We start from the raw sequence: 144,179 nt of genomic DNA on the forward strand, positions 1-144,179 counted from the left end.
GAACCAAATCAATAAAATTAGAAATGAAAATGGAGAGATCACAACCTACAACACAGAAATACAAAGGATTATTAGAGAATACTATCAGCAATTATATGGCAATAAGATGGATAACTTGGAAGAAATGGACAAATTCTTAGAAAAGTACACCTTTCCAAAACTGAACCAGGAAGAAATAGAAAATCTGAACAGACCCATCACAAGCATGGAACTAGAGACTGTAATCAGAAATCTTCCAGCAAACAAAAGCCCAGGTCCAGACGGCTTCACAGCTGAATTCTACCAAAAATTTAGAGAAGAGCTAACACCTATTCTACTCAAACTCTTCCAGAAAATTGCTGAGGAAGGGAAACTTCCAAACTCATTCTATGAGGCCACCATCACCCTAATCCCAAAACCTGGTAAAGACCCCACAAAAAAAGAAAACTACAGGCCAATATCACTGATGAACATAGATGCAAAAATCCTTAACAAAATCCTAGCAATCAGAATTCAACAACACATTAAGAAGATCATACATCATGACCAAGTGGGCTTTATCCCAGGAATGCAAGGATTCTTCAATATCCACAAATCAATCAACGTAATACACCACATTAACAAACTGAAAAATAAAAATCATATGATTATCTCAATAGATGCAGAGAAAGCCTTCAACAAAATACAACATCCATTTATGATAAAAACCCTCCAGAAAGTGGGAATAGAAGGGACATATCTCAACATAATAAAAGCTATATATGACAAACCCACAGCAAACATTATCCTCAACGGTGAAAAACTGAAAGCATTTCCCCTAAAGTCAGGAACAAGACAAGGGTGCCCACTCTCACCACTACTATTCAACATAGTTCTGGAAGTTTTGGCTACAGCAATCAGAGCAGAAAAAGACATAAAAGGAATACAAATTGGAAAAGAAGAAGTAAAACTTTCACTGTTCACTGATGACATGATCCTCTACACAGAAAATCCTAAAGACTCTACCAGAAAACTACTAGAGCTAATCAATGATTACAGTAAAGTTGCAGGATATAAAATCAACACACAGAAATCCCTTGCATTCCTATACACTAATAATGAGAAAATAGAAAGAGAAATTAAGGAAACTATTCCATTCACTGTGGCAACGAAAAGAATTAAATACTTAGGAATATATCTACCTAAAGAAACAAAAGACTTGTACATAGAAAACTATAAAACACTACTGAAAGTAATCAAAGAGGACACTAATAGATGGAGAAATATACCGTGTTCATGGATTGGAAGAATAAATATTGTGAAAATGAGTATACTACCCAAAGTAATTTATACGTTCAATGCAATCCCTATCAAGCTACCAATGGTATTTTTCACAGAACTAGAACAAATAATCTCACAATTTGTATGGAAATACAAAAACCTTGAATAGCCAAAGCAATCTTAAAGAAGAAGAATGGAGCTGGAGGAATTAACCTGCCAGACTTCAGGCTCTACTACAAAGCCACAGTCATCAAGACAGTATGGTACTGGCATAAAGACAGAAATATAGATCAATGGAACAAAATAGAAAGCCCAGAGATAAATCCACACACCTATGGACACCTTATCTTCGACAAAGGAGGCAAGAATATAAAATGGAGAAAAGACAGTCTCTTTAACAAGTGGTGCTGGGAAAACTGGTCAGCCACTTGTAAAAGAATGAAACTAGAACACTTCCTAACACCATACACCAAAATAAACTCAAAATGGATTAGAGAACTAAATGTAAAACCAGATTCTATAAAACTCCTAGAGGAGAACGTAGGCAAAACACTCTCTGACATAAATCACAGCAGGATCCTCCAAGACCCACCTCCCAGAATATTGGAAATAAAAGCAAAAATAAACAAATGGGACCTAATTAAAATCAAAAGCTTCTGCACAGCGAAGGAAACTATAAGCAAGGTGAAAAGACAGCCTTCAGAATGGGAGAAAATAATAGCAAATGAAGCAATTGATAAAGGATTAATCTCCAAAATATACAAGCAGCTCCTGCAGCTCAATTCTAGAAAAATAAGTGTCCCAATCAAAAAATGGGCCAAAGAACTAAACAGACATTTCTCCAGAGAAGACATACAGATGGCTAACAAACACATGAAAAAATGCTCAACATCCCTCATAATCAGAGAAATGCAAATCAAAACCACAATGAGATACCATTTCACACCAGTCAGAATGGCTGCTATCCAAAAGTCTACATGCAATAAATGCTGGAGAGGGTGTGGAGAGAAGGGAACCCTCTTACACTGTTGGTGGGAATGCAAACTAGTATAGCCACTATGGAGAACAGTGTGGAGATTCCTCAAAAAACTGGAAATAGAACTGCCATATGATCCAGCAATCGCACTCCTGGGCATACACACCGAGGAAACCAGAATTGAAAGAGACACATGTACTCCAATGTTCATCGCAGTACTGTTTATAATAGCCAGGACATGGGAGCAACCTAGATGTCCATCTTCAGATGAATGGAGAAGAAAGCTTTGGTACATATACACAATGGAGTAGTTTTCAGCCATTAAAAAGAATGCATTTGAATCAGTTCTAATGAGGTGGATGAAATTGGAGCCTATTATACAGAGTGAAGTAAGCCAGAAAGAAAAACATCAATACAGTATACTAACGCATATATATGGAATTTAGAAAGATGGTAACCTTAACCCTGTATATGAGACTGCAAAAGAGACATAGATGAATAGAACAGTCTTTGGGACTCCGTGGGAGAGGGTGAAGGTGGGATGATTGGGGAGAACTGCATTGTAGCATGTATATTATCATATGTGTAATGAATCACCAGTCCAGGTTCGACGCATAATACAGGATGCTTGGGGCTGGTGCACGAGAATGACCTGGAGGGAGGATATGGGGAAGAGGGAAGTGGGAGGGGGGGTTCAAGAAAGGGAACACATGTACACCCGGGGTGGATTCGTGTCAATGTATGGAAAGCCAACCAATATATTAATGTAAGGTACTTTGCCTCCAATAAAATAAATTAAAAAAAAAGAATATTTTGGCAGCACTGAATTGAAAAAGGAAAAGACTAGAGGCAGGACCTGTTAAAGACTATTGTTGAAAAATAGGACAGAAGTCATCAGGACCTAGACTGAGGGATGCAGTTGACAGGAACTGGTGACTGAGTGCATGTGGAGGTAAGAGGAAGGGAGAAGTCCAGCATGACTTCCGTGCTGGGGCCCAGGTGATGCAGCGGATGTTGCTATCACTTACTAAGTTTAGCAAAGAGGAGGGAGAGTTGTGGGGGGAGTGAGATATTAACTTTAAGAGGATCATTCTGTCTGATTTAATCGCCTTATATAACATTTTCCAGTTTATGAATTCTATTAATATATGTTGGTGAGTAAATTATGTTTTGATGAGTCCATTACATTAAAAGAAAATATCCTCAGAGACAAGTCTAAATACTGTTTTAAAATGTGGTATTATTTTGAAATGTGGAAAGAAAGTAAGAAGAAACCAGAGCAGAATGAATCCCAAGGCTGTGTGTGCCCCAGGTGCTGGCAGGCCACACAGTGAGTGTCTTGTAGGAAGTTCAATGTTGGGCTGAGTCATCCAGAGATGCCTGACAGGTGAGAAAACCAGGAAAAGCAGGCTTTCCAAAATTTGGAATTGTGACCATAGATTACATAAAAATACTTTTATTTTTACTTTCATTGAATCATTATTCTAGTAAAATCATATTTTTCATAGGCAATAAGTCTTTTGTGTGTGCTGTGCTGCTGGAGAGTTAAATAATTCCCAAATCTCTTCAACCATGGAAAACATAACTTCCTACAGTCAGAGTGAAGATTCTTAGAGCTAGTCCCCATCTTGCTCATCTAAATACAGGAAAAGGCTTCTTTTAAGGTTCATTTCTATTTACTTCATTGACTATTTGATTGATACAATCCGAACATTCTTGGGAAACATACACAGCATAAAACATCTATTGGTTATCATTTTAAGAATCACTTCATTTGTTTTCTAAGACTCCAAAAAGCACCAGTAAACATGGATAACACAAAAGCCATATAAAGTCACACATTTCAAGCTTATAAAGTTGCTGCCTTAATTTTTCTTCATCCTTTTCTAGGATTACAGCGCTTTTTAAATCATGTTAATACCATGAAAAACTCTATTCATAATTTTCAGTTAATAAATTGGAAGAGCAAAGATGATGCTGTTAAAGTGCTGCCCTCAATACACCAGCAAATTTGGAAAACGCAGCAGTGGCCACAGCACTGGAAAAGGCCAGTTTTCATTCCAATCCCAAAGAAAGGCAATGCCAAAGAATACTCAGGCTTCCATACAATTCTGGTAATTTCACATGCTAGCAAGGTAATGCTCAAAATCCTTCAAGATAGGCTTCAGAAGTACATAAACAGAGAACTTTCAGATGTTCAAGCTGGATTTAGAAAAGGCAGAGGAACCAGAGATCAAACTGCCAACATCCTTTGGATCACAGAGAAAGCAAGGGAATTCCAGAAAAACATCCATTTCTGCTTCATTGACTAAACTAAAGCCTTTGATGGCGTGATCACAACGAACTGGCAAATTCTTAAAGAGATGGGAATACCAGACCACCTTACCTGTCTCTTGAGAAACCTAAATGCAGGTCAAGAAGCAACAGTTAGAACCTTACATGGAACAACGAACTGGTTCAAAATTGGGAAAGCAATATGTCAAGGCTATATATTGTCATCCTATTTATTTAACTTATATGCAGAGTACATCATGCGAAATGCCAGGCTGGATGAATCACAAGCTGGAATTAAGATTGCCAGGAGAAATATCAACAACCTCAGATATGCTGCTGCTGCTGCTAAGTCGCTTCAGTCGTGTCCGACTCTGTGCGACCCCATTGACGGCAGCCCACAAGGCTCCCCTGTCCCTGGGATTCTCCAGGCAAGAACACTGGAGTGGGTTGCCATTTCCTTCTCCAATGCATCTTTGCTTTTTGCTATTAGGGTGGTAACATATGCTGATGATATCACCCAATAGCAAAAAGCACAGAGGAACTAAAGAACCTCTTGATCAGGGTGAAATAGGAGAGTGAAAAAGATGACTTAAAACTCAACATTCAAAAAACTAAGATGATGGCATGCAGTTCCATCAGTTCACGTTATATAGATAGGTTAAAAAGTGGAAACAGTGACAGATTTTATTTTCTTTGGCTCCAAAATCACTGAGAATAGTGACTGTAGCCACAAAATTAAAATACACTTGCTCCTTGGAAGAAAAGCTATGACAAACCCAGACAGCATATTAAAAAGGAGAGACATCACTTTGCTGACAAAGGTCCATATAGTTAAAGCTATGGCTTTTCCAGTCATCATGTACAGATGTGAGAGTTGCACCATAAAGAAGGCTGAGCGCCAAAGAATTGATGCTTTTGAGTTGTAGTTCTGGAGAAGATTTTTGAGAGTCACTTGGATAGCAAGGAGTTCAAACAACTCAGTCCTGAAGGAATCAACCCTGAATATTCACTGGAAGGACTGATGCTGAAGCTCCAATACTTTGGCCACCTGATGTGAAGAGTCGACTCACTGGAAAAGACTCTGATGCTGGGAGGGATTGGGGGCAGGAGGAGCAGAGGGTGACAGCAGATGAGATGGTTGAATGGCATTACTGACTCAATGGACATAAGTTTGAGCCAACTCCAGGAGACAGTTAAGGACAGGGAAGCCCGGCGTTCATGGAGTTGCAAAGAGTCTGACACGACTTGGACTGAACAACAATATTACCTGAGGGCTAGGAGATCTTTGAAAGAAAAAAATTCTTCTTGATATTATGTAAAAAACCCTTTCAGGAGCTGGCTTAGAAGAGGAAACCTATAAGGCCTCACTGGGAGCAACCTGGAAAGCTTTTTCCTACCAACTAACCCCACCACCACCTCCAAAAAAAAACTCTCAAGAAAACCTGTTAGAGTCATAGAAGATACACATTGGGTATTTACAGTGTTTAAGATCATTCTAGAGCAGGGTTCTTGGCCTAAGCACTATTGACCTTTCAGTTCAGTTCAGTTGCTCAGTCGTGTCCAACTCTTTGTGATCCCATAAATCATAGCACGCCTGGCCTCCCTGTCCATCACCAACTCCTGGAGTTTACCCAGACTCATGTCCATCGAGTTGGTGATGCCATCCAGCCATCTCATCTTCTGTCATCCCCTTCTCCTCCTGCCCCCAATCCCTCCCAGCATCAGAGTCTTTTCCAGTGAGTCAACTCTTCAGATTGAGATAATTCTTCGTTGTGAGGGACTATCTTGTGCATAAGATGTAAGATGTTTAGCAGCATTCCTGGCCTCTACCCAGTAGCACCACCTCAGTTGTAACAAAGATGTCTCCACAACATTGCCAAGTGTCCTCTAGAGGCCAAAATCATCCCAGTTTGAGTATCAATGTTCTAAATTTTTGCTACTGAAAGTGTGATCTGAAAGTCAGTAGCATCATCTGGAAGCTTTTAAGATATGAGGATTTTAAACCTCCTATTCAGTATGATCTCAGTCATACTGAATTAGAATTTGCATTTTAACAAGATACCCAGGTGACTCATATGCACATTCAAGATTGAAAAGTGCTGTCAGATGATACAGATCATATTTATCCAGCAGCAGGAAGGAAATCGGGAAGAAAGGAGTGGGAGGAGGGGGAGGAGGTATACAGAAAGAGGGAGAAAAGGAGTAAAGAAAAGACACAGAGTTAAAATTGAAAACACTATAGAAGTTTAAAATCAAACCTAAAAGCAGGTGGAACAAAGAGGAATTTTAGGGCAGTGAAAAAACTCTGTACAAGACCACGGTGGTGTGAACATGCCATTGTGTGTCTGTGTGCTCGGTTGCTCAGTGTTATTCAACTCTTCGTGACCCCATGGACTGTACTCCGCCAGGCTCCTCTGTCCACAGGATTTTTTAGGCAAGAATACTGGAATGGGCTGCCATTTCCTTCTCCAGGGTATCTTCCCAATCCAGGGATCAAACCCACATCTCCTACATTCCCTACATTGGCAGGCGGGCTCTTTAGCACTGAGCCACCTGGGAAGCATACATGCCACTGTACATTTGCCCAGATCCACAGACTATACAACACCAAGAGCGAATCCTAAGGTGAACTGTGGACTTTAGGTGATAATGATGTGCTAATGAATCTTTTGAAAAGTAATAAATCAAGCATAAATAATTTTTCTTTCTGTGAAAATTTTAACACAGTTGCCAATGAGAAGGAAAAGGAGAAAGTTGCTAAACTTGAATTTTAAAGGAGAAAAATTAAAAAACAAGGAATTTAGGACGATATTCAGTTCACCACACTTTTAAAATATCTGAGGCATGGATTCGAACAGTGACTATGAAGATCCAATTGAGTGAATGCCAGATAATTTATGAAGAAACAAACTGTGAGAACTCGGGACCAGCTGGGTATGAAAGAAGTAACAGAGACTTTTGGTTGGGTTGCATGATGCAGAAGCAAACCTGAGGAAATGGCTAGGGTCCGTACTACAAATGCCACCAAATTACTTGCTGAGGCCTCAGGTGACATCAGTTTTGCCTGCTTTGATCCCTCCAATTTTTATCTATAAAATCAGAATTTTGCATGTACCGTATCCTCCCCACTCCTTAATGCTCTACTTTGAACCTTTGCAGAAGGAAAACTTCCCAAACGATTTTTCCTAACTATGACAACTCTTGTCAAGAGGATGACAGTTTTCACAGATGCTTCCTGCTCCTCATTCTTTTTGATAGCTCTGATCAGCGGTAAGCAAATATTTTCTGTAAAGGGCCAGATAGTCAATACTTTAGGCTTTGTGGCTGATTCTGTTTCTGTTGGAACTGTGACCTTGAAGAATGAAAGCAGCCACAGACAACAAGTAAACAAATGATAGTCACTGTGTTCTAATAAAACTTCTTTATTTATGAAAATAGTTGTGGGCTTGATGTGGCCCTCAAGCCATAGTTTTCAACCTCTGACCTACATTGTTCTTTGCATTTTGAACTCATTCCCTGATAAAAATTTTAATAACCATCATATATTGAGTACAAAGTGTCAGGTACTATTCTAAGTGATTTACATATATTATTATGCTATATTCTTACATCAACACTCTGCCATAGTTTATCATTCAGGATTCAGGATGGGAAAAATAAATTATTCTAGGTATTTCCAATATAAAGGAATTTAATATAGTGAAGTACATGCTTATAAAACTCATTTGAAGAGCAGGAAGAGCAGAAATAGGGGGCTTGCTCTGAGGTTTGGCATTAAGGTCACACCCTCATAGCTGTGATCCGGAAGGCAGAAAACTCTGCTGCTACCACTACTATTGCTGCCACAACTGTATCATATTTGAGATCTGTTCAGAGAGAAACATGCAGTCAGCCCATGCAAAGCCCATGCAACCCACTTGTCAGCACTCCCTTCTGCAGGCAGCTTGCTTCTGTCTGTCTCAAATCTCATGTGTGTGCACATCCACAAGCCTAGCTGCAAGAGTCTGGAAAGTGTACTTTTATGTTTTTGGAAAATGTACCTTTAGCTTTCGAACTTCTCCAAGTAGAAGGAGGGTGAAATGGAGGTAGAGAGGGCCCAAGTACCCAGCACAGATGAGCACTACCATTATTCCTATTTAAAGCCAAGTTGGAAAGAACTTCCTGCCATTCTTCGTTAACTTCCTTTATTCTAAGTAGATAAATTATTATGAGGAATTGCTTATCTGGTCACTTTCTCTTTGATACACTTGTTTTAATGAACTCTTATTTTTTTAATATTTCAAAATATGTATAAAAATAATATTTTAAAGAACAAAATAGTGCTGATGAGTCTTTAAGAAATACTATTCTGCTTTTCATATGTTCACATTCCCTACTTATGCTGAACTTTTAAGCTGAATATCAAATCTGGACATTTTTGTAATCAGTTTTGAAATCTGATGCTTATATAAAGAAGCTTTTAAAAATGTACTTTAACATGTAGCCCTTCAATATCCCTGGTGGCTCAGATGGTAAAGAGTCTGCCTGCAATGCAGGAGACCAGGGTTTAATCCCTGGCAGGGGACAATCCCCTGGAGAATATCCAATATCCTTGCCTGGAAAATTCCATGGATGGAGGAGCCTGGCAGGCTGCAGTCCATGCGGTCTCAAAGAGCTGGACACGACTGAGCGACTTCACTTTCTTCAATATCCACTCAAATCCATATTATTCATTCTTATCTGAGTTGCTGTATAGTCTTGATGGTTGTTGCTGTCTATTGCTATTCAGCTGTAAGGTGTATCCAACTCTTGAGACCCCATGAACTATAGCCCACCAGGGTCCTCTGTCCATGGAATTTCCCAGGCAACGATACTAGAGTAGGTTGCCATGCCCTCCTCCAGGGGATCTTTCCAACCCACGAATCCAACTCGCATCTGCTGCATTGGCAGGTGGATTCTTTACCACTTGGCAAACATGGAAGCTGGTCATACTCATCTCTGCCACAACCGTCTATATCCTCATTGCAAAATTAACATTTGTTTTCATGGATTAAGAGAGATCATAAAAGGGGCTAAAATGGGTGTCTCCTGAGACCCAAGTACGTAATCTGATAGTCTATAAGACCCATACTCCACTGATGCTCCCTCAGCCCTCCCATCAGGCACAGGTGTCACTCCCTCCTTTGTGAACCCGATGCACAATACAAATTCAACAAATGCTGAATAAATACACGAAAATGCATCATGTATAAACCAGGTTTTTTAGTTAACTTTATCCTATGCTATATACTGCCCTTAAGATTATGAACTTTTTAAGTCCATAATTTGGGTCATATCTTTCACATCTTTATGCCTCTTCTTTTTACCTCCTATTATAATACTGAGAATACAGGAAGTGCTTAATAAATATTCATTGACTGAATCAATAGTTTTGAAATAAGATACACATCTACCAATGATTAACCTCAAATATTAACTGGTAATATTTATAGTTTAAAACTACTTTATTAAAGAAACAATTTAAAAGAGAAAAACAATGAAAGAACAATTCAGTAATATTCCAACAACCAATATTGATTTTTATTCTTTTTTTCTATCCCTAAACTCTTGGTTAAAAAAAATAATTGTACTAACAGAAAGAGACTCACAGACTTAGAAAACAAATTCATGGTTGCCAGGGTGGGGGCACTTTGGGAAGGTCATGTATACACTGTTATATTTTAAATGGATGTCCAACAAAAACCTACTGCATAACACATGGAACTCTGCTCAATGTTATGTACCAGCCTGGATGGGAGCAGGGTTTGTGGGAGAATGGGTACATGCATATGTATTGCTGAGTCCCTTCACTGTTCACCCGAAACTATCACACATTGTTAATCAGCTATACCCCAATACATAATGTTTCTGGTGTTAAAAAATAAAATAAAAAATAACTGTACTCATGAATAAAATTAGTATCCTTCTTTTTTCACTTAATAATCTTGGTATTGTGATGAGTTTTTATTTTCCAAAACTGTATTACAGCCTCTAGGGCAGTGTGATACTAACTTTTTGTGTCAACTTGACTGGGCCAAGGGCTGCCCAGGTTAGGCATTATTTCTGGCTATGTCTGTGAGGTACAGAAGAGATTAGCATTTGAATCAGTAGACTCAGGAAAATAGATAGCTCACTGCAATGTGGATGGGCATCATTCAATCCACTGAAGGTCTGAATAGAACAAAAAGGAGGAGGAAGGAGGATTTCCTGCCTTTTGCTTCCTACCTGGCTGCTTAAGCTCCAACATCTGTCTTCTCCTGCCCTTGGACTAGGATTTACACCATCCATTCCTCTGGCCCTCAAGCCTTTAGGGACTCAGATTGCATTTCACCACTGCCTTTCCTGGGTCTCTTAGTTTCCATAATCATGTGAGCCAATTCCTCATAATAAACTCTTCCCTGTATACACACACACATACACACACATATACACACACAAAATCAATTTCTGATTCTCTGGAGAACTCTGACAGTATCTGCCACATAGTGGGCACTCAATAAATTAATAAATGAATGGCAAATATTAATTACATTTCTAAAATATTTATAATTTTATAGGTGAGAAATGGAAACTTCTTTGATGTTTGAAACTTACTTTACTACTGAGGATGAATAATTATGTGTTTATTGATCAACTGTATTTTCTCAATTGTGATTTTTTTTCATATTTTTGTGCATTTATCTGTCAGACCCTTGATTTTAATGAACTCATTACAATTGTAACTTACTAATAAAATTTTTGTGACTTTTGTTCCTACAATTTTTGCTGTCGTTCAGTCACTCAGTTGTGTCTGACCCTTTATTCCTAAATAGATGTCTTCAAATTTAGGAAACAACTGGCAAAATAAAGACAAATTTGTAATCACAGAAAGAAAAGTATAAGCAGGAACAAATGTTAGTTCAAATATTGGTTGATGCCATCTAGTGGAAAAGTGATTTTAACTTCTCTCTCTGAATCAGAGATTCCCAAATATCAATGCCCCAAATTTAGCATTTATGGGACTTTACTAAAATATATACTCTAGCCTCTCCTCTGCCTGTGTTTTCTAACTCCCTTAAGGTATATGATAACCCAAGAGTTGTGTTTCAATATTATCCATATTGTAAAGTATAAATTTGGATTCCCAGTGGTACATGATACTTTCCTTTTTCCCTTTTTCATCAGAATTTTCTCCAGCTTCCTCACAATAGGGGATTATGCTGCTCTGATAACATTCTTTAAATGTGTACTCTGGAGCTTCTCTGGTAGCCCAGTGTAAAGAATCTCTCTGCCATTGGGTTTGATCCCTGACCCAGGAAGATCCCCCATTCTGCAGAGCAACCAAGTCCGTGCACCACATCTACTGAGCCTGGGCTCTGGAGCCCAGGAGCTGCAACTACTGAGCCCACACACCCGAGGGCCCGTGCTCCACAAGAGAAGCCACCGCAATGAGAAGCCTGAGTACCCCAACTAGAGAGCAGCCCCCACTCGCCACAACTAGAGAAAAGCTCACACGGCAACGAAGACACAACACAGCCAAAAACAAACAAATGAATAAATATTTTTAAAATGTGTACTCTGTCCTAGCCCCTATGCTGCTTTCCTTGTATTAATATTGCTCTATTTAATCCCCTCAACAACTCTAATAAGGTAAGTAGTAGTATTATACTATTTTACAGAGGATAAGACTGAGGCAGGGAATTTCCCAAGGTCACATAGCTAATATGGTACCTGAGTCCAGATCTCTGTGACAGGGATGATCATAGCCAAGCTAGCAGGAAAAAGCATCAATGACTTTACAATTCTATACTGTCACCTGTTTTCAATTTAGTATACTACATGCAGAAATGAGTTAGATTCCTTAATTATCAAGGGCTGTTTAGGAAAATTTTACAACTTAATATTTACATGGTTTGGACTAATGCTTTACACACTCAGATGTTCCTTAAATACTGGATGTTGATTTGGGGTGTTCCAAATTTGAAGACACTTTCAATATTTTGCTGTCACTCTCCATTTTTCCAATACTAATATAAACTGATCTGCTTTAAACCTTCTATGTGGATGAAAACTGAAACTAACTTATTTACAACTGGTTCAGTTCAGTTCAGTCTCTCAGTCGTGTCCGACTCCTTGCAACCCCATGAATCGCAGCACGCCAGGCCTCCCTGTCCATCACCAACTCCTGCTGCTAATGCTGCTAAGTCACTTCAGTCGTGTCTGACTCTGTGTGACCCCATAGACGGAAGTCCACCAGGCTCCCCCATCCCTGGGATTCTCCAGGCAAGAATACTGGAGTGGGTTGCCATTTCCTTCTCCAATGTGTGAAAGTGAAAAGTGAAAATGAAGTCGCTCAGTCGTGTCCAACCCTTAGCGACCCCACGGACTGCAGCCTACCAGGCTGCTCCATCCATGGGATTTTCTAGGCAAGAGTACTGGAGTGGCTTGCCATTGCCTTCTCCGACCAACTCCTGGAGTTCACCCAAACTCATGTGCATCGAGTCATTAGAAAACCCAGTTGATCAGAATCTATCAGCCACATGAGGTGCATTGAAGCTAATGAAGCTTGTTGTAAGCATGGATGCCTGGCCCTACCCTACAGGGGTCAAGGTTCTGGCTGCACAGCGGGGCCTGAGCTCATTCAATGCTGGCAGAAGTCAATCTCTGTGTCCCCATATCTCACTGAAAGTTATCTTTCCTATAGTTTACTCCTTCCCTCGGTATCAACTAACTATCCCTGAAAAATTAATTCCTACTACTGCCCTAGTAGGAAATAATGGGAAGCTGAACTGAACATAGGGACATTACTTTGCCAACCAAGGTCCATCTAGTCAAGGCTATGGTTTTTCCTGTGGTCATGTATGGATGTGAGAGTTGGACTGTGAAGAAAGCTGATTGCTGAAGAATTGATGCTTTTGAACTATGGTGCTGGAGAAGACTCTTGAGAGTCCCTTGGACTGCAAGGAGGTCAAACCAGTCCATTCTAAAGGAGATCAATCCTGGGTGTTCATTGGAAGGACTGATGCTAAAGCTGAAACTGCAATACTTTGGCCACCTCATGCGACGAGTTGACTCACTGGAAAAGAGTCTGATGCTGGGAGGGATTGGGGGTGGGAGGAGAAGGGGACGACAGAGAATGAGATGGCTGGATGGCATCACCGACTCTGTGGACATGAGTTTGAGTGAGCTCCGGGAGTTGGTGATGGACAGGGAGGCCTGGCATGCTGTGATTCATGGGGTCGCAAAGAGTCAGACACGACTGAGCGACTGAACTGAACTGAACATAGGGACTTTACAATAGGCCCTCTTAAGGCTACATACCTGACAATTGCCTAGGCTGAAGTCTTTTGAGCATTAGTGAACAAAGAGTACCAAATGATGTAAAGAATTTTCAAAAATAGAGCAAAAAAACAAAAGTTTCTCCACTTTTACATTACTGAGAGGAAGAGAAATTTGAAAAATAATCTTGTATTTGTGTCTCTATATTCCTCACTCCCACCTCTACCTCTGAGGAACTCCAAGTGTGAATTGGTAAAGCTCAATAACATGAGGAAAGGTTAAATATTTACCAAAAAAGAGGGAAAAGAATGATGAATAACAAAGAATCTCCTAGTACACTGCACTAGGAAGATTACAGAAAAATAAAAATAATTGTAGATAACATTGAGCATTAATTTGTCCCAGGCAAAAATTAATTTTCTAAACGCTCTTGGCATGCATTTGCACATGGGGATTAAATTAGGTAACTTCACTGGAAGGACTGATGCTAAAGCTGAAACTCCAATACTTTGGCCACCTCATGCGATGAGCTGACTCACTGGAAAAGACTCTGATATTGGGAGGGATTGGGGGCAGGAGGAGAAGGGGACGACAGAGGATGAGATGGCTAGTGAACTCCGGGAGTTGGTGATGGACAGGGAGGCCTGGCATGCTGTGATTTATGGGGTCGCAAAGAGTCGGACACGACTGAGCGACTGAACTGAACTGAAGTAGGTACAGTTATTAATCTTATTATACAAATAAGGAAGCAGGACTTAGGGCATTTGCTGGAGTCATACAACTAGTAAACAATGAACCCGAGAGCCCAAGAACTTATTTACTACACTTTAAGAAACAGATCAAATCTGCGTCATTTCCTTGGCGACTAAGAGGCAAACATAGGGTGAAAAATCCATTGAATGGTTCACTCATTTAACTAACAGACGCAGTTATGTAGACTTCTGGAAGTTTCCACGCTCAATTATAGAAGCAGATTAGTTGTGCTACTGTTACGCCACTGAGTTCAGGGTGAGTTCCCCAGGGTAAGAATCTGGACATCTTAGAGGTTAAAGGACTAAGCCAATCTTTTCTGATTCTTTATTTTTTTTTTTAATGAAAGAATTTAAAAAGAAAACCCGAGGTTACAGGAACCTTGGTAAAGATTTACATAAAAACCAAGTAATGTTTTTTAACATACCCAATATGACAGTGTGCTTGAAACCTCATTTTGGTGATAACCGCGTAGGTCCAAGAGTCACTGTGTGACTTTGAGGTCTGGCCACTTGCTTCTTGGCAACCCTGTGACAGGCTCCGGTGAAAACTCAAGTCACCCCCACTTAAGCACTGGTTTTCTAATTTGCAAACGCACAGGAACAGCTCCAGGAGTCTCGGGAGCCTGTCAACTACCAAGCGGTGTCGCGGGAAAAGCAGGCGCGGCCTCGGAACGCCCTCGGAACCAAAGCGCTGGTCTCCGCCTGGCGGGGACGGCGTTTCCCGAGCACCGGGGGGCGGGGCCGGGCCGGTGGGCTGGATTCTCCCGCTTCGATTAGAGCTGCCCGGGTGGCCGAGGGCGCGCGGAGGCCCGGTCGCGGCTGCCGGACCATGCTGAGCGGGGTGTGCGGCCGGCTCGCGTCAGCGCTGCGAGGGACACGCGCGCCGCCGTTCGCGGTCGCCCTGAGGTGTCTGCACGCGTCCAGCTCGCGGCCGTCCGCAGAGAAGAGCGAGAGGACGGAGAAAGCGCCCCGCGCCTTCGACCAGGCCTTGCTGGAGTTCCTGGTGTGTCCGCTCTCCAAGAAGCCGCTCAGGTGAGACTCGCGCGCTGCGGGTTGGTTTTCCTTCGTGGCCTCAGTCGAGGGGAGTAGACAGGTAGACCGCATGGCCGTTGACAGCCATTGAGGAGTCTGAGGAGACTCTGGGTAGTCTTCGCTGCCATTTTTTGGACCTGGGCCCGCCAGCTCCCGAATCTTCCCTCTGCGGGGGGGAAGGGAGACGGGAGACCGGAGGGCAACCGAGGCCTCCGAAGCCAAACCGCAGACTCGCAGGCTTGCGAGGCGCACATAGGTTAGTCACTGGCTGCGCATTAGAATCGCCCGTTGCTGCTGCTGTGTTCAGTCGTGTCCGACTCTGCGACCCTTTGGACTGTAGCCCACCACGCCCCTCTGCCTACGTAATTTTCCAGTCAAGAAGAGTGGAGTGGGTTACCATTTCCTCCTCCAGGGGATCTTCCCCACCGGGGGCTCGAACCCACGTGTCCTGTCTCCTGCGTTGCTGGCAGATTTCCAGGCACCACCCTGGGCGGGGTGAATCGGAAGGCCTGGAGGCGGGGCCTGAGCCATTGTGTATTTTCTTAACAGGACCGCAAATGTTTCTCACGTAGAGCCAAGTTTATGAACTATTGGAAACACAAAGCATTCAGATTTTTAAGCCAAGATGATGTAGAATGTAGTAGCCTCCAAATTCTTGGGAAAATGCCATGTACGATCTTAACCATGTAAACTACGTGTGCTGCCCTTTGGCTTTTAGTTCGAAACTAGTTGTGTTTTTTTGGGTTTTTTTTTTAAGGCCTTCTTAACCTTTAACCCAGAGTCTTGAGGATAAACAGCCCTGTCTCAGGCTACTAAAACTGAACATTCACACCACTAGTAAACACCGAATAGCAGTCTTTGGGTGGTAGATTGCTAGTAATCTTTATTTTCATCTTTTTCGTTTCTCTTTCTGAATATTTTTCATAATGAACATATTGCTCATTCATTTTTCTTAAACCTTGGAATTACCACTTGATCTGCTTTTTGGCTCATTGTGTAGATAGCACAGTCGCAGACGTAACTTTCTGAAGTTTCCTCATTTTTGCCCTCTCTTTCTCAGACTTGGGTATTTTGATTTTTCAGTGGTTTCCTTTTTAATGGGTCAATAAGGCTGCTCTATTAAGCATGTGTTCTAAAGCAAAGTTGAAATTTCCTCTAGTGTCTGTACCAGTAGTAAATTAATGGGGATTGTTGGGGTTGAAATGAGTAATGAAGGAATATTTGGATGAGAAGGGCAAGATCTTTTCTGACTGGTATTTTTAAAAATTCAGGCATAGCTTGAGGATAAAGTGAAAAAAGAAAATGAGAGAAACTGACTAAAATGGGAACAATTAAGAGATTTATTTTCTAAGAAATAGTTCAATTAGCTATTACTGCTTTTAAAATGAAAAGCAGTCTCATTCTGCGTTTCTTGGATTAACTCCATGTTTAGAATTGGATAAATGTTACTGTTTACATGAACATCAAGCCCTTCCAAGCATTTTGTTTTCCATGATTCATTTTGGTTTTTTTTCCCCCTCAGATATGAAGCATCGACAAATGAATTGATTAATGAAGAGTTAGGAATAGCCTATCCAATTATTGATGGGATTCCTAATATGATACCACAGGCAGCTAGGATGACACATCAAAATAAGAAGCAAGAAGAAGTGGAGCAGCATTAGATCATACTTAAAAACAACACACACAACTAAATATTCTAAATACCACCTGCCTTTTAAAAAGTCAGAGTGGCGGGGAATAATGTTTCTGTCTCTTCCTACGTTGACTGTCCTGATTCCACTGGTATCTTTAGCAGGACTGTTTTACTCCGCCTCTGTGGAAGAAGACTTCCCGCAGGGCTGCACCAGCACCACCAGTCTGTGCTTTTACAGTCTGCTCTTGCCGATCACCGTACCTGTTTATGTGTTCTTCCACCTTTGGACTTGGATGGGTATTAAACTCTTCAGGCATAATTAACGCAGCCAGAGCCAAGATGGTATATCCTAAAGATATGCTAGAGTGCCTGTCTTTGAAGGCTCGTCTACATGGGAATACTGGAAACCCGCTTAATTTGCAGGAAAGATGCTTTGCCTAGCTTTCTGTCAGGGGTCTAGGTCTATGGGAGGCTTAAGCTGCAGAGGCATCTTTACTGTACTTTGGTTCTGCCCTTGTTTTTTGAAGGTTCTTATTTATACCCAGGGTGTCAGAAGGAACATGTCAACAGAGTGTCTTGTTGGAAATTAACAGCCCCAACCATCACTTGATGGCTTATCGCATTCATAATTAAAAGTTACTATTTTGAAATTTTATTTTAGATTCAAAGTCTTTGGTAATGTCATATGTTAACGATGACTAAAATAATTCCAAAGGAGCTGTGTTGGAGTAGTTGTAGAGAAATGCATTTGAACTAATGTGATACAAAACTATAATAAAATGGAAATTTCATGGACTTGCCAAAATTCTGAGTTTTTAAAATCACCATCATTTCTTTGGCATCAAATGGTTACATTAATTTTAATAAAATAATTAAAAGATATTGATACTTGCCATAAAGCAATTTGCAGTTTTGTGTTTTCTCCCCCTCCTTTGGTCACAAGAGTGTGATTCTAAGAAAGGGGAAATGTAAAATATTCTGAATTTCAAACTGTAGGCTATGTTTAGAGAGACACTTAACTACCCAAAGTAGAAAAATTTCCCAGGAAAATATGTGCTTCTGGGGGTAGAGGTGGGGTTGAAAGACTTGAAAATAGCTGATTGTGTCCTAGAGTTTAATGTTATGCCTCACATTTCAGTTCATTTTCCTGCCATGGACCTATTTAGCAATACTAAGAGCATGAGCATTTGACATATTAATAGTTCCTGACTTTCCAGAACTTTCAACAAGACTTATTAGTAACTATTTCAGAGGTGCAGCATGTTTCAGTAGTTACCCCAAAGAAACCTAGGAACTGAATATAACTTTGATTCTAAATAGAATCTTAAAGCAGTTTAACAGAAACTTTAGTGATTATTCTCCTTCAAAAGAAAATTAAAATGAGGTTTAGATGTGTTTTCTATTGTGTAAGTTCAATGTATATACTCTAGTACAAGTCTTGTTTTAAAAATTACTCTTATGGCAATATACAAATAATGCAGAAAACTGAATGAGGGACCCATCACTTCTGGAAATTATATTAATCTTTAATTTGCTCTAAATTTTACTGTGGTCAGTGTAAATGAAACAATTCTGATAAAACAAGCACTGTATTCTAAAAAGTCAATTTCAGCTTTTTCAAGCTAAGCATTTTACCATATTAGAGGAGAGAATAGCAAAGCCCTGGGGGACTGCAGTATGAACTCCATCCTTTCCCTAGTACAAACTATACACTAGATACAATTCTAAACATATTACACAAAATCTCATAATCTAAGGGGTAGGGTGGGTAATACAACAATTTTACAGATGAGGAAACTAAAGCACACAGATTAAATGGTTTACCCAGAGTAACGGACAGTAACTGAAGTTGAAACCACTCAGAAGCTTTGGTCTTCTGAATCACTGTAATAGTACTGCTTTATTTTGAGCAAACTCATCCTATTTTCAGGAAAAATAGAATGAGGTATCAAAATGCTTGGACTCTTAATTCTTAGTCAAGCCTGATGACCTTTGTGTTTTCCTAAGTATATTGTTGCACTGTAAACCCATCATGGAAATACTGCCTGATTCTTTCACTAATTGGAACTCTTCCCCACTCATTCTCACCCACAGCCCCCATAACTAGCTGGCTTCACAATGGCGGGGACCTCTTGCCTCCTCGGAGCCTCTTAGCAAGACTATATTCCCTACTGTCCTCACTGCATCACTACAGGGATCATCTTTAAGACCTATGAATAAGCTCCTTGCCACCAACTTTGTAAGTGGGGATTTTCTACCCTGAGGTAGCAAGAAAGGACTTGTCATGACCTACTTAACCTTTTCATTTTCTTCCATTCCTGCAGAGTGGGCTTTTAAGGAAGACTCTCTGAACTTCAGATCCTGCCCATCTGTGACATGGAAATGATACCAACTTTCAGGCCTAGCAGGAGTTTTATATGAGGCAGGAAATACAAAATTACCTGTTACAGCCAAAAGCCATAGTAGATTCTCATTACTGTGTGTAGTTATGGAGGGAAAAGTCCTGTTCCCTTTTTAAGTTTTGCCTGCTGCTGCTGCTGCTGCTGCTGCGTCACTTCAGTCGTGACCGACTCTGTGCGACCTCATAGACGGCAGCCCACCAGGCTCCCCCGTCCCTGGGATTCTCCAGGCAGGAACACTGGAGTGGGTTGCCATAGTTTTGCCTAGCTTACTGAAATTCTCCATTTGGAAGTGACTGTTTTCTGCACAAGCCACTAGGTGGCACTCTCAGCCAACTCACTGGCAAGTAAGCTCAGAACACTGAAAGCCTAGTTGGGACACTGAGCTAGACAGCCATATCCCACAAACTTAATTCACTCTCATGGCTTGTACTGGACAGCCATGATAGCTGTAATGAATCCTGAAAAATGATGGAATAGCCCATGCAGAGAGGGAGGCAGAGCTGAAGAGAGGCGGTAAGGAAGCAGCAGGGGTAGGGGTGGGATGAAACAAGGGTTCCAAGCAGAAGAAAAACCATGTATGAAAACAGGACTGTGGCCCGTTGAGGAAACTGAGCTAGTCACAAGTGACTAGAACGTGGTACACTGTATATGCAAGACCGTGGTGGGAGACCAGGAGGCACAGCAGGTTGGATTTTTGAACTAGAATAACTTGTGTTAATGAAATTGGACATTATTGCTTGATTTTAAAATTGTTTTGCTATATGAAGCTGATAAACACTTCCTAGAAAACGAAAAAAAAAAAAAGCACATGCAAATTTGCAGGGGTTCTGTGTGTTATGGACCCCTAATGTGGCAAGTGCTCACATTTGTATTAACACAGTAGCCACCAGTCACATGTAGATACTGAACACTAGTATGACTACGGAATTTTAAATCTCAGTTCAGTAGCTACAAATTACTGGACAGCATAGTTCAACAGTTTCTCCCATTACTACCAATGAAAGTTTTCTCTCTTGAAAATTCAACAACTAAACCTTATCTATAGCAGGGAGTCCATGTTCTTCAACAGTACAGATCTACTTAGGTTTCTGTGTGCATGCTAAATGGCTTCAGCTGTGTCTCTTCAACCCCATGGACTGTAGCCTGCCAGGCTCCTCCATCCATAGAATTCTCCAGGCAAGAATACTGGAGTGGGTTGCCATGACTTCTTCTAGGGCATCTTCCCGACCCAGGGATCAAACCTGCGTCTCCTTAGTCTTCTGCACTGGCAGGCAGGTTCTTTACCACTAGCGCCACCTGGGAAGCCCATCTAGGTTTCTAGCCTTACAGAAAGTTCTACTGGACAGTGCTGGTCTAGATATGAGGAGACCAACTGACAGAGGACTGCAGTGATGGGAATGGAGAAGATAAGAACCTGAATGAAAGCACTGGCAGTGGGCTTAGAGGAAGATGAAGTTAACAAGAATTGTCAAAACCTGATTTTTTTAAATGTGGGGGTGAATAAGAGGGAGGAAGGAAAGATGGTTGAAGGAGGTGTTAGTGGTACCATTTTAAGCTGCAGAATACAGGAAAAATGATCATATTCTTAAACATGTTGAGATGAAGGAGCTAAGTATGCAGGTAGCCACAGGCTACGTAGGAAAAATGACTGGCGCCGTATTGTTGGTTCCTGTCGGACAGAGATCTGGGTATCATCAGCATGGAAATAACAACTGATGCCACAGCAACAAGAAGGAATATGTGTAGAGTGAGAAAAGATGTCTAGACGAGCACTTAAGGTCAGGAAGTATAAGAGAAGCATGCAAAAGAAATGGGAAAGCAGCCACAAAAAAGAGAGCCTAGCAGTTCATTAAGAGTTTTGAGGAGAAAGGAGTCAATAGTTTCAAATGCGATAAATATATTTAAGATAGAAATGTGCAAGTTTCCACCGAAATTTGCAACAAGAAAGTCATCTAGGTAACTAGAGCAGTTTGAGGAAGAAGAACCACTTAAGCCCTGGACAAACTACCCAGACATTTATGAGAAAAAACCCTTCTGCCTCAATGCATTGTGTTTCTCAATGCACTTGTTTTAACAGCCTAATCTATATTATTGCCAATACATTTTACAAGCAAAAATAGGAATTCTAAAAAAGCAGGTAAACACAGTGAACAGTCAGCAAGATTTTTACGTTAATTTTATTTTTGAAAATATTTCCTAAAAGGGGTAAAGAGTGTGAGGTAGGTCAGCCAAATCCTCTGTTGTTGTTGATGGCTGCTTGGAGTGCTTCTTCTACTCTTTCCATTGTAGAATATTTAGGGAGGTAGAGGACACTAAAACATGTCTGTGCTCTTATCGGATCTTTTTCATTCAAATTTTCAGGACAGCGAAATGTTATTTTCATGTTCTTTAAACCTTTTACTTGAATTCTGTCAGTTCCTGTAAGAAACACTAAAAAAAAGAAAAATCAGTGCTATCTGCTTCACAGAAACCAAAATTTATATAGAGAAAATGTGTTTATTCAAAAACACTGAGGGCCCACGTGTTTTGGACTGCATTGGGGACCACTGTTAGGACAAAGTCTGACACAGTCACTGCCCTCAAGCAGCTTACAGTCTGGTTGGGAATATTAAATTCTTGGGCAGGAAAAGACAAACAGTGAGAGAAAAATAAAAAGGGTGTAAGACAGCCCCGGAGATGCCACGGAATTAGTCCCTTATGAGTGTAAATGCCATGGCAGAGCAGGGAGAGAATTAGGCTGCGATAACCGGGAGGACTTCTAGAGAGATTGCAATAAAACTGAACCTATAAGGAGGGAAAGGTTTAAAGAGGCAACAAAGAGGCGGGTGAAGGTTCAAGGCACGAAAGGAGAAAGATAGAAGTGGGAGGCACAAGTAAGCTGTGGAACACATAGACAAGGGGATTATTTGGTTGGAACAAAGATTTCCTATAAAGCATTTTAAGACTGGAGAGGTACATTGGGTTTCTGGAGAAGTCTGAATTCCTTTCAACATCCATGTTATCCAAAGAAAAAAGAAGATAAATGTTTCTCAAAAATAAGGAAGGAAATTGAGTAAAAAAATGAGAGAGGCAGTCATTAAAACAAGTCTCAGGAAACACAATCAGTTTAGTTCAATCGACTCTTTGCAACCCCATGGACTGCAGTACACCAGGCTTCCCTGTCCATCACCAACTCCCAGAGCTTACTCAAACTCATGTCCATAGAGTCAGTGATACCATCCAACCATCTCATCTGTCTTCCCGTTCTCCCGCCTTCAATCTTTCCCAGCATCAGGGTCTTTTCAGATGAATCAGTTCTTCCCATCAGGTGGCAAATGTATTGCAGTTTCAGCTGCAGTATCCGTCCTTCCAATGAATATTTAAGACTGATTTCCTTTAGGATGGATTGGTTGGATCTCCTTGCAGTCCAAGGGACTCTCAAAAATCTCCAACACCACAATTCAAAAGCATCAATTCTTTGGCGCTCAACTTTCTTTATAGTCCAACTCTCACATCCATGCATGACCACTGGAAAAAACATAGCCTTGACTAGACAGACGGACCTCTGTTGGCAAAGTAATGTCTCTGCTTTTTACTATGCTGTCTAGGTTGGTCATAACTTTCCTTCCAAAGAGTAAGCGTCTTTTAATTTCATGGCTGCAATCAACATCTGCAGTGATTTTGGAGCCCAGAAAAATAAAGTCTGACACTGTTCCCACTGTTTCCCCATCTATTTGCCATGAAGTGATGGGACCAGATGCCATGATCTTTGTTTTCTGAATGTTGAGCTTCAAGCCAACCTTTTCACTCTCCTCTTTCACTTTCATCAAGAGGCTTTTGAGTTCCTCTTCACTTTCTGCCATAAGGGCGGTGTCATCTGCATATCTGAGGTTATTAATATTTCTCCCAGCAATCTTGATTCCAGCTTGTGCTTCCTCCAGCCCAGCGTTCCTCATGATGTACTCTGCATATAAGTTAAATAAGCAGGGTGACAATATACAGCCTTGCCATACTCCTTTTCCTATTTGGAACCAGTCTGTTGTTCCATGTCCAGTTCTAACTGTTGCTTCCTGACCTGAATACAGGTTTCTCAAGAGGCAGGTCAGGTGGTCTGGGATTCCCATCTCTTTCAGAATTTTCCAGTTTATTATGATCCACATAGTCATTAAATGGCAAATGACTATGCCATTGACTTTGAGATAGTCAATAAAGCAGAAATAGATGTTTTTCTGGAACTCTCTTGTTTTTTCCATGATCCAGCAGATGTTGGCAATTTGATCTCTGGTTCCTCTGCCTTTTCTAAAACCAGCTTGAACATCTGGAAGTTCACGGTTCACGTATTGCTGAAGCCTGGCTTGGAGAATTTTGAGCATTACTTTCCTAGCATGTGAGATGAGTCCAACTGTGCAGTAGTTTGAGCCTTCTTTGGCATTGCCTTTCTTTGGGGTTGGAATGAAAACTGACCTTTTCCAGTCCTATGGCCACTGCTGAGTTTTCCAGATTTGCTGACATACTGACTGCAGCACTTTCACAGCATCATCTTCCAGGATTTGAAATAGCTCAACTGGAATTCCATCACCTTCACTAGCTTTGTCTGTAGTGACTTTGTTTGTAGCTTTGATTTCGCACTCCAGGTTGTCTGGCTCTAGGTGAGGGATCACCATCGTGATTATCTGGGTCGTGAAGATCTTTTTTGTACAGTTCTTCTGTGTATTCTTGCCACCTCTTCTTAATCTTTTCTGCTTCTGTTAGGTCCCTACCATTTCTGTCCTTTATTGTGCCCATCTCTGCATGAAATGTCCCCTTGGTATCTCTAATTTTTTTGAAGTGATCTCTAGTCTTTCCCATTCTATTGTTTTCCTGTATTTCTGTGCATTGATCATTTCCGTTCCGTTCAGTCGCTCAGTCGTGTCCGACTCTTTGCGACCCCGTGGACTGTAGCCTACCAGGCTTCTCCGTCCATGGGATTCTCCAGGCAAGAATACTGGAGTGGGTTACCATTTCCTTCTCCAGGGGATCTTCCCGACCCAGGGATCGAACCCAGGTCTCCCGCATTGGAGGCAGACGCTTTAACCTCTGAGCCACCAGGGAAAGGAAGGCTTTTTATCTGTCCTTGCTTTTCTTTGGAACTCTGCATTCAAATGGGTATATTTTTCCTTTTCTCCTTTGCCTTTTGCGTCTCTTCACAGCTATTTGTAAGGCCTCCTCAGACAGCCATTTTGCCTTTTTGCATTTCTTTTTCTTGGGGATGGTCTTGATCACTGCCTCCTATACAATGTCACGAACCTCTGTCCATAATTCTTCAGGCCCTCTATCAGATCTAATCCCTTGAATCTATTTGGTCACTTCCACTATATAATCATAACGGATTTGATTTAGGTCATACCTGAATGGTCTAGTGGTTTTCCCTACTTTCTTCAATTTAAGTCTAAATTTGGCAATAAGGAGTTCATGATCTGAAAAGCACTGAGTAGGCATAAAACAGATTGAAGTCTGAAGGTGAGTTAAAATTGTGGAGACAAGTGATAGTCAAGTCTTACAGCTTGGCTCATCCCATGGGGCCTGGGTAACTGAATGATGATACAACTACAGAAGTCTCAATATTTAGCTCAGAGAAGCCAAATTTACAACAGGCAGAATTGAAAATGACAGGAAAAAAATCTCTATTAGCATTTTGTTAATATTGGGACAACCTGGAATAAAGGACATTCCACTGGACTATGACTCTGACTTCACAGGCAAGTGATGCCTGTGAAGAACAAGATTTCCTTATCCCACAAAAAGGACACAAGAGTACAGACTTCCTCCTCATGTAACACTCACCAAGGAATTTTTTCTTTTCCTCCAAAGTCAATTTGTGTAAAGCTTTCCAAAACATCACTATGGTGGGATGTGAACTGTCGTATCCATGTTCATAATGTGCATTCTATAGAAAAATGAAAAAAAAATATTCAAGAAACATACAAAATTTTAATTTAAACCACTCGGTCTTTATGATATACCTTTTCAAAAGCTTCCCAGTCGTAATCTGTATTTCCGATAATCACATCCTTGAGTTCTTCGGGATGGAAAAATTCAATAATCTCCTTGTCACACACTTTGTAAAATCCTCTTTGAAACTCCTCATAAATTGCCTTTACAGAGATGTTGAAGATGTAATTGACATACTTAGAAACATAGTCTCTCCTTTAATGAAACAAAAATGATTTCAGATTACAGCAATACTCCAAACAAAACTGGGGGTGGGGGTGAAAAGAATGATGTAAGTAAAGGAAGAGATGGTGTCCTTGGGGTCTGCCTGACGGCTGCTACAGAACCTTCTCCAAATAAGGGGAAGGTGGTCGCTCACACCATCTCCACACAACTGCTCGTGTGCAGGGCCCTTATTCTCGATGAAGGGTCTACAGTGCCACAGGGGTTTCAGATCCACCAGTATACTATTATTGGATAAAGCACAAGAGCTTTGGGAGCCTGCCAGGGCAGTGCCCCTTCACAGAGACTCTTGGAGAAGTGCTGCTGTGATGGCTGGGGCGCCCAGGTAATAGTTCCTGTCACCTCAGCAGGCTGTGATAAGCAGCAGAGAGCATCGTGCCTTCTACCTGTGAATTTTGCTGACACAAGTCCTCTATCTGGTGATGAAGAGATCCTAGGAACTTTACATCTTTCCTGCATTAACCCTTGTGAGCAGCTGTCAACCTCCGGGAGTGGGAGGGAGGGGACTGTCTAGAAATTTGAGGCCAAAATTAATTAGATGGCCTTCACTTGGTCTTACCAAAAGGATTCTAATAAAATATTTAGAGCAAAATACTACTACTAATAAAGAGCTAGCTGTTGCTCACTGTTTAAATCGCGTTTCTTTGCGACCTTATGGACTGCAGCATGCCAGGCTTCCCTGTCTTTCATTATCTCCTGGAGTTTGCTCAAATTCACATCCACTTGAGTTGGTGATGCTATATAACCATCTCATACTCTGTGGCCCCCCACCCCTTTCTCTTTTTGCCTTCAATCTTCCCCAGCATCAAGAGAGCTGGAGTACCTAAAATTGGGTGCTTACCATGTACAACCAACTGTTAGAGCTGTGGCTTTTTTTCAAAAAATAGATTATCTAATTTAATCTTCATAAAACTGTGAGGCAGGTTCTTATGCATTTTGGTAAAAAGGAAACAGAGTGCAAGTAGGAGATTGCTCAAAGTCACATGGTTAAGAGAACTGACAGACTAGAAGAGAAAAAATTTGGAAGAATAAACTGTTCCTGCTATCTCTGGGGAATGGGCTTGAGAGACAGGAGAAACTTCCTATTTTATACTCTTGTATTATCTGAATTGGTCAGAGTGAGTAATTATTTGTGGTTAAATACAAAAAGGACATTTATATGTCTAGCTGAAGCTACTTGTAGCAAAGGTTCCCAGGGATAAACTAGAAAAAGCCAGGTAACAAATACAAAAGCTCCAGGCTTTCAAATCAAAGCCAATATTCAAACAGGCCTCTGGACCAAGAGAGCACGGAGGCTCCCTGGGGTGAGCCCAGCACTTCACTTGAAGTTTCTGCCTCTGGGCACACTTGCCAATTCTTTCAGGGGAAGAGGCCAGGCAATCAATAATTCTATGGACTAAATTGAGGTATATTAATTAAATATACCATGGAGCTAGAAATGTTTCATTTCTTGATCTGCATACTTATAACTCTGAACTTTTCTATATAATTCAAAATTTTTCAAAATAAAGATTTTAAAAATTAAAGAAAAACATTGGGCTTTAGGCCAGAATGCTCACTAGATATTTCTTTACCACTCTGACTAACTATCAGGGGAATATTCTATGATCCCAAACTCTACTGCTTTAAATGGCATCCCATAAGGTAATGGGAAGTCAAGATACCACAGTAAGATCTAACAATATTAACAAAACTAAATTCCTGCTATGGACTGGGCACCACTGTGAACTAGGTACTGGACAAACAACAGTGAGCAAAACAGACCATGCTCTTGGCATCACACAGCTCCTAAGAGCTGAGGAAAACACTGGCAAGTAAAAATAAAGGCAGATAATGTGTGACATGAAAAGGAAAAGCTGGGTAAGCGGATAAAGAGAGGTCTTTATCCCCTAGACAGGAAGATAAGAGAAGGCCTCTGCAAGAAAGCCATTTCCATCCCTGCCAGCAGCAAACCTGGAGACGCAGACACGCACACAGCAAGCACTGACCCTCTGCCTTGCTGGAAAGTGGTTAAAAAAGGGAAATTGTAGTGACAAGGGATTTTAAGAGCCCAGTGAAATAAACATGGTGTGCAAAAAGTTGGACATGATTAAGCGAGTAACACTTTCTCTTTTCAGACAAAACAATTGTTTCTTTATACTTACTTGTTAGTCTGGTCAACAATCACGTGACTTCCATCAGGAATTAAGTCTACATCATCTTTGTCCCAATGCACCTGTAACCACAAATGAACTCAGTGATCTCCAAGAGAATCCCCAACAATCTACTATCAACAAAAACACTTTCAAGCATACCTCTTTTCCTCAAGAATTTGTGAAAATACATATTTTTGTTATAAAAACCAGCAAGGTGGTAAAAAAATTTACCACATTTATCACAGAGAATGAAAAATAAACTTTTTAAAAAACCTGAATTATCTATTTTAACTGATCATACTGAATAAACTACTGGGAAAATTGCCACATCTCAGTATTCACTTCACACAGTACAGACCCAGCGCAGAAGATTTGCAAAAGTGGTCAAAAATTCCTCCCTTCCTGGTGCTTATGCCATCTAACTTTGCAACAGCTCCCATCAAGAGGGGGGTCTATTTCTTCAGCTCGTGAATCTGAGTGCGGCAGCATGAAGTATTTTGACCAGTGGGACCTGACAGGAGTAAAAGCTTGAAAAGAAGCTGCGTGTTGGGGCTTGCCACCTCCTCCGTGAAGAAGCCTCAGCTAGTCACTAGGACAGACACAGCTGTTCCAGCTGCACCCCCTCAACCAACCAGCCTGCTAACGAACAGGTGTGGGAGCAAGGCCACTGTGATCCACTTAGAACAGTTAAGTCAGGCCAGTCCAGAAAGTCCCAGAACTGTGTTTGCTGTTTTACACCACCAAGTTTAGGTGTTATCCGTTACTCAGTAAAATCTAACTGATAATACACCCAGCTCATGAAAAACGAGGAAAAAAGTACCTTTTGTACTACCTTATAGTTTGGTTTTTTATTAAAAGTATATAAATAGTTAACCTGATTAAAAAGTCTATAAATTTATAGAGTATACAAATTTATAAAGCATATACATTTATAAGGTATATAAGTAGTAAAATCAGATTAAATATGAGCTGTAATTTTATTTTTACTGTTACTTACATTAAAATGGATGTGAAATACTTCTTCTAAGTCATCACCGTCATCATCCAGAAGTGTCTGCAAACTCCTAAAGAACAGTCTTATTGTCAATAATCATGGTGGCTACGTACATCATCTAAAAATGTCACGGGCATGCCTGTTCTCAAGGTGGGAGGTCAGGTTTAGTTCATGTCACTTGTTTCTGTATACTGATAGTCTAACTAGGGCCAGACTGCAGCCAAAAGTGTGAGGTTTGGAGGTTTCTTTGTAATTCTGCAGGTTCCCCACCCAATTCCCAGCTCTCTTCCCTCCACCCTAACTACAGTGGTGTCGGGTAAGTCCCGCTAGAAACAACATAACGCACAGGTACACCATGGGAGAGCTTCGTTAACCCTTCTCAAGGGATGCTTGTCATTGGGTAGGGCCTCTGGGAGAAGGTGGAATCAGCTGATTTTTCCCCTGTTGGATTTTTTATTACTAAATTTTGCTAAAATCTGGACCTTTTTCTCAGGCCACACCATGCAGCTTGCGGGATTTCAGTTCCCCGACCAGGGATTGAACACAGGCCATGGTGGTAAAAGCACCAAGTGCTAACTACTGGACCGCCAAAGAATTCTCTAAAATGTTGGATCTTTTAAATAGTATCATGATAAAAACCGACTGTGTTTTTTTGGGGCTGAGAGAGACTAATGGGAACTCAGCTGACAAAACTGGATTCATCATAGATTTGGTTCATGATGCTTTGTCACTGTATGTTCATGGATGGCTTATTTGCTTATTTATGGGTGTGTTTATGAAGAACACTTCCCCAAACAAGAACTAAAACACTGCCAGTATCTTATATCTATGTATAAAGGGTACGTTTCTTATCTCACTTTTCTACCACCCCCAACATGTTATACACATATCTACAGTCTGAAGAATACCTTTTCTCTCTGCTAAGGTATCTCTTGATAAACAAAGAATTTCTTTCATCTTACTGCAGTTAAATGTATCAATCTTTCCTATAATGTTGGTATTTTTGTCTTGCTTGAGAAATTGCAACAGTGTGAAAGAAATAACTGTCCGTATTTCCTTCATTTTTACGTTCAATATTTAAGTCCTTAATCTACACAGAGTTGGTTTTAATCCATGGCCTAAGGTATCAAGCTGGAATCAAGATTGCTGGGAGAAATATCAATAACCTCAGAAATGCAGATGACACCACCCTTATGGCAGAAAGTGAAGAGGAACTCAAAAGCCTCTTGATGAAAGTGAAAGAGGAGAGTGAAAAGGTTGGCTTGAAGCTCAACATTCAGAAAACAAAGATCATGGCATCTGGTCCCATCACTTCATGGGAAATAGATGGGGAAACAGTGGAAACAATGTCAGATTTTATTTTTTTGGGCTCCAAAATCACTGCGGATGCTGACTGCAGCCATGAAATTAAAAGACGCTTACTCCTTGAAAGGAAAGTTATGACCAACCTAGATAGCATATTAAAAAGCAGAGACATTACTTTGCCAACAAAGGTCCATCTAGTCAAGGCTATGGTTTTTCCCGTGGTCATGTATGGATGTGAGAGTTGGACTGTGAAGAAAGCTGATCGCTAAAGAAATGATGCTTTTGAACTGTGGTGCTGGAGAAGACTCTTGAGAGTCCCTTGAACTGCAAGGAGATCCAACCAGTCCATTCTAAAGGAGATCAATCCTGGTTGTTCATTGGAAGGACTGATGCTGAAGCTGAAACTCCAATACTTTGGCTACCTCATGCGTCGAGTTGACTCACTGGAAAAGACTCTGATGCTGGGAAGGGTTGGGGGAGGGAGGAGATGGGGACAACAGAGAATGAGATGGCTGGATGGCATCACCGACTCGATGGACATGAGTTTGAGTGAACTCCGGGAGTTGGTGATGGACAGGGAGGCCTGGCGTGCTGTGGTTCATGGGGTCGCAAAGAGCCGGACACGACTGAGAGACTGAACTGAACTGAAGGTATCTACTCTCATTTTTTTCCCCAGATGCATTACTTGAAGAGTACTTCTATTCCCACTGATCTAATAAACTACCTCGAACAAAGTGCCATGTGTATATGGGTCAGGTTCCACACTCTCCTGTCCCATTGGAAAGCCAACACCAAAATCATACTGCCCTAATTAATACAGCTTTCTAATGATTCTTGATAGGCCAAGTTCCCCACCCTTATTCACCTTACAAATGATCTCTGGCTATTCTTGGCCCCTTGCTCATCCATATAAACTTTAAATCAGATGGGTTTTCTTTTTTTTTTTTAAGCCTTCTAGGATTAAAATAGCAGTTTTACTGAGTACAGAGATCAGGGATTCTCAAAGTGTAAACTACAACTTCTGGGAATCCCTGAGGCCTTTACTGGGTGGGTGGGGTAGGGTTTGCAAGGTCAAAACAAATATCATACTACTACTAAGATGTTAGTTACTTCCTCACATTCTGTCATGAGCACAGAACAGTTTTCCAGAGGTGATATGATAGCTGCTGCTGCTGCTGCTAAGTCGCTTCAGTCGTGTCAGACTCTGTGCGACCCCACAGACAGCAGCCCACCAGGCTCCCCCATCCCTGGGATTCTCCAGGCAAGAACACTGGAGTGGATTGCCATTGCCTTCTCCAATGCATGAAAGTGAAAAGTGAAAGTGAAGTCGCTCAGTCATGTCCGACTCTTCACGACCCCACGGACTGCAGCCCACCAGGCTCCTCCATCCATGGGATTTTCCAGGCAAGAGTACTGGACTGGGTTGCCATTGCCTTCTCCGATATGATAGCTGCTGCTGCTGCTGCTGCTAAGTCACTTCAGTCATGTCCGACTCTGTGTGACCCCATAGACAGAAGCCCACCAGGCTCCCCCTTCCCTGGGATTCTCCAGGCAAGAACACTGGAGTGGGTTGCCACTTCCTTCTCCAATGTGTGAAAGTGAAAAGTGAAAGTGAAGTCGCTCAGTCGTGTCCGACCCTTAGCGACCCCACGGACTGCAGCCCACCAGGCTCCTCTATCCATGGGATTTTCTAGGCAAGAGTACTGGAGTGGCTTGCCACTGCCTTCTCCGGATATGAAAGCTAGTAAATGTGTATTCCTATATTTAAAACTCTTTACTTTTAATTTCTAATATCATAAATACTGACAAGTTTACTTAATATAAGCAAAAGCTCTTCGAGGTCCTCTATTAATTTTTGAGAATCTTAAGACCTAAAAGTTTGAGAAATGCTAATATGGATTTAACAGTCTTTACTTAGTCCATCTATATGAAGTTATTTAGTTTAATAAGTCTATTTAGACATAAGCTGGATTAAGTCACTGTCAATGTTTTCAGTAAAAAACAATGACAAATTTACCTCTTTGCCAAATCTGGTGCTTTCAATATGTTTTTCCTTATTAGTATATAAATATAATGATTAATAGTTGGGATTCTCGAGCTAGATTGCGTTCCACTCATGGTTCTGTCACTATGGGGTCTGAGGCAAATTACATAACTTTTCTCTATCTGTAAAATAGGGATAATAACAGAATCATACTACTGTTCTCATTCTTTAAAAAATCTCCATAGTATTCCACTGCATAAATATACAAAAAAGAAGAATTCCCAGAAGGGAATGGCAATCCACTCCAGTGTTCTTGCCTGGAGAATCCCATGGACAGTGGAGCCTGGTGGGCTGCTGCCTATGGGGTCGCAGAGTTGGACACGACTGAGCAACGAACACTTTCTTCACTTTACTAAAGAACATTTAGGTAGTCTACGTATTACAAACTAACACAATGTGCACTAGCAAGCATACATCTCTGCATCATTGTGTATTTCTGAATGCGAAATGTCTAGAGGTACAATTGCTGGGTCAAAGGAGTCTCACCTTATCCAAGGTTTTGCTTTTTACAGTTTCAGTTATCTGTGGTCTACCGCAATTGGAAAATGTTAAATGGGAAATTCCAGAATTAAATAATTTATCAGTTTTAAATTGTAGGATGTTCTGAGTAGCATGATGCAATCTCACGCTATCCCAGGATATGTGAATCGTACCTTTGTCCAGCATATCCCACCTGTTAAGTCATTTAGTTGCTGCCTCGTGACCACTGTGGTACCACAGCCCCTGCATCCACGGAACTCTTATTTAACTTAATAATGGCCTCAAAGAGCAAGAGTAGTGATGTTGGCAGTTGGGATGTGCCAAAGAAAAGCTGTAAAGTATATCTTTTAAGTGAAAAGTTGAAAGTTCTCAATTTAATGAGGAGAGAAAAAAATCATATCTTGAGGTTGCTACAATCCACGGTAAGAAGAATCTTCTATCTGGGAAACTGTGAAGAAGGACAAAGGAACATACAGGTTTTGCTGTTACACCTCAAACTGCAGAGTTGTGGCCACAGTGCATGATAAAGCTAGTTAGGATGGAAAAGGCATTAGATTTGCACATAAGATATTTTGAAAGATAGGAAGACTGCATTCCACATTCATGTAATTTTTATTACAGTTGCTGCTGTTCACTTGCTAAGTCATGTGTGACTCTTTGCGACCCTATGGACTGCAGCACACCAGGCTTCCTTGTCCTTTACTATCTCCCACAGTTTGCTCAAATTCATGTCCACTGAGTTCATGATGCCATCCAACCATCTCATCCTCTGTCATCCCCTTCTCCTCCCACCTTCAATCTTTCCCAGCATAACGGTCTTTTCCAATGAGTCAGTTCTTCGCATCAGGTGGCCCAAGTATTGGAGTTTCAGCTTCAGCGTCAGTCCTTCCAATGAATATACAGGGTTGATTTCCTTTAAGACTGACTGGTTTGATCTCCTTGCAGTCCAAGGGACATTCAAGAGTCTCTAGCACCATAATTCAAAAGCATCAGTTCTTCGGTGCTTAGCCTTCTTTATGCTCCAACTCTCACCTTCATACATGACTACTGAAAAAAACATAGCTTTGACTATACAGACCTTTGTCAGCAAAGTGATGTCTCTGCTTTTTAATATGCTGTCAAAGTCTGTCATAGCTTTTCTTCCAAGGAGCAAGTGTCTTTTAATTTCATGGCTGCAGTCACCATCTACAGTGATTTTGGAGCCCAAGAAAATGAAATCTGTCACTGCTTCCACTTTTCCTCCTTTTATTTGCCATGAAGTGATGGGACCAGATACCATGATTTTCATTTTTGAATGCTGAGTTTTAAGTCAGCTTTTTCACCCCATCAAGAGGTTCTTTAGTTCCTTTTCACTTTCTGTTATTAAAGTGGTATCATATGTATATATATATGAGGTTGTTGATATTTATCCCAACAATCTTGATTCCAGCCTGTAATTCATCTAGCCTGGCATTTCACATGATGTACTCTGCATATAAGTGAAATAAACAGGTTGACAATATACAGCCTTGTCATATTCCTAATTATGAACTAGTTAGTTGTTGTATGTCCTATTCTAACTGTTGCTTCTTAGCCTGCATACAGGTTTCTTGGGAGACAGGTAAGGTGGTGTGGTATTCCCATCTCTTTAAGGGTTTCCCACAGTTTGTTATGATCCACAAAGTCCAAGGCTTTAGCATAGTCAATGAAACGGAGACAGACATTTCTCTGAATTCCCTTGCTTTCTCTATGATCCAATGAATGTTGGCAATTTGATCTCTGGTTCCTCTGCTTTTTCTAAACCCAGCTTGTACATCTGGAAGTTCTCAATTCACAGAGTGCTAAATCCTAGCTTGAACAATTTTGAGCATAACTCTACTAGCATGTGAAATGTACAACTGCACAGCAGTTTGAACATTCTTTGGTATTGCCCTTCTTTGGGACTGGAATTAAAACTGATCTTTTCCAGTCCTGTGGCCACTGCTGAGTTCAAAATTTACTAACATATTGAGTGTAGCACTATAACATCATCATCTTTTAGGATGTGAAATAGCTCAGCTGGGATTCTATCACCTCCTCTAGCTTTGCTCATAGTAATGCTTCCTAAGGACCACTTGAGTTCACACTCCAAAATGTCTGGCTCTAGGTAAGTGACCACACCATCATTGTTATCCAGGTCGTTAAGACCTTTTTTGTACAGTTCTTCTGTATATTCTTGCCACCTCTTCTTAATCTCTTCTGCTTCTGTGAGCTCCTTACCATTTCTGTCCTTTATTGGGCCCATCCCCCATCCTTGCATGAAATATTCCTTGGCATCTCCAATCTTCTTGAAGAGATCTCTAATCTTTCCCATTCTGTTGATTTCCTCTACTTTTTTTTTTTTAAAGGTCTTCTTACCTCTCCTTACTATTCTCTGGAACTCTGCATTCAGTTGAGCACATTTTCCCTTTCTCCCTTGCTTTTCATTTCTCTTCTTTCCTCAGCTATTTCTAAATCTTCCTCAGACAACCATTCTGCCTTTTTGCAATTCTATTTCTTTGGAATGGTTTTGGTCACTGCCTCTTATACAATGTTACAAACCTCTTTCCATGATTATTCAGGTACTCTGTCTACCAGATCTAATCCCTTCAATCTATTCATCACCTCCACTCTATAATCTTAAGGGATTTGATTTAGGTCATACCTGAATGGCCTAGTCATTTTCCCTACTTTCTTCAATTTAAGCCTGAATTTTTTGTAATCATGAGCTGATGATCTGAGCTACAGTCAGCTCTAGGTCTTGTTTTTGCTGACTGTATATAAAAGCTTCTCAATCTTCAGCTGCAAAGAATATAATCAATCTATTTTAGTATTGACCATCTGGTGATATCAATGTGTAAAGTCATCTCTTACACTGTTGGAAAAGAATGTTTGCTATAACCAGGGTGTTCTAACAAAACTCTAATAGCCTTTGCCCTGCATCATTTTGCACTCCAAGGTCAAACTTTCCTGTTATTCCAGGTCTCTCCTGACGTCCTATCTCTGCATTCCAATCCTCTATGATGAAAATGATATCTTTTTTTGATGTTAGTTCTAGAAGGTCTTGTAGGTCTTCATAGAACTGGTCAACTTTAACTTTCTCGGCATAAGCAGTTAGGGCATAGACTTGGAATACTGTGATATTGAATGGTTTGCTTTGGAAAAGAATTGAGATCATTCTGTCATTTTTGAGACTGCACCCAAGTACCTCATTTCAGACTCTTGTTGACCATGAGGGCCACTTCATTTCTTCTAAGAGATTCTTCCCCACAGTAACAGATATAATGGTCATCTAAGTAAACTCACCCATTACCATCCATTTAGTTCACTGATTCCTAAGATGCTGATGTTCACTCTTGCCATCTCCTGCTTGACCACGTCCCATTTACGTTGATTCATGGACCTAACATTCCAGGTTCCTGTGCAATACTGTTCCTTACAGCATTAGACTTTAATTTCACCACCAGACACATCCACAACTGAGAGTTGTTTCTGCTTTGGCTCAGCCTCTTCATTCTTTCTGCAGCTTTTAGTAACTTTCAGTAATTCTTCTCCAGTAGCATACTGGACACCTTCCAATCTGGGGGGCTCATCTTCCAGTGCCGTAACTTTGCCTTTTAATACTGTTCATGGGGATTCTCACAGCAGGAATACTGGAGTGATTTGCCATTCCCTCCTCCAGTGGACCACATTTTGTCAGGACTCTCCACGATGACCCATCCATCTTAGGTGGCCCTGCACGGCATGGCTCATCGGCTTCACTGAGTTATACAAGCCTCTTTGCCACAAGGCTGTGATCCATGAAGGGATATTGTTACAGTGGTCCTATTTATTTGTTATTGCTGCTATCATAGTGTGCCAAATTTACAAATTTTTTATCATAAGTAAAAGGTATGTATATGAAAAAACACATATGTAGAGGAAAAACACAGTGTGTGTGTGTATCTACATGTATATGTGTGTACACTACCCATGGTCGCAAGCATCATTTGGGGGCCTGGAATGCATCTCCTGCAGACAAAGGGGGACTACTGCCACAGTATTCTCTGAAAAGGAGTTACCACTTTACACTTCCACTAACAATTACCAAAATCAGAGTGAACCTTTCCCCAAATCCTTGCTGATACTATATAGCATCAGTATTTCCAAACTCTGCCAATGTGAAATCACATTAGCCTCTCATTTTAATACAAATTCTATGGTCACTAGGGAGACTGATTATCTTTTTAAAAAAATTTTTAGACATACCGCACAGCACATGGGATCTTAGTTCCTGGACCAGGGATCAAACCAGCACCCCTCTGCATTGGAAACGTGGAGTTTTAACCATTAGACCACCAGTGAAGTCTGAAACCAATCATCTCAATTTATGAGCCATTTCTATTGCTTCCTTTGTAGGTTGCTTTCTTATATACTCTATCAGCTTTTCTAATGGATATACAGGAACACTACACAGCAGTGTAACTCTATCATATGTTACCAATATGCTTTGTGAGGTAGTGGCTCACCTTTTAACTTAGAAATAAATTTTCCTTTTAAAGGTAATGACATGAAACAACTATTAAAATAAACATCACTTGCAGGTTGTGCACCAAGGTGTACTTGTGCTCTGCCATGGCTGTTTCTGTACAAATAAGGTCTAAAGGTTAATATAAGCAGTAAGGGCTAACTATGGGTACTTCCCAAGTAGCGCTAGTGGTAAAGTATCCACCTGCCAATGCAGGAGACGTAACAGACTTGGGTTCAATCCCTGGGTCAAGAAGAGCCCCTGGAGGAGAAAATGGCACCTCGCTCCAGTATTCTTGCTTGGAGAAACCCATGGACAGAGGAGCCTGGCAGACTTCAGTCACAGAGGTGCAAAGAGTAGGACACGACTGAGCAACTGAGCATCTGAGCACAGCACAGCGAGGACTAACTATATAAAATTCAACTTTTCTTAACTGTTTAGAAAGTTAAATTATCACCTAACAATTCTTGCCTAAGTTAAAATCAGTTTAAGGTACCTAGAATGCTACAATCGAACATAAAAATACTACTGGAATGTGTATATGTTTAAATATTTATCTAAATATAATTATGAGATGAGATAGAGCTTCTAATTATCTCTACAATGGCAATCATCAGTTCAGTCGCTCAGTTGTGTCCGACTCTTTGCGACCCCATGAACCGCAGCACGCCAGGTCTCCCTGTCCATCACCAACTCCCAGAGTTTACCCAAACTCATGTCCATTGAGTCGGTGATGCCATCCAACCATCTCATCCTCTGTCATCCCCTTCTCCTCCCGCCCTCAATCTTTCTCAGCATCACGGTCTTTTAAAGTGAGTCAGCTCTTCCCATCAGGTGGCCAAAGTACTGGAGTTTCAGCTTCAACATCAGTCTTTCCAATGCACACCCAGGACTAATCTCCTTTAGGATGGACTGGTTGGATCTCCTTGCAGTCCAATCATACTATAATATAAATATATTTAAGATACATAAATATATCTGAAAAAAGAACTATGTTAACTTACTTTCCCAAAACAGGACTGAGTTCTTTCAAGTCTTCTAGTGATGGCGTTTGGTCCAAAAGTTTCTTAAACAGAGCCAGTGGAAAAGGGATATCGGCAACATTACAGTTGAATAGAGAAAGTCCACATAGAAGACCAAAGAAGAAATAACTCTTATTTTCAAATTTAGGCTGAAAGGAGAAAAAAAACTTAATGTATTATAAATTTTTACCAGTACAATGGAATATTTACATTAAGTGAACTTTTTTACCCTTTTAAAATCAAAATCAAATCAAAAATTAAAACCAAAAATCTTGAAGATAAGAATATTTAGGTTTTATACTCAATCACCAAGTCAATTTAAATCTCTGCCACAGTTTTGGTTACTAAAAGCTTTAACAGGATGGGGGTGAGGGGATAGAAGAGATGTTGTTTAAGCGGAGAAAACTGCAATGAGTAGCAAATAAATCCTAGAGATCAAATGCAAACTATAGTGAGTACAGATAACAATACTGTGCTGTTTAATCACTAAGTCATGTCCAATTCTTTGTGACCCCATGGACTGTACAGTCCGCCAGGCTCCTCTGTTCATGGGATTTCCCAGGAAAGAATACTGGAATGGGTTGTCATTTCCTTCTCCAGAGGATCTTCCCTACCCAGGAAATGAACCCGGGTGTCCCGCATTGCAGGCAGATTCTTTATCATATGAGAAACTAGGTACCTGCAACAATACTGCATTATAATCATCAAATTTGCTAAGGTAGTAGGTTCTTAATTGGTGGTGGTGGTTTAATCTCAAAGTCATGTCCAACTCTAATCTGATTCCTGCCAGGCTCTTCTGTCCATGGGATTTCCTAGGCGAGAATATTGGAGTGGTTTACCATTTCCTTCTTCAGGGGATCTTCCCAACCTAGGGATTGAACCCGAGTCTTCTGCTTGGCAGGTGGATTCTTTACCACTGAGCCACCAGAGAAGCCCAGATCTTAACTGCATGTGTGTGTGCTCAGTCAGTCAATCAGTCATGTCTGACTCTGTAAACCCCTGGACTGTAGCCTGCCAAGTTCCTCTGTCCATGGAAGGCAAGAATATTGGACTGGGCTATCATTTCCTACTTATAGGGGTGCTAATGGGATTCCATGGTGGCTCAGATGGTAAAGAGTCTGGCTGCAATGCGGGAGACCTGAGTTGGATCCCTGGGTCAGGAATATCCCCTGAGGGCAACTCACTCCAATAATCATAGCCTTTGTCTTTAAATTCATTGAATAAAAAGAACTAAAAGAATGAATGCCTAAGAAAGAAGGGCTCGTTTTTACCTATACATTCTATAAATGGTCAAAAATATATATTGAAGTTCTCCTGTGTGGACTTGAGAATCTGGGGGAAGAGGACCCCAGTTTAAAAAAATATGTATCACCTTTTAGAATTAAAATTTATCTCCATAATTATAGCAATAATTCTTCTCCTAAAATAAAACAGTCTAGACAACCTAAATTTCTATGCTATATCCCCACACCTTTTCTCTCAAGAAATACCTACGCCAAGAAAAGAGGACTTACCCTGACAGGAAACCACATGTAGGAAGCCTCTTCAGGATATGTGAACATTCCATATTCTGGCCGGGTCATTTCTTGAAAGAGACAGTAGAAAAACTCTGCCCTGACTCCTCCAAAATTATATCCAATTTCTCCACTAAATGAAACCTAAAAATACAGAGGAAATAATGCATCACTTCCAGAGCTCTGTATTGCTATGTATTAAATCTCATTTAATAATTATTTGTAGACCCAAATATTCGGAGATTAATGTACAGCAACTTCTAAAAATGTTTCTCTACTTAAGTGCTTCTCTCCAAGAGGCCTAACAGCCCATGAATTCCCAATTCTAAGGACCTGAGTTTCTTGTCTCATCTTGATTTCACCAAACTCATTTTACACTTCTGAAACACCTCCTTTTCTTCACACTCTTTTTTTTCCCTTGCTTTCTCTTAAGCACTATTAAGTTTTTATTTCTCTCTTCTTTTTCATGTTGCTTTAATACCAAAGATTCCTGCAGTTCTATGCAGTTCCTGAAGTTCTCTTACCCTGCCCCTTTATATGGGCAAGCTCCTTAATCTCACAAAGCCTATTTTCCCACAAGATCATCAGAAAGATGAAATGGGATAACACAAGTAAAATCCCTCACAGAGTCTGGAAAATAATAGCTACTTATCAAATGTTACCTAAATTTAAAAAATGGATGAATGAAAATTAAAATAACTGAGTGGACTGGCTAGCTGATACAGGTTAGAATCATATAATGAATTTACCAGGTTTTTAAACATTATCTATGTGCAAAAATATTTAGAAATGCCAGGTCTAACTGCAAACTCCACACTTTTAAAACAGTATATTGAGCTTTGGTCAAGTCAATCATTCTTTAATCTGAGTGGAACAAGTGATAAATTAACATCTCCCATCAAACCATTCTAATAAATATTATCAGGAAAATCTTTACTTGTTTTGATTAAGTGGAAAGTCTAGAGCCTGATGTGCATTTGTGTGTGTTAGTCTTGTTTGACTCTTTGAGACCCCATGGACTGTAGTCTCTGTCCATGGAATTCTCTAGGCAAGAATACTGGAGTGGGTAGCCATTCCCTTTTCCAGGAAATCTTCCCGACCCAGGGATCAAACCCAGGTCTCCTGCATTGCAGGCAGATTCTTTACCGTCTGAGTCACCAAAGAAGCCCCTAGAACCTGATGGTTGGGCTCAAATCCTGGCTCTGATACTTATCGGGTGTTTCACTCTGGGATAAGTTATCTAATAGTCTGTACCTCAGTTTTTCCATCTGTAACAGGAAGAAAAAACAGAACCTTCTACACAGTGTGGTTGAAAGTGTTACACAAGTAGGTATAAAGCTTTTTAATAGTTCCTGGCATAAGGAAAACATTCATTAGATGTTCTAATCATTATTATTCTATGTCAAGTATCTATCAATAAGACAAGTTACACGGTAACTAACCCAAGGATCATTAATGACTGTTCAGGACATGGTGATACCTACAATTATAACCTCAGAAAACTATGTCATCAATGAAGAGACTGTTCTCTCTTCAACAAAGCAATCTGGGTTCTTGCAGGAGAGCAGAAACAAACTCTCAATTCTCCTCTGTGTCAATCCCATCTCACTGGAACCTTTAAAAGGTGATGACCAGCCAGGCTTGGTCAGGCCTCAAAAGGGAACTGAATATCTTAGGGCCAGTACTGGAGAGGACAACCATTTCAGCTGCTGCCCCTTAGCCAGAGAACAATGGCAGCTTCTCACCTGGAATTCACAGGTAACTGTGGAAAATTAGGGGAACTGCAATACAGACAATTCCAGCGTAAAAGGGAGGTAATTCCCTCTCTGTAAGGCCAATTGTTACGTTCTTTTACGTTTTCCTTCTCTCAGCAGCAAAAATATTAAGAATTATACTTTACCATTAACTCCCTCCTGAGATCTTCATTTTCAAATTGATTTAGCTGATTAAAAACATCCTCAATCAAGTGACTCCTTCTGACTATCAGATTAAAGGTGGGCAGTAAAGATAATGTAGACCCTTCTTGGTCCACAATGCCAGCCAACCTCATACAAGCTCGAAATTTCTTCTCCTGGGAAAAGAAAAATGTTTCATTTCATTTCACCATTGACTCTAAGTAGAAATTTTCAAAGTGGAATAAACCAACTCAGTTAATTATAAAGCACATATCACAAACACTTAGGATAAGAGCTCTATATACTCCACTGACTATATACACCACATGACTATACAGTCCACGGAATTCTCCAGGCCACAATACTGGAGTGGTTAGCCTTTCCCTTCTCCAGGGGTACCGAAGTCCAGCTTCGGTAGGGTCCAGGGATACCCTCAGGATGAGCGGTGTCAGCGAGAAAAGGAAGAAAACAAAGCAAGTCGAGTCTTGGTTGAGTGCTGAATCAAGACTAATTTATTCTTTCTATATCAGTGTTTATATACCCTAAACTAGTATAATTCTAAAGGGGAATGAACAAAGTCAGCTTAACATTATATCAGTTTGCCCTTTACAAAACCAGAATGCTTTCCGCATACTTCTCTGTTTACTAGAGTCTTTTTTATAGTAGATATTAATACATTATCTTCTGGCCTTGAGGCCTATTAACATCTCATGACCTTTTCTTACACGCTAGGTGAATGCAAAGCTGTTTTTTGTAAGCTATTCTTATTTTTCCACTTGCCTTGTGCTGAACAGAAAACAGAAAAGTTATAAAAGTTCAACAGGTTGAATTTAACACAATGGTCAGTTCTTTTTAGCTACTACACAGACTCTGCGGCTCCAGTGAGGCAGCCTCTGCCTTGCATTCCTGGTTAAATATTTACGATTGTCTTATGGTTTCTACACTAGGGCTAAACTCTTATTATTCTAAATTCTAACTATAGTAACAATAATTTCTAGATCAAGAGCGAAAACACAGCTAGCAAACGTTGATTAAATAACAACTTCTAGAATAATATTTTTCACATTTTCTAATAGGGCTTCTTCACCCCCCGAAGGGCTCTGCGTCTATTAGGGCTTTTTGTGTGATCAGGTTCTTTATGCTATTTATGATTAAGGTGTTGTGAGCAGTCACGTGCATTAGTGCCAAGGGCATAAACAAGTTGATTTTATTTGGAAAGAGATGGGGGAAGGCCTTCTGCCTGTGTCACAGAAATTAAGGAGCAGTCAGAAAGATAAGCATCAGAAAGACAGATAATCATCTTTAAGGTGGGCACCGGGGCAGCTTTTTGAAATCCCTGAAGTCCTGATCTGCCTTGCTTGTCAGGTCTTGTCCTCATGACCTTGTCATGGGTGGGATCTTGCGTGCTGGCTCCCAGCACAGTGGACATTCCCAACTCAGGGATCGAACCCAGATCTCCCACATTGCAGGCAGATTCTTTACCAGCTGAGCCACAAGGGAAGCCCAAGAATACTGGAGTGGGTAGCCTATCCCTTCTCCAGGGGATCTTCCTGACCCAGGAATTGAACGAGGTCTCCTGCACTGCAGGTGGATTCTTTACCAACTGAGCTATCAGGGAAGCCTATACACCACTGAAGACAGGCTATATATTCAGCATTTACCTCTGAGAGCAAAAGATACATGAGCCATAGGGAATGAAAAGCTGTGGGGTCAACTTGGGTGAGCAGGAACGTGACCAACTGTACGCTCCTCTGGACCACTGTACCATGTAAACCAGTGGTCCTTAACCTTTCTGGCACCATGAACCAGTTTCATGGAAAACAATTTTTCCACAGACCAGCAGTGGGGGTGATGGCTCAGGCAGTAATGTGAGTGACGGGAAATGCTAGATAAAGCTTCCCTTGCTTGCCAGCTGCTCACCTGCTGCGCTGTGCAGCCTGGTTCCTAACAGACCACAGGCCAGTATTGGTCTGCAGCCTGGGGGTTGGGGACCCCTGCGGTAAACACAAATATGAACACTTCAGTGACCAAGCTAAAGACCATCAGTCTTTAGCCTAAGGAGCCTGAAGTAGTAAGCTGAAACCTAATACTCTCATCAGGATGAGAAGTTCAGACATTTAGAAGAGAAGCCAGCTGGAGGATGACAGACCTCTCTAAAGATATCCTTTTGTAGGGGGAAAATTCAGACTGATTTTAGGGGACAGATAATCTAGGAAGTTAACATGAGACAGACAGACAGACTCACAGACTGACATGCAGACTGTCCATTTGGAACCAAATGACAATGTGGGATAACGTCTATGTCTCTTTGCAAAACATAGAGGAAGCAAATGCCAGTTCCATAAAATAATTACTGGAAACTTGTTTAAAATCAAGAGAGAAGAGTTAGAGTTGAAGCAAAATAAAATTCTTTTATCTTTTTTCCTTCCAATATCCTTTTAAAATATTTCATCAATGATCTTACTTGGAACTCTTACATCAGTTTCCTCTTTTGTTTTTTTATGGTAACTGTATTACGTGAAAGTATCTAGTTTTGACATATGTATTTGAATATTATTCATGCAAATACATATACAGGCGCATATACATATACAGATGCATATACAAGGGTAAAAGCTACACTTTTGGGCACTTTGTGCAAAGCATTGTTCTAAACGCTTTACCTATATTAACAAATTTAGCCCTTATAAAAAATGCAATGAAGTACATTTTCTGAGGCTTTCTCAATTATTCAATTTAAGTTCAAAACCACTTTGCTGGATATGCTGACAAACAGAACCAAGTCAGTTGATGACAGTAAGTACATGTGAAAAGTAAACACTTTTTATAAACTTTTATTATGGCACAATCACAGAGTACTAGCGGTTTATTTGTTCTGTCTGACTGTGGCCCAGAGGTAAAGAACCCGCCTGCCAATGCAGGAGATGCAGGTTCAATCCCTGGGTTGGGAAGATCCCCTGGAGTAGGAAATGGTGACCCACTCCAGTATTCTCACCTGGAGAATCCCATGGAGAGAGGAGCCTGGCAGATTACAATCCACAGGGTCACAAAGAGTTGGACATGACTGAAGTGACTTAGCACACGCGGTCATTTATTTGAGTCTGAATTTCAAGACTCCTCCATCATTTCTATTCCCACTACTATGTTTTCCCATGAGACTGGAACTTCCTACATATATTGCTAGTCCCAATCAAGTCCACATCTGCTATGCCTCTCTGAGCACCATTCAGAAGGCTGCTGGCGCTATTCTCAAGGTAAAAGCCCTATAACTAGGCCCAAGCTCTATCCTTTACTACTAAGGCCCTCACATGCCTCAAGGCCAACCCAACCTAAATTATGACAGTCTCTCTTGCCTTCTTTATTATAGTATAAGCTCCCTGAACGCTATGACTACCACTGGTTTCACTACTGGGTGGCTCCCTCATCACCCAGCTATTGTGCACTGAAAAAAATACTCATCCTTTGATTTGCTAACAAAGACAAAGAAATAAGCATGCATACCTGTATTTTTAAAAGTGAGTCTGCATACAGTAGTTTTATTTTCGACAGAATATTAAAGATAAATGGAAAACGACTGAATATGACAGGACACTGGATGTCTACTGAAATGTCCTAAAAATGGAAATGACAACAATTTTGATAAATGAAAGGACAGAGAAATCTTACACCTTACTTCTTAGCCTTAAACCCCTGATGGTTTCAGGTCTCAGTACTTTTAGCCAAAGGAATCCAAAATGTTGGCCAGTGGTGCTAGGATATACAAAATTCTAAGAAAATGTTTTATGTATCAATGAAAGGTACATAAACCTAGTATTTTCAGTGCTCATTTAATTTCACCATTAATTATGAACTCCAGATACTTTCCCAAAAAGTCTGTTCTGCTCCTGCCTTTACTTATGAAATGTGAATTAGTTCACATGTATTTAGTAAATAGGGGAGTGATAAAATATAGAAAACTGGTTAGCTCAGACCTGATTTTTGCCAGGCAAAGGACGATGAGAATCTTCAGAGAAAAGGAGAAAAAACAGATTAGCTGCTAAACTGGCAGCTAGAGCTCTTTAGCTTTATGTTAATACAAAAGGACTACTAACACCCAGGGAACCCTCACCAAAGTTACAACCTTGTACTGTTGGCCCCTGGTGAGTCACCTGCCTCCTATGCCCACCTTAAGAGAAAAGCTCCATGCCCATCTGTTATCTCAGTACCACTGGTCCTCTAATTAGCCTGTGGATAGATTTCTATCCTTAGGTTTTTGTGCATTTTTTATCTTCTTATGGCACTCTCCATGTGATCCAAGCAATCTCCTCAGCTAGCAGGCACTTTTTTGTCATAGTTCTGGCTATAAAACTGCGTAAGTTTTGAGGGGCCTGCCGTGTTTTTCCCATAAGCCCTGCTATTTCTATTGGGCAATTTTGCAGAGTGTAAGAATTTTTAGAAATTCGTACAAAGTTATAGCACAAGTGCCTATATTAACTTACCAATGATCAATACCCTCTTTAAATATGCCATACTTACTGAGTCCGCTTTCCAGGAGGACCTTCTATATGCATCTACATAAAAATCAAGCCACTGTGTGAGTTCATTTATTTCAAAGATATTTTCAGGCAGCTGACATTTAGTCTGGTTTACCTTAAATAAAATATGACATGTGAGAAAGTTTTATATATAACGACAACTTTGTTTAATGGCTACAAATTAGATTATCAGAGTAAACAGCAAGTTAAAGATACTTTAATGACCAGAATTTAGTTCTATCCAATTACCCCATCGCCAAAGCCCCAAACTTTCAGGAGCATAAGGTATACCTATGATTTAACAGTAGGAATTGATGGTATGATGATAAACTTCTACTTACTTTTAATCCCTGTTCTGGGAATTAGATACCACATGCTGCAACTAAGATCTGATGCCACCAAATAAATATTGAAAAATAAATAAATGAATGAAATTCATATGGAAGAGCCAAATGCCAAAAATAGCCAAGATTCACTTTAAGAACAAGGTAGGAGTATTTCTCTTAGAAAAATATAAACAATACAGAGCCATATAAAATGACGAACAGTGCAGAAGAGAGACTGGAAATGAATCTCACACACACAAACTTGTTTTATGACAGTTCACATCACCTATCAGTTAAGTGGTGCTAGGCAATTGTTTGCATATGGAAAATAATGAAAATAAAATTTCAATTGGTTTAAACAGCAAACTGTGAAAGGCAAAGCTAACCGCAATACTCCCTTTAGACCTGGACAAGACTGACATCTGCCCTGGGTCTCTGATTTAAAGGTCTTTGCTCTGGCCTTTCTCCAGCCAATCCCCTTCCCATAAGGGGTATGCTGGGTCAAGGGCTGTGTCTATGCAGCCCACATATTCCCATCTACACTGAACTCAAGAATCCAAGATCTTCAAGTCCCTGCTCAAATGGCTCCAAGAGCCCCAGGACCTGCACAGGCCTCTCCCTCCACTTGCTCTCTGGGGAGTGGAAGTCTCAGGTGAGCACGCCCCAACGCTCCAGCGCACCAGGGCTGCTGCAGAAGGTGGGGACAGAACAGAGACGGGGTGAGAGGTGCACACACGGCCATGGGACACCCCTGGTGTGGGATACAGTCAAGGTAGGAAAAGCAGGGCACAGGCCCTGGGATGGGCCAGGGGGAGGGTTCATCGGCACCTCTGCTTTCAGTGCAGAACTCTGCAAGGAGCTGATATTTCTTAGTTCAAATCTGGCCTCCTCTGACACTGTGCTTAGTCCCTTCAGTAGCATCTGACTCTGCAACCCCATGGACTGTGGCCCACCAGGCTGCTGTCCATGGGGATTCTCCAGGCAAGAATACTGGAGTGGGCTGCATGCCCTCCTCCAGGGGATATTTCCAACCCAGGGATTGAAACCAGGTCTCCCACATTGCAGGCAGATTCTTTACCATCTGAGCCACCACGGAAGCCCTTCCCTGTCATCAGGAAGATTTATTTGTCAAGATGGGAGGATAGACTATACTTTATTTCATTCAACAGGTTGTTAGCTAGCTTTCTAACCTTTTATATAATTAGACATATGGTACAGGAGCCTCTGTTTGTATTCGCCCGCTGGTCCCAGGTATCATCTCTGTTAGAAGACTATCTGGAGCAGCACTCAGGGCTAAATCAGGCCCTCTGCTTACTTTATAAAATCTCACAAATGCCTAAAATAATTAACATCTGGTCCCTTCCAAAAAGAAGCCCTGCTGATCCCTGATTAAGGTGAATAGTTTAAAACTCTGAAGTGAAAGAAAAGTTTAAAACAAAACAGTTGGAGTAAAGATTATAAAGGAATGGATTGACAGCATCATCTACATTAAAATTAAGATTGTGGGTTCATCAAAAACCACCAAGACAAGCTGCAAACTGGGACTTCATATTTGCAACACATATAACAAAGAACTTGTATCCAAAATAAAAAGTACTCCTATAATCAATAGGAAGAAGTTGAACATATTTAAACTGAGAAAAAGGACAAGCATTTTACAGAAAAGGAAACAAGTTCTACAATTATAAAGACGAAAATATGCTCTAATGCAATAGAACCAGGGAAAAACAAGTAAAATCATAATTTGCCATCATTTCAATGTGGTACTAAAAATATTTTCCAAATTTTAAAGTCAGACATGGGGCAACAGAATTCTTATCATCTCCTGGAGACGATTTAAACTGGTCCAACCACTTTGGAAGACTGTCACTACCAATAAAGAACAACATGATTCAATTCTATCAATTCCAGAATTAGGGACGGAAACTAAAAACTAACATTTGATACACAATACATATTTTTTACTATACATATATCTTAGTGATGGACACTAAGAGGTATGCACAAAAATGCTGACAGTAGTGTGTTTTCTCACAGAAAAACCCTCTCCCCGCCAAATAGAATTGCAAACAGAACAGACTACATATCAATCAATACTGGAATGGGAGGGGAATATGTATACCCATGGCTGATTCACGTTGATGTTTGGCACAAACCAACACAATTCTGTAAAGCAATTATCCTTCAATTAAAAAATAAATTTAAAATTTAAAAAGCCAAAGCAACAAAAAATATGTTCTATCTTTAGAATATAAAATTCAACATGTCTTAAGTTACATTAGAATCTGACAGTATTTTGGGGTTTTTTGACATGGAATTTTGTTTTATAATTATTTACTATACTCTACAATGTTTTTGGAGAAGGCAATGGCACTCCACTCCAGTACTCTTGCCTGGAAAATCTCACGGGCGGAGGGGCCTGGTGGGCTTCAGTCCATGGGGTTGCTAAGAGTTGGACACGACAGAAGTAACTTAGCAGCAGCAGCAGCTACAATGCTTTATCTTTTTCTGTTTGTATGTTTTGCTTGACAAATGCGAAGAAACACTCTTTTTTTGTTACACTAAAAGTTGAAAAGTATTTTAAAGTTTTCCTAGTAATTAAAATTTAAATTGGCTGTATTCTTTGTGTACTTTTAGCTTTATGTTTTGAAGCTGCTGCTGTTTTTTTGAAGCTGCTGCTGTTGTTTTGAAGTTGTTTGGTTTCACAAAAGATAAATATTCATGGTAGTTCATAATTTATCAATAAAAATAAAGTACATATAATTTTTGTCTGGATTAAAAAAAATACTGGAATGGGTATTTATGGTAGAGACATACTATAAACTCAGAAGTGAAAATGAGTGAAATACACACAGATGTATTAATCTGGATGATTCTATAAAATGAAACACTATGTAAGCAGCGTATTCTATTCATATTAATTTTTTGAAAACAGCAAAATTAAACAGCATAGTGTCTAAAGTTACATATAGTTATAAAACAATAAAGAAGTGTTAAGGGAACAAGTAACTGAAAATCCAAGATCGTGGTTGCCTTCAGGAGGTGAGAAAGTACAATCTGTGAGAGACACACAGGCATTCCTAAAGTTTTCTTTTTTAACATGGGTGGCAGTTACACCGATGTCTGTTTTACTACTTGTCTTTAAACTATACATAGATACTATACACACTCTATATGCATGAATTCACAAAAAAACATTTTAAAAAAGCAATATCAACTTCATGCTTTGTAAGAGTCTGCTTAAGATTCAAGCCAGGTGAAATCAAGGAAATTCTTATTGCAAAATAAAGATGTACGGGTTTCTAAATCAGCACTTACCCTATACAGCTTTTTCAACATTTCTAGGAGAGCTTTAATGTGATAGTTATTCTCAGAACTTTCAGTCCAATAGTGCAGTTGAGCAATGACAGCTCTTTTAAACATCTGGACCAGACTGATGAAAGCAGACTCTTTCAGAGATGCCCAATATTCCTCTGAGAGATACGAAGGTAGATAACTGTTAGTACGTAATGTTTCTAGGATTCTTAAAGGTAAAAAGTAGTCAATATTTTCTAAAGTAGTAAAAATTTTTCTAAAAGTCAATATTTTCTAAAACAGTATTTTCATATATATCACAGGTATCAATATAAAAACACATTTGTAATAAACTTTTCAGTAAATATAACTGCAATTCAAAGTTTAGATGTCCTCAAAGAAATGAGTTGAAATGAAAGTTTAATGTCCTCAAAAAAAAGAATGCCTTAACAGTAACAGATCCACAAACCTGATCTAATTAATTTGTGAAGGGGGAAAAAACTAGACAAAATTAGTCACATTTTTTGCCCCAGTGAAACAGCATACAGTATGAAAAACCAGATAAAAAACTATTTGTGATGATGACTCTTTTTTCACTATGAGCATGAGTTTTTAACTCTTAAAAACCATCTTTCAGCATTGTGAAAAAGAAAACTGCTTTAAACAACCGCTTCATCACTTACAATGTGACTTAAGAAAACATAAGAAAGGGCTTCCCTGAGCTGTATATGCTAATTGTGTCGAAGACCTCAACAAAGTTTAATCAAGCCCTAGACCTAACTTCCAGTGTACTAGAAACAGGGAAAAGAGTACACAATCAGACAGAACTAGATGTGAAACACTGTACAGAAAAATTGACCCAGGCTCTTCTTAAAAAAAATTCTGCAAAATACTTTTTGAGACAAGTGCAGAAATCTAAACATGGCCTAGATATTACGTATACGGTGGAATCATGTCTAATCTTATTAGGTGTGGTAACAAAGTCGTGGTAATACAGGATTCCTATCTTTACGCGATGTGCATGCAAATATTAAGGGTAAATGTCTCCAATTTACTTTCATATAGTTCAACAAAAATGAAACTTAATCTGTATATCAAGAGGGAGATGCTTACACAACATAACTGCTACTGACTCTCAGAGAGTATCTGGGATTCACTGTACTAGTCTTTTGATGTCTGGGAATGAAGTTTTTCTTAATGAAAAGTAGGCACCAAAGGACCTCATGACCAAGTCACACGTGTATCATTACAAGATCACTAAAAACTGACTAGAACAATCCATTTTGGATGACCACAGTAATGATTACAGCATGTTTATATGCTAAGAACATAAACTAAAAAACACGAATATGTTTACAGTTATCTACCTAAGTTCTGCTGTAACTTTGCTAGGCATGTGTTTCCACTGAGAAGATTGTCACGTATTTTCAAGTGTAAACCATCAATCTTACCCAGAACCCCTGACATCTGGTCATTCATTTTATAAACAGCTTCTGCAAATGGAACCACCAGGCTCTCCCAGTTGTTACTATCATGCATCACAGGACATTCTGGGAGAAGGAAGAAAACTTCTAAAGCTTCTTTGTGTGGAGAATGAAATGGAAGATTTTTGAGCAGATTATCCCTGAGACATGAGGTTATCTGTGGTCAAAAAGGATCCGGGAAAAGACAAGTCAAACACAGCAGGAACTGGGTGCAGTTACTATAATAAAATAAAGTGTGGAACCTGGAGTTTCATTCCACCGTGAAATTGGAAAGATCACTTCGTCTTTCTAAAACCCATGTTTACAATTCATCTCATCTACCCTCCCAAGTACCTAGGAGTACGTATTTGACAAGTATTTTCCCATCCATGTTGGCATTTATGAAGGAGATCAAGAAGAAATCACATGTACAAGATTGTACTAAATGCACAATGGACTCAGAATTAAAAGGCAGCCCCTTAATAAGTTCCATAGTCTTCCCTCCAGCTCCACTATCACACCTCATTTATTAAAGAGGAAGAATATGCCAGAATCTCCCAAAGTAAAACAAAAATTAAAAAACAAAAACAAACAAAAAGGAACTACAATGAAAATCAACATGGTTTCCTGTTTTCTTCTCACAGAATCACCTGTCTCATCAAACTTTCTTCACCAAACTCTAGTTTCTCTCTCTCCCAATATTCTTACAATTTCCCCAATTCAGACTGCAAGTTGAAGAAAAATCTGAAGAAATTTGAAGAAAAAAGTTGAAGAAAAATTCAAATGTAATTATGTGTTATGTGGGCTGAGTTAACAGTAATAATTTGCCTAAAAGACAACTAAGAAGATAAAGCTAGTGTTTACAGGGTTCTTATTATTTGCCAGATATTGTGCTATTCACATATATAAGGTCATATACTGTTGTCATTTCTCTGTATAATAGATATTATTATCCCCGATTTATAAATGAGAACTCTGCATGTCAGAGAAATTAACTTGCTCAGGGTCACAGAGCTAAGTAAGAATCTCTCCTGGTTCTTTCTGACTCCAAAACTCAATCACTGAATTAGGAGATACTAGCAAATGGTATGTCTAAATGTACAAATTCTTATAACTATCTACTGTAAACAATATATCGGGCTCCCTCTACTAGGTTCCATCTTCACAGTCATGCACCCCTGATTACTGCACTCTAACCCCTTTCCATGCCTCCCTCTTCCTCTGTGCTCAGCAACACGCCCCCAAGCCTCCCAGCCCCTTGGAACCACTGCAAAACTCTGGAGCCAGTTACAGTTTCACATCTCAGGCCTTGGTGCACACCTTCCTGAATGCCTGGTATGTCTTTCCCCTGTAGGAACCTGGTACAGTCCCCCTTCCCCCCGGGCACCTTGTTCTGAGCACTCTAAATAGAACCAACCATTCACAGCCCTGAGTATTGACTGAATTCATTCACCCAAAAAATGTTTATTATACACCCACTATGTTCTAAGCTAGGCAGCAGGGAAGACGGTGGAGTGTCAAACACATCCAGTCTTCACACCAACATCTGCACAAAGGTATCTGTCTCCCTTCACGAACTAAGAGCCTCTAAGAATGGGGAGCATGTCTCTCTCATCAGCATCAGGAATCCCACCACAGTGCCCTTATGGCAGTATTCAATTGTTTGCTGAATAAATGAAGGCCGGCCAAGTCTGTGAGTTCGTATCACAGAAATCTCAAAATAGAAAGAAACATCATAGGTCTTTTGATCCAACTGTCTCGTCTGAAACAATGGGAGACTGCTCCACAGTTATGCTGCTTGCACTGTATGTGATACTGTTCTGGCACAACCAAAGTATATTAGCCTTAGTGATGAACTGGTCCAACCTCTTCCCTTAACAAATGCAGAAATGGTTTCCTATTTTTGGTGATCTTTCTAAGTGCTGCAGAGTCCTGGATAAAGGTGCTTAATTAGGGATCCGTTTTACTTCAGACTCCTAACTGGGCTGTGGTTCTGCCAAAGTTAACATAATTAAATTTTCCATCTTCCCTTGAGAGAAGAGAGTGTGTGTGAGAGAGAACTCGCAGCTAAGATACAGAATGTGGACTGTGACAAGACAGAGCAAGAGAGCAGGTGAGGGAGCTGAGAGCAGGGAGAGAATGAGTGGACATGGAGAGGGAAAGAGAATGAGAGCCACAGGAGCAGGAGGAAAGACCAAATCGGGGAGGGACGGAAAAGCAAAGAGAGGAGAAGTGAAAGTGGGGGAGAGAAAAGAACCAGAGACTCGGGGAGAAACAGATGGAGGGAAGAACACAGATACTACCACCCCTAGATCAATCAGTACAGTAGAACAGGGAAATAAATTAATAAAAGCTATATGTTAGGAAAGGCTACATTAAAAAAGGAAGTATATCTGAAGCATCTCCAAATGGGAAGCCTAAAGACAGTAGTAACAGTGCTGAAACAAGGAAGCAACAATCCCAGAAAGAGTAAGAACATTCTAGAATCTACAGAAAAGGAACAGCAATGAAACAAAACACAGAAGAAGAACCCACACAGCCCTTTGAGAGGGGGACAGTCACATTAGAAAAGGTGTTCTCATTTCTATACTTAAGTGTAAAATAATTGCAAATAATATGCTGCTCTTACTCTGGTGTAACTGTCTCAGCAAGTATTTTAATCATCTTCCTAAAGCCAGAGTTGAAAACATCCCCTCTAGGGGAGTCTGTGCATATACCTGTAAACATGTGTGCGTACAGATAAACTGTTTTGACTATCTGTAACCTATGTTCCTACTATATCATCTATTTCACCCTATATGGGGAAACTCCTGAATACTATCGGAGTTTAACTTATGTGAGCCACAGGGCTTCAGAGAATATGTGAAAACAAGATATTTCTTCTGAAATTCTGAGTTCTTATAAAAATGTTTCAGTGTATTTTCTTTTTCCAAGTAACAATCTGAAGAATACCACCGTGTTAGTAATCCAGTCCTTTTGGGTTAATTCCTTAAAGGTGTTCCTTGCTGTATTTAAGTCCAAATGAATAGATACCATTTCTCCATCTATTCTGTGGAAGGAAGATAAATGAAAGATAGATGAGTAAGTAAATGAGAAAAGATGCTTCAAAATTAAGTATTTTATTATTTATCCAGATGAAAAGTTTATTCTAAAGCTTGCTTCATTTTAATAAAATTATTTTTTCTCACCTTTACAATAACATATGATTGTTTCTAAAATGCCAAAAAATGTCGTCTGCAGTAACAATATATATGCTATCAGACTTTACATCAGATACTGCCTTACCTTAAATCATTAAATATTTATTTTCCAGTAAAGAAAAACAAAAAAAACAGCCAAAGATAAAAGGTAAAAGTTTTTCTTGTTTCCCAGTTTCATGAACCAGAAGCAGAAATCACAAAGGGGTCTCCGAGCAGCAAATGTGTAGTAATCCAATAGAAAATTACTAATGAAATGACTATCTTAACCCAAGAATTATACTGGACTGAATATATTATGTAAAAACAGACACATTCTTTGTGAAATAATATATTTAGTGTCTGAAAAGAGACAAATTCTTTTAAATAAATATTATACCAATATTTAGGAAAAGAAATACAAAGTCATTTTTTCATATACTTAAAAATTCAAAGAAACCTGCTGCTGCCACTGCTGCTGCTAAGTTGCTTCAGTCGTGTCCGACTCTGTGTGACCCCACAGACGGAAGCCCACCAGGCTCCCCCTTCCCTGGGATTCTCCAGGCAAGAATACTGGAGTGGGTTGCCATTTCCTTCTCCAATGTGTGAAAGTGAAAGTGAAGTCGCTCAGTCGTGTCCGACTAATAGCGACCCCATGGACTGCAGCCCACCAGGCTCCTCTGTCCATGCGATTTTCCAGGCAAGAGTACTAGAGTGGCTTGCCATTGCCTTCTCCGTCAAAGAAACCTAAGTATCCAGAAATAAATAAATAAATAAATTAAGGTATGCCCTTCCCATGAAATACCTTGCAACCATTAAAATGATGTCATGGAGAAATACTATTATAAAAATTGAATAAAACAGAAAGCGGACAAAACATTAAGTATAAAGAAATATATAAAACAATACCATTTTTTGTAAAAGAACACGTTTGCATAGAAAAAGATATTTATACAAACTCTAGCTATTATGTGTAAGTGCTGAATTTTGGCTGATTTTCACTTTTGTTGTTGTTTCATGTCTTTTTTTTTTACATTTTCTACAGCAAACATATATGTGCTTGTGTAGGGGAAAAGGTAATTTTTAAATGAGATATTATTTTACCCTCAAACCATTTTCTTTAATAAAAATATAATTTTATAATTTTTCTTTATAATTTATTTCAGTTTTCTACACAAGACATAACTGACACATAACATTATACTAGTTTCAGGTGTGTACAACATAGTGCATTGATATATGTAGAGCATATTTTCTGAAACAATCACTACACAGTTACAAATTTTTTCCTTGTGATGAGAACTTTTAAGATCCATTCTCTTAAGGAAGGAAGGAAGGAAAGTCACTCAGTTGTGTCCGACTCTTTGTGACCCCATGGACTATACAGTGCATGGAATTCTCCAGGCCAGAATACTGGAGTGGATAGCCTGTCCCGTCTCCAGGGAATCTTCCCAACCCAGGGATCGAATATAGGTCTCCCGCATTGCAGGTGGATTCTTTACCAGCTGAGACACAATTCTCTTAGCCAACTTTCAAATATACAATACAGTATTATTAAAAATTAATCATAGTAACCACACTATCTTTACAGAATGTTTTTAACAAAATTTTAAATTTATTATAATATATATTACCTTTCCCTTAAAAAACTTCCAGTCAGACACGCAGGAGATGAAAATATCTCTCTTATTTCCCTATATTAGGAATAAGATAGTGGTTAAAACAAATCAGTGTATGTCTCCTTATAGCAAGAGGCATAATAATTGTCCTTCAAACTCCTCCTGCTATCTCTGAGTTATTTCAATACTGCCATGTGCATCTGAAAGTCTACTTCATTTGTGAAATCTCAAAATTTCAAAGGCAAACATGGAAATAAAAAGATGCGTATTCAGAGCAGCAATAGGGGAAGAGAGGAAGGCTTGACCAAGGGTCAGTATTTTAAGACAAATAGAACACTCCCAACATACCCAGCTTCCAAGCCCTATTTATTTCTATTCTACTGAAATGGAAACAAAACAGAGGGTGGGGTGTATGCCCAGTTCCATCTTAGAAGTAACTGCACAAACAGTTCTTGACCATTTGTTCTTGACTTTGCAAGTCAAGATGCACTTTCCAGAATTATAAAGCAATACCTAAAGTATCTCTAAAAGGAAACACTTGTAAAAATGAGTACAGTCTTTAACGATGGTAGGAGTTCTATTATTTACAAGGTTGCCTAAGATGCTCAGCAGTAAGAGTTCAACAAACAAGAGATTCCAAAGTCAAGCAGGGTTGGGAAACTACAGACTATATTTCCTGCTCAGAGTCACAATTACACAAACATATCAAAGGCCCAGAGAAGTCCTACAGTAAAGAGAGCTGCCCTCACGGAGCTTACGTGCTAGCTGTGATGGTTAATTGTTATGTATCAGCTTGGCCAGAGAATTGGTCAAACACCAATCTAGATGTTGCTGCTGCTGCTACTGCTGCTAAGTCGCTTCAGTCGTGTCCAACACTGTGCGACCCCATAGACGTTAGCCCAACAGGCTCCCCTGTCCCTGGGATTCTCCAGGCAAGAACACAGGAGTGGGTTGCCATTTCCTTCTCCAATGCATGAAAGTGAAAAGTGAAAGTGAAGTCGCTCAGTCGTGTCCGACTCTTAGCGACCCCATGGACTGCAGCCCAAAAGGCTCCTCCGTCCGTGGGATTTTCCAGGCAAGAGTACTGGAGTGGGTTGCCATTGCCTTATTTTTTAGACAACATTAACATTCAAATCAGAAGAGTTTCAGTAAAGCAGATTACCCTCTATAATGGGGGTGCGCCTTATCCACTCAGTTGTAAAGGTCTTAGGAGGAAGTGTTAAGGTCTCTTAAGGAAGAGGAAATTCTGCCTTCAGACTGCCTTGGGACTCAAGCTGTAATATCAGTTCTTCCCTAGGCCTCCAGCCTGCAGTCTTGCCTCACAGATTTTGCACTTGCCAACTGAGTGTGTGTGTGCTCAGTCACTCAGTCATGTCTAACTCTTTGGGATCTCCCGGGCCATAGCCTGCCAGGCTCCTTGGTCCATACGATTTCTCAGGCAAGAATACTGGAATTTTTACTCCTTAAAAATCTCTCTCTACACACACACCCTCTCCTGGTTCTGTTTCTCTGAAGATCACCAAGTAGTAGACCACTGGGTGATGATTTAGTCACTAAGTCATGTCCGACTCTTGTGATTTCATGGACTGTAGTCCACCAGGCTCCACTGTCCATGGAATTTCCCAGGCAAGAATACTAGAGTGAGTTGCTATTTCCTTTTCCAAGGGATCTTACTGACCCAGGGATCAAACTCTTGTCTCCTAAATTGCAAGATTCTTTACTGCTGAGCCACTAGGGAAGCCAAACAGACTACTAATGGACCACAAAATCTTATATCTTTGTACTGTGCAAAATCAATTGGGAAAACACTGATTTAAAAAGCTATATGAGCAGACAGACACTTAAGCTGTACCTTTTTGTATTTTGCCACTGTTTAGTCCCCACATCAGCAATCCATCTCTTTACAGTGCCTTCATTCAAGGTAGGAATTTTCCTCCTCAGATTCACATAGGAATTCTGTAAACAAACAAAATAGCACAATACAGTAATTTATATACAATAGAAACAGGTATTCAACTTTTAGGCACCTTCTAAGGATAGAGCATAATACTAAGTATGGATAATATAGCTCTGGAAAATCATAAAGATTCTACCAAGGAACAATTAATCATTTGCCTGGTTGCCAGTTTCTTGACCAAGGATGCTTAGACCCAAAGTAAACTTCTCTGAATGCCCCAACACTGAACACTTTATATGGGTATGACCAGATTAAATTGAACATCAGAGAGTTTGGGAAGATCCTGAAAGGACTGGGTACAGAAGTAGCAAGAACTCAATTTGCCTTGGTGAAGTAGGATGTGGACATTATGGACTGATTATTCATAAGACTATGAACCTTGGGTTTTTGTTAATACTGGCTGGCAAAGTCACTTCAAAATGTTAACCCATTAGCTTCTTAAAACCCTAACAAAAATGCCATTTGTAAGGAGCCTCCTGAAAGGTAAGTAGAATCTAGGGAAATCACACTTATTTGACATACAGTATGAGAAAATCTGCTGATTCTTGTCAAGTAAAGATGCATGCGGTTTCAACAATAAAGGGTCAATAATGTCTAGCCATTCCCCAACATAAGCCTAGGAACCTGATGATTTTGGAATTCACCAAATCTAGATTCTGGAAATTTTGGTTTTACTTAAGACACCAAGTTATAAAACTTCTAGTCTCTAGTCTCCCAAGGTAATACGAATAATAACAAAAATAAACAAATGGGACCTAATCAAACTTACAAGCTTTTGCATAGCAAAGGGAATCATAAAAATGGAAAAGACAACCTATGGATGGGAGAAAATATCTATAGACAACGTGACTGACATGGGCTTACCTCCAAAGTAAACAAAGAGCTCGGCAACTCAACAATGAAAAAACAAACAACTAAATGAGAAAATGGGCAGAAGACCTTAATAGAAATTTCTCTAATGAAGACACACAGATGGCCAGTAGGCATATGAAGACGCTCAACAGCACACATATTAGAGAAACGCACATCAAAACTACAATGAGGCACCACTTCACACTGGTCAGAATGGTCATTATTAAAAAGTCTACAAATAACAAATGCTGGAGAGGATGCGGAAAAAAGGGAACCATCCTATACTGTTGGTAAGTATGGAAGTTGGTGCAGCCACTATGGAAAACAGAATGGAGGACCCGCAGAAAACTAAAAATAGAATTACTATATGATACAGCAATCCCACTCCTGGGTTCAGTTCAGTTCAGTCGCTCAGTCATGTCCGACTCTTTGCAACCCCATGAACTGCAGCACGCCAGGCCTCCCTGTCCATCACCAACTCCCGCAGTTCACTCAAACGCATGTCCATCGAGTCGGTGATGCCATCCAGCCATCTCATTCTCTGTCGTCCCCGTCTCCTCCCACCCCCAATCCCTCCCAGCATCAGAGTCTTTTCCAGTGAGTCAACTCTTCGCATGAGGTGGCCAAAGTATTGGAGTTTCAGCTTTAGCATCAGCCCTTCCAATGAACACCCAGGACTGATCTTTAGGATGGACTGGTTGGACCCCCTTGCAGTTCAAGGGACTCTCAAGAGTCTTCTCCAACACCACAGTTCAAAAGCATCAATTCTTCGGTGCTCAGTTTTCTTCATAGTCCAACTCTCACATCCATACATGACTACTGGAAAAACCACAGCCTTGGCTAGACGGACCTTTGTTGGCAAAGTAATATCTCTGCCTTTTAATATGCTGTCTAGGTTGGTCATAACTTTCCTTCCAAGGAGTAAGCGTCTTTTAATTTCATGGCTTCAATCACCATCTGCAGTGATTTTGGTGCCCCGAAAAAATAAAGTCTGACACTGTTTCCACTGTTTCCCCATCTATTTCCCATGAAGCGATGGGACCAGATGCCATGATCTTTGTTTTCTGAATGTTGAGTTTCAAGCCAACCTTTTCACTCTCCTCTTTCACTTTCATCAAGAAGCTTTTCAGTTCCTCTTCACTTTCTGCCATAAGGGTGGTGCCATCTGTATATCTGAGGTTATTGATCTTTTTCCTGGCAATCTTGATTCAAGCTTGTGCTTCTTCCAGCCCAGCATTTCTCATGATGTATTCTGCGTATAAGTTAAACAAGCAGGGTGACAATATACAGCCTTGACGTACTCCTTTTCCTATTTGGAACCAGTCTGTTGTTCCATGACCAGTTCTAACTGTTGCTTCCTGACCTGCATACAGGTTTCTCAAGAGGCAGGTCAGGTGGTCTGGTATTCCCATCTCTTTCAGAATTTTCCACAGTTTATTGTGATCCACACAGTCAAAGGCTTTGGCATAGTCAATGAAGCAGAAATAGATGTTTTTCTGGAACTCTCTTGCTTTCTCCATGATTCAGCAGATGTTGGCAATTTGATCTCTGGTTCCTCTGCCTTTTCTAAAACCAGTTTGAACATCTGGAAGTTCACAGTTCAGGTATTGCTGAAGCCTGGCTTGGAGAATTTTTGAGCATGACTTTACTAGCGTAAGATGAATGCAACTATGCTGTAGTTTGAGCATTCTTTGGCATTGCCTTTCTTTGGGACTGGAATGAAAACTGACCTTTTCCAGTCCTGTGGCCACTGCTGAGTTTTCCAAATTTGCTGGCATATTGAGTGCAGCACTTTCACAGCATCATCTTTCAGGATTTGAAATAGCTCAACTGGAATTCCATCACCTCCACTAGCTTTGTTTGTAGTGATGCTTCCTAAGGCCCACTTGACTTCACATTCCAGGATGTCTGGCTCTAGGTGAGTGATCACAGAATCGTGCTTATCTGGGTCGTGAAGATCATTTTTGTACAGTTCTTCTGTGTATTCTTGCCATCTCTTCTTAATATCTTCTGCTTCTCTTAGGGCCATACCATTTCTGTCCTTTATAGAGCCCATCTTTGCATGAAATGTTCCCTTGGTATCTCTAATTTTCTTGAAGAGATCTCTAGTCTTTCCCATTCTGTTGTTTTCCTCTATTTCTTTACATTGATCGCTGAGGAAGGCTTTCTTATCTCTCCTTGCTATTCTTTGGAACTCCTGGGTATATACCCACAAAAAAGTGTAATTTGAAAAGATACATGTACCCCCATATTCACAGTAGTATTATTCACAATAGCCAGAACACGGAAACCACCTAAATGTCTGTCAACAGAAGAATGGACAAAAAAGATGTGACACATACCTACAATGAAATATTACTCAGTCATAAAAAGAACAAAAATGCCATTTGTAGCAACATGGAAGGCAACTAGAGATTATCATACTAAGTGAAGTAAGTCAAGAAGACCATATGATACCACTTACATACGTGAAATCTAAAATATGGCAAAGATGAACCTACCTACAAAACAGAAACAGATTCACAGACATAGAGAACAGACTTGTGGTTGCTAAGGAGGAGGCCAAGAGAGAAGGAGGAATCTGGGGTTAGTAAATGCAAACTATCACATTTAACATGGATAAAAAACAAGGTCCTACTATACAACACAGGCAACTATATCCAATCTCCTGGGATAAAGCACCATGGAAAAGGATATTAAAAGAATATATACACATGTGAAACTAAAGTCACTGTGCTGTACAGCAGAGATTGGCACAATATTATAAATCAACTACACTTACAATTAAAAAAAAAAACTTCTAGAGATCTTTTTTTTTTTACCTCTTTTTCCATCCAAATCAAAATGCTTTGATTCCCTCCAGCGACCATGATTAACTCCTTTACTGAGGTGCTGCTTTCTGAAAGGTATTTACAAATAATAAGAGCTTAGAAACTCATGTGATACAAACATACACACTCAAATAACTTTAGTTCCTTCTTAAACAGTCCTTTTATCTTTCTGACAGACAAAGACTCAGTACACTTCCCACTCACAAGCAAAAATACATATCTACCTCAGGGTGAAATCTAGTTGGCAAACAGGTGATTTGGAAGGCTGACAACTTGGTATCAGTTTAATATATATGGTTACTATAAATGCTTATATATTCAACAAATACTTGATTAGTTAACTGTTCCCTCTTTTAATTTAGCACCTATTACTAAAAACCACATTCTAGCAACTTCCTTGGAAGTCCAGTCATTAGGACTCCATGTTTCCACTGCAGGAAGCACGGGTTCAATCCCTGGTCGGGGAACTGAGATCATACAAGTCACCTGGTGCAGCCAAAAACAAACAAACAAAAAGCCATTTCTACAACTCAAGATTTAATCAATGACTATTGGCTCTGAAGAATGTTAACAGTACTTCAAAGGCCTATGTAAGTGGTTATAAGAAATTAGATATAAGATACAAACTGCTTAAGGAAATAACCCTATTGTTCATTTCCCCAGAAGAACTGAGAGAACTTCAGCACTTTAGGTCACCACTAAGCTTTCAGAAACAACTGACCCAAGTGATCCAAGGCACTTTTATAGTGAAACCTTTCAGAGTTAAGCCTCTGAAGTTACACAGTTCAAGTCCAGCCAAAACTGCTTATGGGCTAACCCTTCACTTTCCAAGTCTCTGTACCCTCCAGTAAAATAGAACTGAAAGCTCACATCTCCTGAAGCTGTTTAAGGACAGCAGAGATGACACAATTAAGTTTTAAGCACAGTTACAATGCCTGGCGTTTATGTCAGCTGCTCATCATTCTGAGGGTTTTTTATGATTAGGAGTCAGTTTAGTCAGGTAAGAAAACCAATCATGGAAATAATCAGTCCCTTGAAGACTGGAATCAGAGGCCTCTGAACCCACAGTTTTATTTTTTATGTTCTATCATTCTAGGTCCACATTAATCTTAACCTGAAGGACTTAGAGAACTAATGGCTATTCTGACTTGATAGACAGGGTATGTTAAGCTATTTACAAGTAAACATGAAATCAGTAAAACTCCATTCATAGTCATACAGTTTTCTTGCTACATTACACACTAAGGAAAATCAGGTTTTCAACAAAGGCATTTACGCCAAATCCTGTGCTCCTACAGAATTTACCAGATTTGAGTTCTTCACTTGATGGCAATTTCATGGGACGTGGTATCAGCTGATTACATGTTCCACCGTTTCCCAGTTGTCCTTCTTTTCCAGAACCAAAAGAAAAGACCTTTCCCATATCAGAAACATAGGCAAGTGTGTGCTGCCTAGTAAATAAAAGCGCATACAGTCAATTCTCAACTCTCCACAATGATCAGAGTATGCAGCAATCTGGTAAAACTGCAGCAATTATGCTACCCCGTCAGTGAAACTAGTTAACAAACTCCCAGTGGATGAAATTAGCCATGTGGAAACTAAGAAATCACTAATGTGTAGCCAAGGTGATTTTGGAACCCCAAAGTCCACTGAAAGCCATGATGCTGCATCCTGGCAAAGGATGTTCCCTTGGTCAGAACAAGCACCACCTCTAGCATTCTACTCGGAGAAGGCAATGGCAAGCCACTCCAGTACTATTGCCTAGAAAATCCCATGGATGGAGGAGCCTGATAGGCTGCAGTCCGTGGGATCACTAAGGGTTGGACACGACTGAGCGACTTCACTTTCACTTTTCACTTTCACACACTGGAGAAGGAAATGGCAACCCACTCCAGTGTTCTTGCCTGGAGAATCCCAGGGACGGGGGACCCTGGTGGGCTTCCGTCTGTGGGGTCACACAGAGTCGGACACGACTGAAGTGACTGAGCAGCAGCAGCAGCAGCATTCTACTCCTTTTTTAGGCCTTGACGTGAGTCACCACCTCCCGGAAGCTATCTGTGAGCTCCTCCCCTCCCCATCCAGTAGATGGAATCAGGTGATCCTGAGCTCCAACTCTACTTCCCAAAGACCTTTAATTATGCTGATTTTCTTACTAATCTGATTAATGGTCTTTCCGATTATACAGATGTACAAGGAAAGAATTTGGCCTTGCTCAGAGCTCTGGCCTTTATTCTCACCTCTAGGAAGGTGATGTCTAATCTCTAAGAATTTCCCAAGTGATAGGAATGTCTCTGTTATGTCTCTGTGGCCCCTTGACCACACCTAAGTTTGTCAAAATGGCTCACAGAGGTCTCTCCAGCTGAACCTCTGGATACACAGAGGCTGGAGTCTGAGTTCAATCACCTGGGCAATAATTCAATCAATCATGACTAAGCATTGAAAGTCTGGACTTGGGTGAACTTCCCTGGTTGAAAATATTCTTCATAGTCATGTATCAGGCTGGGAGGAGGTAACACTGTCCATGCCTCCAAGGGGAGTGGACATTAGAAGCTCCTCATTTGGACCTCTTCTAGACTCTGTTCTATGCAGCTCTTCCTTTAACTATACTGATAATTTGTATCCTCCTCTTAAAACTGACCATCAGTACAATAGCTTTCAGTGAGCCTTGTGTCTTTCCAGTAAACTCTCCTGTGTTAGTAGGGTGCTGCTCTGGTGTGCAGTCAGTTCAATTCAGTTCAGTCGCTCAGTCGTGTCCGACACTCCGCGACCCCATGAATCACAGCACACCAGGCCTCCCTGTCCATCACCAACTCCCGCAGTTCACTCAAACTCAAGTCCACAGAGTCAGTGATGCCATTGAGCCATCTCATTCTCTGTCGTCCCCTTCTCCTCCCGCCCCCAACCTTTCCCAGCATCAGTCTTTTCCAGTGAGTCAACTCATCGCATGAGGTGGCCAAAGTATTGCAGTTTCAGCTTTAACATCAGTCCTTCCAATGAACACCCAGGATTGATCTCCTTTAGAATGGACTGGTTGGATCTCCTTGCAGTACAAGGGACTCAAGGGACTCTCAAGAGTCTTCTCCAACACCACAGTTCAAAAGCATCAATTCTTCAGCGATCAGCTTTCTTCACAGTCCAACTCTCACATCCATACATGACCACGGGAAAAACCATAGCCTTGACTAGACAGACCTTTGTTGGCAAAGTAATGTCTCTGCTTTTTAATATACTATCAAGGTTGGTCATAACTTTCCTTCCAAGGAGTAAGCGTCTTTTAATTTCATGGCTGCAATCAGTATCTGCAGTGATTTTGGAGCCCAAAAAAATAAAGTCTGACATTGTTTCCACTGTTGTGCATTAAGACATGTCTAAGGTGAGGATTCCTCCCGTAACACACGCTACTCAGAGGAGTGTGTGTTATGAAAAACCCAAAGTGGTGACAAAGTTTCTTTGGTTAACACAGACAGAGTGAAGATATCAATGAATAATCCTTTCTAACTCAGGTTTATTCATTTTTTCCAAATCAAAAATTTTTTAAAAGATAAAGTGCATTTGAATATTTACAAAGGTATTTCACTGAAGGACCAACAGGAAGTATATTTACACATTTAAAAAATCAATTAAAATAAATATGTATACTAAAATATTTATTATGATTGTCTAACAATGTGAATTAAGCATTTTCACCTGTCTGAAAACATTTGATAGTTTTATCTCAATCAAAGAAACTGAAGAGAAATTTTATTAAATTACCTATCTAAATTTATTATATTTATCTTATCAATTTTCATTGATACTTTACAACTTACCTTCCACATGCTATCTGGGTCACTCTATTTCCAACAAGCCCAGTTACCAAACGGGGTCTTAACTCATTCTGTGTTGAATTGTGACCGAGCTGCCCGTACATTCCATAACCAAAAGTAAACACCAGTCCACTCTAAAGAAAGGGAATTTCTTATCAGAAATTAGAGAAATAGGACACAGAAGTAACACTCACTTCTGTGAAGTGTTAGTGGAGCTATCAGTGAAAAATCAATAAAATCACCATCAGAGCAAAGCCCGTCAGTTATCAGGACAGTCCTGCATGGGGAAGCAGTCACCTTTCCTCCCCAGGACACACCAGCTGCCCCCATCTCCACGTTCTGGAGCTCTCTCCACTACAAAGTGCTCTTCTGGAACTGCAGTCAGAGACAAGGGTACACCAACCTTTGTGAGCAGGGCAGTGTGAGAGCCACCACAAGCAACGAATTCAACTTTCTGATCATCCAGTGCTTCGATACAGGAAGGAGAGTCTTTACCTACACAAGAAAAAGAAGAGTTCAAGTAACCACAAGGAAACATTGAATTTCACACCGGAGTTCCATGCTACTGATAAAACATCCACATTACTTCCTCTAGGACCATCACAACAGCTCCCAACACACTCTGACAAGAAAGGCTCTGTGCTGGTAGATTTAGGTCTGAAAACGGAACAGGGGTGGTAGTTAAAGGGCCACACTTGGAGGTAGTCCCCTGTGAAATATCACTTTCACTTCCCAGAGCCCTTTCTTCTTTTTTTAAACCTGACTTGATTAGCTTTCGCTGCAGCATATCTGGTATTTCCAATTCCAGTCTGCATTATTACCCTTCTAATAAACCTAAAGCTTCTTATTTTTCTTTAAAATTCTCTAGTGGAGAGAACTGCCTTACACTACCTCTTCTCTCTATCACGATCGCTTCCTCGTCCCAGAGAGATTCAGCAAAAGTAAGTTCAACGGTCCTTTATTCCTTTTCCTCCTGTGAAATGACTTACGGGTTCTCGTGAGTAACTAGCACAGGGACATGTGAGGCAAAATGCAGTATCTGACCAGTAAGCCCAGGCAGAATGTGTATATTACCACAGCTGATAAAGCACCGGAGTTTGCCACACCTGAAATCTCTAACAAGGGGTTTGGGGTCATCAGAAATATTGACTTTTTCTTTGGGGAGGTAGCTCAGCAATGTTAATTACATGTTTATGTGTGTGTACACACAAGTAATTAAAACCTTAAAGGATAAGATCAGAATAGGTGTTTCTAACTAGAATTTTACTATCCTTTTGCCACAATTGTATTAATAGATATTTAAAGTGCACAGGTACCTTAAAGGTCACTTCATCCAAACTCATCACTTTACAGAAGAAGAAAATGAGACATAGAGAAAAATGAACTGACTTGGGTAGGCAAAATTAGTATGTGGAAGTGGGAATCACAGACCAGATATTCCGATCCCTAGTCCAGTGCTCTTTCCCTTTGACCCACTTGACCTGGATACTCATCTCAATTACAGCCATGGTCTGCACACTGTGTGATGTTTAGACAGATTCTACACTGAACAAAGAGAGATAACCAGGCAAATCAGTGCTAATGAAAGCGAGAATCTGAACCATTTTTGGTTCAGATTACATTCAGATTATATTCATCTCTTATATGTCAAATATATTTGTTTATAATATGAATTTTAAAATATATTTCCATACTGTAGGTGTGGCCCAGGCCCAGCTGTCCACAATCATTTCTTCCCCAAGAGTAAACATTTCCGGACATGGATAAGGCCATGCTGTGCGCTTCTCCTGCAGAAATCTGAACCAACGGGACTCCTGAGAGGTTCTCCACAATCTCCGGTGTGGAAGTTGAGGCAAATACTCTTCCAACTCCAAGCTGGCCATCTAAGTTCTGTCCCCAAGCAAAAAGCTCACCACCTTGACATAAGCAGAGAAAATGCTGTCTTAGTAAGTTTAAAATGCAGCAGACATCACCCTAGAACATTATATTCTATCCATACTACACCATTAAATTTTGTCCATTCAAACAGACACAACTGCTCAGATCTCAAGATTCAGTCAGAAAAACCAGAAGAAACTTCTCTTCAGCAGTAAGAGTTACAGTTCCTAATCTCCTACCTCAAAGGGTAGTATTAAGAACTGGATGTCTGTGTTCGCCCAAAACCCCTATGCTGAAACCCTAACCTTCAGTGTGATGGTATTAGGAAGTGGCCTTTGGGGTAGTAACTAAAACTGGATGAGATCATAATTGGGGGAGAACTCATGAATGGGATTAACGCCCTTATAAAGGGTCCCCAGAGAGCTCTCTTGTCCTTTCCACTTGTAAGAAGACTGGCCCTCACTAGACACCAAATCTGCTAAAACCCTGAACTGGACTTCAAATTTCTGCTGTTTAAATCACCTACTCTATTTTTATTATAGCAACCCAAATGGACAAATTCAAGAAATACTTATTTTTAAAAACTCACAGGATGGGCCTATGAAAGACAGAAATACTCTACTTTTGAAAAAATAAAACCCCAAACTACCTTTTTTTCTCTCCCTCTTCCACATGCCCAAAGATGCTAAATAAATAATGTAAACATACATTTGAAATTGCAGCACAGTATCGTGAAAGAGTGAGCATCTACTTCCATGAATTAAATATATGGACCATATTTTTATTTATTTTAAAAATTTTTATTGGAGTATAGTTGATTCACAATGTTGTGTCAGTTCCACTTGTACAGCAAAGTGAATACACATATTGGAACATATTTTTAAAGAAAAGTTCTTAGATGTTATCTAATAGAGATGACAGTACCTAATAGACGCTGAAAAAATATATCAGAGACTTAAATTTTAGTGAGTACTACTCTGCAAGATACCACGCAGGAACAGATGAGAGGTAGAGATTTTCCTTCAAACCTAATTACCAAGTGCCTATCAGTCAGCATGAAATACCAAAATGAGAAGGATGAGTAGTTCCCTTTCTTGATTTCCCAAATTTCATTCTTCCTACACTGTATTGTGACTTACCAATAATAAACCCTGAACAATCCCTTCCCCCCCAAATCCATACATCCTAGGCTTCTTGAAGGCACATGTATCTGTTTCATCTTCACAACCTGAACATGTAGTTACTCAAAATGAAACAGCTGTTCATAAATGGATGAAGTCAACAAGCAGCTTTTTCCAATACAAACTGACAGTTAAACCTTAACAGAGCCTTCAGTATAAGTCAAATGCATGATCACTTACTTCCTTTGAATTTCAGCTTTCATTTTAAAAGTTTATATCTGTCCTATTTAAAAAATTTCCTTGATCCTGAATTCCACTATTCTTTATCACCTGTCTGTCTTAATTAGGTCAAGTGGCTTCAGGAAATAGTTCAGTCACTACTTCCCTTCCCTACAATTACGGCATCTGATAAGAAATGGTAAGTAACACAGTGTTGGGGAGAATCCCTGAATTCAAAAGGTAATGTTAAAACATGTCAGAGGCCAGCAAACTGGCCACAAAAGCAGACCCAAGGGATTCTGAGCTCCTATCATGGGAGCTGGAAGAACCCTAGGAAAAGGGAAGAAAGTTCTGGAAAAGGGTGGACCATTCCTAACCTTGCTTTCAGAAAGGATGATTTTAATTATTTAGAATATTTTCATTGTTTCATATTTGAAAAATAGAAAACAGAACTGCGGAAATAAATCTCTAGGTCCAAGGTGGCACACAGGCGCCATGTCACCAAACCGAACTTTCACACTCTTAATGCTCCGCCTGACCAGAAACACAGTATATCCAGTTAGCCAATCCCCAAACACCAAGTTTACTCTGGGCTCTTACTTATTTCCTTGATCAGGTATGCAACCACAGTCAATCATGCCCCATTTCCATATTGAAGCTTCTGACACTCTACAAAACTTGCCCTTGCTAAAAATTCCTTGGGAAAAGTGTTCCATTGCTTATGAGCGCCTATACGCTTTCAATCCATGGGCTCTTTTCCCTTAAATAAAGGACATCAAACTCATTACCAAATTGCTTTAGTTTTTTCATTTGAGAGAATAAAACGTAGGAAAAGTAATTACGAAAACCGTAAGATTTTATAGGTCCAAGAATTCTGATTTTGTATCTCTTTCAGTAGTGCTCTAGACCGTACCACATTTAAAACCATATTTCAGTCCCGGTACCACGTGAAGCACATACATTCTCTTAGTTACATACATTTACTCCCTTTTGAAAAAACAATATTTAGAAAAGTACCTTTTGAGAGTGCAAGAGAATGATAATCTCCGCATGTGATCTGAATTATATTTTTTTCTTGTAAAATGCACTGAAACCTGATGAAAGGAAATATATTTTATGTTGATCACAAATAAGTCACAACAGTTAAGAATTATTAACTGTATTTAATTAGGACTGAAGCTCAAAAAAGTTAACTTCACATTCAGCACATCTAAAATTATAATAATAATAACATGCTTTAATTAGCGGTTTAAAAGGAAAATAGTGTTCATTCTAAAATCGTGATAAGATGATTCTAAGACTCTTTTACAAACAATAATTTTATGATGCAGGAATAACAGAAGATGAAAATAAGTTCTAATTCACAAGATCTACTAGGAAAAAGTCTCACAAATCATTTTATGATAATTCACTTTTCTCCGGGGTTGAAAACTACTTTTGGGTTTAATGAGTGAATGAGTATGTAAGTCCAATTTGGGGATACGTGTACTAACCAGTTATTTCCTTTAAGTGCCAAATCAACACATGGCACAGGCCCTGGGAGATACAAATTGATTTATTACAGTTCAGCAGTCAGTTCAGAATTCACCATTTACTTAAGATACCACCATACAAAGCAAGGATCACATAAAGTAACATTTTCCTACAAAAATTATGATTGCTTTTTGAGTGAAATTTAAATCATTTTTAATAAAAGGAAAAAAACGTTCCTACCTTGCATGTTCTATGCTATACTTGTACTCAAATGGTTTTCCATCTGAGGACAGAACCAGCATGTGCTCTTCTCCTTGGTCCATGGAATGTATCTTCATTTTTTTCCCTAACTTAATGCACTCTGCAAAGCAAATCCAACAGGAACTATCATCACTCTCACTGTGACCCACGACTATTATTCACTTAATTATAATGCACTTAAAACACCTGGAAAAAAATGTCAACTGCACAACTCGACTTAACACGAACATCTCTTTAAAGAAAATTCAAATGCAGCAAGCAGACAAAATAGCAAAGACTAGTGTCTTGACAATAGATTTTTTTTTTAATTTGGGAAAGCATTGATTTATACTGTTTTAAATTGAATATATCTTTTCAATTAAAATAGCTAACTAAATATTTGCTTTTAGATTCCTGTTTAATAAGTTCAAGGACAGAAACTAAATTTGAAGTGCCAGAAATGAAAAAGTCTGTAAGAAACTATAATTTAATTTTTGGAGAATATACTTCATTTTAAGAGTAAATGAGAAAGTGGGTTTGGGGGATAATTTTTTAAAAGGATGCTATTAAAAGAAATTGTACTGTCAGTGCATATTTAGTGCTTTCTCAAAGTTAAAGATTTAAAACTGTCCACTAAACCTTTACTTTTATCTCATTTAATTTGTTCACAAAAAGTAGGTAGATTTGGGACCTTGCTTCAGTTTTCAGTTCTAATGAAATAAAATCTATTTATGCAAAAGATCAAAGCACAAACCACTTCATAATACAAATTCTAAAGAGAACCAAACTAGTCTGGTAATAAAGAATGGCCCAATAGACTAAAGCTTTTTTAGAGACTCAGCATTTCAAATCAGTTGAAAAAAGGAGGGCTTATTTTAAAAAGGTGGGCTTATTCAAAAAAAGGTATTGGGACATGGCTAGCCATTTTGGAGAAAAAAATAAATCCATATCCCCCCACCTCACTCCTTAAGTCAAAATAATTTCTAAGTGTATTAAAAATGTTAGGTTTAAAAGCAAAATCTTAAAATTAGTAAAAAGATGAGCACATTAAAAAATTTTTGGATTGAGAATAGCTTTCTAACATAACACAAAATCCGTTAAGTCTCCTTAAATGAAAAGACCGAAGTAGACTATAACATTAGCTAACGGCAAGTCGGGTATAATTCAACAGTGTATATGACCGACAAACGGCTGCTCTTACTCAATATACAAAAATTCTTCCAAATAAACACGAAAAAGATAAACAACTCATCTTTTTTCTAAAAGCAAGGCAAAGATATCGATGAACTGGTAGTTCACACCCCACAAAAACCTCAAATAACCTATAGAAAAAAGGTTCTCGACTTCGCTCAAGTTAAAAGCAAAACGAACAAAAGTAAAATATCATTTTCTTCACGCAATAGATAGGCAAACTTTTCAAAATTAAATGTGTGGTCACCTGCGGTCCCCCTCCACCTGTAAAATCCGGAGTCAGGGTCACCAGAGCTAATAAATCTCTACAAAGATTACCAAAGTGCAACTGAAAGCCCTCTTTAAACTGCTTGCACACGTAAGGCATTATCACTTGAGAACAAGAAAACCCAAACGAGGTTCTCCAAAGACTCACAAAATCGGAGCAGGTATGTTCTAAAAGGCGTAAGTGAAAAACACACTTTGAATAGAAACCAAAGATAGCGGCAGACTGGCCAAGATGCTGCCGGGAGACCTCCGCACGAGGCGGCGGCGGGGCGGACTCGCGTTTCTCACCACCGTCGGGCCCGAACTCCGAGCCCGCGCGGAGCAAGGCTGGAGAACGCGGGGGTGCGGACGCGGGACACCCCCGGCCCGGCGCGCTTCTCCGGCCCCCGCGGGCCGCTGCGCCGTCGGGTCCGCCCTCTGAGCGTCGCGGTTACAGACGGGCCGCACCCCCACGCGGCGGGCCGCTCTAGAGAGGCGTCCGGGCGGGCCCCGGCCAGGCCGCCCGCCGCACTCACACCCCCGGAACGCGGAGCGGGCGGCCGAGCCAGGCCTCACTCACTCGGCTTCCTGGCGCCGTCGCTCCCCGCCGGCAGCTGGTGGACCTCGACGCCCGCCCCGCCGCGCTCCAGCACCGCCAGGCGCCGGCGCGTGCAGCACATCTGGCGCGTCGCCTCGGGCCTCCGGGCGAGCGCGCTGCGGAGCCCGGCGGCGCTGGGGAAGAGCCAGAGCTGCGCTCCCCGAGACTCCGCGGGCGCCGCCGCGGGGGGCCGGGGCGCGGGGGCCCGCCCGGGCACCGAGCGAGCGTCGCCCCGCGACCTCCTCCGCGGCCTCCGCTCCATCACCAATCTCCCGAGCTCCTCAGCCGCGTCTCAGCCGTCCGAACCTTCGAAGGAGCCTGAGGAGGAGAGAGACGGAGCCGGCCGAGGCTGAGAGCGCCCCCCGCCCCCGCGCGTCGCGGAGCGGAGCCGCAGCGCGGAACGCACACCGACGTCGAGGAACCGCAGCCTCCCCACCCCGCCCCGCAGCTGGGCTCCCGACGTGCAGCTCGGGGGCGGGGCCGCCAGTTTCTGAGAAAAACGAAACTGATTGTTGTTGTTGGGTTTTTTTTTTAAGGGAGCGGAATCGAAAAGAGAAAGGGAAACTCGATGATTTTAAGTCGGTCTTGGACGGTGGCCAGAGTAAGCAAAGCGCTGGTCCGTGAAGAGGTGAGCGGCAGGGCTGAGAAGACGTCCTCCGGCGGGCAGTGGCCACCTGAACTGGACCAGGTGGCCCTCGAAGAAATACTGCAAATTCCACTAGGAGGAGCCTTGACACAGGCGGACTTGCAGAAGTTCCAGAAACTACTGTGACAAGGAAAGCTGAAGTTTGCTAAGCATTCCGCTCCAGGCTTTGGCACAGCATCGTGGTAAAGCTGAAGAGAGCTATCCCGTCCCACGGCCCACACGACGGTGACTGCAACCACTAATCTACTGTCAATGTATTTTTGCCTTTTCTAGAATTTCTTACAAATGGAATCAGATTCGTGCAGCCTTTTGTGTCTGACTTTTTTCATTTAGCATAGGGTTTTAAGATTCAGCCTGTAGTGTTTCATCAGTAGTTCTCTCTTTGTTATTGTTGAATGGTACTCTATTATATGGATATACTACAATTTCTTTATCCATTTACCTATAGGCATTTTAGTCCTTTCAGGCTTGCAGCTCCGATGAATAGAAGTGCTGTGAATACTGTGAACAAGGCTTTGAATAAATGTGGATAAGTGTTTTCATTTCTTTGGAATGAATAACTAAAAATGAAATTGCTGTGTCATATGGCAAGTACATGAATATCGTTTGAAGAAACTACCATACTTTTCTAAAATGCTATACTGTTCAGCATTCCCTCCAGCAATTTGAGAGGTCCAGTCCCTCTGTATCCTTCCCAGTATTTAGTATTGTCAGTCTTCTTAATGTTAGCAATTGCGATAGTCTAAAATACCGTCTTACTGCAGTTTTAATTTCCATTAAAACTTCCCTGGTGGCTCAGTGGTAGAGAAGCCGGCTGTCATTTCAGGAGACACCATCTTGATCCCTTGATTGGAAAGATCCCCTGAAGAAGGAAATTGCAATCCACTCCAATATTCTTACCTTGGAAATCACATGGACAGAGAAGCCTGGTAGGTTAGAGTCCATGGGGGTCACAAAAGAGCTGGACAGGACTGAGCAAATAAACAACAATGATTAATGATGGGAATTTTTTCAAGTGCTTATTAGTGCTGATCTCTGTCTCCTCTTTGGTAAAGTGTCTGCATCTTTTGCCTATTTACTGATTCCATTGCTTATCATCTAAGGTTTTTTTTTTAAATGTATAAGAGTCCTCTATGTTACATATAAAGCTCTTTACTAGATATATGTTTTGAAATATTTTCTACCAGTCTGTGGCTTGCCTTTTAATTTTATTAAAAATGCCTTTTTAACTAACATAATATTGTACATGAGCTATACTTCAATAAAAAGAGGACAGTTATGATAAAACTAAAACAAAAAATTAATAAAATTACATGAAAAATGTCATCTGAAGAGCTAAAGTTTTAATTTTGATGCAAGTCATTTTTTCTTTACTTATTCTTTCTCTCTTACCAACATTATTCATGCTTTTTTTTTTTGGTGTTAAAAAATCGTTGCCTAACCCAAAATAACAAAGATTTTCTCATACGTTGTCTTCTAGAAGTTTTACAGCTTTAGATCTTTGTTATATTTCAAATGAATTATTCTTTACGGTGTGAAATAAGAGATTCAATTTTTTTTTCTTATCCATTTCTACCTGTTCCAGTTTGCCTTTATTCATTGAATTGCCTCAGTGTCTCTGTTGAAACTGTTGACCATATGTGATTGGACTTATCTCTGGACTTTTATTGTGTTCCATTGTGTATTTCCGTTTTTCACTCCAGTACCACACTGTGTTAATTACTGTACATGCTAATTGACTCAAAATCAGTTCACCTAAGTGTTTGACCATTGTCCTTCAGTTGTTTTGTCTATTTTTTTTGTTTTGTTTTATTGGAGGCAAATTACCTTACATTAATATATTGGTTGGTTTTGTCATACATTGACATGAATCCGCCCCGGGTGTACATGTGTTCCCCCTCTTGAACCCCCCTCCCGCCCCCTTCTTCCCCATATCCTCCCTCCAGGTCATCCCCGTACACCAGCCCCAAGCATCCTGTATCATGCGTCGAACCTGGACTGGTGATTCATTTCACATATGATAATATACATGCTACAATGCCATTCTCCCAAATCATCCCACCTTCACCCTCACCCACAGAGTCCCAAAGACTGTTCTTTATACCTATGTCTCTTTTGCAGTCTCGTATACAGGGTTGGGGGCGGGAGGAGAAGGGGACGACGGAGAATGAGATGGCTGGATGGCATCACCAACTCTGTGGACATGAGTTTGAGTGTACTCCGGGAGTTGGTGATGGACAGGAAGGCCTGGCGTGCTGTGATTCATGGGGTCGCGGAGAGTCGGACACGACTGAGCGACTGAACTGAACTGAACTGAACTGATACAGGGTTAAGGTTACCATCTTTCTAAATTCCATATATATGCGTTAGTATACTGTATCGGAGAAGGCAATGGCAAGCCACTCCAGTACTCTTGCCTAGAAAATCCCATGGATGGAGGAGCCTGGTAGGCTGCAGTCCGTGGGGTCGCTAAGGGTCAGACACGACTGAGCGACTTCACTTTCAATTTTCACTTTCACACACTGGAGAAGGAAATGGCAACCCACTCTAGTGTTCTTGCCTGGAGAATCCCAGGGACGGGGGACCCTGGTGGGCTTCCGTCTATGGGGTCACACAGAGTCGGACACGACTGAAGTGACTTAGCAGCAGCATACTGTATTGATGTTCTTCTTTCTGGCTTACTTCACTCTGTATAATAGGCTCCAATTTCATCCACCTCATTAGAACTGATTCATATGCATTATTTTTGATGACTGACAAATACTCCATTGTGTATATGTACCAAAGCTTTCTTCTCCATTCATCTGCAGATGGACATCTAGGTTGCTTCCATGTCCTGGCTATTATAAACAGTGCTGTGATGAACATTGGAGTACATGTGTCTCTTTCAATTCTGGTTTCCTCGGTGTGTATGCCCAGGAGTGCGATTGCTGGATCATATGGCAGTTCTATTTCCAGTTTTTTGAGGAATCTCCACACTGTTCTCCATAGTGGCTGTACTAGTTTGCATTCCCACCAACAGTGTAAGAGGGTTCCCTTTTCTCCACACCCTCTCCAGCATTTATTGCATGTAGACTTTTGGATAGCAGCCATTCTGACTGGTGTGAAATGGTATCTCATTGTGGTTTTGATTTGCATTTCTCTGATGATGAGGGATGTTGAGCATGTTTTCATGTGTTTGTTAGCCATCTGTATGTCTTCTTTAGAGAAACGTCTGTTTAGTTCTTTGGCTCATTTTTTGATTGGGTCACTTAGTTTTCTGGAATTGAGCTGCAGGAGCTGCTTGTATATTTTGGAGATTAATCCTTTATCAGTTGCTTCATTTGCTATTATTTTCTCCCATTCTGAAGGCTGTCTTTTCCCCTTGCTTAGAGTTTCCTTTGCTGTGCAGAAGCTTTTGATTTTAATTAGGTCCCATTTGTTTATTTTTGCTTTTATTTCCAATATTCTGGGAGGTGGGTCTTGGAGGATCCTGCTGTGATTTATGTCGGAGAGTGTTTTGCCTACGTTCTCCTCTAGGAGTTTTATAGAATCTGGTCTTACATTTAGATCTTTAATCCATTTTGAGTTTATTTTGGTGTATGGTGTTAGGAAGTGTTCTAGTTTCATTCTTTTACAAGTGGCTGACCAGTTTTCCCAGCACCACTTGTTAAAGAGACTGTCTTTTCTCCATTTTATATTCTTGCTTCCTTTGTCAAAGATAAGGTGTCCATAGGTGTGTGGATTTATCTCTGGGCTTTCTATTTTGTTCCACTGATCTATATTTCTGTCTTTATGCCAGTACCATACTGTCTTGATGACTGTGGCTTTGTAGTAGAACCTGAAGTCGGCAGGTTAATTCCCCCAGTTCCAATTTTCTTCCTCAAGATTGCTTTGGCTATTCGAGGTTTTTTGTATTTCCACACAAATTGTGAGATTATTTGTTCTAGTTCTGTGAAAAATATCGTTGGTAGCTTGATAGGGATTGCATTGAATGTATAAATTACTTTGGGTAGTATACTCATTTTCACAATATTTATTCTTCCAATCCACAAACACGGTATATTTCTCCATCTATCGATGGCCTCTTTGATTACTTTCAGCAGTGTTTTATAGTTTTCTATGTACAGGTCTTTTGTTTCCTTAGGTAGATATATTCCTAAGTATTTAATTCTTTTCGTTGCAACAGTGAATGGAATAGTTTCCTTAATTTCTCTTTCTATTTTCTCATTATTAGTATATAGGAATGCAAGGGATTTCTGTGTGTTGATTTTATATCCTGCAACTTTACTGTAATCATTGATTAGCTCTAGTAGTTTTCTGGTAGAGTCTTTAGGGTTTTCTGTATAGAGGATCATGTCATCAGCGAACAGGGAAAGTTTTACTTCTTCTTTTCCAATTTGTATTCCTTTTATGTCTTTTTCTGCTCTGATTGTGGTGGCCAAAACTTCCAGAACTATGTTGAATAGTAGTGGTGAGAGTGGGCACCCATGTCTTGTTCCTGACTATAGGGGAAATGCTTTCAGTTTTTCACCGTTGAGGATAATTTTTGCTGTGGGTTTGTCATATATGGCTTTTATTATGTTGAGGTATGTCCCTTCTATTCCCACTTTCTGGAGGGTTTTTCTCATAAATGGATGTTGTATTTTGTCGAAGGCTTTCTCTGCATCTATTGAGATAATCATATGATTTTTATTTTTGTTTGTTAATGTGGTGTATTAACGTTGATTGATTTGCGGATATTGAAGAATCCTTGCATTCCTGGGATAAAGCCCACTTGGTCATGATGTATGATGTTCTTAATGTGTTGTTGGATTCTGATTGCTAGAATTTTGTTAAGAATTTTTGCATCTATGTTCATCAGTGATATTGGCCTGTAGTTTTCTTTTTTTGTGGGGTCTTTACCAGGTTTTGGGATTAGGGTGATGGTGGCCTCATAGAATGAGTTTGGAAGTTTCTCTTCCTCAGCAATTTTCTGGAAGAGTTTGAGTAGAATAGGTGTTAGCTCTTTTCTAAATTTTTGGTAGAATTCAGCTGTGAAGCCGTCTGGACCTGGGCTTTTTTTGCTGGAAGATTTCTGATTACAGCCTCTGGTTCCGTGCTTATGATGGGTCTGTTCAGATTTTCTATTTCTTCCTGGTTCAATTTTGGAAATGTGTACTTTTCTTCCGTGTTGTTGGTTGTGATCTCTCCCATTTTCATTTCTAATTTTATTGATTTGGTTCTTCTTCCTCTGTTTCTTGATGAGTCTGGCTAGTGGTTAGTCAATTTTATTTACCTTCTCAAAGAACCAGCTTTTGGCTTTGTTGATTTTTGCTATGGTCTCTTTTGTTTCTTTTGCATTTATCTCTGCCCTAATTTTTATGATTTCTTTCCTTCTACTGACCCTGGGGTTCTTCATTTCTTCCTTTTCTAGTTGCGTTAGATGTGCTGCTGCTGCTGCTAAGTCACTTCAGTCGTGTCCGACTCTGTGTGACCCCATAGACGGAAGCCCACCAGGCTCCCCCGTCCCTGGGATTCTCCAGGCAAGAACACAGGAGCGGGCTGCCATTTCCTTCTCCAATGTGTGAAAGTGAAAATTGAAAGTGAAGTCGCTCAGTCATGTCTGACCCTTAGTGACCCCACAGACTGCAGCCTACCAGGCTCCTCCATCCGTGGGATTTTCTAGGCAAGAGTACTGGAGTGGCTTGCCATTGCCTTCTCCGTGCGTTAGATGTAGAGTTAGGTTATTTAGTTGACTTTTTTCTTGTTTCTTGAGGTGTGCCTGTATTGCTATGAACTTCCCCCTTAGCACTGCTTTTACAGTGTCCCAAAGGTTTTGGGTTGTTGTGTTTTCAGTTTCATTCATTTCTATGCATAATTTGATTTCTCTTTTGATTTCTTCTATGATTTGTTCATTATTAAGTAGTGTGTTGTTCAGCCTCCATATGTTGGCATTTTTAATGGTTTTTCTCCTGTAATTGAGATCTAATCTTACTGCTTTGTGGTCAGAAAAGATGCTTGGAATGATTTCAATTTTTTTGAATTTACCAGGGCTAGATTTATGGCCCAGGATGTGATCTATCCTGGAAAAGGTTCCGTGTGCACTTGAGAAAAAGTTGAAATTCATTGTTTTGGAGTGAAATGTCCTATAGAGATCTATTAGGTCTAACTGGTCTATTGTATCATTTAAAGTTCGTGTTTCCTTGTTAATTTTCTGTTTAGTTGATCTATCCATAGGTGTGAGTGGGGTATTAAAGTCTCCCACTATTATTGTGTTATTGTTCATTTCCCCTTTCATACTTGTTAGTAATTGTCTTACATATTGCGGTGCTCCTATGTTGGGTACATAAATATTTATAATTGTTATATCTTCTTCCTGGATTGATCCTTTGATCATTATGTAGTTTCCTTCTTTGTCTCTTTTCACAGCCTTTGTTTTAAAATCTATTTTATCTGATATGAGTATTGCTACCCCTGCTTTCTTTTGGTCTCTATTTGCGTGGAATATCTTTTTCCAGCCCTTCACTTTCAGTCTGTATTTGTCCCTCGTTTTGAGGTGGGTCTCTTGTAGACAACATATATGGGGGTCTTGTTTTTGTATCCATTCAGCCAGCCTTTGTCTTTTGGTTGGGGCATTCAACCCATTTACGTTTAAGGTGATTATTGATAAGTATGATCCCATTGCCATTTTCTTTATTGCTTTGGGTTCGAGTTTATATACCCTTTCTGTGTTTCCTGTCTAGAGAAGATCCTTTAGTATTTGTTGGAGAGCTGGTTTGGTGATGCTGAATTCTCTCAGCCTTTGCTTGTCTGTAAAGCTTTTGATTTCTCCTTCATATTTGAATGAGATCCTTGCTGGGTATAGTAATCTGGGCTGTAGGTTACTTTCTTTCATCACTTTAAGTATGTCTTGCCATTCCCTCCTGGCCTGTAGAGTTTCTGCTGAAAGATCAGCTGTTATCCTTATGGGGATCCCCTTGTGTGTTCTTTGTTGTTTTTCCCTTGCTGCTTTTAATATTTGTTCTTTGTGTTTGATCTTTGTTAATTTGATTAATATGTGTCTTGGAGTATTTTGCCTTGGGTTTATCCTGTTAGGGACTCTCTGTGTTTCTTGGACTTGGGTGATTATTTCCTTCCCCATTTTAGGGAAATTTTCAACTATTATCTCCTCAAGTATTCTCTCATGGTCTTTCTTTTTGTATTCTTCTGGGACTCCTATGATTCGAATGTTGGGGCGTTTAATATTGTCCCATAGGTCTCTAATATTGTCCTCATTTCTTTTAATTCTTTTTTCTTTTTCCATCTCTGTTTCATTCATTTCTACAATTCTATCTTCTTGCTCACTTATCCTATCTTCTGCCTCCATTATTCTACTGTTGTTCCCTCGAGAGTGTTTCTGATCTCATCTATTGCATTATTCATTGTATATTGACTCTTTTTTATTTCCTCTAATTCCTTATTAAACATTTCTTGCGTCTTCTCAATCCTTTTCTCCAGTTTATTTATCTGTATCTCCATTTTGCTTTCCAGATTTTGAATCACTTTCACAATTAAAATTTGAAATTCTTTATTGGGTAGGTTCCCTATATCTTCCTCTTTTGTTTGTGTTGGTGGGCATTTATCCTGTTCCTTTACTTGCTGGGTATTTCTCTGCCTCTTCATCTTGCTTATATTGCTGTGTTCAGGGTGGCCTTTCCGTCTTCTGGCAGTTTGTGGAGTTCTCTTTATTATGTAGTTACCTCGTTGTGTGTAGAGTTGGATGGGTGACTTGTCAAGGTTCCCTGCTTAGGGAAGCTTGTGTTGATGTTCTGGTGGGTGGAGCTAGATTTCTTTTCTCTGGAGTGCAATGAATTGTCCAGTAATGAGTTTGAGATGCCAGTGGATTTGGAGTGGCTTTGTGCAGCCTGTATATTGAAGCTCAGTGCTATTCTCCTGTGTTGCTGGATAGTTTGCATAGCATGTCTTTCACTGAAACTTGTTGACCCTTGGGTGGTGCCTGGTTTCGGTGTATGTATGGAGGCATTTGATGAGTACCTATTAATTAATGTTCTCTGGAACAGGAGATCTCTGGTGTTCTCAGGGTTTGGACTTAAGCCTCTGCCTCTGGTTTTCAGTCTTATTCTTGCAGTAGGCTCAAGGCTTCTCCCTCTGTTACTTCCAAGGCAGTTCCTTCTGTTGAAAAAGCTCTTCTGCTTTCTGGTCTCCTCAGGGTCTAATTCTTGTCCTAACACCAGGGGGCGGTGGTGGACACCGGCTCACCTGTTCAGTCCTGCTGTGGGGAGAGAGGAATGCAGCTAACAAATATCCCTGGTGTCTGTGGGGAGTGCTTGCAGTGTCTCGGCTACACTGGGAATGCGCCCACTCGAGGCATGTGTGCTTTCCCTGTTTATGCTGCTTAGGCTCTAGGTTGCTCTGCCGGGAGCTGTCCACGGCCGGCCCTGGGTTGCATGCACTGCCCAGGTCTGAGCGGCTCAGGTTCAGGTCCTCGGGTACTCCACAAAGGCGCAGACTTGGCTGGGCCTGCGTTTTGTGCCTTCCCGGGTCTGAGCAGCTCAGGTGACCAGGCGTTTGGCGAGCGCAGTCGCTGCGACTTATCCCCTTCCCGGTCCCTGCCACGCAGCTCTGTTTTCTGGGTGTACAACTGGCGCACTTTCTCAGGCGGATATCCACCGGCCCAAACCCTAGAAGTCTTGGTTAGCAAGGAAGCCTGCCTGCAGCTTGGTATGGGAAGCCTCTCTGGGGCCGCGGCTGCCCCTTCCGGTGCTGGCCGCCCTCCCTGCCTGTCCCGGCGGGGGCTAGGGGCTGGGCCTCCCGCTGCCAGGTCGCTCACTAGGTCCTCTGTTCTGTGAGCGGGGTTCGCGAAGTCTTAGGTTGGGGCTTTTCACAGGCTTTTTGCCTTTTAGCTGCAGCATCTGCTTTGCTATCTTAAGTTTGCGCCCTCAGTTTGCCCTGGGGCGTTCAAGCCCGGTTCTCCCTCTAAGCACCGCTGCTGTGCCTCCCTGCCCAGCCCACTCCTGCTAGTGGGGGGCTTGGGCGTCTGCGCTGCTTCTCTGCTGAGAGTTTCCTCTGGGCACTTAGTCTGTGGGTTTTAATTATGTCTTTTGTCTCCCAGTTATGTGGCCCTCTGAGGTTCCACTCTCCAGTGTTTCCAGGTGTTTGGAAACTTCTTTTTTTTTTTTTTTTTTAAGCCTCCCTTCCCGGGATGGAGCTCTGTCCCTCCCTCTTTTGTCTCTCTTTTTATCTTTTATACTATTTCCTATCTCCTTTAGAAGACTATGGGCTGCTTTTCTGGGTGCCTGATGTCCTCTGCCGGTATTCAGAAGTTGTTTTGTGGGATTTACTCAGCGTTCAAATGTTCTTTTTCTGATTTTGCGGGGGGAGAAAGTGGTCGCTCCGTCCTATTCCACTGCCATCTTCCCCTCTGTTTTGTCTATTTTTAGTTCTTTGCATTTCCATAAATATTTTAGAATCACCAGTTTCTACAGAACAGACTGCAAGGATTTAGCAATTACTCTGAACCGTGAACTCCCAGATGTTCAAGCAGGTTTTAGAAAAGGCAGAGGCACCAGAGATCAAATTGCCAACATCCGCTGGATCATGGAGAAAGCAAGAGAGTTCCAGAAAAACATCTATTTCTGCTTTATTGTCTATGCCAAGGCCTTTGACTGTGTGGATCACAATAAACTGTGGAACATTCTGAAAGAGATGGGAATACCAGACCACCTGACCTGCCTCTTGAGAAACCTGTATGCAGGTCAGGAAGCAACAGTTAGAACTGGACATGGAACAACAGACTGGTTCCAAATAGGAAAAGGAGTACGTCAAGGCTGTATATTGTCACCTTGCTTATTTAACTTATATGCAGAGTACATCATGAGGAACGCTGGGCTGGAAGAAGCACAAGCTGGAATCAAGATTGCTGGGAGAAATACCAATAACCTCAGATGTGCAGATGACACCACCCTGATGGCAGAAAGTGAAGAGGAACTCAAAGGCCTCTTGATGAAAGTGAAAGAGGAGAGTGAAAAGGTTGGCTTGAAGCTCAACATTCAGAAAACGAAGATCATGGCATCTGGTCCCATCACTTCATGGGAAATAGATGGGGAAACAGTGGAAACAGTGTCAGACTTTATTTTTGGGCTCCAAAATCACTGCGGATGCTGATTGCAGCCGTGAAATTAAAAGACACTTGCTCCTTGGAAGGAAAGTTATGACCAACCTAGATAGTATATTAAAAAGCAGAGACATTACTTTGCCAACAAAGGTCTGTTTAGTCAAGGCTATGGTTTTTCCTGTGGTCATGTATGGATGTGAGGGTTGGACTGTGAAGAAAGCTGATCACCGAAGAATTGATGCTTTTGAACTGTGGTGCTGGAGAAGACTCTTGAGAGTCCCTTGGACTGCAAGGAGATCCAACCAGTCCATTCTAAAGGAGATCAATCCTGGGTGTTCATTGGAAGGACTGATGCTAAAGCTGAAACTGCAATACTTTGGCCACCTCATGTGACGAGTTGACTCACTGGAAAAGACTCTGATGCTGGGAAAGGTTGGGGGCAGGAGGAGAAGGGGACAACAGAGAATGAGATGGCTGGATGGCATCACCGACTCTGTGGACATGAGTTTGAGTGAACTCCGGGAGTTGGTGATAGACAGGGAGGCCTGGCGTGCTGTGATTCATGGGGTCGCAAAGAGTCGGACACGACTGAGCGACTGAACTGAACTGAACTGAATTAGATCAGTTTAGGAAGAACCGACCTGATGATAATATTGATTCTTTTGTCCATGAGCATCTCTCGCCATGAACTTAAAGCTTCTTAAACTGTTGCAGCAATATTTTCAAGTTTTTGGTGAGCAGTCAAACATATTTTGTTAAATTTATCCTTATATATATATATTTTTAATTTATTTATTTTAATTGGAGTCTAATTATTTTACATTATTGTATTGGTTTTGCCATACATTAACATGAATCTGCCCCGGGTGTACATGTGTTCCCCATCTTGAACCCCCCTCCCACCTCCCTCCCCATCCCATCCCTCTGTTTCATCACATTGCACCAGCCCTGCGCATCCTGTATCATGCATTGAACCTGGACTGGCGATTCGTTTTACATATGATAATATACATGTTTCAGTGCCATCCTCCCAAATCATCCCACCCTCGCCCTCTCCCACAGAGTCCATGTTCTATATACATCTGTGTCTCTTTTACTGTCTCATATACAGGGTTATTGTTACCATCTTTCTAAATTCCATATATATGCGTTAGTATACTGTATTGGTATTTTTCTTTCTGGCTTACTTCACTCTGTATAATAGGCTCCAGTTTCATCCACCTCATTAGAACTGATTCAAAGGTATTCTTTTTAATTGCTGAGTAATACTCCATTGTGTATATGTACCACAGCTTTCTTATCCATTCGTCTGCAGATGGACATCTAGGTTGCTTCCATGTCCTGGCTATTATATATTACAAATTGTACTTTAAAAAATTTCAGTGTTTGATTGTGAGTATATATGTGAAATACAAGTTGCTCAGTCACGTCCAACTCTGCGACCCCATGGACTATGCAGTCCATGGAATTCTCCAGGCCAGAATACTGGAATGGGTAGCCTTTCCCTTCTCCAGGCAATCTCCCCAACCCAGGATTTGAACCCAGGTCTCCCATGTTGAAGGCTGATTCTTTACCAGCTGAGCCACAAGGGAAGCCCATGAATATATATAAATGCGTTTAACTTTTATATTTTGCCTTGAACCATGACACCTTTCTATATTTACTTAATAATAGTTCTAGTAGAATTATTGTGGGGATGCCTTTGAATATCCTACAGATAACTATGTAATTGATAAATAGGATAGTTTTACTCTTTCCTTTCCAATCATTATGCCTTTCTTTTTTAAGTTTGGCCTGATGTATGGACTAGTACATCTAGTACAATGTTGAACAGAAGTGATGAGAGACACCTTGGACTTCTCAATTTTAGTAGGAAAGCATTTCTTTCACCATTAAGTATGAAGTAATGAGGTTGAGTAAGTTCCAAGTTTGCCAAGAGTACTCATCTTCCATGAGTGAGTACTGAATTTTGTCAACTTTTTTGTACCTCTACCGAGGTAATTACACGATTTTTGTCTAATATGGTGAAAATAATGGATTTTTCAAATGAATTTCTGAACTAAGTCCAAGTTGATCACAGATACTATATTTTACTGAATGTTTTATGTATTTAAACTTTGTAAAAGATTTTTGTATCTGTAATCATATGAGAGATACATGTAGGTTTCTTTTCCTGTAATGTCTTTATCTGGTTTTGGTGTTAGAATAATGCTGGCAGAAGAGAATTAATTGGGAAGTATTCCTTTATTTTCTGAAAGAATGTGTAAAGAACTGGTACTATCTGTTCTTAAAATGTTTAGTACAGCTCATTCATTTGCATAGACAAAGTAATGTTGGAGTTGAAAGGCCTGAATAACAAAATCCAAAAGTCAGGTGTTTAAGGATCTCTTCTGTACAATGTCATGAATCTCCATCCATAGTTCTTCAGGCACTCTGTCTATCAGATCTAGGCCCTTAAATCTATTTCTCACTTCCACTGTATAATCGTAAGGGATTTGATTTAGGTCATACCTGGATGGTCTAGTGGTTTTCCCTGCTGCTGCTGCTGCTAAGTCACTTCAGTCGTGTCCGACTCTGAGTGACCCCATAGACGAAAGCCCACCAGGCTCCCCCGTCCCTGGGATTCTCCAGGCAAGAACACTGGAGTGGGTTGCCATTTCCTTCTCCAATGTGTGAAAGTGAAAAGTGAAAGTGAAGTCACTCAGTCGTGTCCGACCCTTAGCGACCCCACGGACTGCAGCCAACCAGGCTCCTCCATCCATGGGATTTTCTAGGCAAGAGTACTGGAGTGGCTTGCCATTGCCTTCTCTGAGTGGTTTTCCCTACTTTCTTCAATTTAAGTTTGAATTTGGCAATAAGGAGTTCATGATCTGAGCCACAGTCAGCTCCTGGTCTTGTTTTTGCTGACTATATAGAGCTACAGTCAGCTCCCAGTCTTGTTTTTGCTGACTGTATAGAGCTTCTCCATCTTTGGCTGCAAAGAATATAATCAATCTGATTTCAGTATTGTGATATCCATCTGTAAAGTTGTCTCTTGTGTTGTTGGAAGATGGGGTTTGCTATGACTGGGGCAATCTCTTGGCAAAACTCTGTTAGCCTTTGCCCTGCTTCATTTTGTACTCCAAGGTCAAATTTGCCTGTTACTCCAGATATCTCTTGACTTCCAATTTTTCATTTCAGTCCCCTGGGATGAAAAACACATCTTTTTTTGCTGTTTGTTCTAGAAGGTCTTGTAGGTCTTCATAGAACCATTCAGCTTCTTCAGCATTAGTGGTCAGGGCATAGACTTGGATTACTGTGATACTGAATGTTTTGCCCTGGAAATGAACAGAGATCATTCTGTCATTTTTGAGATTGCATCCAAGTAATGCATTTTGGACTTTTTGGTTGAGTGCGACAGCTACTCCATTTCTTCTAAAGGATTTTCACCCACAGTAATAGATATAATGGTCATCTGAATTAAATTCATCCATTCCAGTCCATTTTAGTTCACTAATTTCTAAAATGTTGATGTTCACTCTTGCCATCTCCTTTTTCACCACTTCCAATTTACCTTGATTCATGGGCCTAACATTCCAGGTTCCTATGAAATATTGTTTTTTACAGCATCGTAATTTACTTCCATCACCAGTTACATCCACAAAGGGCATTGTTTTCACTTTGACTCCATCTCTTTATTCTTTCTGGAGTTATTTCTCCACTCTTCTCTGGTAGCATATTCAGTACCTACCAACATGGGGAGTGCATCTTTCAGTGTCATATCTTTTTGCCTTTTCATACTGTTCATGGGGTTCTCAAGGCAAGAATACTGAAGTGGTTTGTCATTGTACAGGAGGCAGTGATCAAGATTATTCCCAATAAAAAGAAAAGCAAAAAGGCAGAATGGTTGTATGAGGAGGCCTTACAAATAGCTGAAAAAAGAAGAGAAGCAAAAGGCACAGGAGAAAAGGAAAGATACACATTTGAAAGCAGAGTTCCAAAGAATAGCAAGGAGAGATAAGAAAGCCTTCCTCAGTGAACAGTGCAAAGAAATAGAGGAAATCAATAGAAGGGGAAAGACTAGAGATCTCTTCAAGAAAACTAGAGATATCAAAAGAACATTTCATGCAAAGATGGGTACAATAAAGGACAGATATTTTATGGACCTAACAGAAGCAGAAGCTATTAAGAGGTGGCAAGAATACATAGAAGAACTACACAAAATAAGATCTTAATGACCCAGATAACCATGATGGTGTGATCACTCACCTAGAGCCAGACATCCTGGAATGAGAAGTCAAGTGAGCCTTATGAAGCAACACTACGAACAAAGCTAGTGGAGGTGATGAAATTCCAGCTGAGCTATTTCAAATCCTGAAAGATGATGCTGTGAAAGTGCTACACTCAATATGCCAGCAAATTTGGAAAATTCAGCAGTGGCCACAGGACTGGAAAAGGTCAGTTGTCATTCCAATCCCAAAGAAAGGCAATGCCAAAGAATATTCAAACTACAGAACAATTGCTCTCATCTCACACGCTAGCAAAGTAATGCTCAAAATTCTCCAAGCGAAGCATCAACAGTACGTGAACCAAGAACTTCCAGATGTTCAAGCTGGATTTAGAAAAGGCAGAGGTACCAGAGATCAAATTGCCAATATCCATTGGATCATAGAAAAAGCAAGAGAGTTCCAGAAAGACATCTGATTTATTGACTACGCCAAAGCCTTTGACTGTTCGGATCATAACAAACTGTGGAACATTCTGAAAGAGACGGGACTACCAGATCACCTGACCTGCCTCCTGAGAAATCTGTTTGCAGGTCAAGAATCAACAGTTAGAATCAGACATGGAACAACAGACTGGTTCCAAATTGGGAAATAGTACATCAAGGCTGTATACTGTCACCCTGCTTATTTAACTTATATGCAGAGTACATCATGTGGAATGCTGGGCTGGATGAAGCCCAAGCTGGAATCAAGACTGCTGGGAGAAATAACAATAACCTCAGATACGCAGATGACACCACCCTTAAGGCAGAAAGTGAAGAGGAACTAAAGAGCCTCTTGATGAAAGTGAAAGGGGAGAGTGAAAAAGGTGGCTTAAAACTCAACATTTAGAAAAATAAGATCATGGCAACCAGTCCCATCACTTCATGGCAAATGGATGGGGAAACAATGGAAACAGTGACAGACTTTGTTTGGGGAGGCTCCAGAATCCCTGCAGATGGTGACTACAACCATGAAATTAAATCACTTGCTCCTTGGAAGAAAAGCTATGACCAACCTAGACAGCATATTAAAAAGCACAGACATTATTTTGCTGACAAAAGTCCATCTAGTCAAAGCTATGTTTTTTCTGGTAGTAATGTATGGATGTGAAAGTTGGACCATAAAGAAAGCTGAGTGCCCAAGAATTGATGCTTTTGGACTGTGATGTTGGAGAACTCTTGAGAGCCCCCTGGACTGCAAGGAAAGCAAATCAGTCAATCTTAAAGGAAATCAGTCCTGAATATTCATTGGAAGGACTGATGCTAAAGCTGAAACTCCAATACTTTGGCCATCTGATGTGAAAAACTGACTCATTGGAAAAGACCCTGATGCTGGGAAAGTTGAAGGCAGCAGAAGGGGACAACAGAGGATGAGGTGGTTGGATGGCATAACCAACTTGATGGACATGAGTTTGATCAAGCTCCAAGAGTTGGTGATAGATAGGGAAGCCTGGCATCCTGCAGTCCATGGGGTTGCAAAAAGTCAGACACGACTAAGCGACTGAACTGAACTAAGGATCTCTAAGATTTAGAAGTTACTTTTTCCCTTAAAAGTCCAATAGTATACATCTGGGCCTTCATTCCATTTATTGTAGAAATCAGATATATCCAAAATAACTATGAGGATTTGCTGGGGGCTTATGTTTCTACTAACTACCTCACAACCCAGGGTTTTTGCTGAAATCTCTATGTCTGTTTTATTGACTATGCCAAAGCCTTTGACTTTGTGGATCACAACAAACTGTGGGAAATTCTGAAAGAGATGGGACTACCAGACCACCTGACCTGCCTCTTAAGAAACCTGTATGCAGGTCAGGAAGCAAGAGTTAGAACTGGACATGGAACAACAGACTGGTTCCAAATAGGAAAAGGAGTACGTCAAGGCTGTATATTGTCACCCTGCTTATTTAACTTATATGCAGAGTAAATCATGAGAAACTCTGGGCTGGATGAAGCACAAGCTGGAATCAAGATTGCCGGGAGAAATATCAATAACCTCAGATATGCAGATGACACCACCCTTATGGCAGAAAGTGAAGAAGAACTAAAGAGCCTCTTGAGGAAAGTGAAAGAGGAGAGTGAAAAAGTTGGCTTAAAGCTCAACATTCAGAAAACTAAGATCATGGCATCTACTTCATGGGAAGTAGATGGGGAAACAGTGGAAACAATGTCAGACTTTATTTTTTGGGCTCCAAAATCACTGCAGATGCTGACTGCAGCCATGAAATTAAAAGACGCTTACTCCTTGGAAGGAACCTAGATAGCATATTAAAAAGCAGAGACATTACTTTGCCAACCAAAGTCCGTATAGTCAAGGCTATGGTTTTTCCAGTGATCATGTATGGATGTGAGAGTTGGACTGTGAAGAAAGCTGAGCACCGAAGAATTAATGCTTTTGAACTGTGGTGCTGGAGAAGACTGTTGAGAGTTCCTTGGACTGCAAGGAGATCCAACCAGTCCATCCTAAAGGGGATCAATCCTGGGTGTTCACTGGAAGGAGTGATGCTGAAGCTGAAACTCCAATACTTTGAGCACCTCAGGCGAAGAGTTGACTCACTGGAATAGACCCTGATGCTGGGAGGGATTGGGGGCAGGAGGAGAAGGGGACGACGGAGGATGAGATGGTTCGATGGCATCACTGGCTTGATGGTCATGAGTTTGGGTAAACTCCGGGAGTTGGTGATGGACAGGGAGGCTTGGTGTACTGTGATTCATGGGGTTGCAAAGAGTCGGACAACTATGTCTGTTCTGTCTGTCCTCAGATTTCGGACCTCTTTCATATCAAGCACCTAGTGTGGACGTCACCCCATAGTTTCTTTTCCCACAGTACCACTGATACAAGGCTTCTGTGTATGGTTTGGGATGACCATAGGCATTTATGGAATAGCTTAGTTTTAAACTTAATATGAGTTAGAAATGGCTCACAAAATTCATTTCCAACATGCTTATATCTCTCCTTTAATTCATTCTATAGCTATGATGCTGAAACATATTTCATGTTCTTCATTTTTTTCCAACTGTAATTAGATAGGAATTCCTGGTTGGACTCAGCCTTCAACCAAAATAATGTTAGTTTTGTTTAGAATGATTCTTAGAACACAGCAATGAACACAAGCCATTATTCAGTAAATTAACATTTAGACTAACATTTAGATTTTTCAAAAAGATTGTTTGGCTAAAATCAAAACTCTGGAGACATTCCAGAATAGGAAAACAAACAAGCAAATAAACAACAACAAAGTATATATATATATATAGACACACACATGCCTCAAAACATGGTGAATTAAATTAGAGCTTTATTTTTTTGAATTTCATATTTACAGACTGTTTATTAGATGTACAATATTTTTAGAGTATCTTTTAGCTTTTAATATTCAGTATATTTTAAAATGATAATTATTATTCAGGAAATAATTCAGTAAAAAGCAATCATTCTCATAGCAAATTTAAGGAACAGGAAATGCTGGTTTATTAACAATATTATCCTTGACTCATCATGTCATGATTTATCCCAGCATTTGTCAACTAATTCTATCGAAAATCTATAAACCTTTGTACTAATCAGATCTAAAGAAGAAACTGCTCCTGTACTAAAGAACAGAAGGATCGTAAGGTGAGAGGACCTGAGATCTGAGCCTCTCAGAGTTCATTATCATCCTGTGACTGTGGGTGAGATAAATCCTTTGTTGCTCTTGATGGCTATTTGAAGTGCTTCCTTCATTTTTTCCATTGTAGAATATTTAGGGAGCTCCAGAATATTATGACATGTCAGTGATCTTGGGAAATCTCTTTCACTGAAAGTCTGAGGACAGCGAAACCAGATTCCTGTTTTCTGTATGCCTTTTGCATGTAGTCTATCATTTCCTGTAAGAAAAACTAAAAAGAAATAAACTTCAGTTAAGATAGTTCACAGAAAGAACAAAACTTAAAATGAAAAGGAAGAAATTAATCACTTCATTCAAAAATATTTATCGGGTGCCCCTTGTCCAAAGAGAACACGGGACCACATGGGGTGAAGAACAATCATGACGTTTCGTCTTTGTCTTTGGTGAGTTCACGATCCAGTTGGGGGGAAATTACGTACGTGAAAAGATAACAGCAAGATACAAGGAGGTTGGTTTAGCTCAGCGGGAAGTATGATGTGAAGAGATGATGAAGGCACTGAGCCTCAAGGCAGGGAGAGAGTGCCAGGTTAGGGTGACAGGGAAGCTTCAGGCAGAAAGAAAAAACCAGAGTAGAAGATGCATGTGAACTCACTGAATGCACAGCCAACAGAATCCCTGGACTGAAGCAAAAGTTTCCCATTAAGAAAGACGATTGGAAAGGTAGTTTGGGCTTGTGGAGATAATTAAGTTTGTGGAAAAATTGTCCTCAGACATCCTCAGTAGCAACAAAAATAGCAAGAAAGATGTGTGCCCATCTCAAGAAGAGCTAAGAAACGGGATGAAAGACAGGAGAATGAGGCATTAAGTCTGTCCTGTGGAATCCCAGGGCTCCCACCAAGAGAGGTTTTTATGTCTTAGTGGTCTTGAACATGGGCTTTGAATTAGCCTGCTGGGTTCAAATTCTCATTCTGACACTAACCGTCAGAACATAGGCAGCTACCAAATGCTGCAAGCCTCTGTTTCCTCATATCTGAAGTGGGGAAAAATAAAAATACCTGCTTCATAGGCTGCTATTAGGATAAAGGGAAGTAATAGTTATAAAGTGATCAGAACAGTGCCTGGTATAGAGTAAGCACACAACATAAATGTTATTTTTAGCATCATCAGTGGTCTCTGGTACTATTAATCATTGATAGTATTTGAGACAGTTGACATTGCCCTAATTCCATAGGACTTTAGATAATTAAATAAAGGCAGGAATGTGAGATAACTAAAGTGAAGAAGGAAGACACAAACTGGGTGAGTGTAGACAAGGTAGTAAAATAACAATATCTTTTTTACTATCATTTGTTTAAAATGGAAAACATCTTAAGTAAGAAAAAGAACACTGGTCTAGAAGGTAGGGGACCTGCATTCTAACCCGTGCTTTGCCATTATCATTTGTGATACACTATTAATGACTTTATGTCAAATAAGATAGTTTAAAAGATATGTAATTATAGATTCATCTATTTCTGCAGTACTTACAGAGGAATTTTCTCTTTTCATCCAAAGTTAAATTATGGAAAGCTTTCCAAAACATCAGTATAGTAGGATGTGATTCATGGTATCCTTGCTCATAAATAGAATTCTTGAAAAAAAAAAAAAGGAGAAATTTGGTTTTTAGGGGTAATTTTTGTGGTTGGGGGCTCCCCACCTCAACACTCTGTGGATTTAAGAGGCCGTTCCTTCCGGAAGTGTATAAATTAGCCTGGGATAGAACCTGCATGCTGAATTTACTAATTAAGAAATGAGAAACCAGAACTATAAAGGTGGCATAGAAATACAAGAAACTATTCTTAAGTAATCTTTTAAAACTTTGAACAGAGTTACAGATTTTGCCATTTGTTATAAACTGGTATATGTAATCTAACCAGAACCATGAGAAAATTAGTATTGTGTGAATTCTGAAGCACTTTCAACATGTTGTAGGAGTGATGTGGACTTTCTTGAGTTTTACACATCCATAAGTGAATGGTCTGTATCTCGTGCCTCTGTTGGTTTTCTGTGAGCTGTAGTTTCTGGGAAGTGAGCAGCTCTCATTCCTGTAACTCTTGTAATCCAGTCATTCGTGTGCCTCCTTCATGAGGATTCAGTATGGCTGTGGTGCTGTTATCCCTCTGATAGGAACTCTAACTCGGTGTAAAGCCCCAAAGGTCTGTTACTTTTTTTTATTTTATATTGTACTATATTTCATTTACAGTGTTGTGTTTGTTTCAGGTGTATAGCAAAGTGATACAGTCATATATATATATATATGAATTAACAAAAGCAGTTCCCGTCTTTTGATGGGGTGCTCATGGTTTATAACATAAACGGCATTATTTTGAGAGAGGGATAACTTAGGTATGGCGTTGGGTTTTTTCTCTTTTTGCAGCTTGAGGCAGTTGTAAAATAACTTAATGTAGCTTTTTACAACTGTGTATTCTATAGTATTTTTTCATTTGGTGAAATTTTAACTGTTAATGTTTTTGGCTTTGTGCTTTGTACCATTTATTAAATAAAAATAAAATTTAAAAAAAAAATTTGGTTTTTAGGGGTAGTTTCTGTTTGGAAGCATCAGGGGCGCTTCAGTTATTCCCTACCTTTTCAAACTGTTTCCAGTCATAGTCGGTATTTCCAAGTATTGCTCTCATTAGTTCTTCAGGCTTGAAATGTTTAAGTGTCTCTTTGTCAAAAAGTTTATAAAATCCTCTCTGAAATTCCTCATAAACTGCCTTTACAGAGGTGTTGAAAACATAATCAACACACTTAGAAACATAGTCTTTCCTGAAGGAAGCAGGAAAAAAAAAAGCCAATAATATACTTAACCAGTGACTATTCTCTACTTTGCCTTTTCATCACTTCTATTAAGAAAGAAAAGTAAGTTACATCTGCAGAGCACACAACGCTATATGACACAGGGCTACGAAAACATCTAGTCAGCTAGAAGAAGAAAACATGGAGAATATGCAGAAGGATGAAGGCTTTCTTTTGCTCCCATTGCCCCAACTACATTCAGGACAATATTTTAAAAACACCAATCTGAATATGTCATTCTCCTGCTTAAAATCTTTAAAAGACTTCTCATTGCCTTTAAGATAAATTTCAAACCTCTTTAGCAGGATTAAAACGGTCTCCATGGGTGAAGGGGTAAAAAACAATGGCCTCCATGATGTGACCCTTGCCTGACTCAGCAGCCTCTTGCCACTGCCATTTAAACCTCCGGCCATGCTGGCCTTCAGTTCACTGACCTCACTGTTAGGCCACAGCACGCAGGGCTTCCTTTTCACCTGGCAACTTCCGTCACTCATCAGAATTAAAAATGAACATGACTTTCTCAGGGTTGGTGCTCTGTTCCTCTCTCTCTCCCCTCTCACAACACATCGCTGTGTGTAAATTATGTCTACAGAGATTGTCTTTTCCAATTTGTGATGAATTTCCTGAGAGCAGGTGTGCTACTGGAGATATTTCCACCAGATATCACCCTAAAACATGCTAATCTCCTACCCTTTGAGCATCCTTCAAGGACCATCATGTCTGAATCAACCTCCTCTGTCTTCCCCTGTAACCAGTGGTATGCTGGTAAATGTTCTACAACCAGTTTTCTTAAAAGGAGAGGGAAAAAGATGGAACCCTCATTTGCAGCATTTGCCAGTTTCTGTGGTTTACCTGTCACCCTCTAGTTTCTCAATTGGTTTTCATTTTCTTCAGTGTTCATCCTTATCTGACTTTCTATTACATAATAATTAATTGACTTTCTGCTCCACTGTAATTTCTGCTCCAGATTTTGCATCTTTTTTTACTGCCATATCTCTGACACCTAGAATAGGGTCTAGTATAGAGCAGGAGCTCAAAAAATAATTGTTAAATGAACAGTGAAAAGTGCTGCAAAGGAAATATTTAATCTTGACTCCTTTTGTCCCTTCTTTTTCCTGTAACCTTTTATCTTTTGAAAAAGGTCAGAAGCTAAAGTGATTATCTGGAAAGACTGGGTAGCTCAGATGGTAAAGAATCTGTCTGAAATGCAGGAGACCTGGGTTCAGTCCCTGGGTTGGGAAGATCACCTGGAGGAAGGTACGGCAATTCACTCTAGTATTCTTGCCTGGAGAGTCCCTCTGGACAGAGGAGCCTGGTGGGCTACAGTCCATGGGGTTGCAAAGAGTCGGACACAACTGAGCACAGCAAAAGACGAAATATATTTATAAAGCATAGTGATATAAACATTTTATGTGTATTCAAAACAGATGTGCACGGTCTCAAAACTTACTTGTTGCTTTGGTCTACAAATACAGAAATCCCATTTGGAATTAAATCAACATCATTTTGGTCCCAGGGTATCTGTAACCAAAATATATTCAGGTACCAAACATGAAATAAAGTCTGAATAATCAACCACAAGACCATTATTGCTAGTACATCCTTCCCTATAAAACTTTAAATAACTAGGCATTAAATAATTATTTATATAGTTCGATCACCTAAATATATATAAAAATAAACACATACCCTGGTATATGCTATATATTGCTTTATGCATATATCATTCCATTTAATTTTTTACAGTGTTCACATTGAATAATCGCTATCTTTTCACTTTGAGAGTATATAGACATAAAGTATCACATGAGGAGCAAGTGCAGGAAAAGTCTTACAGTACAGAAGTATAATACCCTTCAAAAAACACATCCAATATATAAGATACTATAATAACAAATATTTTTAAAAACATTAAATCTAAACTATAATCTGATTTTCATTAGTACTCACAGAAAAACGTATGCCAAGTTCTTCTTTAATGTCATTAGCATCATCATTTAGAACTTCTTGCAGACACCTAATGAAAATTTTGGTTTAAAATACATATATTATTCTTATACAACTTCAAAAGAAATAAACGATCAATGGAAAAAATGTGAACAATATAAAAATTTATAAAGTGTTTTAAAAGTCATGTAAATTTTTTCTTCTCCACCCTCCCATTCCTTCTTCCTGGAGTTAACCTTTACAAGTTTGATTGGTCAGATTACTGCCTAACATGTAGACACTGCTGAATCTTGGTGGAAATTATAAGAAAGGAGCCCCTTCCACTAGACCAGTCCTTCCCCTGAACCAGGCGTTATTTTGTCTCCCAGGGAACATTGGGCAAAATCTGGACATCTTTGGTTGTCACAATTAAAGGGAGTGTTATGATTAAAGGGGGTACCTTGGACTGCAAGATCAAACCAGTCAATCCTAAAGGAAATCAGTCCTGAATATTCATTGGAAGGACTGATGCTGAAGCTGAAACTCCAATACTTTGGCCATCTGACGCAAAGAACTGACTCACTGGAAAAGATCCTGATGCTGGGAAAGATTTAAGGCAGGAAGAGAAGGGGACAACAGAGGATGAGCTGGTTGGATGGCATTACCAACTCGATGGACATGAGTGTGAGCAAGCTTCCCTGATAGTTCAGTTGGTAAAGAATCTGCCTGCAATGCAGGAGATTCCTGGGTCGGGAAGATCCCCTGGAGAAGGGATAGGCTATCCACTCCAGTATTCTTGGGTTTCCTTTTGGGGCTCATCTGGTGAAAAGAATCCACCTGCAATGCAGGAGATCTGAGTTGGATCCCTCGGTTGGGAAGATCCCCTGGAGAAGGGAAAGGCTATGCACTCCAGTATTCTGGCCTGGAGAATTCCATGGACTGTAAAGTCCTTGGAGTCGCAAAGAGTCTGACACGACTGAACGACTTTCACTTGGTACTGCCATCTAGTGGGCAGCAGCCCCATATGCTGCTAGGCATCTCTACAATGTCCAGGTCAGTCTTCCACAACAAAGAATTATCTAGCCCAAAATGTGTGTACTGCCAAGGTTGAAAAACCCTGCTCTATACTGTCAGAGTATATAGTATAAATATAGCCAGTGTTTTCTTTCACTAACAGTACACGGGAAGAGAATCTTTTTCTTCCATCTGTCGCCAACTCTATGTTGTATGAAAAACTTTTTAACAGTTGTCAATCTGTAAGCAGAAAAATTATATCTCATTTTCATCTGCATTTTCTTGATTACTAGTAAAGTTGAGCACATTTTTTGAGTTTATATATATCCATATAGTCATATCTATATTATACAAAGATATTAATCCATTGTCTATCATGTGTTGCCAGTTTTTTCTTTAGAGAATAGAGTTGGCCTTTTAACCTAGAACAAGCATTTTTCAATCCTTAAAAAATAAAGTTCATGGGCTTCCCTGCTGGCTCAGTGGTAATGAGTCTGCCTACAAATGCAGGAGACACAGGTTTGATCTCTGATCCGGGAAGATCCCACATGCTGCAGAGCAGCTGTGCCCATGTGCCACAACTACTGAGCCTGTCTCTAGAGCCTGGGAGCCGCAACTGCTGATCACGTGCTGCAGCTACTGAAGCCTGCATGCCCTAGAGCCCGTGCTCTGCAACAGGAGAAGCCACTGCAATGAGAAGCTCGAGTACCACAACTAGAGTAGTCCCCCACTCACTGCATCTAGAGAAAGCCTGCCCAGCACTGAAGATTTAGCCCAGCCAAAAAATAAATAAATAAAAATTAAAACCCAAAGTTTGTGACATGCTGATTTATTGAAATAAGTGAAATATGATTAAATAGGATTTATTTAAAATCAATATAGCATGCATGATTCTCATTATGAATATCACATACTATCCACAGCAACTATTTCCATCTGGATAAATTCAAGAGACTAGACCACAGCTCTGTTTATTGTGCCATTGCTAATTAGAGGAGCATTTGGCTTTTTTCCACTTCTGAAGGGTTACTTGATTATAATGCTGCTACTGCTGCCAAGTCACTTCAGTCTTGTCCGACTCTGTGCGACCCCATAGACGGCAGCCCACCAGGCTCCGCTGTCCCTGGGATTCTCCAGGCAAGAACACTGGAGTGGGTTGCCATTTCCTTCTCCAATGCATGAAAGTGAAAAAGTGAAGTAGCTCAGTTGTGTCCAACTCTACGCGACCCCATGGACTGTAGCCTACCAGGCTCCTCCATCCATGGGATTTCCCATACTTGATTATCAGTCATGCTAAAATTCAAACTCATCTAAAGAGCATGCATGTTTATTGAAACTGAAGACCTTATCTGTGTGTCTCTGTGTGTATCTATGTGTAACATTCAGTTCAGTTCAGTTCAGTCGCTTAGTCATGTCCGACTCTTTGCGACCCCATGAATCACAGCACACCAAGCCTCCCTGTCCATCACCAATTCCCAGAGTTCACTCAAGCTCATCTCCATCGAATCGGTCGGTGATGCCATCCAGCCATCTCATTCTCTGTTGTCCCCTTCTCCTCCTGCCCCCAATCCCTCCCAGCATCAGAGTCTTTTCCAGTGAGTCAACTCGTAGCATGAGGTGGCCAAAGTATTGGAGCTTCAGCTTTAGCATCAGTTCTTCCAGTGAACACCCAGGACTGATCTCCTTTAGAATGGACTGGTTGTGTCTAAACAACTGAGACTGACTAGATACACAGTCCTAAAAAAAAATTATATTCACTTACTTTCCAAAAGAAGGACTGAGTTCTTTTAAATCTTCCAATGATGGTTCCTGGTCGAGAAGTTTCTTAAACAGAGCCAATGGGAAAGGGAGGTAGACAACATTAAAATTATATAGGGAGAGTCCACACAGCATCCCAAAGAGGAAATAGGTCTTCTTCTCAAATTTAGGCTAGAGAAGAAAAAAAAGTCCTTTATGTATTATATATAATCAATAATCCAAACAGATAATTAGATTAGTTAAAAAAAAGTTTGGTTCCTTTTTCTAAGAGTCAGAAATTAGAAACAAAATGAGCTTCAGGAAAATAAAAATTTGAAGTTCTTATATAGCTTATAATACAATATAAAATTCTTCCGTAAGTTAAAGTACAAATTTTAACAGTTCAGAATATTAAACAAATGAATTTGCTTTTTGTTACTGATAGCATATCTGGAATATGAAAAAAATGCTCAGTGAACCTTAAAAACAAAGGTTTTCACTGTTGAATTTTACAGTCTTTGTCTTCAAACTCATGTAGAAAATGACACCAGGAAGGAAGGGTGTACTTTATCTATGCCTGCAGCGCACATCAGTCGTGCCAGGGGTGTGTCAGAGGAGTGCTGGTCCCTTCAGCAGTGCGGCCTTCAACCCAGGCGTGCTTACAGGGACAAGCATAGGGGCAAGGAAGGTGACTGATGCTGTTGACTATGAAGGTCTGTGGAAGGAAGAAGGAAAGAGGCCTGATAAAATCGGCTTCACTCGTCTCTTCATTGTGTGGTCCTGGATGAAGTAAACTGGCCGCATCTGGCCAGGTCGTCACTGCAGCCCAACTGACAGGTCACTATTCCGTTCCGTTCCGTTTCTCAGTCGTGCCCGACTCTTTGCGACCCCGTGGACTGTAGCCTACCAGGCTTCTCCGTCCATGGGATTCTCCAGGTAAGAATTCCTGAGTGGGTTACCGTTTCCTTCTCCAGGGGATCTTCCCGACCCAGGGATCGAACCCGGGTCTCCCGCATTGGAGGCAGACACTTTAACCTCTGAGCCAAGGTCACTATTACAAGACTTCAATTTCAGTGCCAACTTTGCTGTTAGCTGATCACTGACTTTAGCCCATCCGTAGAGTAATCTGTGTTTCAATCTACTTGTTCTATTTACTTCCTAGTGTAACTGCCTAGGAGAAACGTTAAAAATGCATTTGAATTTTGAAAATGAGTTAGAAGTTCAATACAAGTACTCTCCAAAGGTGACCTCTTCTAATCTAATCAGTCTTACTTCCTGTATGTGTAAGGTGTCCCCTGATTCTAGTGGATTTTGTCTCTTTGTTTTCTATCCCATAGTATAGTGTTCAGTAATGTTTAAGGGTAAGCACTGGGGGCTTTGGGATCAGTCTTAAATTTATATCCTCACTTGGTCACTTGCAAGTTGAATATCCGTTCAGTTCACTTCAGTCACTCAGTCATGTCCGACTTTGCGACCCCATGGACTGCAGCATGTCAAGACACCCTGTCCATCATTAACTCCCTGAGTTCACTCAAACTCATGTCCATCGAGTCAGGGATGTCATCCAACCATCTCATCCTCTATCGTTCCCTTCCCCTCCTGCCTTCAATCTTTCCCAGCATCAGGGTCTTTTCAAATGAGACAGTTCTTCGCATCAGGTGGCCAAAGTATTAGAGTTTCAATTTCAATATCAGTCCTTGCAATGAATATTCAGGACTGATTTCCTTTAGGATGGACTGGTTGGATCTCCTTGCAGTCCAAGGGACTGTCAAGAGTCTTCTCCAACACCACAGTTCAAATGAATCAATTCTTTAACACTCGGCCTTCTTTATAGCCCAACTCTCACATCCATACATGACCACTAGAAAAAACACAGCCTTGACTAGACGGACCTTGGTTGGCAAAGTAATGTCTCTGCTTTTTAAAATGCTGTCTAGGTTGGTCATAACTTTCCTTCCAAGGAGCAAGTGTCTTTTAATTTCATGGCTGCAGTCACCATCTGCAGTGATTTTCGAGCCCCCCAAAATAAAGTCTCTCAATGTTTCCACTGTATCTCCATCTATTTGCCATGAACTGATGGGACCAGATGCCATGATCTTAGTTTTCTTAATGTTGAGTTTTAACCCCCCTTTTCCACTCTCCTCTTTCACTTTCGTCAAGAGGCTCTTTAGTTCTTCTTCACTTTCTGCCATAAGGGTGGTGTCATCTGCATATCTGAGGTTATGGATATTTCTCCCAGCAATCTTGATTCCAGTTTGTGCTTCCTCCAGCCCAGTGTTTCTCATGATGTACTCTGCATATAAGTTAAATAAGCAGAGTGACAGTATACAGCCTTGATGTACTCCTTTCCTTATTTGGAACCAGTCTGTTGTTCCATATCCAGTTCTAACTGTTGCTTCCTGACCTGCATTTAGGTTTCTCAAGAGGCAGGTCAGGTGGTCTGGTAGTCCCATCTCTTTCAGAATTTCCTACAGTTTGTTGTGATCCACACAGTCAAAGACTTTGGCAGAGTCAATAAAGCAGAAATAGATGTTTTTCTGGAAATCCCTTGCTTTTCCCATGATCCAGCGGATGTTGGCAATTTGATCTCTGGTTCTTCTGCCTTTTCTAAAACCAGCTTGAACATCTGGAAGTTCACGGTTCACGTATTGCTAAAGCCTGGCTTGGAGAATTTTGAGCATGACTTTACTAGCATGTGAGATAAGTGCAATTGTGTGGTAGTTTGAGCATTCTTTGTCATTGCCTTTCTTTTGGATTCAAATGAAAACTGACCTTTTCCAGTCCCGTGGCCACTGCTGAGTTTTCCAAATTTGCTGGCATATTGAGTGCAGCACTTTCACAGCATCATCTTTTAGGATCTGAAAAAGCTCAGCTGGAATTCCATCACTTTCACTAGCTTTGTTCGTAGTGATGTTTCCTAAGGCCCACTTGACTTCGCATTCCAGGATGTCTGGCTCTAGGTTGAGTGATCACACCATCATGATTATCTGTGTCGTGAAGATCTTTTTTTTATAGTTCTTCTATGTATTCTTGCCAGCTTTTCTTAATATCTTCTGCTTCTGTTAGGTCCCTACCATTTCTGTGCTTTATTGTCCCTATCCTTGCATGAAATGTTCTCTTGGTATCTCTAATTTTCTTGAGATCACTAGTCTTTCCCATTCTATTGCTTTCCTCTATTTCTTTGCACTGATCACGAAGGAAGGTTTTCTTATCTCTCCATGCTTGTCTTTGGAACTCTGCATTCAAATGGGTATATTTTTCCTTTTTTCCTTTGCTTTTCACTTCTCTTCTTTTCACAGCTATTTGTAAGGCCTCCTCAGACAGCCATTTTGCTTTTTCGCATTTCTTTTCCATGGGGATGGTCTTGGTCCCTGTCTCCTGTACACTGTCACGAACCTCTGTCCAGAGTTCATCAGGCACTCTCTCTATCAGATCTAGTCCCTTAAATCTATTTCTCATTTCCACTGTATAATCATAAGGGATTGGATTTAGGTCATATCTGAATGGTCTAGTGGTTTTCCCTACTTTCTTCAATTTCAGTCTGAATTTGGCAATAAGGAGTTCATGATCTGAGCCACAGTCAGCTCCTGGTCTTGGTTTTGCTAACTGTATAGAGCTTCTCCATCTTTGGCTGCAAAGAATATAATCAATCTGATTTCGGTGTTGACCATCTGGTGATGTCCATGTGTAGAGTCTCCTCTTGTGTTGTTGGAAGTGGATGTTTGCTATGACCAGTGCGTTCTCTTGGAAAAACTCTATTAGCCTTGCCCTGCTTCATTCCCTGCTCCAGGGCCAAATTTGCCTGTTACTCCAGGTGTTTCTTGACTTCTACTTTTGCATTCCAGTCCCCTATAATGAAAAGGACATTTTTTTGGGGTGTTAGTTCTAAAAGATCTTGTAGGTCTTCATAGAACCATTCAACTTTGGCTTCTTCAGTGTTACTGGTTGGGGCATAGACTTGGATTACTGTAATATTGAATGGTTTGCCTTGGAAATGAACAGAGATCATTCTGTCATTTTTGAGATTGCATCCAAGTACTGCATTTCGGACTCTTTTGTTGACCATGATGGCTACTCCATTTCTTCTAAGGGATTCCTGCCCACAGTAGTAGATAGAATGGTCATCTGAGTTAAATTCACCCATTCCAGTCCATTTTAGTTCACTGATTCCTAGAATGTCGACGTTCACTCTTGCCATCTCCTGGTTGACCACATCCAATTTGCCTTGATTCATGGACCTAACATTCCAGGTTCCTATGCAATATTGCTCTTTACAGCACTGGACCTTGCTTTTATCACTAGTCCCATCCACAACTGGGTATTTGTTTTGCTTTGGCTCCATCCCTTCATTCTTTCTGGAGTTATTTCTCCATTGATCTCTAGTAGCATACTGGGCACCTATGGACCTGGGGAGTTCCTCATTCAGTATCTTATCATTTTGCCTTTTCATACTGTTCATGGGGTTCTCAAGGCAAGTATACCGAAGTGGTTTGCCATTCCCTTCTCCAATGACCACATTCTGTCAGACCTCTCCACCATGACCTGCCCATCTTGGGTGGCCCCACACGGCATGGCTTAGTTGCATTGAGTTAGAACTATGGTGGAAGTAATGAATATCTTTAGACAGTTTATTTAATCTCTCTGAGCCTCAGTTTCTTTATCTGTAAAATGGGGCAAACCACCTATCTCATAGAGTTGATATGAGGTTTATTTTCTTCCTTTCCATTCCCTACTTGCATTGTTTTGATGTATTTAGTCCCTATCCTTCATCATTAAGCTCAGGGCTCCATTTTCCAATGACACTTTTTCCAATCACTTCAGTCCCCCTTGATTTCTTTGGGTTCTAAGAAAGAATCCCTTAAATGTGTATAGTGACCTAAAGTTTTCATGGAGCTTCACACTTTAACATACCTTTTATCTTGTTTTAATCTCACAATAGTTCTATAAAGCAGGCAGAATAGAAATTAGTTTTGCTAGTACTTAGGCATTTTTACAGCTGAGGAAACTGAAAACTCAGAGAGGTTAAATTACACACCCACCATCACTCAAGACTAGATCTCTGGGCTTTTGATCTCACAAGAGTGCTTCCTTCCCTATCCTACCTATTTCCCAACAACTATTACAACAGACCCTGATGCTGGGAAAGACTGAAGGCAGAAAGAGAAGGGGACAACAGAGGATGAGATGGTTGGATGGCATCACTGCCTTGATGGACATGAGTTTGAGCACGCTCCAGGAGCTGGTGATGGACAGGGAAGCCTGGCGTGCTGCAGTCCATGGGGTTGCAAAGAGTCAGAAACGACTGACCAACTGACCTGAACTGATTACAACACAAAGTCAGCAGTACAAAATTTCAAAAAAGTGCTATAGTTTCTGCTATTTTAGTCTTATTGTTCTATCTACATATATAAAATGTTTTCAAAGGAAAGAGATTGTGTTATCCACTAATCTCAATCTTCTATAGTATTTAATACAATGTGGGAACTTCAAGAAACAGCCAGTAAAAACTTGCTGGTTGAACCTACCAATGGCACACCTTAGCCACTCCTACCTTCCAGAGATTCATTCTTTCTCAAAAAGATGTTTAGTGACTAAACATCTAGTCGCTAAATTGTGTCCAATTCTTTCGGGACTCCATGGACTGTAGCCTGCCAGGCTCCTCTGTCCATGGATTTTCCCAGGGAAAAATACTGGAGTGGATGGCTTCTCCAGGGGATCTTTCCCACCCAGGGATCGAATCCACGTCTCCTGCATTAGCAGGCAGATTCTGTACCACTGAGCCACCTGGGAAGCCCTTCTAAAAAGATACAGAACACTTTTCAGTACTTTTTCATCCCATTCATGTTCTCTTCCTGTACCCTTTTCTTTCTGGGTTCCAAACTCCACCATATCATTTGAAAGAGTATTTGGAAGTTTATGGGAAAGGAGATCAATAAATTGAAGTTCAACATGTGATTCTTGTTAGAATTATTTGTTCTGTGTTACTAATAGAGAAGGCTTCCCTTGTGGCTCAGCTGGTAAAGTCTGTCTGCAATTCAGGTGACCCGGGTTCAATCCCTGCATCGGAAAGATCTCCTGGAGGAGGGCATGGCAATCCACTCCAGTATTCTTGCCTGGAGAACCCCATGGACAGAGAACTTTGGTGGGCAACAGGCCACGTGGTCACATAGAGTCAGACACGACTGAGTGACTAACACACACACACTAATAGAGAAGTGAAGTTTTTATCACTTTAAGAAAATGTTTTCATATAGAGAATCTTTGTAAAAATATAATCATTTTAGAAATGAATCATTTTATTAGAATTAGCAACTATCTCTAGGATTCTGTTAACAATTTCCCTCCTAGTTTGAAACTCTAGATTACAGCCTCCTAAAATTTAGAAAACCACAGAATATCCAACAAAGTGTAATACATCTAGACTATGGAATACTACTCAGCAATAGACGGGAATGAACTATGATAGAAACAACAACACCCATGATTCTCAATATCATTATGCTGAGTGAAAGGACAGATACTAAGACTACTTACGATTACATTTATGTAAAATTCTAGGAAATTCAAATTATAGTGACAAATCGAATCAGTGGTTGCATAGGCATGGGGCAGGGAATAGAAGAAGGGAGAAGCAGGATCAGAAAGGAAACTGAGGAAACTCTAGGGGATGATGGATGTGTTCACTGTCTTTTGTTTTCATTGTCTTGAATTTCATGGGCATAGATGTACATCAAAATGTATCAAAGTGGACATTTTATGTACCATTTATCACATCTCAAATATACCTTATTCAAGCTGTTGAAAAATTTAATGTTCATACGAATCACCTGGGGATCTTATAAAAATATATATTCTGATCTGGGCCTGAGATTCTGCTTTTCTAACAGTTCCAGGTAATGCTGGAACTTCCGCTCTGTGAACCACATTTTGAGTAGCAAGGCTTTATGTGACCCAATTTTACATTAGCAAGTATTGTGTTCATTTACAGTATATGGTATACTTTTTCTGTTCTGAAAAACCATAAGAAAACAAATAAAAGACTTACATTGACGGGAAACCACATGTAGGAATCCTCTTCAGGATATATGAACATTCCATATTCTTCCTTGGTCATAGATTCAAATATACAGTGAAAAAACTCAGACTTCACCCCTTCCCCCACAGAACGAATTTCTTTAATAAATTCAACCTGAGAAAAGAGGACACTGTCAGATATAGATTTAAAATATAATGCCTCGACCTTTACAGAAAAGTTTCCAACCTCCTGCCATCACCAGAATTGCCAGAATCCACTCTCCTTACCTAACTGTACTGTGTTCTCCCTCACTTTGCTTCTGATCAGTGGGTGCCATGAACCTGTTTACTGTCAGATTACTGTATAGTGAGTACATAGGTCCCTCCCATGGCCACATGAACCAAGTGAAGTGAGATTCTGGCAACAATCAACATTCACCATATTATACTGACCAGCATCTTGAACCAAATTTTAATGTGCTTCAAACCCCTGGGCCACTAAATTCCTCAATTTTTCTCTCTTGTCTAGCTTCCTCTCATCAGTCAGGCTTTACTACTTAGGCTACAGTCAACAAACTTGGTTTCTTTTGCCTCTCCCCTCATTAGGACTTCAGATAAACAGCCGTCCCTGTCAGCCTGGACATGGCACCTCTGTTGGAAATTTCAGAGCTGACTGCACAGAACCCTCATGTGAGCATCAATAAGAACTGGTCCCTCTTTTCTAAAGTCTACCTCTGGGATTTGTAGTACGAGTACTATCTTAGATTTCCTCCCATCTCTCTAACTACTCTTTGTTGTAAATATTGTGTATTTATTTGGCTGTGTCAGGTCTTAGTCGTGGCATGTGGTATCTTTAGTTGGGACATGCAAGATCTTTAGTTGCAGCATATGAACTCTTAGTTGTGGCATGCATAATCTAGCTCCCTGACCAGGCATCGAACACAGGCCCCCTGCATTGGGAGTGTAGAGTCTTATCCACTGGACCACTGGGGAAGTCCCTCTAACTACTCTTTCTATACTTCCCTTCCTGTTTATTTCTTTTTATCTTTTTAATGTAAATATCACCAAGCTTCACTGAGAGTTCTCTTTCACTTCTCTTTACCTAGATTTACCTCCTTGGCCTTGTCCATCATCACCAAGGGCCTGCCTCACATTCCATCAAGATACACCAAGAATAAATTAAGCTTGCTTCTGATTTTCTTACTTCCACTCATTTATACTAGCAAGGTTGTCTTTGCTATGGTCAGGACGTGCTTGACAACCTTGCCTTGTTTAGAGTCTATATTTTGATTGGATTTCTCTTGAAGTTTACCTTCTTACCTCTTTGTCAATTCCTGTAGGCAGAATCACTTTCTATTGATTTCCTCATAGTCAAGATTTAAAGGAAAATAGGTACAGAGGGAGACAAAAACTAGAAAGCCTAGCTTATAAAATCCTTTCCTCACTTTCCATCAGAGTCCTGAGGCCCAACTCTCAGAGTCTGACTTCCTCTCTGAGAACCTAACTTTTCCCTTCTTGGCTGATATCAGGAAAATGCACTCCCTTCTGGACAGATGCCAGCTCTTACCTACAAAGTTAATCTTTATTCTGTGGGCAAAGGATCTGAGGTACCACACAGTAAAAACCCTACAGATACCCCCAAGGATGAAGTGAAGTATGGCTAGGAAATGGAACCAACACAGTGGAAAGCCTGTGACTAAAACTTGAGCCAAAACGCAGTAAAAGTATCCATTCTACCTGCCACTTGCTGAATGCATTCATTGCCCCAATTCTTCACCCCTGCTTGGCCCAGGTCTTTCACATGTTGCTTTACAGTTCCTCTCATCAAAAAGGCTGAGTATATTTTGCCAGCCCTTGACTTGAGTTCAGCCATGTGATTTGCTTTGACTAAAGTGATGTTTGCTGTGTAACTGGGCTTGCTATCTTTTTTTTTTGTCAGTTGCTTGGCAAAGTGGGTGTGGAGGGGCCTTGCTATCTTCTACCTCTGACAGAGATATGCGAACATGTTTGTGGGTCCTAGGAAGAAGATGGAAAACATAGGAGTCAGGGCCAGACTGCCTGAGCCAGGCCAAGCCTAGGTAACCAATCCCCAGCCAACTCTCAAACATGTAAACAGGCACAGGCAAAATCAGAAAAGCCACCCAGATGAGTTCAACTTAGAGCAGCAGATTCTCAGCTGAACTGCAGATCTGTAAAATTACTATTTTAAGTCACTATGCTTTGGGATGGTTCATTATGAAGCATTTCTGTGGCCAAAGGTAACTAACAGTTAACTCACAGTGTCAATGATCAATTAAACATCCTGCAGGTTTTCTCTGAAGGGTAAGCAAGGAATTCTGGAAACCATTAGGCTGATAACTATAGTTGCAAATACAGGTTCTCCTTGTACCACATTATATAAATGTTCCCCCCACACACATTAGTAAAAATATTATGAGGAGTTTTAGCGTACCACTAATGTTTTCCGGAGGTCAGTGTCTTCAGCTTGGCTTAACTGACGCAGAGCATCTTCAACTAAGTGACTTCGTCTGACTCTAAGTGTAAATGAAGGGGATTCATCCCTTCTTTGCATAATTATTTCCCCCAAATCCATGTAGTTGTTCACTTTAGATTCCTAGAAAAAGAAATATTTTAGAAATCCCCATAGGAATACTAGGAATTGTTTAATATTTCAAATAAACATTTTATATAGCATACATTTATGCCAACCATTGCCATATATACTCATATCACAATTACTTAAATAAAAGAGCATTGTATCTATAATTTGGAAGACAAAGAGATCATACGATCTGTGGCACCAAGGAATTGTGCAAAATGATGGAATACTGCTGCTGCTGCTAAGTCACTTCAGTCGTGTCCGACTCTGTGCAACCCCATAGACGGCAGCCCACCAGGCTCCCCCATCCCTGGGATTCTCCAGGCAAGAATATTGGAGTGGGTTGCCATTTCCTTCTCCAATGCATGAACGTAAAAAGTGGAAGTGAAGTCGCTCAGTCGTGTCTGACTCTTCGTGACCCCATGGACTGCAGCCTACCAGGCTCCTCCGTCCATGGGATTTTCCAGGCAAGAGTACTGGAGTGGGGTGCCATCACCTTCTCTGGATGGAATACTACACAGCCATAAAAAAAAACTGATGAAATTTTGCCTTTTGCAGCAACATGGAAGGACTCAGAGGGCATTTTGCTAAGTGAAGTACAACGTGTGGAAAAAGACAAATACTGTGTGATATCATTTACATGTGAAATCTAAAAACTACAACAAACTAGTGAATAAAACAAAAAAGAAGCAGACTTGCAGATACAGAGAACAAACTAGTGTTTACCAGTGGGGACAGGGAAGCTGGGAAGGGCAATAGGGGTAGAGAGGAAGGGGTACAAATCATCAGATACAAAATAAGCTACAAGTATATATTGTACAACACAGGGAATATAGCCAACATTTTATAATAACTAAAAATGAAGTATAACCTTAAAAAATTGTGAATCACTATACTGTATGTCTGTAATTTATATAATATTGTAGACCAAATATGATTTAATTTGTTTTAAAAAAAAGGTTGATGGGAAATGTTACAGTGGAAGAATGTGGTCACCATCTGAACCCACTGATGAATCTCAGCATGAACAAAAGTGAAACCACCAGAAATAATGCACTGAAATATGGAGAGGTGAAAAGAAATTGGGCCTGGAATTTGCTTTAAAATACTTAAAAAAATATGGGAAATCCCTGGTGGCCCAGTGGTTAGGACTTGAGCTTTCACTGCTGAGGGTGAGGGATCAAGCCCTGTCAGGGAACTAAGATCCTACAAGCTGAATGCCACAGCCAAAAAAAGAAACTTTAGCAAAAATAGTAACAACTAAAAAAGTTAAAAAATGATAAGTGAAGTATGGTAAAATGCTGACTGCTGAAAATTTGTACTGGGGTTTAATACGCCATTATCTCTACTTTGTATATATTTGAAAATTTTACATAATAAAAAATAAGACATACATACCAGCATTCTTATTTTGGAATCAGCTTCCAATAATTTAATTTTGGACGCCAAATTAAAGACAAATGGAAAATCACTGAAAATAATCAGATTGAAGTTTTTTGCAGGTATCTAAAATTAAAAAGACAACAATTTTGATAATCAAAAGAAAAGGAAACCTTCATTCCTTTACCTTCCGTTCCGTTCCATTCAGTTGCTCAGTCGTGTCCGACTCTTTGCGACCCCATGGACTGTAGCCTACCAGGCTTCTCCGTCCATGGGATTTTCCAGGCAAGAATATTGGAGTGGGTTACCATTTCCTTCTCCAGGGGATCTTCCCGACCCAGGGATCGAACCCGGGTCTCCCGCATTAGAGGCAGACGCTTTAACCTCTGAGCCACCACCTTACTACCTTAAATTATTTACCTCCCTACTTTATAGAATTCATTTTTAAGAATCTAAATTACCTAGAAACAAATTTCTAGCAAACTGCATTTGCTTTGTGGCTGAAAGATGTTTTAAGTTATCCAAGAGCATCTACTTTAGCAAATTCAGCATTACAATGAGGACATTTTCAGATATTAACTTACAAAGAAGCTACATAGCTATTAATGTGTTTCCATTTTAAAGTACAAAAAAATATTCAGAAAGTAAAATATTATTCTTACCAGGTTTTTTTCCCTATTGATCACTCTTCTTCTGTCTTCATAAAAGTTCAACAAAAAGGAGAATTCATTTATGTGGAACATATCTTCTGGTAATCGACAGTTAGTTTTGTTTACCTTAAAGAAAATACAACCTGTGATATTTATTTTCTATCAATGAGTAACTTAATCTATTTTTATATATGCCTCAGTTCAGTTTAGTTCAGTCACTCAGCTGTGTCCGACTCTTTGTGACCCCATGGACCGCAGCACCTCAGGCCTCCCTGTCCATCACCAATTCCTGGAACTTACTCAAACTCATGTCCATTGATTTGGTGATGCCATCCAACCATCTCAATCATCTATTGTCCTCTTATCCTCCTGCCTTCAATCTTTCCCAGCATCAGGGTCTTTGCAAATGACTCAGCTCTTTGCATCAGGTGGCCAAAGTATTGGAGCTTCAGCTTTAGAATCAGTCCTCCAGTGAATATTCAGGGTTGATTCCCTTTAGGATTGTTGGTTTGATCTTCTTACTGTCCAAGGGACTCTCATGAGTCTTCTCCAACACCACAGTTTGAAAGCATCAGTTCTTTGGCACTCAGCCTTCTTTATGGTCCAAGTCTCACATCTGTACGTGACTACTGGAAAACCATAGCTTTGTATGGACCTTTGTCGGCAAAGTAATGTCTCTGCTTTTTAATATGCTGCCTAGTTTTTCTATGTGTCATAGTTTTTCTTCCAAAGAACAAGCGCCTTTTAATTGCATGCCTACTGTCACCATCCACAGGGATAATCAAAATATCTAATTAAAAAAAAATGGGCAGACGAACTGAACAGACTTTTTTCAAAGACTTACAGATGGCCAACAAGTACATGAAAATGTGCTCAACACCATTAATCATTAGGGAAATGCAAATCAAAACCATAGTGCAATATTACCTTATGCCTATTAGAATGGCTATCATCAAAAAGACAAGAGAGAAGTGTTGGTGAGGATATGGAGAAAAAAGGAACTTTTGTGCACCATTAGAGGGAGTGTCAGTTGGTGTGGGCACTATGGAAAACAGTATGAAGGCTTCCTCACAAAATTAAACACAGAACTACCACATGATCCAGCAATCCAACTTTTGGATATAGAGCCAAAGGAAATGAAATCACCTGCTCAAAGAGATATCTACAGCCCCATGTTCATTTCAGCATTATTTAGAATAGCCAAGATAAATAAACAACCTAAGTGTCCATGGACAGATGAATGGATAAAGAAGATATTGTGTATGTATATATGTATACACATACGGCTGAAACTTTAATACTTTGGCTGCCTCATGCGAAGAGTTGACTCACTGGAAAAGACCCTGATGCTGGGAGGGATTGGGGACAGGAGGAGAAGGGGACGACAGAGGATGAGATGGCTGGATGGCATCACCAACTCGATGCACATGAGTTTGGGTGAACTCTGGGAGTTGGTGATGGACAGGGAGGCCTGGCATGCTGTGATTCACGGGGTTGCAAAGAGTTGGACACGACTGAACAACTGAACTGAACTGATACACTGATACATATATACACAATGGGATTTTTTTTTTTCCACAATGGAATTTTATTCAGCCATGAGAAACAAGGAAATCCTGCCATTTGCAACAACATGGATGGATGGTGAGGACATTATGCTAAGCGAAATACTTCAGAGAAAGGCAAATATAGTAAGATATCACTTACACATGAAATCTTAAAAAAGCTAAACTGAGAAACAGAGTGGAGTGGTGGTTTATAGAGTTGGGGGTGGGAGAAAAGGACAGATGTTGGTCAAACGGTAAAAACTTCCACTTATTTTTTTGATATATTTTATTTTTTTTTACTGGAGGCTAATTACTTTACAATATTATATTGGTTGGTTTTGCCATACATTGACATGAATCCGCCCTGGGTGTACATGTGTTCCCCATCTTGAACCCCCCTCCCACCTCCCTCCCCATCCCATCCCTCTGGGTCATCCCAGTGGACCAGCCCCAAGCATCCTGTCTCATTCATCGAACCTGAACTGGCGATTCATTTCACATATGATAATATACATGTTTCAACAGCATTCTCCCAGATCATCCCACCCTCGCCCTCTCCCAGAGTCCAAAAGACTGTTCTATACATCTGTGTCTCTTTTGCTGTCTCGTATACAGGGTTATTGTTATTATCTTTCTAAATTCCATATATATGCGTTAGTATACTGTATTGGTGTTTTTCTTTCTGGCTTACTTCACTCTGTATAATAGGCTCCAGTTTCATCCACCTCATTAGAACTGATTCAAAAGTATTTTTTTAATGGCTGAATAATACTCCATTGTGTATATGTACCAAAGCTTTCTTATCCATTTGTCTGCAGATGGACATCTAGGTTGATTCCATGTCCTCACTATTATAAACAGTGCTGCAATGAACACTGGAGTACACGTGTCTCTTTCAATTCTGGTTTCTTTGGTGTGTATGCCCAGGAATGCGATTGCTGGGTCATATGGCAGTTCTATTTCCAGTTTTTTGAGGAATCTCCACACTGTTCTCCATAGTGGCTGTACTAGTTTGCATTCCCACCAACAGTGTAAGAGGGTTCCCTTCTCTCCACACCCTCTCCAGCATTTATTGCATGTAGACTTTTGGATAGCAGCCATTCTGACTGGTGTGAAATGGTATCTCATTGTGGTTTTGATTTGCATTTCTCTGATTATGAGGGATGATGAGCATGTTTTCATGTGTTTGTTAGCCATCTTTATGTCTTCTTTGGAGAAATGTCTGTTTAGTTCTTTGGCCCATTTTTTGATTGGGTCGTTTATTTTTCTGGAATTGAGCTGCAGGAGCTGCTTGTATATTTTAGAGATTAATTCTTTGTCAGTTGTTTCATTTGCTATTATTTTCTCCCATTCTGAAGGCTGTCTTTTCACCTTGCTTATAGTTTCCTTTGCTGTGTGCCAGGAGCCAGCGAGGGAAATTCTACCCATGGCAAAGGTCAACTGGGGAAGAGGCCTGACGGGCAAAGGCTAATCAGGACTCGACGAGCCCCCTGGACTTACCTGAGCATCTACCCCAAAGAAAACTGGAATCTGACCGCTTTACTATCTTACGCCTCTTACCAAGTCCTCTAATACTTACAGGGGCTTCCCCCAACCACCTTTCTCTGAAAACATTAATTCAGAGCTGTAGTTTAAAAGTTCTCCTCGGCTTAATAGGAGTGTTCCAATCCAAGCCCCTCTGATAGCTTTCTAACTTGCATGACAAGTTTGTCCGGGCTCTTACAACTATGAGTGTGACTGTTTATAGCCTCCCAGCCATGCAAGGACAGAAAGCCTAATATTCTAAAATACAGGAATCTGTTGAAGAAGTTAAAATCATTAGAATAGTACTAAAAAAGATTTCATTGTTGAATCAATGCTTGCTGCAGTTTCTTCTATCTATTGTATCTTTGGAAATATATTAATCACATACAAGAGAATATAAGTAGTAGCCTTTGATTTAACCACATCAGATCTTAAGTTAATAAATTCCTTTCTTGCAGCTCACTACACCGGTGCCTTATAGGAATGTAACTTTGTTATGTGTCTACCACCTAACTTTAGGAAAGTCACCTTAAAAGAAAAGTCTTTTACTTGCTAACTAACCTATTGTCAGGAGAGAGGGCCATAAAACTGTTAGCAGGCCCCCTGGCCAGAAGAGGATATAAACCACCTAAAACTTTTATCACGAGATACACAAAAATAAGCCCTGATCCTGATAAGGGTCAAGACTGCTGACCCCACGTGATTTTGGTGTGAATCTATACCTCCCTTTCTCTGTTTCTTATGCGCATAACTTAGGGTATAAAAGCAACACTGGAAAATAAAGTTTTGGGCCTTGCTCACTGAAGCTTGGTCTCCCCATGTCGTTTTCTCTTTTTCCATCCTTTTCTCTATTCTCCTTTTTCTGGTTGAGATCCTTGGAGCGCTGAGCCCTCTGAGTTTACTTATCTGCCTGGGCTTCTAAGACTCACTCGAGGGGGTGCCCTGGTGGGGTGCCTCCAGTGATTCGAGAGGGCGCCTGCGGCCTACGTAAACAGAGCAAGCCCCGTGCTGGGGTTTTATTGGTTTCCAGCGTAAACCAAGGAATCATCAGCCCCTGTCTCTCTCTTCTTTCTCTCTCTCTCTCTCTGACGCCGACGCCGTTCATCCTGAGGATACCCTGGGTCATATCGAGGCTGGTCCCCGATAGCTGTGCAGAAGCTTTTGATTTTAATTAGGTCCCATTTGTTTATTTTTGCTTTTATTTCCAATATTTTGGGAGGTGGGTCATGGAGGATCCTGCTGTGATTTATGTCGGAGAGTGTTTTGCCTATGTTCTCTTCTAGGAGTTTTATAGTTTCTGGTCTTACATTTAGATCTTTAACCCATTTTGAGTTTATTTTTGTGTATGGTGTTAGGAAGTGTTCTAGTTTCATTCTTTTACAAGTGGCTAACCAGTTTTCCCAGCACCACTTGTTAAAGAGACTGTCTTTTCTCCATTTTATATTCTTGCCTCCTTTGTCAAAGATAAGGTGTCCATAGGTGCGTGGATTTATCTCTGGGCTTTCTATTTTGTTCCACTGATCTATATTTCTGTCTTTATGCCAGTACCATACTGTCTTGATGACTGTCGCTTTGTAGTAGAGCCTGAAGTCCAGCAGGTTGATTCTCCCAGTTCCATTTTTCTTCCTCAAGATTGCTTTGGCTATTCGAGGTTTTTTGTATTTCCATACAAATTGTGAGATTATTTGTTCTAGTTCTGTGAAAAATATTGTTGGTAGCTTGATAGGGATTGCATTGAATGTATAAATTACTTTGGGCAGTATACTCATTTTTACAATATTTATTCTTCCAATCCACAAACACGGTATATTTCTCCATCTATCGATGGCCTCTTTGATTACTTTCAGCAGTGTTTTATAGTTTTCTATGTACAGGTCTTTTGTTTCCTTAGGTAGATATATTCCTAAGTATTTAATTCTTTTCGTTGCAAGAGTGAATGGTATCGTTTCCTAATTTCTCTTTCTATTTTTTCATTATTAGTGTATAGGAACGCACTATGTGTGTTGATTTTATATCCTGCAACTTTACTGTATTCATTGATTAGCTCTAGTAGTTTTCTGGTAGAGTCTTTAGGGCTTTCTGTGTAGAGGATCATGTCATCAGGGAACAGGGAGTTTTACTTCTTCTTTTCCAATTTAGATTCCTTTTATGTCTTTTTCTGCTCTGACTGCTGTAGCCAAAACTTCCAGAACTATGTTGAACAGTAGTGGTGAGAGTGGGCACCCTTGTCTTGTTCCTGACTTTAGGGGAAATGCTTTCAGTTTTTCACCATTGAGGATAATGTTTGCTGTGGGTTTGTCATATACAGCTTTTATTATGATGAGGTATGTCCCTTCTATTCCCATCTTCTGGAGGGTTTTTATCATAAATGGATGTTGTATTTTGTCGAAGGCTTTCTCTGCACCTATTGAGATAATCATATGATTTTTATTTTTCAGTTTGTTAATGTGGTGTATTACGTTGATTGATTTGTGGATATTGAAGAATCCTTGCATTCCTGGGATAAAGCCCACTTGGTCATGATGTATGATCTTCTTAATGTGTTGTTGGATTCTGATTGCTAGAATTTTGTTAAGTATTTTTGCATCTATATTCATCAGTGATATTGGCCTGTAGTTTTCTTTTTTTGTGGGATCTTTACCAGGTTTTGGGATTAGGGTGATGGTGGCCTCATAGAATGAGTTAGGACAAACTTCCAGTTATAAGATAAATAAGTTATGGGGATCTAATGCACAGCATAGTGATCATAGTTAACAATATTGTACTATATAGTTGAAAGTTGCTAAGACAGTAGATCTTAAGTGTTCTTACCACACTAAATAAACAGTAACTATAAGTGTTTTGTAATATATATGTGTCTAGAAAGGGAAAAAGTGGAAGCAGTAAAATATTTTATTTCTTTGGGCTCCAAAGTCACTGAGATCAGTGACTGTAGCTATGAAATTAAAAGACGCCTGCTCATTGGAAGGAAAGTTATGACAAACTTAGATAGCATATTAAAAAACAGAGATACCACTTTTCCGACAAAGGTCGTCAAAACTCTGGTTTTTCCAGTAATCATATACAGATGTGAGAGTTGGACCATAAAGAAGACTGAGCACCAAAGAATTACTGCTTTCAAAATGTGGCGCTGGAGAAGACTCTTGAGAGTCCCTTGAACAGTGAGGAGATCAAACCAGTCAATCCTAAAGGAAATCAACCCTGAATATTCACTGGAAGGACTAATGCTGAAGCTGAAGCGCCAATACTTCGGCCATCTGATGTGAAGAACCGACTCATGTGAAAAGACACGGATGCTGGTGAATACTGAAGGCAAAATGAGAAGTGGGCAACAGAGGATGAGATGGTTGGATGGCGTCACCAACTCAACGGACATGAAGTTGAGCAAAGTCTGGGAGATAGTGAAGGACAGGGAAGACTGGTGTGCTGCAGTCCACAGGGTCACAAAGAGTCAGGTAAAACTTAGTGACTGAACAACAACAACAAATCCAATTAACACATTGTACACCTTAAACTTACACAATGTTCTATTTCAGTTATATCTTAATAAAGATGGAGGAAATATGCTACTTTAGAAGTATCAGTGCATTATTACTTCTGAAAAGCACTAACTTTTGCACATAATACTTTTTCCTATTGAGACTGATATTTTGTAATGAAACAGTACTCTTGCCTGGAAAATCCCATGGATGGAGGAACCTGCTAGGCTACATTCCATGGGATCGCAAAGATTCAGACACGACTGACTTCACTTTCACTTTCTTTTTGTTTTGATTACTGATTGAGTAATTTATATTTATAAAAGCATCTATTTTAGCTAATTATTTTTCAATTGAACAATACCAATTTAATTTAATTCTGCTCTTTTATTTAAAATGCTCTGGCTCCTTCCTGTCCTCCAATAATTATTAGATTTATTAGTAGACTGAAGGAGATCAATCCTGGGTGTTCACTGGAAGGACTGATGCTAAAGCTGAAACTGCAATACTTTGGCCACCTCATGCGACGAGTTGACTCACTGGAAAAGACTCTGATGCTGGGAAGGATTGGGGGTGGGAGGAGACAGGGACGACAGAGAATGAGATGGCTGGATGGCATCACCGACTCGATGGACATGAGTTTGAGTGAACTGCGGGAGTTGGTTGGTGATGGACAGGGAGGCCTGGAGTGCTGTGATTCATGGGGTCGCAAAGAGTCGGACATGACTGAACTGAATCTTAGGTTCCTTCTGGATTATGATGTATACACTAATGAAAATGTTGAATAATCATATCTGAGTATTTGTGCCTATATTATATATACGACATACATATTATATATACTATGTAATATATTCCACTAGAGTCTATCCAGTTAGCAAAACAAACAACATTCTAAATATTTAAGGTCTGAATCAAATATTTTCATTCTTGCTGTTGAAAATAAAATAAGACTTTAACTGGCTAAGAACCAAGGGAACTTGATTTAGTAAAATGGTGTATACATTTCTTTAGATGAACCCTTACCTTATACACGTCTTTCATCACTTCCAGAAGAGTTTTAACATTGTGGTTACTCTGAACAGTTTCAGTCCAGCAAAACATTTGAGAGATGATGGCAGTTTTCAGCATCTGGACAAGTGAGCTGAGAGAAGATTCTTGCAAAGATGTCCAACATTGCTCTGAGGGTGTAAAATCAGCCATAATAAATATGCACCTCCAAAAAAATTCTCTCAGTTTTCTAAGTTCTTTAATGTAAGGAACAGATCATATTTTCCATTTCTGATAGCATAACCCATAAATCATGGGATAACCTTTTTGAAGGATAACATCCTGGACCATATTTATTACTCACAGATGTGGAAATAATTTTGCTCCCTGATTAAGTATCTTTGGAATTAAAAGCTCAAATTCAGGTTTCTGAAAAAATGTGTTGATAGTTCATATTTATGCTTGATTACTTGATTGATTTCATGATTTTCAAACTGAACATTCCATAGGGTATTTTAAGGTCTGAAAATATACACAGGTGAAAACAGAATACATATGCACACACACACATACACATACACACAAGACATGAAATGTGATCAAGGACAATCTTAATCTGAAAAAAAATTATGTTTCAGACTTTATGATTGCCTACGATAGATGGATATATTTTTTAATTAGCTCAGTAATAATATTTTAGTATCACTGAGTTACAAACTGAATTTCTGTACCTTTAAAAGAAAATTCTCAGAAAACAAGTCAAATGTTAAAATGTATTTTCAAGTTAATGTAATTAAAATTGTATGACCCAGATGCATGAAAGGCAGACAATGTAGCAGACTTCATAAATGGAATCAAATATACATGAGACATTGGTACATGATGAAAGAGGCATTGTGTATTATTAGGGAATGAAACAGATCACTTAATAAATGTGTGACAACTGGAAACTGATTAAAAAAAAATGAAGTGTAATCAAGATAAACTCCATACAGTTCAAAGATTTAAACATAAAAATGAAACAATGGGGGGACAGATATATTGGGAGACTGGATTGACATAAACACATTACTATATATAAAATAGATAATTGATACAGTATATGCTATACTGTATAGCATAGGGAAATCTACTCACTACTCAGTAATGGCCTATATGGGAAAGGAATCTAAAAGAGTGGTTTTTATATATTATAACTGATTCACTCTGCTGTACAACAGAAACTAATACAACACTGTAAATCAACTATATTCCAATAAAAATTAATTAAAAGAATGAAACAATAAATATCCTAATAGGAGCATGGGAAATCTTTAAATTTCATCATGAGGTAAACTTTAAGAAAAGATCAGAAACCATAAAAGAAAATGTTAATACAATAGGCTGCATAAAAGTGTTTAAAAATAATTGCTATGCTAAGTCACTTCAGTCGTGTCCGACTCTGTGTGACCCCATAGACGGAAGCCCACCAGGCTCCCCCGTCCCTGGGATTCTCCAGGCAAGAACACTGGAGTGGGTTGCCATTTCCTTCTCCAATGTGTGAAAGTGAAAAGTGGAAGTGAACTCGCTCAGTCGTGTCCGACCCTTAGCGACCCCACGGACTGCAGCCTACCAGGCTCCTCCATCCATGGGATTTTCTAGGCAAGAGTACTGGAGTGGCTTGCCAGTGATAATTACACATGGCAAAAATACCAAAAAGTAAAAAAATTTCAGTAACCTAAAGAAAAAAAAATTGCAACTCATCTTATGGATAAAGAATTAATTGTTGGGACTTCCCTGGTAGCTCAGTACTTGAGAATCCACCTGCCAACGCAGGGGATACAGTTTGATCTTTGGTCCGGGAAGATCCCAAATGCCAAGGAACAAACAACTGAGCCAGAGAGACACAACTACTGCAGCCCTCATGCCTAGAGCCCATACTCCACAACAAGAAGCCACCACAACGAGATGTCCTTGCATTGCAACAAAGAGCAGCTCCCGCTGGCCTCAACTAGAGAAAGCCTGCACGCAGCAACAAAGACTCAGCGCAGCCAAAAATAAATAAATCAAAAAATTTATTTAAAAGAACTGTCTTAGTAGTTTAAAAACTTCAAATTGAAAAGAAAGATACTAACAACAAATGGAAAAATAGGTAAGAGGAGAGAACTGATAGTTTGTAGAATATGATATACAAATGTAACTGAATATAGGAAAACCAGCACAACTTCACTCATAATGAGACAATTTAAATCAAGATATTCTTAAAAATTCCCTGGAAGTCCAGTAGTTAGGACTTCACCCTCCCACTGCATGGGACACGGGTTCCACACGCAAGCCATGTGGCAGGGCCAAAAAAGAAAAAAAAATAGATTCTTCTTTTCAGAGTGGTATAGACCAAAGTTTGGTTTACACTGTGGAGAAATGTGTGGGCTGATGCTTTCATATGAATTGATGAAGTATAAACAGTACATCTTCTGTCAGAGCTGTCATGCTGCCCAATTCCAAGGGTGATAATGTGAATGGTGACCACTTAAGTTGGGCAATATGGTGGCCCTGACTTCTGTGAAAGGTCATTTGGCAAAATCTCTCAAGATTTTTTCTTTTCTTTTTTTCTCAAGATTTAAAATGCACATACAATCTGATCCAGTAATTTTGCTTTCTGAAAATTTCCCTGCTTGTGTAAATATATATATTTATTTATATAAATATATTCATATTTATATTATTATATAATATATATTAAATATGTATAAATAAACAGGGAAATTTCCAGAAAGCAAAATTATTGGCTCTCTCTCTCTATATATATATACAAAGAAATGTATGTTAGAACTGTCATAAGAGCAAAAATTTAGAAACAACTTCATGTACATGAATAGAATACTATTCAGCCATTAAATTGGAATAAAGCATTCATATAAGTCAGGTAATATAATGATTTCCATAATATAGTGTTTTGTGGAAAAAAGCAAGTTGCTGAAGAATGTATGCTACCATTTGAAAAAAAAGAATATATTTCTATGTGTTTTAGAGAATCTTTCAAAGGTTATGTAAGAAACTCTACTCTGTAACTGCTTTGTGGGAGGGAAATTATGTGGCTATTTCACCATATATATCATTTTTGTATCTTTTAAGCTTTGGACCTTGAACATTAGCTCAAAGTCATAAAAGGACACCCCAAAGCACTGAATAAAACAAAGACAAACATTGTTCCCCCCATGTCTGATCAAAATACCTAAAGTTTTTAAACAACATGAACAAAAATTTTAAACTGTGGATTTATCTTGACTGGATTCTCTATGGTTGTGAAATTCTGAGGTCGAGTCCATGACCAAGTCTAGGAATTACACACGTTTTGTAATAATAAGAATAATGATTATCTACTCAATCGTGTCTCTTTGAGACCCCGTGGACTGTAGCCCACCAGGCTCCTCTGTCCATGGGGTTTTCCAGGCAAGAGTACTGGAGTGGGTTGCCATTCCTTCTCCAGGGGATCTTCTCGACTCAGGATTTGAACCCATGTCTCTTGTGTTTCCTTCATCTCCTGTGTCTCCTGCATTGCAGGAGGATTCACTGAGCCACCAATGAAGCCCATTATAACAGTTTCGAAATCAAGCAGGATCCTGTGGGGCCCTCTTGTGTCTCCTTCCTGTGTCTTCCCTGCTTCTTGTTTGCAGGGAAAAGGTTTCAGCCTCCTAGACCTTCCCTGAGTTTCAAAGGGCAGATTCAAACTGTTACTCATTAGGAAAGTGAGGGGATGCAGAAACGAAGGGAAAGCAGTCAAGAAACAATAGTGGAGGGATGGGGCAGGGTCCTGGTTCCTCCTCAAAGGTATACAAGACAGTTTGACATGTATCTCTGAGTTCTACAGGAACTAAGACTCCCACTCAGGTGGAGGGTGGTAACTTCAGGCTGAGCACAAGCACTTGAACCCCAGACTGTTTACAACCAGAAGGCTGAAGACTGAGATTCCTGGAGCACCACCCTGTTACCTCACCACCAACCAATCAGAAGAAAGTCACCCACTCAGCAGCCCTCCCTGAAAGTTTTTCTTTGAAAACTCTTTCCTGAAACCCATCAGGGGGTTTAGGTCTTTTGAGCACAAACTGCCCATTCTCCTTGCTTGGCACTTGAAATAGACCTATCTCTGCCCCAAACTCCAATGCTTCTGTTTGTTTGGCCTCAATGCATATTGGGCACACAAACTTGAATGTGACAATAGCTGTAGGTTAATCTGTTCAATAATACACATACCACATACTCAAACATTTATATAGTATTTTCAAATCTATCTAAAATTTGTTACAAATTCTATTTCAGACAGTATTCTATTGAGAATACAGATAGAGTGACATAAAAGTAATCAAGCTTACTCAGGACTTTTGAAGATTGATCGGTCATTTTATGAACAGCCTCTGCAAATGGAACCACCAGAGTCATCCAGTTCCTGGAATCAAGCATGACAGGACACTCTGGGAGCAGAAGGAAGACTGATAAAGCTTCTTGGTGTGGAGAACGACATGGAAGAGCCCCAAGCAGATTATCCCTGAGACATGTGGTTATCTGTGGTTGAAAAACAATCAAGGAAAGGCCCAGGACATATTAGATACACTATCATAAGAAACAAGATGTAAGAAGAGACGTTTCACATCTACTACGTTCCTAATGGAATAATAATTTAGTTTTCCTAAAACCTACTATTCAAACTCCATCACTCCTTGATATCCCAAATCCCCCTAAAGTAGTATGTGAGAACCATCTTCCTATTTTATGTTGGAGTCAATTAAAGAAATAAAAGTGAAATCACATGCCTGGACCTACTGAACAAATGGTAAAGGTTGCTCAATTAGAAGGGATCCATACCTAAATCTATCTGACCCATACCGTAGCAGAGAAAATGGCACATATTCACCTCACCAATCCCATTTCATCTTCCTCAGGGCTCACAGGAAGATGGCATTGCCCCGCCTCCCTGCAGTTAGGTGGAGCCATGTGACTGGGTTCCGGTTAATGAAATGTGAGGGAAGGTGATATATGATACTTCCAGGCTTGACCCCTAAAGCCTCTCTATGACCTTTCACACACGTTTTCCTCATCTGCCAATCAACATGAAAGATCTACCGGATAATTTTATGGCCCTGGGGCCTAGAATGCCACAGAGGAGCCTGAGTCATCCCTGAATGAGCCTGGGCAGGGGGGCATGGGTAACAGAATCTGCCACACCCAAATATGCCACTCTGACATGATGATTATTTTAAGCTGAAGGCAAGTGAGAAAAAGGAGACACAGAATGAGCTCTCTGGCCTCCCCCATCTTCCTGAAAACAGAACATAAATTCCAATCATCAAGGTGCCCTCCTGTCCACAACTTCCCATATCAGGAAGGGCATAACAGTCTCACTAGCAGAGCTGAGCTGGCCCTGACGAAGATGCCACACATCAAACTTTACTACCTAGCTCTTATCTACCATTACTTTCTTCATATATCTGCCTTCCCACCATTTGCCATCCAAGAAGCTCAAAGTCCTCTTCATCTTTTCACTTGTCTACAAAATTATTGTTCTTCAGTTGCTAAGTTGCTATAGAAGCCCCAATTCTAACCACTCCTTAAAGTTACTCATCACTGAGTATTTCCATGTATATGCAGGATGTATATGTTAATAAACTTGCTTTTCTCTTGTTCGTCTGTCTTTTCTCAGTGTAATTTGCAAAGTCCCAGCCAATGAAACTAAGATAAGGAGAGAAAAAATAATATTTTTTTCCTTCCCTACAGTTGCCTCCTATCTCAACCCTCTTTGGACTTTGGTGTGAGAAAAAAATCTTTACTGTGTGAATAAGTCATTGAGATTTTGAAGTTGTTTGGAGGAGCTTATGTTTGGAAGAGGTAATCAAGATGATGTTGTCCCTTGAACTGGACCTGGGCAATCAAAGCCTCCTTACCCACTCCCATGCGTTTGGAATGTATGCTCTGCCCACTGTTCCCACAGTGGGTGTGTTCCAAGGACCCTGCCGTCACAGAGTAAGGTATTCTGAGACCATCTGGATGGTATATGTGACTGAACCCAGCAGTTAATGCCTCTGTATGAACTTGAAGATTCCAGGGGGTGGGTGTAGAGACCTACTCATCTTGGTGTCACACAAGACAAACTTTGTAAGTTCCCTGGCTTATTAAACCTGCCACCTTCCAATCTGGAGTGGCTGCCTCTTTCTTCAGTCTTTCCTGGTCCTCTGATCACAGGAATCAGTTTCTGAACCAATAGCTTATTTATTCTAACAGATCTTTCAGTTCAGTTCAGTTCAGTCGCTCAGTCGTGTCCGACTCTTTGCAACCCCATGAATCACAGAACGCCAGGCCTCCCTGTCCATCACCAACTCCCGGAGTTCACTCAAACTCATGTCCATCGAGTCGGTGATGCCATCCAGCCATCTCATCCTCTGTCGTCCCCGTCTCCTCCCACCCCCAATCCCTCCCAGCATCAGACTCTTTTCCAGTGAGTCAACTCATTGCATGAGGTGGCCAAAGTATTGGAGTTTCAGCTTTAGCATCAGTCCTTCCAATGAACACCCAGGACTGATCTCCTTTAGAATGGACTGGTTGGATCTCCTTGCAGTCCAAGGGACTCTCAAGAGTCTTCTCCAGCACCACAGTTCAAAAGCATCAATTCCTCGGCGATCAGCCCTCTTCACAGTTCAACTCTCACATCCATACATGACCACGGGAAAAACCATAGCCTTGACTAGACAGACATTTGTTGGCAAAGTAATGTCTCTGCTTTTTAATATGCTATCTAGGTTGGTCATAACTTTCGATACTCTTTAATTATGAATGTCTGCTTCTACATAAGGATTAAGTAAGATGATACATGATACAATAAACTGTGAAGTACTGTATATTATTGTTATTATTGCATTCATGTTCTTGCAATTTGTTTTTTCATATGTTCAGAAAAACATGACTTCTGTTGAATGCTATTAGGTATACATGAGAAAGGTGTACAAAGTCAAATAACATCCAAATAGGTTCAAAAATGTTAGATTTCTTTTGGTGTATAACATCACAGAGTCTTTGATTTACGTGTGTGCATCATGACACCATAATAGTATGCAGTGTTCCCAAAGTTGCTTCACTAAGAGCCCCTTTTCATAGGGTGTTCTGCAAAACTAATGTTTCTTAGCACTTATATTGGGAATAGCACACCAAGTAATCTTCCACATCACCTAAATATTTACATTAAAATATACTTGATCACATTTACTATTCTTACTTTTTCACTTTGAAAATTAAAAGTTTCTACTGCATATTAAGAAATTCTCTCCCCCTTTTTCTTCAAAATGTAGGGACCCACAACAGTATAAAGACGATTTTAAACTGAAGACGTCAGAGATACAGCTAATAGAAGAATGAATGGAAAGAAGCTTTCAGAGCTTTCCTCATCTGACTAAAGGCAGAGGCTTCAAGAATGAAGCAGCCATAAATCTCCTCCTAACTGGGCAGGCAAAAGAGCTGCACTGCAAGCTGCACTGCCACTTGCACTTGGATGAGAAATCGCATAAACAAACATTATTGCAAACTATCCTATCTTCCATGTATCCCCTTAAAAGCCCCTCTGTTTCCCTGAAAAGTTCGTTTGTTTTCTCACAGAAGCCCTTTCTACTCTTTCCCTAAAATTAGTGTATAAAACCCTATTCCTAGCTGTTCTGTACAAGAGTAGAACTTTTCTTTTCTGTCAGTCCATCTATGGTTAATTGGTAGGTCCCCAAACATATGAATTCCATAATGCTCTTTTCATAAGTTATACTTCTTAAACATTGTTTTTCTCGTATTGAAAGCAAAAATACTGTATCTACTGTATATTTAAGCATTCAGTAAGGTGCGTCTAGTCAAAGCTATGGTTTTTCCAGTTGTCATGTATGCGTGTGAGAGTTGAACTATAAACAAAGCTAAGCACCGAAGAATTGATGCTTTTGAACTGTGGTGCTGGAGAAAACTCTTGAGAGTCCCTTGGACTGCAAGGAGATCCAACCAGTCCATTCTAAAGGAAATCAGTCCTGAATATTCATTGGAAGGACTGATCCTGAAGCTGAAACTCCAATACTTTGGCCACCTGATGTGAAGAACTGACTCACTGGAAAAGACCCTGATGCTGGGAAAGATTGAAGGCAGGAGGAAAAAGGGACAACAGAGGATAAGATAGTTAGATGGCATCACCGACTCAATGGACATGAGTTTGAGTAAACTCCAGAAGTTGATGATGAACAGGGAAGCCTGGCGTGCTGCAGTCCATGGGGTTGCAAAGAGTCAGACATGACTGAGCAACTGAACTGAACTGAACAAAATACTGGAATGGGTTGCCATTTCCTCCTCCAGGGGATCTCCCTGATCTCCCTAGGGACTGAACCTGCATCTCTTATGTCTCCTGCATTGGCAGGTCGATTCTTTACCACTAGAGCCACCTGGGAAGCCCTGGAAAGTAAAATGCCAGCACCTAAGTCAGTCATGAAATTAAAAGATGCTTACTCCTTGGAAGGAAAGTTATGACCAACCTTGATAATATATTAAAAAGCAGAGACATTACTTTGCCAACAAAGGTCTGTCTAGTCAAGGCTATGGTTTTTCCCGTGGTCATGTATGGATGTGAGAGTTGGACTGTGAAGAAAGCTGATCGCCAAAGAATTGATGCTTTTGAACTGTAGTGTTGGAGAAGACTCTTGAGAGTCCCTTGTACCGCAAGGAGATCCAAGCAGTCCATTCTAAGGGAGATCAATCCTGGGTGTTCATTGGAGGGACTGATGCTGAAGCTGAAACTGCAATACTCTGGCCACCTCAGGCGACGAGTTGACTCACTGGAAAAGACTCTGATGCTGGGAAAGGTTGGGGGCGGGAGAAGAAGGGGACGACCGAGAATGAGATGGCTGGATGGCATCACCGACTCTGTGGACATGAGTTTGAGTGTACTCCGGGAGTTGGTGATGGACAGGGAGGCCTGGCGTGCTGTGATTCATGGGGTCGCGGAGAGTCGGACACAACTGAGCGACTGAACTGAACTGAACTGAAGTCAGTAGTATTTCTCCTTGTGGCTCAGATGGTAAAGAATCTGCCTGCCATGTAGACGACCTAGGTTTGATCCCTGGATTGCGAAGGTCCCCTGGAGAAGGAAATGGTAACACATTCTAGTATTCGTCCCTGGAGAATTCCATGGACAGAGGAGCCTGGTGGGCTATAGTCCATGGGGTCTCAAAGAGTTGGACACAGTTGAGCAACTAACACACACACACACAATATAGTAATTGCATAATAAACACTAGCCCTCCTCTATCACACTTCTATCTTACTCAACTCTTAAGAAAATTAACTGTAATCATATTGGTTCCTGTAAAGAAATTCTATTGCTCCATTTCTCAAGTGAATATTGGTTATTACCGTCGAATAAATCCATTCTTTTTCTGTTAACTTCTTGAACGTATCTCTTGCCATTTCTAAGTCCACATCAATGGAAATCATTTCTCCAGATTCTCTTTGGATGCAGGAAATGCAAAAATAAATAAACAGATTAAAAGAATATTTCTAACTTCATATATCATTATGTGTAATTTTATTTTTCCTACATATTAGATATAATCTTTTTTACTTAAAGTTAGCATTGTTTTGAAATCATCGATTTACTTGGCACCAAAAAATGTTTTTTTAAAGCTTATGTTTTCCTAAAAGAAAACAGGTAACAATTTATTATCTCAAGTTTGGACAGTTAACAATAGCAAAAGTTTACCTGCTGTGTCTGAGAACTGAAATCATTTACCCTTACACTCAGCCTGCACACTGGGAACTGAAACTCCCTAACCCCACCTATTTACATTACTTTGGGATTCCACTGTTTCATTAGCATGACTTTACTATTCCAGGACACTCCTGCCCAGGCCAATGGCTTGGCTGTTCACTTTAGGAACTTCCTGAAAAGACCCATTAACTCTTCTATGAAACACAATCAACAGTTTATGCCCTAAAATTCTTTGCATCTCTTGTCTCAAAATCCTTGCCTTGATGTTTCCATCTGTCCTGGATTGTGGTACCTTTCCTCATTCCTAATCAAATCCCCAACCCTCCCCTCCTACATTGAAAAGAACTGCCTTATTCCAAATTGCTAACTTTTAAAAATCCAAACCTGGCCATGCCCCTCAGAAATACTACCAAGGCTTTGTCTAGGTGTGGCATTTCCCTGGGTTGTGTTGATAATATTTGAGGAGCCTGCATTCTATAGAACAATTTGTCTTTATAATGTATTATTTAAAAATATTTCATGTTTACTGGATTAACCAACCAATTGTAATACTAGGGCTAAAACATTCATGCAAGTAGTAAAACAATGTACTGTAAATTTCCCTTTATATAAATCTTCCTTTGCAACCTGTGGCATCTTAAGATCAAACCTTGAGGTTTCTCACTCCTGGGAAGGGAGCATGGAAATTTTAGAAAGACAATATTCTTAGTGTAGAAAAAATTATCCTCTACGTAGTGAGAACTAGCTTAAGGCTACAGTGGGGAAGAAAGAGAATGAGTTGCATGGTAGAATCCCCTCCTTTGCTGCCTGGAAGGACGGAAAGAAGAGGAAGGCAAATGGGAGAGAAAGCGAGCAGAGAGAAGCAACGTCTTAATTTCTCATCTCCTGCCTTTGGCTAAATATGTGCAGACAAACAGGGATGCCTTGTGGGACTCTCGAATGATAACTGCCTCATGAATTGCGGAGCTTAGAAGAAGGGGTGAAGGAAGCCATGACATTCAGCTTCCCTGGGCTTCTCTGGTTCCCAGGCGAAGCCTCTGGATCCAGCAGTTCCTCCAGTCTCCCCAAGGAGTGGCTGAGAATGCAGCTGGGTTAAGAACGAAAGCTGAGAAATACTGCAATAGGGATTAAGTGAACACAGAGTACCGCCTAGTAGAGGTTGTGTACAGGTGTCTTCTGAACCTGTGAGCCAACCTGAGGCCAAGTCAACAAGGGAGGGACCGGACATGACCTAGCAAGGAGGACTGGGAGGAGTTTCCACCAGCTGCAAGCAGACCTGTAGGCATTAGCCTCCAGAGAAGACAGAGGGCAGCCTAATGTTCGTCACTCAGTCATGTCCAACTCTGCGACCCCATGGACTACAGCCTTCCATGGAATTTTCCAGGGAAGAATACTGGAGTGGGTTGCCATTTCCCTCTCTAGGGGATCTTCCCAACCCAGGGATCGAACCCGGGTCTCCTGCATTGTAGGCAGACTTTTTACTGTCTGAGCCACCAGGTAAGCCCAAGGGCAGCTTAAGGGCCCCTTTATGCTGCTACCCACCCCACTCCCTTGTTATCGCTAAATTAATTATACAAGGAGGCCATCACACTGCAGTGGATCTCAAGTCACAGTGGCCTATAAAAGCAAACCAAAATCTAAGCCTGTAAATTCCTCAAAGTTATGAAATCAAAGCCTAAGGACAACCAATCAAAAAACAAACCAAATAAGCCAACTAGGCTTTAAGCTACAGGTAAAGCCGAAACTCCAATACTTTGGCCACCTCATGCAAAGAGTTGACTCACTGGAAAAGACTCTGATGCTGGGAAGGATTGGGGGCAGGAGGAGAAGGGGACGACAGAGAATGAGATGGCTGGATGGCATCACCGACTCGATGGACACGAGTTTGAGTGAACTCTGGGAGTTGGTGATGGACAGGGAGGCCTGGCGTGCTGCAATACATGGGGTCGCAGAGCGGACACGACTGAGCGACTGAACTGAACTGAACTGAATCAAATACTTCCCTTTCTTTCTGTGCCTTCTCTATGTCTTTCCCTGCGCTCTTACTGCTGGAGCTCTCAACCAATTCCAAATTGGTGCTGTGTGATTCAAATCGATGTTCACTCTAATAAACTCTTACAATTTTTAATCTGCCTCACTTTATCTTTCAGTCATTCCCAGGTATATTATTGGAGATCAAACAGGGAGGGGAAGGAACAGATGACCAAGTGTTCAGCATTTAACAGAGGAAATGTTTAAACTACTAAGATCAAGTGTCAAACCAAGTAGCAGAGAACTTGGACTCTCCTCTGTGGTAGTAAGAATGTTAACAGTTAAAGATAAAATAAACAGGATCTGTTTTCCTTACTGGGCTCACAATAAGACCTTCAAAGTGCAGCCCGGGCCTCTAAATACAAAAGCGAAGTTAGAATGAATTGATCACTCCTAGATAGAAAGATTCTCACAAAAACACCATTCTTGCCAATCAGATAACACAGGAGGGCAGGGCAGAGGAAGGAACAATGTAAATTAGAGATTACAATTTGTAGTAGTCCAATGGGAAATTCCTTTATAAAACGGAAGAATTCTGTAACAATCCATGGAGTTTTCTATGTTGGATTTTTGGTTCATAGATAACAAAATTCACAAATTAAAATGACTGAGTCTAAATATTTCATTGAAAATATTCTCTAGTGCTTTAAATAAAGGTAAGTCTCTTTAAATAAAGGTAATATTACCTCTTCTTTAAAAAACTTGCAGTCAGACAAGCAGGAGATGAAAATATCACTCTAATTTCACTGCAAAAATAATAAAATAAGGTTAAGTCACAACATACTATAAGCACGTTCCTTTTATCTTACTCAGTATAAAACTGGTGATGTGGAATCATTAATAACGATAATTGCTCTCTTACGAGTTTTCCAAATTCTTGCTATACTTTGTGCATGGTCTGCTGCTGCTGCTAGGTCACTTCAGTCGTGTCCGACTCTGTGCGACCCCACAGACTGCAGCCTACCAGGCTTCTCTATCCATGGGATTTTCTAGGCAAGAGTACTGGAGTGGCTTGCCATTGCCTTCTCCCATGGTCTGCTGCTGCTGCTGCTGCTAAGTCTGCTAGATCTCATCAAAATCCTTCATAGCTGATTTGATCGTCATCTAGATTTAAACAAAATCCACCCTTTTGAAAACAGAAATTTGTGGAGCTGCAGAGAATAAACTGCTGCTGCTAACTCACTTCAGTCGTGTCTGACTCTGTGCAACCCCATAGACTGAAGCCCACCAGGGTCCCCCAACCCTGGGATTCTCCAGGCAAGAATACTGGAGTGGGGTCCCATTGCCTTCTCCAGAGAATAAATTATGAAGCTATAAAAAGAGTCAGTCTTGGGGAAGGCTTTGTGGGACAGACAGAAAGCATTTTTGATTCACTCCTGCATTTTCCTCACCTATCAAAGTACTTGGCACATTGTACATGTTCCATATAGCCCTGTTAAACAAGTGATGAATCAGTGAATATGTCAATGACTTCTTCAAACTAAAGATGGTTTAAATCAAAATTAAAATGCAAATAATTTCATGACAAAGCCAAACCCTCTCTCTGATGTCTAGGATAAAATGAACCAAGGCTTCAGAACCAAGTAAAAGTGGATTCTACTTTATCAGATAGAGCCACCTCTTAGCCACTTCATCTTCTACACTTCCTCTTGCCACTGCCATCCATTTTTCTGTCAGAGACTGGTTAATTCGGCTTATTTCTGGCAGGGTTTTCCTGGAAACACTGGTGGAACTAGTATCCTTCTAAGAAAAAAAAAAAAAAGAGAATGATCAGGAAAATACACACACACCAAGAAGTAAATAAGACACAGGTAGGAGACAGATCGAACCTGCTCAAGCAGTAGGATTTGGTGGGAAGATCCTTGGCATCAGACTGGCTGGCTGTTCCATTTCCCTGCCTAGGCCAATTTGATTGGTCTGAGCCTTAGTTTTACAATTTAAAAAATGAAATAACACAAAAGAATTGAAAACAGAGACTCAAACAGATAATTGTATGACAATATTCATTGCAGCATTATTTACAATAGCCAAAAAGATGGAAACAACCCGTATATCTAGCAACAGCATCAATAGATGAATATTGAATACTGTGTCCCAGTTGCTCAGTCATGTCCAACTCTTTTGAGCCCATAGACTATAGCCCACCAGGCTCCTCTGTCCCTGGAATTCTCCAGGCAAGAACACTGGAGTGGGCTGCCATTTTTCTCCTCCAGGGAATCTTCCCAACTCGGGGATTGAACTGGTATCTCTTACATCTCCTGCGTTGGCAAGCAGATTCTTTACCACTAGTGTTACCTGGGAAGCCCATACGGAATATGACTCAGCCACAAAAGGAAGGACATTCTGACACATACTGCAACATGGATGAACTTTGAAAACATTACACTACATGAAATAAACCCCGTATAAAAACATGATTCCACTTATATGAAACAGGCTAATTGATAGAAAAGATATTAGAATGTACTTGGGGTTAGAGGTAGGGGAGAACTCAGAGTTATTATTTAATGGTTAAGAATTTCTGCTTGGGGTGATGAAAAGTTTTAGAGACGGCTAGTGGCCATGGTTGGGTTTCTCAGGTGGCACAGTGGTAAAGAATCTGCCTGTCAAGCAGGAGATGCAGGAGACACAGGTTCAATCCCTGGGTCAGGAAGATTCCCTGGAATAGGAAATGGAAACCCACTCCAGTATTCTTGCCTAGAAAATTCCATGGGAACCTGGTGGGCTAGAGTCCATGGGGTCACAAAGAGTCAGACATGACTAAGCAACTGAGCAAAACAGTGGTGATGACTGTACAACACTGTGAGTACAATTAATACCACTAAATTGTACATTTTTAAATGGTTAAAATAGCAGATTTTATGTTATGTATGTTTAACCATAGTTAAAAAATGAGTTAACAATAACCTCTCTGGGCTCCTATTAAGACTAAAATACATTAGGTATACAAAGCCTTTCGATTATAGGAAGTACTCAATAAAGATAGCTTCTTTCAGCCCTTTAATCATCCACAGAGTTTTGCTTTTGTATCAGGGGCTTTCAAACTTATAACAGAATCATCTGGTGATCCTGTTAAAGCAGGGCCCATCCCCACAGTTTCTGATTCAATGGTCAGGAGTGGAGCTCAAGAATTTATATAGAGCAAATTCCTGGGTGATGCTGATGCTGCCAATTTGGGAGCCACACTTTGAGAACCATGGTTCTCTACAATATTTGAAGCCAAATAGTTCAGTCTGAGGTGTCAGAGAAATCACTATCTGGAAAAAAAAATGTCTTTAATATAGTATTTGAAAGACATCAGTGCTATGACTCCATATTATACCTCTGCTTTTTGCTAAATTTATAATAAATCAGAGAATTCTGCATCACTTTTGTTTAATGCTTAACTAAAGACCTCTTGAGAAAGGTGTATAACCATAACTCCCTTCACTTTCTTGATCTGAGTCCTGGGTGTCCCCTGGAGTTCAGTCATAAGGAAGTTTTTTTTTCCCTCCAACATCCCAGGAACCTCAGGACAATGAGGTGCTCCGTATTGGCACTCACAGACCATTTCTTCTACTTTCTTCTTCAAAATCTCGGCTCTTCATAAGTACGTGACATCAGTCTATACCACCTGCCTCCCTTTCTTCTATGATAATCACCTGCCAAAGCCCTAGGCACTACCCTTCAACAATTGAAAACTTTAGCATCTTATTGACTGTCTTCTGTCGGGAGCCGGCATGAGAGACCCCGCCCATAACAAGGTCTTGGCTGGAGGAGCTCGCATGCGAGGCCGTCCAGACCTCCGGGGATTTTTCGGGGCCACCCCATCATCTACTCCCGAGCCTCCATCTTCTTTTAATGCTTGGCAGTTCTCTATGCTTTCTAAGAATTCTTCTGACTCCTGCTCAAAAATCCCCCTTGAAGCCTTTGCATGGCAGCAAGTCCCTGGGGGTGCATGGGTCCCTACAAACAGGCCAGGGATGAGGAAAATATTTTTACACAGAACATCCTACCCCTTCTGGCCCTGTTGGGGTTATAAATGTCAATTTAGAATTTGAAATGCTCACAACTGCACAAAGCGCCCCTGGCATAAAACTAATGTCTGCTAACAATTAAACACTCCAAATACAGAGCCCTTCACGAGTTTAGAAGGGCCCCTTAGGGTGAGATCTGGAGGGAGCTCATGAGACCCTTGGCCCTCAAGGTCACATACCAGTATTTGCTGCTATCTCTCCCTGCCCCCTGTCTGTGTGTGCCTGGGAGTACACTATAGGTAAACATAGAGATGAAGGTAGATAACAGAATAAGTAAGCATATAGCATTAGTGTAGAAAACTGTCTCTGCAGGTGTTTGGGGGTAGAGCCCAAACCCAGATACCATGCTACCCAGATAGCCACAAAGTCTGCCCAGGACTGAGGCTCCCAAGATAAGGCTTGTTTCCAGCTTTCACAGCTGACTAATTGCTACACAATAAAGTCGTTTTTCATGCTTTGTGGCCCTGATGTTTAAAGAGCCCATCCAAATTGGCATGATCTTATCAAGACATTCCCCTCTCTTTGAAATAGTTGGTTTTAGGGTTTTCAAGCACTGATGTAAAGAAATAAAGTAGTCTTGATTCTGCACTCAACCAAGACTCGACTCGCTTTCTTTTCTTCGCTGACGCCGCTCATCCTGAGGGTATCCCTGGACTCTGCTGGGGCTGGACCCCGGCAGTCTTCCTCAGCACAACCATGCCTGTCACCATTCTTTCCATCATTCTTGGCAACTTCAGAGTTAATGAACACAATTTATTTCCCTCCATGACCTCTCAATTCTTGATCTTATCTGCACTCTTCCTCTGCTCCATCTTAGCCGCCCAGGCCCTGGATCAGAGTTTCTAAACTGACACAGTCGACATTTTGCATCAGATAACCCTTTTTATGGCAGCTGTCTTGTGCATTGTAGGATGTCTAGCAGCATCCCTGGCCTCTATCCATTAGACATTAGTAGCAGCCACCCCAACACACATGGCCCTCCCTCAGTTAGGACAACCTAAACTGACGATAGACGTTTCCAAATGTTTCCGGGGGTGCAAAATCACTCCTAGTGGATTGCGCCAGATACAGGTGATATTCTGTTCTTTATAATCAACAATAATTGTTCTACCTTCTAAGTATCTATTGGAAACACATTCCTCTCTGATCATCATACACCATCCTTCTACTTCACTGACTTCACAATGGTATTCCAGTCTAACATTCTTTGATATGGAAATGAGTTAAGACTTTGGGGCTGTTGGGTTGAAATGAATGTATTCTGCATGTAGAAAGGACATGAATTGACTGGGGGCAGTGGCAGAACGTTACAGACTGAGAATTTCCCGCCTAAGTTCATATATTGGAATCCTAACCCCCAATGTGATGGTATTAGGAGGTAGGGGATTTGGGAGGTGATTGGGTCATGACGGGAGAGCCCTCAAGAATGGGACTAGTGTCCTTATAAAGGCCCCAGAGAGCTATTTTGCCCTTGTCCCTTTTGCCATGTGAGGATACACAGAGAAGACAGTCATCTATAGACTGGAGGCAGGCCCTCACCAGACATCAAATGTGCTGTCATACTGCATGGCTTACGGGATCTTAGTTCCCTGATCGGGGATCAAACCTGAGCCACGGCAAGGAAAGAATGAAGTCCTAGCCACTGCACTGCTAGGGAATTCCCAAATGTACCATTATCTTAATCCCAGGCTTCCCAGCCTCCAAAACTGTGAGAAATAAATTTTTGCTTATAAACCACTTAATCTACGGTGTTTTGTTAATAGCAGCCAGAACAGACTACGACACTTTAACAGTGGAACCCACTCCAACATTTTGAGGCCATTGGGCACTCCAATCTGTGAACTCTATTGTTTGTTCAATGTCCATCACCCTCCTCATGTCTTTCTTACCCAGCTTAGATTCTGTGGTCAGCACTATAATCAGTCCTTTACAAATACCTTTAAGTCTTCTGTCTTGAGTCACCCAGGAAAAGTCCACGTGTAGTTAGTCTCAACTCTGAATTACTCCGAAGGAATTCAAGCAACTTAACATCAGTAGAAAAAAATAAACTGTATTGACTGACTTCGCCATAAGCCTATGACCACAGATTGCAAATGGACACTCTATACTGTCAGGTAATCTCCCACAGTGTTCACTTTCTCACTCTGAGGCATGATTGCACACATTCCTTTTATTCCTAAACCTGTAGCAATCATCCTCTGCTTCTCCAAGTTTTAGATAAGGATTGTACATCACTAACATTACAGGGGGCTGGAATGCAACAGTAGGAAGTCAAGAAATACCTGGAATAACAGGCAAATTTGGCCTTGGAGTGAAAAACAAAGCAGGTAAAAGGCTAACAGAATTTTGCCAAGCCAACACCCTTTTTCAACAACACAAGAGAAGACGTTACACGTGGACATCACCAGATGGTCAATACCGAAATCAGATTGATTATATTCCTTGTAGCCAAAGATGGAGAAGCTGTATATAGTTAGCAAAAACAAGACCAGGAACTGACTATGGCTCATATCATGAACTCCTTATTGTCAAATTCAGATGAAATTGAAGAAAGTACGGAAAACCACTAGACCATTCAGGTATGACCTAAATCAAACCCTTATGATTATACAGTGGAAGCGACAAATAGATTCAAGGGATCTGATCTGACAGACAGAGTGCCTGAAGAACTATGGACGGAGGTTCATGACATTGTATAGGAGGCAGTGATCAAGACCATCCCAAGAAAAAGAAATGCAAAAGGGCAAAATGGTTGTCTGAGGAGGCCTTACAAATAGCTGAGAAAAGAACAGAAGCTAAAGGCAAAGAAGAAAAGGAAAGATATACCCATTTGAATGCAGAGTTCCAAAGAATAGCAAGGAGAGATAAGAAAGCCTTCCTCAGCGATCAGTGCAAAGAAATAAAGGAAAACAATAGAATGGCAAAGGCTGGAGATCTCTTCAAGAAAATTAGAGATACTAAGGGAACTTTTCATGCAAAGATGGGCTCAATAAAGGACAAATATGGTATGGACCTAACAGAAGCAGAAGATATTAAGAAGAGGTGGCAAGAATACATAGAAGAACTACACAAAAAAGATTTTAATGACCCAGACAACCATGATGGTTGATCACTCACCTAGAGCCAGACATTCTGGAATGCGAAGTCAAGTGGGCCTGAGGAAGCATCACTGTAAACAAAGCTAGTGGAAGTGATGGAATACCAGTTGAGTTATTTCAAATCCTAAATGATGATGCTTTGAGAGTGCTGCACTCAATATACCAGCAAATTTGGAAAACTCAGCAGTGGCCACAGGACTGGAAAAGGTCAGTTTTCATTCCAATCCCAAAGAAAGGCAATGCCAAAGAATGTTTAAACTACTGCACAATTGCAGTCATCTCACATGCTAGTAAAGTAATGCTCAAAAGTCTCCAAGTCAGGTTTTAACAGTACCTGAGCCATGAACTTCCAGATTTTCAAGCTGGATTTAGAAAAGGCAGAGGAACCAGATATCAAATTGCCAACATCCACTGGATCATCGAACAAGATCCTACAAGAGTTCCACAAAAACATATACTTTGGCTTTATTAACTACACCCAAGTCTTTGACTGTGTGGATCACAACAAACTGTGGAACATTCTTAAAGAGATGGGAATAACAGACAACCTTATCTGCCTCCTGAGAAATCTGTATGCAGGTCAGGAAATAACAGTTAGAACTGGACATGGAACAACAGACTGGTTCCAAATTGGGAAAAGAGCACATCAAGGCTGTATATTGTCACTCTGTTTATTTAACTTATATGCAGAGTACATCATGTGAAATGCCAGGCTGGATGAAGCATAAGCTGCAATCAAGATTGCCAGGAGAGATAACAATATCCTTAGATATGCAGATGACACCACCCTTACGGCAGACAGCGAAGAAGAACTAAAGAGTCTCTTGATGAAAGTGAAAGAGGGGAGTGAAAAAGTTGGCTTAAAACTCAACATTCAGAAAATTAAGATCATGGCATCTGGTCCCATCACTTCATGGGAAACAAATGGGGAAACAAGGGAAACAGTGACAGACTCTACTTTTTTGGGCTCCAAAATCACTGCAGATGGTGGTTGCAGCCGTAAAATTAAAAGACACTTGCTCCTTGGAAGAAAAGCTATGATCAACCTAGACAGCATATTAAAAAGCAGAGACATCATTTTGACAACGAAAGTCCATCTAGTCAAAGCTATGGTTTTTCCAGTAGTCATGTATGGATGTGAGAACTGGACTATAAAGAAAGCTGAGTGCCAAAGAATTGATGCTTTTGAACTGTGGTGTTGGAGAAGACTCTTGAGAGTCCCTTGGACTGCAAGGAGTTCCAACCAGTCCATCCTAAAGGAGATTTTCCTGAATATTCACTGGAAGGACTGATGTTGAAGCTGAAGCGCCAATACTTTGGCCACCTGATGTGAAGAACTGACTCATTTGAAAAGACCCTGATGCTGGGAAAGATTGAAGGTGGGAGAAGGGGACAACAGAGGATGAGATGGTTGGATGGATTCACTGACACAATGGACATGAGTTTGAGTAGGCTCTGGAAGTTGGTGATGGACAGGGAAGCCTCGCGTGCTGCATTGCAGTCCATGGGGTCACAAAGTGTTGGACATGACTGAGCAACTGAACTGAACTGAACTTACATCACTGAGAAAACGGAAACAGGCAAGACCTAACCTTGCCTTCCTACCTCACCTCCATTGTTCCTCATCAGAACAGAATAAAAATTCCTGCCCAAAGCCCTATATTCTACATTGGACCCTGGACCCCACTTCCTCGCACCTATTCTAGGACATTAGCTCTGCAATTATTCTCTTTCTCAGGAATGATCACTTTTTCCTCCTGAACTGGATTATTCTCATTAGCACACAGACATACCTTAACATCACCACTCCTAACAATAGAAACTTCCCAAGGTCCTCTACTCCCTTTCACAACAAAACTTCTCAGAACTTTCACAGTCATTGCCTCCACTTATTCCCCTCTATTCTCTGTCCATCCCACTTAGTCAGGCTTCATCCTCTGTCCCCTGAGATGACTCAGTCTTGACAAAGCAAAAACTAACTCTGTGCTCATCTTACTTGACCTCTCAGCAGTATGTGTCAGGTTTGGCCACTTCCTCCTTCTGGAAAGACTTTCTTCTCTTGTCTTGATGAGCCACCCTCTTCTGGTTCTCTCCACCTCAGAAACTGGTTCTTCTCAGTTCTTCTGGCCCTGCCTCACTGCCTGACCTCCTCATGGAGAAGTCCCTCAAGGCTGGATTCTGTCCCCTGCTCTTTTCATTTCTACTCTCACTCCAGGTGACTTTTCATCCAAGCCTCCGGCTTAATAACAATCTGTAGTTTAACAACTATCATGTTTATTTTCCAGTGCTAGCATCCTCCTTGAGATCCAGATTTGAACATGCAATTAAGACTTTAGATCTCCTCTCCAAGGACATTTCAAATGAACCTCATCTCCCACAGCTGAACCCATTTCCGTATGACTCCAGCTCATATAACTATTCATGCTTTCCTACTATACTCTGTCTGACTGGTTTCCTTTTTGTCCCTCACACATGCTAAACTTATGCTTGCCCCAGGGCCTCTCTATTCCAGAGAGAGTGGACCCTCTCTCTGGAATGCTCCTCCTGTGGATTTAAACATGGCTAAGATCTCTGCTCAAATGTTACAGCCTCTGGGAGGCCTTTTCTGATGACATTTCTAAAGAAGCCCATCTCATCTCATCAGTCTCAAATGGCCCATTCTATTTTTTTTCAGAGCAATTGTCGCTAACACAATTGTATTTATGTGTTCCTTGTCTGTACTTCCCGGTAGAATCCAAATGCCATGAATGAGGATATACTTGTGTGTATTATTCACTGTACCCCAAGGACCCAGAGCAGAGCCTGAGACAGAAGCCTGATCAAACAGCTATAACAAAGCAACCAAGCACAATCTCCTGACTATCCCCAGCAGCACAGACTTTTGCCTCTTACAGTTTTCCGTCCCAGAGAATACAGTAAGAGTCTATAAGAGTGTTGTTTAAAACATCCCTAATAATAGAAAAAAAGTACAAATTATTAAAATAACTATGTATACCTTTCCTCTCTACAACATTTCAGAACTCGTTCAGAAATATAATATAAACCTCTCTGTTAATAATTAGGAAGGTGCTAGAGCATGGTGGGTAATGGTGGGGCTGGATTGCTTGGGTTTGAATCCAGCTCTGTCAGTTCTTAGCAGCATAATTTTGGGCAAGTCCATGTCTCTGAGACTCAGTTTTTTCATCTGTAAAATGGGAGTGATGATAACAACCAGAGTTGATTTGAGGATTAAGTGTGTTGACCTATTTATAGTACTTTGGTTGCTAACTCATGGGTGACAATTAGTATTAGTCATTGCTAGCACCATTGGTATCTGCTGGGAATCCAAATAAGGAAGTGAGAATTACATAATATTTTTAAAGAAGAATTCTAACAGAGGAACTTACTAGTTTAGTAAAAAATTTTAATATATACAAATGACACAATGTTTCAAATACCACCATGAAATCTGGAAGAAAAGATGATTTTTAAAAGAAACAGAAATTGTAATAGATACCTGGTAAGTTGTCACAAAGTTGGCATATGTTCCAGCAAAAATATGTTTGACTTGAACATCCGCAAGGTCTAGAAGAAAGTCATAAATCCATGCTTACTGTTTTTTAGCTGTAAAAAGTATAAACCTTTTGTTATAAACCTAAAACTGCTTTTAAAAGTTTTTTAAAAAAAACTAATGTATTATCAAGCTAAATTTACTTATTCATTGGCTTCTAAATAGATTTTGACTATAAACAGCATAAAAGATTAATATTGATCAGATTATACATTATATATTCCCTTATCTTAAAATTTAATTTTTCATGCATTTGCATAATGAAACCAGGCTGCTGTGCTTTAGTAGAGGTTTGATTAACTATATAAAAAGTGTGCTATTCTGTTGAGGTTTGACAGAAAACAACAAAATTCTATAAAGCAATTATTCTTCAATTAAAAAATAAAAATAAAAAAAAAGTGTACTATTCTAAAGCATAAATAACTGATTCTTTTGTATTACCTTAATCTTTAGAAGAAATTACCTAATATTTTAGGAAGCACTGCATAAAAAAATGCATATTCTACAAATCAAAGATAACAGTACCAAAAGAACCACAGTTCTATGTACTTTTTGAAAGGAAACTGAATAATATTTTTCCTCCAGTGACATCAATTAAAACAAAATCACAAATCGTGGGACCACTCATACCATTAGCAGAAATCAGGCAGCTAATGTCAGAGCTCTCTGCCAGAGCCCCCGGATGTGGTGAGCTGCTTGTACAACCTGGTCCACGACCAAAAGACACCACCTGACCAGTGGTATAGACATATGCGAGGGTGTGATAACTGCAGAAGACAAAATATTATGAAGACTTATTATAATGAGTCATGCTTTTTGAGAAAGATGATATCTCAACACAAAATAACAGATTTATCTTATACTAAGTACCCAGACCCCATTATCACAATGTAAGAGTTAGAGAGTACCATGTTGTATGGCTAAACAAATGGTGGGTGAATAGTGACTTATTACCAACCCTACAGGCAGAATATTATTGATGGGTCATTATTACGGTTTCTATCATTTGTGTTTTAAATGTTAATTTCTTTTTGTTTTTTGCTCTTTTGACTAATTGGGTGGATAATAGCCAAAGTGCCCTCATAGTGAAGTCGCTCAGTCATGTCCGACTCTTTGTGACCCCGTGGACTGTAGCCTACCAGGCTTCTCTCCAGGCAAGAATACTGGAGTGGGTTACCATTCCTTCTCCAGGGGATCTTCCCGACCCAGGGATCAAACCCAGGTCTCCTGCATTGGAGGCAGACACTTTAACCTCTGTCATAGGAGGGATAAATTAGGAGATTGGGATTGATACATACACAGTATAAAATAGATATCTAAGGACTTACTGTATAGCACAGGTTATTACTCTGTAATAACCTATATGGGAAAATAATCTAAAAAAGAATGATTTATGTATAAACAATTCACTTTGCTGTACAGCAGAAACTAACACATTTGAAATCAACTATACTCCAATAAAAATTTTTTTAAAAGGTCTCATAATTAGGTTATGCAAAACTCAGAATCACATGCAAAGATACATCATCTTCTACTTGCATGAGGTTAATTTTGTCTAATGAACTCAAGAAGATAAGCACCACTATTTTTGTTATAAACCAACTCCCCTCACCCTAGAACCTAGTAAGGTGGTCTATGCCCAGTACATTTCCAATAAATTCTTATGAAATAAAAGAAATGCTTAGAATAAAAAAGAAAAACAGAAAAATTAAACCATATTTGAAAGAAGTAAATTTTCAGAAAGGAAAATGATCTATAAGAAGAGTAATCACATTAGGGTTTTAAGGTTTCAAAACATTTCATGTAAGTTATTTCTAAGTAATAAAATACACCACTTTCTACTCTCACTTAAAAAAACCTATTACCTTCCACAGTCTATCTGTGAAACGAGGCCTTCAATTCTTTCCACAAGTTGCGGACCCCTCTTCTCAGCAGTGGGATCGTGTCCCAGCTGTCCATAGCTATTGTCTCCAAATGTGAATACTTTCCCATCCTGTTTAAAAAAGGAAGGAGCAGACTAATTTCAAGCTAAAAGTGTAATTAAAAATTAAAAGATTAAGTGCCACAAGAGAGTTTTATGAGAGCACTATGGTAAATATCAGCTTTATATGAAGAAAGGTCTTATATTTATTATTTCTACTAGTGAATAAAGAGTTAACATATTAAACTTGAAAAATCACTGGCATTCCCTTCAGAACTAGGTACTTACTATGTGTTTGTAGAAAGAACTGATGGAGAAGTTAACTGGTTCAAGAGTAACACTAACACTTAAATATAAGGTTGCTTTATTTATTTGAGCATTTCTCTGAAAATAGATCTCTTTTCAAAAGATGATTCTGGATTAAAACAATTCTAGCTCTCTCCTGCCAACTGATAATATAATCCAGGCATATTTTTAAAACAAACAAAATATACATTATTTTAGATATTTTGCTTTAAATAAACATTTCAACCACACAAATAGTCTTCAAGTCTATTCATTACAGCTGTGGAGAGAATCCATCTTGTTGATATGAACTGCATGGCCAGTATAAGAAGAGGAGGGAGACATTCAGGACACTGATTCATAATTGTGCCAAGTAAGAAATGGAACATAGAATGTTCTAGTCTGTAATGTAGGCCACTGAAACCTATAAAAATTACTTTGTTGCTTATACAATATTTTTCATATGTAGAGCTACATTATGACAGAATAATTGCTAAAAGAATTGGCTCCTAATCTATAACAGATTTTAAAATATCTAAAAATATTTCCTGAAGCTGAAATTAGCTTTTGTTATAGGATCTTAAAAATTCCATGGCTTGGCTAACCTCCTTGTTAGAGATTTGTACACTGAATGAGTATCTTCAGATACTGATACACATATTGTTTTCCACAATAATTAGTACATGTACCTTATGGTAACGTTTCTCTGGGATTTAAAAAAAATAGCAAAATGGGAATTCCCTGATGGTCCAGTGGTTGGGACTCAGTGTTTTCATGGCCAGGGGCCCAGGTTTGATCCCTGAGTGAGGAGTTAAGACCCCACAAGCCACAAAGTATGGCCAAAAAAAAATATATCAAGATGTTTTGGTTTACCTGGGTAAGTACTGCAGTGTGCTCGTAACCACAGCTGATAGAAACCACACCGAGAGTCTTCAGTGTACCAACTGACACAGGCTTATACCTCTGAACTGTGGAGAGTAAGCAGAATCTCTCAAGTATAAGAAATACTCGTATATCATGAGTTTTTATGTATTTTAATATTTTTGTTATCTTACTATAATTCATCAACATAATTTAAAATGTGAACAGCCAGAAGTATTATAAAACAGAAAGAAAGTCCTGCACTGGAAAAGAAAAGCAGTCCTTTAGCATTTATTTTTGGAAAATATTTAATTTTCTGGAATGACTAAGGCTATTGGCCAAGAAAGCTAAGCTTTAAGACCCCACTTCCCAATAATATTTCCATATGCTGCATTCATTTTTGTCACATTATAGGTGTTCTGCAAATATGCAGTAATAATTGAGGAAATAAGAGAACCCATTTCATGTTGATGAAGTTACATGAAATGAGATGTAAGAGATCAGCATGGTACAGGTATGGTGTCATCTAGCCGCTAAGTAGAGTCCAGCTCTTTGCTGCCCCATGGACTGTAGCCTGTCAGGCTCCTCTGTCCATGTGATTTCCCTGGTAAGAATACTGGAGTGGGTTGCCATTTCCTTCTCCAGATCTTTCCAACCCAGCTTCTCCTGAATTGGCAGGTGGATTCTTCACCGCTGAGCCACCAGGGAAGCCCTGGTACTGGTATGTAACAGGAGCCAAATATACATGAGTTGCATGTAAAGAATTGAACAGAGGGGCTCATCAGGAAGACATCACAGTGAATTTTGTTGAAAGATTGTCAGAGGAACTGGTTGTTTCCCCTACTGCTAGCAATCGTCTGAAAAATTGTTCCCAAACTTTGTTGTACAAGGGCACTATCTGTGCAATCTTTGGT

At 40.3% G+C, this 144,179-nt stretch overlaps 4 protein-coding genes and 1 long non-coding RNA gene across 8 annotated transcripts in view; 3 read left to right on the forward strand and 2 right to left on the reverse strand.

Moving 5' to 3' along the window:
• Positions 1 to 15,219: 15,219 nt before the first annotated feature.
• PYURF (PIGY upstream open reading frame) lies at positions 15,220 to 74,377 on the forward strand. 2 transcript variants are annotated; one of them, XM_088836243.1, is made up of 2 exons: positions 15,220 to 15,549; positions 73,013 to 74,377. In XM_088836243.1, exons 1-2 carry the CDS (start codon positions 15,347 to 15,349, stop codon positions 73,098 to 73,100), a joined length of 291 nt encoding a protein of 96 aa, XP_088692369.1. In that variant the 5' UTR covers positions 15,220 to 15,346; the 3' UTR covers positions 73,101 to 74,377. The 2 variants fall into 2 exon arrangements, with proteins under 2 accessions (XP_088692369.1, XP_055290087.2); XM_055434112.2 differs by lacking the exon at positions 73,013 to 74,377 and adding an exon at positions 17,072 to 17,213 and having other exon boundaries at positions 15,240 to 15,549.
• Positions 17,293 to 17,980, forward strand: PIGY (phosphatidylinositol glycan anchor biosynthesis class Y). Its single transcript, XM_088836244.1, has one exon. The coding sequence runs from the start codon at positions 17,293 to 17,295 to the stop codon at positions 17,506 to 17,508; it is 216 nt and encodes a 71-aa protein (XP_088692370.1). The 3' UTR covers positions 17,509 to 17,980.
• LOC148777825 (uncharacterized) lies at positions 19,289 to 19,638 on the forward strand. The gene is made up of 2 exons (XR_016037429.1): positions 19,289 to 19,424; positions 19,510 to 19,638. It is a non-coding gene; the product is annotated as an uncharacterized LOC148777825 (long non-coding RNA).
• HERC5 (HECT and RLD domain containing E3 ubiquitin protein ligase 5) lies at positions 21,751 to 72,738 on the reverse strand. 2 transcript variants are annotated; one of them, XM_055434108.2, is made up of 23 exons: positions 72,459 to 72,738; positions 70,442 to 70,562; positions 69,746 to 69,822; positions 67,205 to 67,426; positions 65,914 to 66,005; positions 65,514 to 65,644; positions 63,010 to 63,155; positions 61,696 to 61,772; positions 57,917 to 58,020; positions 56,080 to 56,139; positions 54,225 to 54,318; positions 51,258 to 51,447; positions 49,831 to 49,985; positions 46,188 to 46,301; positions 45,174 to 45,284; positions 41,678 to 41,848; positions 39,778 to 39,921; positions 38,246 to 38,412; positions 28,912 to 28,978; positions 27,924 to 27,994; positions 25,569 to 25,752; positions 25,390 to 25,492; positions 21,751 to 22,017 (listed from the first exon to the last, which is right to left on the reverse strand). In XM_055434108.2, exons 1-23 carry the CDS (start codon positions 72,736 to 72,738, stop codon positions 21,812 to 21,814), a joined length of 3,087 nt encoding a protein of 1,028 aa, XP_055290083.1. In that variant the 3' UTR covers positions 21,751 to 21,811. The 2 variants fall into 2 exon arrangements, with proteins under 2 accessions (XP_055290083.1, XP_055290084.1); XM_055434109.2 differs by lacking the exon at positions 45,174 to 45,284.
• Positions 74,378 to 90,930: 16,553 nt separating the features above from the next.
• Positions 90,931 to 144,179, reverse strand: part of HERC6 (HECT and RLD domain containing E3 ubiquitin protein ligase family member 6) — a 60,481-nt gene continuing 7,232 nt past the window's right edge. Inside the window, exons 5-23 of one of the 2 annotated variants that reach the window (XM_055434110.2) lie at positions 143,278 to 143,372; positions 142,064 to 142,191; positions 140,829 to 140,965; positions 140,145 to 140,212; positions 131,153 to 131,277; positions 130,221 to 130,280; positions 127,149 to 127,242; positions 122,102 to 122,291; positions 117,786 to 117,940; positions 110,222 to 110,335; positions 109,578 to 109,685; positions 108,033 to 108,194; positions 105,612 to 105,755; positions 98,592 to 98,758; positions 95,840 to 95,906; positions 95,340 to 95,410; positions 93,676 to 93,859; positions 92,579 to 92,681; positions 90,931 to 91,322 (exon numbers count right to left, since the gene is read on the reverse strand). In XM_055434110.2, coding sequence (XP_055290085.2) covers positions 91,099 to 91,322; positions 92,579 to 92,681; positions 93,676 to 93,859; positions 95,340 to 95,410; positions 95,840 to 95,906; positions 98,592 to 98,758; positions 105,612 to 105,755; positions 108,033 to 108,194; positions 109,578 to 109,685; positions 110,222 to 110,335; positions 117,786 to 117,940; positions 122,102 to 122,291; positions 127,149 to 127,242; positions 130,221 to 130,280; positions 131,153 to 131,277; positions 140,145 to 140,212; positions 140,829 to 140,965; positions 142,064 to 142,191; positions 143,278 to 143,372 — 2,396 coding nt within the window. In that variant the 3' untranslated portion in view covers positions 90,931 to 91,098. The remainder of the gene's footprint in view (positions 91,323 to 92,578; positions 92,682 to 93,675; positions 93,860 to 95,339; positions 95,411 to 95,839; positions 95,907 to 98,591; positions 98,759 to 105,611; positions 105,756 to 108,032; positions 108,195 to 109,577; positions 109,686 to 110,221; positions 110,336 to 117,785; positions 117,941 to 122,101; positions 122,292 to 127,148; positions 127,243 to 130,220; positions 130,281 to 131,152; positions 131,278 to 140,144; positions 140,213 to 140,828; positions 140,966 to 142,063; positions 142,192 to 143,277; positions 143,373 to 144,179) is intronic. The other variant, XR_008687011.2, reaches the window with a different exon arrangement.

The sequence above is a fragment of the Moschus berezovskii genome, chromosome 5, assembly GCF_049115385.1.
Source record: "Moschus berezovskii isolate FMDL1 chromosome 5, NW_MosBer_1.0, whole genome shotgun sequence".
Taxonomy (NCBI): domain Eukaryota; kingdom Metazoa; phylum Chordata; class Mammalia; order Artiodactyla; family Moschidae; genus Moschus; species Moschus berezovskii.

What these genes read in the sequence shown, in the direction of transcription:
- PYURF (XM_055434112.2), top strand. Translation starts at nt 15,347, where the DNA reads ATGCTGAGCGGGGTGTGCGGCCGGCTCGCGTCAGCGCTGCGAGGGACA. An exon ending in CTCTCCAAGAAGCCGCTCAG is followed by an intron (nt 15,550 to 17,071) that starts GTGAGACTCGCG and finishes TTTCCCCCTCAG; the next exon opens with ATATGAAGCATCGACAAATG.
- PIGY (XM_088836244.1), top strand. Translation starts at nt 17,293, where the DNA reads ATGTTTCTGTCTCTTCCTACGTTGACTGTCCTGATTCCACTGGTATCT.
- HERC5 (XM_055434108.2), bottom strand. Translation starts at nt 72,738, where the DNA reads ATGGAGCGGAGGCCGCGGAGGAGGTCGCGGGGCGACGCTCGCTCGGTG. An exon ending in GGGCCTGGGCCACACCTACA is followed by an intron (nt 66,006 to 67,204) that starts GTATGGAAATAT and finishes TTTCTTGTGTAG; the next exon opens with GTAAAGACTCTCCTTCCTGT. An exon ending in ACCCAGATAGCATGTGGAAG is followed by an intron (nt 63,156 to 65,513) that starts GTAAGTTGTAAA and finishes TTTATTTACTAG; the next exon opens with GCAGCACACACTTGCCTATG.